Source organism: Gopherus flavomarginatus, chromosome 4, assembly GCF_025201925.1.
Source record: "Gopherus flavomarginatus isolate rGopFla2 chromosome 4, rGopFla2.mat.asm, whole genome shotgun sequence".
Taxonomy (NCBI): Eukaryota; Metazoa; Chordata; order Testudines; family Testudinidae; genus Gopherus; species Gopherus flavomarginatus.
Window position 1 is genome coordinate 120,204,694 of NC_066620.1, and position 121,896 is coordinate 120,326,589.

Genomic DNA, 121,896 nt, shown 5'->3' on the forward strand with positions numbered 1-121,896 from the left:
GGACTATCTTTGTCACCGTCTGCATACCTTGAAAATGATTCCTTTTCTTGAGGTAAGCACATGTGGCACTATATGCCTCTCTTATGGTTTTTTCCACAATACATTAATTGCTTGCCCTACTTTGTAGACCACTGTTTTGGTTCTTGTTTTAGTCTGTTTGCCCTTGTTTTGTATGTGATGCATATCTTTCACTGTTTCTAACCCTTTCTATTTTTGTAACTGTTTCTTTGCTTGTTCACTGATGTGTATCAACAATATGATTAAGTTCCAACTGTGACTGTCACAGCATGTGCCCTGATTTCAGTATCTGAACGAAGAGCGGCTCTACACTGAACTCAATATGGCATTTCTGTTTGTCTGTGTCTGTCGCAATGCATCATTCATATATCTATGTATATGTATATGTGTATATATCTATATATCTATAGATATAGATATATACACACATACACACACAAGGAGCCAAAACCTTTCCTTGTATATAATTATGCAGCTCCCATTGATTTAAATAGGATCCATGAACATGCATCCAAGGAAAGAATTTGGTTTGTAAAATCTAAATGTCTATTTATTACTTACATAGCACCATAATTGCCGAAAGTGCTTTATAACCTCTTAGAAATACCAGGTCCATGCCCTGAAAAGCTGATATTCTAACTTAGAGAGAGAGAATCAAAATGATAAGGATCAGGCATGAGATTGGGGGCAGACAGCATCAGAATGGAGATCAGCACTGCAAGGCCATGTGAGCTGAAAGATGTTTGAAGGAGGAGAGGGGGCGGATTTTTAGTACCCAGCAAGAAAGCAAGGCTGTTCCAAGTACATGGGGCACAAAGACAAGAGCTGGAAAAGGAGAGAAAGGGAGAAGATTAAACAGAGTGTATTGAAGGAGTGGGGCAGTGTGTGGGTGTGTGTAAATATTTCTCCTCTTCTTCTCCACTGAGTTTATACCTGAGTTTAGGACACTTGAGGGCAAATTTTCCCCATCACTGCATGCATACAGCTTCCATTCAAGTCAATGAGTTCCACTTGCATATGTATCCAAGAGGAGAATTAGACCTACAGCAGCATCAAAGTTTATATGGGGGGCGGGGACTGTGAGTAGAGGGGGACAAGTAAAGAAATCATGGTGCTAGATTCAGCTTTAAGGGTTTTATAACCTACTCGGATCGAGAGAAACAAGTGGAATTTGCAGACATACGTTTTGAATGAATTAAACCTAAAAAACAGCCCCAGAGTTCTAAGGAGAAAATAATATTTGATTAAAAGACAAAACATGTATGGGGTCACTTTTTCATTTCCTGCTCATGATGAAGGTATTACTGACATTATTTAAGCTGTGTTGAGGACATATAACGAGAGGCTAAGCAGATATAAATGTTCTTTTTGGAACGTTATTTATAGTTCCTTGGTACCTGATGCCAAACATTAATAAGGTTTATGAGAAGCCAGAGGAGACTGTAAATTGTTAGACTTCTCATTTAAATCATGCTGCTGACTCCATTTGTTTCCTACACATTGAGCTGACATTCAGAGATAAATCTGATAAAATTCTCCAACTTGGAGAAAGATTTGTTTTCTGCCAGTGGGAATCTGACTATTAGAAAGACAAGGGGTGGGGGGAAAGGTTATTGGGAACAAAGCCACAGGCAGTAATATACTGTACTTGAATTACTCCTTTTTTTATTTATTTAAGCGTTATAGAAGTTGATAGATTGCTTATGCAGCCATTTAAATGATTCTTATAGAAAGTGTTTATTTGCAATCACCTCAATGTCAGAAGTGAAATGAGCTGGGACTGAAATTTCATTAAGAAAGTCATATTTCACTGTTATGGCCCTGCCACTCACCACTTTGTATACATTAAACACAAACGCTATAGAGTGTTTCAATAACATTAAGTCTGAGACACAAAATGGGCACAAGCCAGTCACAAAATTCAATATAAATGCGGAGACCCCACCCTTTACTCATGCTGTTGTGGGGAAAATAGCAGAAAGAACATGTTGGCCTTAACTCTGAATTTCCTTTTGATCTGACCATTTTAAATCACAACCTTAATGATCTTTGAATGCAGTAAAACTCCAAGGTCCCTTCTCTTGGCCTGATTGTCCCATCCTGCAGCAAAACCTGAGCGAGGGGCTAATGAGGGAGGAAAAAAGCCATGAGGTTTCCCTTCTAAAGTTTCCTCCAAGTTCTTCCCTCAGGATAGAGGGACATTTGCCTCCTTTTGTGAACTCCTGCACAGAACAAGTCAACCAGCCATCAAGATCCCTGGGTTTTCTGACAAACATATGAGGATCTGCCAGGGGCTAAGTCAATCCTGCTCAAAATGCTGTGCCTCTGCAGTGGCTAAAGAGGCCCATGTAGCAAGGTGCATTTGAAAAAGGATTCAACTGTGCAGCAGGAGCCCAGGAAAAGGACAACAGATCAAATAAAGGATGGTCCAGTGGTAACGGTGCTAGCCTAGGATCTGGGAGACTGAGCTTCAATTCCCTGCTCTGGCACAGCCATCCTGACCTTGAGCAAGTCACCTAGTATCTCTTTGCCTCATTTTCCCATCTGTAAAATGGGAACAATTATACTGCCCTACCTCATGCCAGTTCTGTGAAGCACTCAGATATCACTGAAATGGAAGCCTTAAAAATATATGAGATAGAGATATTATTACAATAGAACCACAGAGTTATGGACACCTCAGGAATGGAGGTTGTTCGTAATGCTGAAATGTTCATAAATCTGAACAAAATGTAAGGGCTGTTCTTTCAAAAGTTTACAACTGAACAATGATTTAATATAGCTTTGAAACTTTACTATACAGAAGAAAATGCTGCTTTCCCATTTTTTTAGTAGTTTACATTTAACACCATACTGAACTGTATTTGCTCTTGTGCTGCCTGATTGTGTACTTCCAGTTCCAAATGAGGTGTGTGGTTGTGTCATGATATAATTCCCCACTCTGAACCTTAGCGTCCAAAAGATGGGGTACCAGCATGAATTCCTTTAAGCTTAATTACCAGCTTAGTACTTGTAGCGCTGCCACCAACCAGGAATTCCAGTGCCTGGTACACTCTGGTCCCCCCAAAACCTTGCCCGGGGACCCCCAAGACCCAGTCTCTCTGGATCTTAACATAAGGAAAGTAAACCCTTTCCCCCACCGTTGCCTCTCCCAGGCTTCCTCTCCCTGGGTTACCCTGGAAGATTACTGTGATTCAAACTCCTTGAATCACAAAACAGAGAGGACAATTCACCTTCCTCCCTCCTTCTCTTTCCCTCTCCCAGACTCTTCCTGAGAGAAAGTAATCCTGGCATAGAGAGAAATCAGCCTCTCTCTCCCTCTTCCCTCCTTTCTCCCCACCAATTCCCTGGTGAATCCAGACCCAGTCCCCTGGGCTCTCACTAGAATAAAAAAACAATCAGGTTCTTAAACAAGAAAAGCTTTTAATTAAAGAAAGAAAAAACAGTAAAAAATATCTTTGTAAATTTTAAAAAAGTGGAATAGGTACAGGGTCTTTCAGCTATAGATGCTGGGAATACCCTCCCAGCCTAAGTATACAAGTACAAATTAAAATCTTTTCAGCAAAATACCAATTTGAACTCCTTCCAGCCAAATACACATTTGCAAATAAAGAAAACAACCATAAGCCTAACTCGCTTTATCTACCTAGTACTCACTAGTCTGAACTTATAAGAGCCTGTATCAGAGAGATTGGAGAGAAACCTGGTTGCACGTCTGGTCCCTCTGAGCCCCCAGAGTGAACAACAACCAAAACTAACAGCACACACAAAACTTCCCTCCCTCAAGATTTGAAAGTATCCTGTCCTCTGATTGGTCCTCTGGTCAGGTGACAGCCAGGCTCACTGTTCTTGTTAACCCTTTCCAGGCAAAGAGATATGAAGCACTTCTGTTCTATTAACTCTTACTTATCTGTTTATGATAGGTTGACTGGTCAGTTCATAATTCTGATCTTTGTAACTCTGAGTTTCTACTGTAGCGTTTGGCAGAATTGTTTCTGAGTGTTGGACATAACAAGTGTATACCCCAGCCCTCCCATGCTCAAAGTGCAGCATCCAAGACCTGCAGGAGGTTCTTTAAAAGGAGAAGTTTGACAGCCACACAGGACAGTGGGTAATCAGAGCATGGAGGGGACATTTCATTCATAGAATCAAAGGAAATTATCCCCATAGCTTCAATTTTCCTCTCATTGCTTGCTGGGGCAAACTTTCAGCAAAAGCAAGGGGAGTTTCTCTGAACAAGGTCAGAAAGAAAACTGTGGAAGTCTCTTCAGTTTTGCCACTCCATGCTTTGGTTTCTCATTTTCTTTTCAGTCTTTTTAAATTGACATTGGCCACTGCCAAAGGCATGATATGGACACATAGGGCTGATAGAGTGAATTATAAGAAGCAAACAAGCTACTCTATATTCATTGAAATGTGCATTGTAAACCATAATTACATCTAACATAGTTTAATCTGTCCTGACTATCGGTTCATTCTGATATCTCCTCCAAGCTTCTCCAGTAGAAGACTGTGTGAATATGCAGCACTAGCACAATAGGACCCTGGTCCATGACCGGGGCTTCTAGGGCTACCGCAACACTTCTTCTATTAATAATAATGATAATGCTCCATGTGATTTATGCCACTGCAGACGTTCACCTGGTATAAAGGGTCTGGAGTGGATGTGACGATCTCACTCTGATTTTCAGAAGTGGGTGCCTTACGTTGGGCACCTAAACTTTCAAAAGTGCGAAGTAGCTCCCATTGGAGTTATTGGCCGCTGAGCATTGTTGAAGGTTGTGCCACTTCCTTTTAGGTACCTAAATAAGGATTTAGAAAACTAACCTTAAGGAAATAACTTTTGAAAATCTTGGCCATTATTTATATGTATTATAATAGTGATTAGCGACCTCAGTAGAGAATCAGGGCCTTAGTGTGCCAGGCACCTTACAGACATCTATTAGAAGACAGTCCTGTCTCAAAGAACTTGATACTATTCTGACTTTTCTCTCATTTTGAGTCTATAGGAAAAATGCTTAGAAAATAAGGCCCACAAAAATAAGCACAATTTAGATACAATAAAAATAGCACAGAAAGGCAATCCCTCCCCCTCCCCACACACACACACTTTTGGAATACACCAGGTTGCACCAACTGGGATGTATTTTCAGAAAGCTGCCTTGAGACAGTTTATCCCTGGCTTACCTTACAAAGTCCTGATCCAAAGCCCATTTAAGTCAGTAGGAGTCATTGGCTTCATTCACGTCCCAAGTGCCTTTTACCCTCTTGGAGCACTGGAGATGCATCTTACTCGCCATAAAAGCTTTTCCAAAATGGCACCTCTGCCTTTCAGCCTTCACTCTTTGCCCTTTGATATTTTTTTAAGCTGTACACGTGTATTCCTAAGAAACTCCACTCCAAATTCAGGATAAACTCATGCTTCCTCTGCTTGCCAGAGGAAAATGAAAAGTAAAGCCCCATCAAGTTCATTGCTCATAATTGCGGATAAAATGCAATATATTCGGCTCATATAAATTTGCTAGCAAATTATATTCAATAAAACCCTGGTGTGCAATTTAAAGGCATAAATCCCCCTATGCTGAAAAAAAGCTCATAAATTACACAAGAAAAAGGAGTGATTTCATCAAAGAGCCAAGCACTGCCCATGGAATGTTTCAATTGTCCTGAATTTATAGTTTTCTGAGGGGTGATTTATGATCCCTAATTTTCTGCAATAAAAAGCTCAGCAGGGATTCTCCGAATGAAATATCTTTTGAAAAAGAAATAAATAAGAAATCCCTGTGAGAGTGAGTGCAGACAGTGCTGTATTTGGAGAGCTACCCCTTTGTGGGACTGTTCCAGAATTAATCATGGAAGACACTAATAAAGATTGCACAGTGAGAAAAGAAAAAAGACCATTTCCCTTGAAAATAAATGTATTTCCCAGATGGAAGGAGCATTTTTAGTCATAAATTCATCTGTGATACTTCAGGAGTCTTTACCTTTAAATTAGAATAATATAGTTAGACATATTTAAACAAAAGTTAAACATTTTAAAGAAGAAAATGTGTATACATATATTATATAAATATCTAGATGGACCAACTGTATGTGAATCTATACACGTATGTGTCATACACACACATACCCAATCTATCCATCAAAATACTCATTTGACTCTTATTATCATAGTATGAGTGCCTTACAAACATTTAATTAATTCATCCTCACCATGTGCACTACCATAATAAACATAATTAACAACAACACTCAAGTGAGATAAGGAAGTATTATTCCCATTTTACAAAAGGGAAAGTGAGGCACAAAAAGACTCAGTGACTTGTGCAAGATCACACAGGAAGATGGCAAAGGAACACAATATCTTGTGCTCCGAGCCACTGCCTCCTCCATAAGATAGTCCTTCCTCTCCATCATAGTATTTTCCCATGACAATAGCTTTTAGTAAATACCAAGATACAATATATGGGAATTTGATGTATGCTGTGTAAATGTTTGGGTTTTTTTGTATGTAATAAAATACTTTAAATGAATACTTTTGTGACTTTTGCTCAAGAAACTCAAAGTAATATCCTTGACAAGCAGGATATCAATACATGCTATGATGCTTTAGACTCTAAAACTGAAAGTACTATTCGGTCAAGAATCTCTCAGTGAAGAGCTAGTATTGTCAGTATGACCAGCCAGCAAAAATCTTGGTGAAAGCGTGTAGTACAGAAAATATTTCACTGACCATTGTCTTTGCCACCAGGTGTTCTGAAATTGAATGAGAACCACTGAGAAACTTGAGTTCAAGTAGCTACCCTTTATATTGCACAGCAGTCTCAGGCAGAGAAGCTTCAAGGCGAGGGGGTGGAGATGGCTTTTCAGGAGATGAGTTTAAGCATGCAGTGCAGCCCTTAAAGATAGACAAGTTGTACAGAACTGAGGCAGAACTGTGTGTGCCAGCTGGCTGAAAGGAAGGAAATCTGTCCTAAAAAAGATAATTTGCGAGTATTAACTGTGCTGGTTTTGCTCTTTAATATCTATCTCTGCTCCAAAATATTCTACAGGTACTGGATGTATTGTGAGTATTGTAGACTAGAATAATGTATTTGTCCTGTCTCTTGGACCACTCATTTTTCTCCTAAATAGAAAATAATTCTTTAGCCCCAAATTTCCTGAGTGTTCATAAAAGACGACAATATGCTCACAGGCTTTTGCTGTGGCATAATATGAGATCAATCAGAGCAGACAGTCCATCTCCACTCCTCCTGAGTTTGTTGTTTATCAGTTGCCAATGTGTCTCTTTGAAACACACTGTCTCTCTTCCACATCAGGAAGCCAAAATATGTGTTTGTGTGTGTGCATGCGTGCACACGCACATGTGTGTGTCCATATAGGAGTATTTCAGTAAACTATTGTCACTTATTCTACGTATCATTCAATACATACCCCATGATATAGACTCCAGATGGAGTAATCACATATGGCCATATATTAACACATCTATTTGGCATCTCAGTCGGCAGAGAGGTAGTGTTTTCTCATGCAGACAGTGGTAACAAGGTTTAGTACTGAATAATAACAAAATTTATCTGACATAATAAGTGAAAATATCCCCACAGAACAAAAGCTCCCCACAAAATAAAGTCATTCAAAACTGGAACTCCGCAGCCTTTGAGTTGTCTGGCTGCTCTGAATTCCAGAGATGAACATCTTTATATATATAATGCTAATGTTTAGCTTTAAATAAATGGGATTGACCTATGATATCCCGGGGCCCTATTCTCTGCTCTGCAGCAGTCAAGTAATTCTAACCTCAGCAGGAGTTATTCTTATCCAGTGTGGGGAAAAATAGAGACTTCTGAAAGATTCTATCTATGCTCCTGATTAGGACTGTGTAACAACCAAAAGTAGATGCCACCTCTAGAGAGTCCATCCCAGATATTACTGAAGTTGCAGTATATGCTGGGCCCAGACTTTAGAAGTTTTAGGTGATTCAGTGTAGAAGACCAGCAGGTATGCTCAATAAAGCTTATAGTTATTTACCTTGTAACTTTGCCTCACTATATAAATTCCAGGTTTCCCAATGACCTGAGACTACAAGTGCAGAAGGATTTTGAAACAAATCTCTGACTATTGGTACCTAGAATGCTGGCTACGTAACTGAAATAGGTTACACTTGAGGAAGTAATCAGACTATGATGTATGACAAAAGACTGTTTTAAATCCCCAGTTTAGTCCTGATCGCCACAATATAAATAACTTGGCCCACTTGAAAAAAGTACAGAGAGGGACTGAAAGTTTATTCCAGTATATAAAAGGTGCATGGGAGAACACTAGTGGAAGAAAAACAACTACCAAAAAAAAAGGATAGGAATTGCATATAATAGCAATTCAGAAGTGGATGCAGCTAAAAAATGTTGACAGTGTGTGGAAAATGAAGATAACTACCAAGAACAAACTCTACCAAGGGAAATGTTAGATGTTCCATCTCTTCAGTGTTTTCAGATCAAGGGTGGATGCCTTCTGGAAGATATGCTTTAGCCAAACAAGTTATTGGGTTCAGTACAAGAGTACCTGGTGAAATGTAATGGCCTGTGATATACAGGAGGTCAGACTAGATGATCTAGTGGTCTTTTCTGGCCTTAAACTCTACGAATCTATAATGGGCCAAGTTCTGCACTCAATTTCCCAAGTGGGAAGATGGAACTGCCACCTGGAGCAACCCTAGTCCAAATCAACTGACTTCAGTGGAGTAGCATAAATATAACTCAGGACAAGATTTTTGTCCAATAAGTTCTAACATATTTTGTATGATAGGACAAAAGGGCATATTTGGAAATTAAAAGAAAAAACAATTTCAAAACACATTATGATTTGGCATAACACATCTCCTGCCTCAGGGATGGTCAGATCTCAGCTGACCTATTTGTCATCTGTAAACCCGCTTGAATGAATCAATGAGCTGCACCCTTAATGACAATTAAAACCAGAGGCTTTGGCATTCTGGTTAACCTCCAATCTCACCCTTGAATGCTCCAAGGTTACAAGGTTTAGCTTCTTCACAGGGATTCTGACATTAGCTAGGTAGAAAGTGGGAACTGACCTCTTTTAATGAGCAGACACTGAAACTTGCACATGAACAACTGAAATCTGCTAGGAACAGAGGGACAAGACAATGAACTAGGCCAGTAGATCCCAAGAGATCTACAGTTTGGCAAGGGAGCAACCCAGAGCTTTGGATCACTAGACTAACCAGCAGTTAATCATGAGTGAAGCCAGCAAGCTGAGGTGCCAAGAAATGTAAGCACCATCCAGTTAGATTTAATGCAAAGCTTTTATTATTTCTGAAGACTCAACATTACAGTAGGCCCTTCACAAAACAAGTACAGACATGATCTCTGCCTGGAACAGCCCACAAGTCAGTGAGAGTCATTAAGGGCCAAAAATGGGGGCAGAGGAGAGGAAGGACGTGCGTGACAATGAGATTGTTTGATTATTTAATAAGGCATGAACATATCTTGAGGGATCTGAAATTTAGATGTCTTACTATTAATTATTATTTCTTTCCCCATTTGTAGGCATGGTGGTAGAAGTTAATTTTAAAGAGAAATTTGATTTGAAGGAGGACAGTGACGTTTCAGAAGCATAGACCTAGGGAGCAGCGTGGAAGAAAGCATCAAGATGGGAGCTGGAGAATGGAGCTAAAGACGCATCAAGGCTGGCTCCACTGGTGGAATAGACAGGATGTGTTTGGGGGGTGGGGGAATACAAATGGAGGCAAAGTCAGAGATTAAGGTAGGGACTGAGTGGTGCATGGCCTCGAATGCAAAGACAAAGCTGCAGCTTGATTCACAGAGCAAGGAGGAGCTGGTAGAGGGATTCAAAGGTGTGATGTGGTCAAAAAAATAACTGAGTGAAAGGATTTTGGCAGCAGGACTTTGAACCTATAGGAATGCTTCAACTACTTGGAATTAATGCTGAATATAAGGGAAAGCATTCCACAGTAGTGAGGTCTATTAAACTGTAGAATAGTTTCCCCAAATGAAGTTCTGGAAGCCCCATTACCACAATCAATCAAAACTAGATAATGATGAATATAGTATAGGAAACAATCCTGCATAGTCAAAGGGATGGGACTATATGCCCTACGTCTTCTTTGTAGGATCCCAGTGTAAATGAATTCATAAGAAACTGGAGAAAAATACCTGGGTGAAGTGCACCAATCTGCCACGTGCCTGTACATCCCCTGTGGTAACCATATCTTTCTCACGGATTCTGTGTTATGATGAGACAAGCTGGCAGTAACACACACACACCAAACCACAGATATCATGCTCCTTGATTTGTTAGGAAATAATCCAATGCCTTTCCAGCAAAACATTTCACTCCTTCCATGCCTCTTCAATATGGAAAAATTCCTCTCTGATGAGTGAGTAGTGTAGCCTGCAACAGACTGAAAAGTAATAGATTCCACTGCTCTCATGTGAGCCCTGGCAATTTAAAAACTCAGCTAAACCATCCAGCATGTCTGATGACGAAGGTAAAATCCTATTAAAATGTGCAGGAAATGTTATGGCTTTAAGTTTACAGTTGTTGCCTGTTCATAGAGCCAAAATCTGCCCCAATTTACACACATGCAACCCCAGTAAACACAGGGCAGAATTTGGTCTAATTGTATGACCATCTGCCAGAGATTTTTTAATTTTATTCATTTGTGTGTGGGTTGTCAGTCTCACAGCCTGGGAAGCTGAAGTTCTCTGTTTAATTGACAGAACAGGTAGAAACGGGAGAACAGCAATGCAGTGCAAAGTTCCTCACACTGTCTTGTCAATGTACCTCCAACCTGGCCTGGACAGAACACATGTCAGAGGAGAAAGAACAGTTCAGTCTCCATGTCCATTTATCCCTTGAGCTCTCTACCAAATCTCAGTAAAGGTGCCAGTTTTTTTTTTAGAAGGATGGGAGGGAGGGGAGAATGTGAAGTGGACGTAGAACTTATGTCCATTAGGAATTGCACTGAGACTCTCTCCCAACTCATTTCACACCGTTCATTGAAAAAGTCTTAGCAACATTCATTGGCTACAGACCTGGACCGCTTTCATATCTTTTGTAGGCTTTGTGTTCATGATTAATCCTCTGAGCTGACCAGTTTCACATTCTACAGGGCTTAGAGCTGGGTGAACTATACACAATTATTTATTTGGAAAATACAGCTGCTCTTCTGGTGTATAAATTTTCTATAGTGTGTCCAAGTGTGTTCCCTATTTTAAATTATTCAATAAAACCTTTGAAGAAATTGCAGCCTATGGATTGTTTGTTCACAGTTTGTTATGAGTATAATATTCAGAGGATATGTGTGTATATGTTATTCCCTATCCATTATTCATGATGTGTGACTAAATATAACTGTGACCATAAAAAAAATCCCCGTGCCAAAAGGCAAGGGGCTCTCTAGTACCAGGTAGTGAATTCCAGCTGGCCTGATCTGTTCATGTACCCCAATTCACTTAGTAGTCTGTATCTAATGGGTGTCATGTAAGGTATCATTGGAAAGCCAGTATAATACACTGATCATTAATGATCTTCTACGGTAAACGCCCAAAGGACCGTACAAATATGAAGAAAATATGAGACTAAATATGGAACCAGACAAGTCTGGGGAGTGGGTAAACAGGTTATTTCCAGACAAAATAAAGGCTGATGCCTCCATCCAGGTGAAATCATGGAGAATTGGCAATCATAGTCAAGTGGTCATTCAATGGCATATCAGAGGCTGCAGAGACAGATCAATTTGCATTGTAAAAAGCACCAGTAAGGAAGAAACTAGCATGGAACCTTCGCCATGGAACATTTCTCCACAGCAAGGGCACTGAACTTTGAGAAGGATAAATTTCAAAAGTTCACTATGACTATGAAAGAGAGGGGTAAAGAAACGCTAATTATTTTTCACCTAAGAAGACAAAGGAACTGAACACTTTGAACTTTGTCCTGACCAGTGGGATGTGTCAGTACCTTGGGAGACAGAAGTGTGGTAAGAACCTTACCTTGAACCAAGACTGTAGCTCTGTTAAGTCTTAGTCACTAAAGAGTGTTTTTCACTTTTATTTGCTTGTAACCATTTCTGACTTTATCCCTTATACTGAAACCCACTTAAACTCCTCTATCTTTTTAATAAACTTGTTTTACTTTTAATCTAAAACAAACCCCATCCTGTGTTTCAATTAGCAGTCTCCTCATCTATGACCAAATTCTGAACTGCTTACTCAGACAAAGCCCACTGACGTCAAAGGGAACGTGCCCGAATAAAAACTGAGTAAAGACCTTTGTGCTTGGTCTTCATTTTTTTCATAGCCCTAGATTACAAGCGAAATCACATAGTCAGAGTTTTCATCTCCATTTGATGAACCCTGAAACACCTATTATCATAAATAGACATGAGGCATGTGCATCAGTGAGGCAGCGTAGCTTCCTTACAGGGCAGTAACTATTCACTGGTTTACATCTTTAAGGACCAGTGACTGCTACGCCATCTTTAATTCATCCTTACCACACTGACCATAATTCTGCTCAACCAGAAGAAAACATTGCACGATAGGGAAAACAGGCAGACCATACTGAGCTAAGTATACTCCGTAGATTCAAATACAGCATGTGGAATAAGCAGGCATCACTGGAAGGAGACTACTGTCCTGTAAAGCTCTGAGAACCCTCTGCAGCCACTGACATTTTTTTCTTTCTGGCTGAAGCCCTGATCCACTGTTTGCTTTTGTGGTGCTGTTTTTAGTCCCTTAGATTCTGCTCGGTCACTCTGAAATGCTTGGAGCATATATTTGTAGTTATTTTATAAAGCATACCCTTTTATTGCACTCTCTGATTGGGAACAAGCTGCTTCTTGTTACAGGTTATTTAATATTTTCCAGTATAATATTTCTGCTTCCTCCAGTGGGTTTGTTTATAAGAGATGTTATGGTTATTTGTCGCTTTGATGATCAGAGCATTTATGCCAGAGAAGGGGGGGTTCTTTGTACACAGAATCAGAGCAAATACAACAGGAGTGTGATTACTGAATTGCCTAAAAAACACCTTGTTACTTAACAGACCTTGAAAAACACCAGAGAAGGAATGTGCTACCCAGCCAACAGAGACCTTCACTACTCTATCTGTAGTTGTTCACGAAAGCAATGGCCAAGATTTTCAAAAGCGATTCCAGTGCCTCCATTTTTGAGTGCCCAAGCTCAGTCACATTACAGGAGTCCAGGTTTCAGAAAATGCTGAGCATTCACCCTTTCAAAATCAGGCCCCTTTAAAGATGTCCCAAGATGGGTGCCCAAACATTGAGGTAATCAATCACTTGTCACTTTTTAAAATCTTGGCCAAGGCGTACATCCTCCCATAAGCCATATGTATATCTTCACAACGGGAACCCAATCTGCTCTTTGAAATGCTTGGCTTCCTAACCCCAAGTAAATATATTAAGTAAGCTGCAGAATATGTATATGAGCATGCTTACATGGTAATAATGATGTTACAGTAGAATATTTGTATGATTTATTGTGCCTAGTGGGGAAAAAAGCAAGGCTAAATCTCTTCCCACCATGGGAAGAACCAACTCAGTAGAAAATGGAAACAAGGAAAAATGAACCACCACCCAGGCCCGGTTCAAACATGCAAACTTTCTAATAAAAAATCAAAACCAGATGCTGTTAAAGAAGAGTGATAATTAAAGAAGATAAATTCAAGAAATGTTTTCCAGAGAATGACTCTGCTGAACACAAATTGTTTCAGCATGGGAAAAAATTAACAAATTACTATGGCTCTCTGTTTTCAAAAGTTTCCATTAATAAGCCAGGACAGGTTCCCTGCTAATTCCCTCATGTCCAAGCTCCCTCTTTGCCTCAAACAGGTTTATCTCAGCATGCGTTAGCAGAGCAAGCCCAGGACTGAGAGCCAGGATCTCAGCTCTAATACAGATTTATGATATGGGTTTAGGTATGTCATTTAAAGGGCAATTCTGTCTCGAAAAATGACCCTGTAAAATGGCATTGTGGGGCTTCACAGTTAGTGTCTCCTCAATGTCCCTATCAAAATGTGCCCAGCAAACTCATCTTGGACTCTGACAGTCAAGCTGGGTTGTTTCCATCTTGTGCCTCATTGCCAATAATGAAGATGATGTAAGTCAAACTATGCCCTTGCAGATCCCTGTGCAAACTCACTTAAGGGGGAAAAAGTCCCCAGCTCCTCTGAGTGTATTGCAGGGCATATGGACTTTCTATGACCACACTGAAGCTCTAAGCTCCTATATATAGATTCACCTGTGACCATGTTGCTCTTAAGTTTCATTTTGATTAATAAATGAGGTGATGTTTAAGTCCCTCAAACATTCTTTTTTTTAGTTTATTTAGATTTATTCCACACAGAAGAGTGCCTATCCAATTGCCAGAGGCATGTCCACAGCAATTACAAATATTAAATTATACTTCAAAAAAATACAGTTGAACCAGCTAGCGAAATAAATAAATGCCTTTCTTGCCTCTTAACTCCATGTTCCCCAAGCCCTTAACCCTCTGTAAATGCCTGGAAAAACAGATGGGATTTGTAGCGTGACTTAAAGGTCAATAAATCAGGGCTATTTCAGGCTGAGGAAAGTGAATTCCAAAGCTGAGGGGCCTTCATGGAGAATATCCTATCAGCAGCTCCCTCTCCTGAATGTCAAGTATCAGAGGGGTAGCCGTGTTAGTCTGGATCTGTAAAAGCAGCAAAGAATCCTGTGGCACCTTATAGACTAACAGACGTTTTGGAGCATGAGCTTTCGTGAGTGAATACCCACTTCTTCAGATGCATGTGGTGGAAATATCCAGGGGCAGGTATATATATGCTAGCAAGCAAGCTAGAGATAACGAGGTCAGTTCAATCAGGGAGGATGAGGCCCTGTTCTAGCAGTTGAGGTGTGAAAACCAAGAGAGGAGAAACTGGTTCTGTAGTTGGCAAGCCATTCACAGTCTTTGTTCAATCCTGAGCTGATTGAACAAAGACTGTGAATGGCTTGCCAACTACAGAACCAGTTTCTCCTCTCTTGGTTTTCACACCTCAACTGCTAGAACAGGGCCTCATCCTCCCTGATTGAACTGACCTCGTTATCTCTAGCTTGCTTGCTAGCATATATATACCTGCCCCTGGATATTTCCACCACATGCATCTGAAGAAGTGGGTATTCACCCACGAAAGCTCATGCTCCAAAACGTCTGTTAGTCTATAAGGTGCCACAGGATTCTTTGATGCTCTCCTGAATGGGTACACATGCACACAGGCCCCAGCTTCAACATTGTCTCACAAGGAGAGACTGGTCTCTTGCATCTAAAGTTTTATAGATTGAAATCAGCATCTTAAACTCTACCCAGAACCCAAACAGGCAAAAACTGCAGATTGCAGACCACTGGTATATTGTGTTTCCAGTACGATACGCAACACAATAATTTGTTAACTGCATTTTGCACTAGCTCCAATTTCCAAATAAATTTATGGCAAAGTCCCTTGTGCAGCACTTTGCAGTAGTTTAATCACAAGATGACAAAGCCATTGATGATACTAGTTAGAGTCGCAGCCAAAAAATAAATAAAAATAAAACCCACAACCTGCTAGCCAGAGACAGATGGAAAAAAGTAGTCCTGACCACAGTGTCGTCTCGATCATCTAAAGGCAGCTGTGCATTTAATAAGACACCCACCTCCAAGCCATGAACTCAAAATCATGGGCGCACAAGCTTTCTTATAGAGACTGACTGACTCTCTTCCAACTCTTCTAGTTGGTTCCTCAGCCTACCATTACCTCAGTCTTTTCTGACCTGATCCTGAGTCAGGTAGCTCTCATCTATCGCTAAATCTCAGCCAAAGACATTCAGCTGCAGCAGTTGGATAAGTCAAAAAAGACATCACTGTGGGTATGTAATTTATACATGAGGGAAAGCTGAGCCCTAGTGTGACTGGCAAGAATGCAGTGTTACTGAAAGCCACAGACACACTAATTGGTGAGTCATTTAAAGTAAAGCCTCTTGATCATCTGGCTATGCCAGCTTTTAATTTTCATATTGCTTGAAAACAATTCAGAAAATAAGACCGAACCAATAATCCATGATGGGTGATTTTTTTAAAATCCAATTTTTAGCAAATGTGGCACTCATGAAAGATGCACATATGACCTCCCTGGAGAAGGATGCTCTTATTTTATCCACAGAAAAATTACAGCAAGCTTTCCCAATTCTGCCTTACTAACATGCCTCTCCCTCTCCCAGCCTGGAGCATGCACCCTTAGGACTGATGGCAGGTTAGCTTCAATGCTCATTCAGTTTGGGGCCTTTCAGCAGAGACTGCCAATCAAGATATTACTCCCTATGGTGATTTCTGCTATGTGCATACCTGTTTGTTAGGATGTGGGGCAATTCATTTCAGATAGCCCATTAGCTTATTTAGATTTAGTCTATCATTGCTGAAATGAGATGGATTTGGACTAGTGGATCTAGAGACCTATGGAAACTTTCCCCTGTTTCAAATCGAGTCCATGCCGGCAGTGATTGAACAGAAGCTGAACTGTCTAGCAGTTGTTCAAAGATCTTTTTGACATTTGCTCAGTGATGCTGTCAGTTAGATTCCAGCTCCCAGTGGATAAGTGCTCATATCACACAATGACATTGCAGTTAACACTAACTGGCTCCCTCATTGGGAGTCCGAATGGACATGGAGACTGAAATATCTTCTTTTACCTAGCTCGAGCACCAGCAGCTCAGGGTTGAAGTATTTCCACAGAAATCCTATACTGACAGATTACTGGTTGCACCTCCTCTAAAACAGAGGACTTGCAAAGAGTACTAATAAAAGTCATATTTAGAAAAAACATGTTTTCTCTCACATTTGGAAGCAGTCCTGCAAAATTGAACTGTTATGATATGGAGGAGAAAGGATCAGTAAAAGGACACAATCTTTTCCACTTTCATAAGCAAAATGTTTACTCTGAAAGTATTGAAACAAAAATCGGAAAAGCAAAGAATAAAGTTTTTTTTTGACAATGTAAAATAGCATTAAGGCTGAGAGTGAAAATTAGATGAACAGACATACACTGAGGTCTCAATTCATTGAGTATAGTAACATAAAAGAGCTGGAAAAAACCAACCACCAACACTAGCAAAGCTGGACCAGACTCAATTACAGACAGAAAATATAATTAAGCAAGTTATTATTAACCAGTATCTTAGCAGATGTTGACCACATTTATGATGATTTAGATAAGAATTCAACCGAGGTTTGATTTCACAGCTGTGTCCATAATGTCTTGGACCTGTTAAGCTGCCTCAGAAAAACTTCCCAGCATGTCAGAACTGGTATCTAAATGTAGTGCTTACAGTTTCATATCCTTCTTGCTCAACTGATTGGAGAACTTTCCTTAGCTTCTTAGAAAACAGAAAATGAGTTGATCTAACTGCCAGATTTTACACTTGAAACCTGCATTTAATTATCTCTAAGGATCTTTAATATTCTGCTAACACACAAGGGAACAAAAAAAACCTCTGCTGCCAATGTGACAATGTTTTTTTCATGTGTGTGTGGTTATGACTTAGCTATTGAAAACAATTCTTTGCTAGCATGAGAGAGAAGTTACCAAGGTGTCAGAGACTCAGTAATTTGTACATAGAAACAAGTATTCGGGAGGCAACATGAACATCAGTGGCCCAAACAGTTTATGATTAAAAAATGTCAACTTTTCATGATTTTTTACAACTAATTAGCAAGATTTATATGTATCCAAAAGAAAATCCTCAGAGAAGACAAGGCTGCAGGCAGTGATTAATGATGCTCATTTTCCACTTGGAGCAGAAAACTACTACATTTTTAGGCAATGGTACGTGGCAGAAAGGAGCAAACTCTTGCATCTCTCCATTTGTCTGTTATATAGCCTAGACTTTTCACCCAACCCTTGAAAGAAAAAGAACCATCTTTCAACCCAGCATGGCCTTATCACAATTAATGGCACAACTCCTATAGCCTTCTGGGCCTGGATTTCACCCTAATTTTTTTATTCATCATGGTTTTGGACCAACACTATCTCCACTTCTAACCATAATGTGAACAGGGAAGGGGAGATTTGAAATCACTTTTATTAAAGGATAAAAAGACAGCTATACTAGTATAGTTCAGTTCCCAAAGATACCTTCCCTCTTTCACAAGAAAAAAGTGAGACAAGACAAGACCATGACACTCCCTCAATAGATATCTATAGCACAGAAAGCCATGCTCTGCGAAAGCTGTGTTTCTTCAATAGGTGGCTGTCAACATATATATTGGAGGTGCAATCCTGGCCCCGTGGAAGTCAATGGGAGCTTTGCCATTGGTTTCAAGAGGCCAGGATTTCACCCTTTAAGTGTTAACATTAAGGGCTCAGCTGTGACTCTTAAGTATGCAGGGTTTGAAGAGGAGGAAACACAGGGCTAGAGCAGTGGTATCACAATGCCTTCTGGGATACTCAAGAGGGCATGTTCAGTAGAAGCCATTACTACACCATCTAAATACATCATGTGCTTCCCCCAACACTTGCCTCCTGGTCATAGGCCACTAGACGAGGTGGCTCCATGCTCCCAAATCTGAAACTTGTTTCCTCTGGGGTATGTAGTGTTTGCTGGCAGCATTAGTTGGTCCCCACCCTGTTCTGTTTTCAGTTCATCCAGGGTTCAACTGCTGCTGACAGGACCTTCCACGTTTGCAAGGGCAGCCATCATTTGGACTGTTGAGTGGAGTGGAATGTTTCAGAAGAAAAGATATTCCACTCGAGTTAATGTCCTTTCGTTAAACACTGCCATTTGGTAATGGAATCAAACAACGTAACCAGCTAAATTCAGACTTGGCACACTGGTGCCACTTGGCTGAAGTCAGTGCCGTTGGTTACATTTATATCAGAGCTGACCTGGGAGCAAAATGTTTTGGTTTTCTTTTAGACTGTAAGCTGTTTGGGGCAGGGACTATGCCTCCCTCTGTGCATGGAAAGGGTCTAGAACACTTTTGATGGCACTGCAATCTAATAACCATTAATAATACACTATCTTAATATACAGGCTTAAAAAAACATTTAATAGTCACAGCTGCAAAAGTCTGAATTTTCTAGCTCCACCTGTTAACATTGGAGATAATGGCAGCTCATTTTATCGATATACAGATACTGGTATCCTGGGGTTATTAGCATCCTAGTACTTGTGTTGCTTTTTAATGAGCAAATGTCATCAACTCTTCTTGTCATGTTTTTTAATTCTTTCTTTGCTCCTTGACAGCTGGCTTAGCTTGGAGACGATGGGATAATTGCCACTGCAGCAATGGTTTGGCATTCAGGCTGAATACCGTATAGCATTTGGTGCTTTCCTGATGCCTCAAGTATGGTCAAGTTATGGGAGACTCACATGAGAGCTGTGCCATACTATCCTATTTTCACCGGCAAAAACTGTCCTGTTTGTTAGAGAGAATAAAAATCCCCATTCAAGGTGAAACCATGCAACATTTCACTTTCCATGAAATAGGAATATTTTCCACAGAGTCCTAGATCTTGTCAAATGGTGGATAAAATAGTTTAGCAAATAGTCTAGGATTTTCCACCTCTAATTGTCACCCTGCTTTTCTCTGTCTCTGGTACTTCAAGTTTTTGGCATGCAGCCCTGTTGTCTCTAGACCTGAAATGCGAGCAGAAGTAGCAGAGATTAATAATATCTCTCTGAACAGCCAGCTGTGACAATCATATCTGCGATAATGTGAGGTATGGTAATGATATTACAGCTGCGCTGTAGAGAACCTGCAGGCTCACTACAATGTCCTCTTGGCTCCCTCAGTGACTAGGGTGCCCAGAATTTCAAAGTGAAAAATAGGAGAGCTGTTACATAGAGGGAAGGGAGAGGAAGGTGCCCAGAAGATGGTCTTAATGGGCATCAGGGATGTGTGAATGGGAGGGTGAGAAAGGAAATGTTCAAACCCCCTTCACCTCAGATTTCCCCAGCTCTCCCCACCACTCACTTCTCTTTCCTCACCATTGCATCGATTTAACTGTGTGTGCAAAGTGGATGTTTCATTATCTTTTGCAAGAGGAGGGAAGCTCATTTGGAAGGACTGGAGATGGGCAGGATATTGACATGGGACAGGCCTGATGAGGGGGAGGCGTTCTCTTTCAGGTGGACAGTCTTCAGCGGTTTACCAATATCCAGAACTACACACAGGGATGAGCTCTGTAAACAGGGCCACAAAAGGAAGGTGCAATCACTATTCAAGAGAGGAAACTGGACTAGAGGCCCATCTTCAGAATATAGAGGCAGGCAGAACCCATCTGAGGTGCTGATGTCATGCACTCCAAAGCGGCTACTCCACCCTCCTGCAAGAATGCAGCATTCCCTGCTGCCAGTGACTACGTGCAGCTACTAGCCTATGTGAAGGGGGGAGGGGGAAGCAGAGCCTTTATAAAGGCCCTCCCTACATTATGACACCTGGGCCCACCGGCAGTGCTAGCACTCCCCCTCCAACTGGCACTCAAGGAGCTCAAACACCAGAAGTCTGCTGGGCCTCCTTTACAGATGTGCAAGATATAGGAGGAATTAGATTCCCTGCACTTTCTGCTTGTCCACGTGCAATCCAGATGCCCCAGGAGCTGGACTCTAGCCCATAGGGAGTATTATTTGTAATAATATTAATAACATAAGAACATCTGGTAGCATTTCTTTTCCATACACCATTTGGCAAAAACAATAGAATTTTGGTGAAACTACAACATTTCTGTTTCCAATTCAGCTGCTGCTGACAGGACCTTCCAAGCCAACAATCCCAAGGCTTAGCTTGCCCCAGCAGGTGTCACTGTCAGGCCAGGGAGCCAAAGCACAGAACAGAATAATTTAAAGTAACATGAGTTGGGTTTTTATTATTAAGTATTATTTTTTTACATAAGATTTAGAACAAAGTGTTTTTTTAAACTTATATTGCTCTTTTCCATCCTGCACTGTAAGCAAATTACCTGATTAAGATGATGTACACTTTCTAGTTATCTCTGAGGAAAAACAAACAAACCAACCAGCTATTTTAAAGTCAAGATAAAAATTACTGGGCCCCAAGTTTGGGAGTCTATTGAAAACGAATGTAACAAGGTCCACATTTAAATCATTTTAGTATGGTCCTTAATTCAAAGGCTTATCATTTGATAACGTGTCCCATAAATCTAACAACTCCAACTACAAAGATTTTCATTTTTACACACACACAATTAATGCAGAATATAAAAATAATTTAATGTACCCAAAATGTCATGTTCAGATTTTCCTTTTTGTGAAGATATTGTATGACTTAAACTGGCAAGATGTTAAAAATAAAGTTTTTGTACCAGGTGCACGTCATGTATCTAGCTGAACTGAAAGCCATTTCACAATATAGCTCATGGTTAATTTATGCCTGGCAAGTTTTTATGACATATCCACATTCATAGCAAGTCTTTCATTGCACAAGATCAATATGTGACAGTGATGAAAGCAGATAATATAACTATCTACCAGACTGTTATCGGCTATAAATTTATACAGCTTGATGATAAATGGACATTATTCATGAACATGTAGTTTTGATAGTGCACTTCTTGAATGTAAGTATTTGAGAGGTCTCCCTAATGCAAGTAAAGTCTGCACTTTATATATAGTAAATGCAAGGGGCCCTAATTGTGCCTTTGGGAGCACATATCCTGCTCCCTGGACTCAAGGTCAGGCAAAGCTGCACACCAGAACTTGTTATACTAGCAAAACAGTGCATAAAAATACAAAAGTTGCCTATACACTGCAACTCTAGGTCTCATACCCTGCACTTTTCCAATTATTAAAATCAGATGCTTAGAATCAAATTTAATTTTAAATGAATCCATTCCTTCTGATGCAGTTGAAATCCCTTGAACTCTATCCTGGGCCCCTCATATTACATGTTAAATTAGACCTAAATTACACAGAAGGATCTCTTGTTTATGCAGCAGAGCTATATTGAGATATAGGGCAATGTTAATTAATTACAAAATGGTTCAATTGCCTTTGGTTTTAGTGAAGTATTTCTGAAAAAGCACAAAGTGAAAATGTCTATATTAAAGTAATATAAAAAGTCTCACTTATCCTGACAAAAGTCAGGAAATCCAGCTCGCTCTAAAATCTCCATCCTCATTCCAACCCCCAAGCCCTATCAATTCCCAGTCCCACAAAACTTCATTTGATTTTTTTCTTTTTATTAAATGTTAGAAGTATTGTCATCTGAGAGAGGAAGCTCCATCACTTTTGTAAATATGAAACTAGAGAATTTTAAGAACATGCACTATACAGCTGATAGATTTTATGGCATTAATCATCATCAACCTGAGTAAATCAGCAAAGCTTCATTAATTTCAATGGAGCTATGCTGACTTACAGCAGCTGGGAATCTGGCACTATATTCATTGGTCTTCCAAAGAAGCTGCGGAGTTCTATGATGCAAATTCCAGGCCAGATGCTGATCTCACTTGCACCTCAGGAGTAACTCCATAGGATCACTCGTGATTTTCACCACTGTAATTGAGATCAGAATCTGACCACCATATTTTGACACCCAGATTGTCCCATATTACCAGAGCAGAGCAGAATGTATGTATCACCAAACCCCTTAAGAAATAACTTTGAAAAGCTATTTGTGTTCAAGTAGAGCTTCCAAATGCAAAACGAGCTCACACGGAAACACACACACATACACTTTGTAATCAGCCTGCTGCAACTTAAGAATCAGCTTTTTTTTATTCATAGAACAATGTTTGTTTCTGGTCCGAGTACATGTTTCTGAAGTGTCATCCCGGAATAAAACTGATGGTCATGAAAATGACAACAGAGCTATTGCTATAATGGAACCACTCTAACATTATTTATCATTTTTATGGATATGTTCTTTTAAATAATCATTAATTTTCTCTTTAATTAATGTAGAATTTTCAAACTTTTAGTTTTTGTTAAAAACTATTTCTTTAAAATATTTGTTGTGAGTGTGAAAACAAAACTGTTTTAATCAATCTCATTTGACTACTTCTGAGCTACAGTAATTGGCTTGTATGGCACAGAGGCCCATTGGTGGTTCAATCTTCTGAAACAACTCCTCCTATCAGGCCTTACAAACTCACTACACCTAACACATTGCTTTCATAGTAATTATCTATAAATCATGTCATGTAAGGTCTCAAATAAAAACTTATATCACATTGGTCATCATGAACCTTGTGAGATGTATATACAGATGCAGGTGCTGAGTATCAGGGTCATTTGTCAGGATCAAGTCCACTCACGATTTATAATATGTCCAGAGCCCTCATAGAGAACTGTAGCCATGCTTATCTGTTATAGGTGCAAAATGGCAAACAATAATATTGCCAGTAACAATATAATCATTGTAAATGATTCTCACTGAAAAGGGAAGGGGATATTTCCCACCAGGAATAGTGCACCTGTCACTCCACTTGATCACTCACCAGCAGCCACCATCCTTTTGCCCTTCGACACTATGGACAGGACACACAACATGCCAGACAAGGGCATCTTTCTCTCAGGATGCTCTAGCTGATTAGCTGTCAGCACTGCAATACTTAGGGCATGTTTGCGGTCTGGTCCTGCTAGCAATATTCTGATGATTGCCTGGGCTTTCTACAGGCCTAACTCTCTGCCCCTTTTTCTCCACTGGATGCGGTCAGCAAAAAAGATGCCTTTTTTCCTCCAAGAGGGCTAGAATTGCACCTGCTGGCATAGGCAGGTGCAATTCCACTCTACTCAGTGGAGTTGTGCCCACTTGTGCCAGCGATGAATTTGGCCCAGAATTTGAAAGCAAAAAAAAAGGTGGTTGGTTTGTGGTTATTTATAAATCTTTATTTGAATAGTTCAGCACAAAACAATTAATTTTGTTAACACAATGACCAGCGGAAAATGAGGAGGGGATAGTGTGGGAAGAAAGCAGACATGGGAAAAGAAAAGGAGTCAGAGAAACTGAGCATAAAAACCTATCTATACATATGAAAGCAGAAAGAATGAGGCAATACTGTGAATGCGCTAGGCATAACAATATCCTTAATCTTTGATGGGGCCCGGTACTGGCCAGGAAACAGTCCACTAAGTTGTTACTACTTATTCTACGACTAATGACAGTATTCAATAAATTTTACCTTACCTGTAAACAACTTTTAATTCCTAAAGTTCAGCTCTGGTCTCTTTAAACTTGGAATTCATCATCAGTCTCCTAGCCATATAGATTCTGGGAGCCCAGCTATCTATCTTGCCCTATTATTAGACTTTTACTGCCTGCCAAGCCAATAACTAAGCCAGCCATCCTTCAGAAGTCCTGAACTCCCTGCCTAACAGATGAATGCACACTCCTTCTACCTATTGGGTTTCCGGGAAGTGGGCGGGCAGAAGCCCGCCCACTGCTAAAGGATCCCCCCCCCCCCCACCAGCCTAAGGGGAGGATCTACAGGACCTCAGAACCCAACTGATTTTGGGGGACAACTAATAAAAGAACAGAGACAGGAGTGCAGTCAAAGGGTCATAAGGGAGCCTGACGGGGACACCGAGCAGAGAACCCCCGACAGCGCCCACTGCTCCTAGAAGGTGTCAAGGGAGCCAGTGGAAGCCGCCCAGAGGAACTCTGCTCGCATGTGTGAACGCACATGCCTTCTAGTCAGGCAATCACTTTCCCCTACCCTACCTTACTGAGTAACATCTCCAGAGTCTATTGCTAAGGAACTCTGAACAAGTTCTGATAACACTGATTCTTCAACAGGCTTTTCTTTGATCTCCAGTATGCTAGTATATGGTGAAAACCACCCCAGAAGGTTATGTGCTGGCATTCACAAAGATGTGCAAGGTTATTGTGCAAAGACCCATATCACAAAAGCACTCTGTGTATGAAGGAAACCTTTTCGCCAGGAACATACACAATTTTGCCTACACAGAACTAGCAGCATATGGAGGTTAATGCTACCATGTGCTATTACAATCTAATCAGTTTCCCAAGGTGCAGTGATTTTCTGACACAGGTACCTCAAGAATCAAAATGGAAAAGCTGATAAATAGTGTACTTCCATGAATGCCTGGATCTTCATGATGTGAATTACGTGGGGTGAATTAGGGAGTGAAATTTAAGAAAAGAAATAAACAGAGCAGCATGCAATTGAAATTAAAACAATGGCTCCATTTGAAGATGGAGCAATCTGGTGATGGTGCTAAATCAAACGAATAAGCCAGGTTCCTCTGCACAGAGAGCAGAATCAGAGGGATGGGGCAAAAGTAGTTTAAGTCACCTTTGACCCTGGTTTCTGGCACACCCTTGTGGTATCCCACATCAGGGTTATGGGAGGAGGCTTGGCATGAAGCAATGACATCAGGTCAATGCCAGGCAGTGAATCTCCTCATCAGGAGAGAAGGATTCTGCAGGGGCTGTTTACACCAGAGCATCATAAAAGAGCTGCTGTTTGGGGTGGAATCTGGCCCAATATGTGCAAAGAGTACAGCACATTTCTATTGTCAGTGAGGCTACAGATTAAATAAAACACTGTTCAGTTTATGGCTCTGTAGCGAGATAGTCACCCCGCTCCTGCCCAGAGGGATTAAAATAGCCCGGGGAGATGGCTGCTCCGAGAAGAGAAAAACTTAGGCTGATTGGGGAAGCAGCGTCAGCTAGGGCCATGCCCCAGTCAGGCCACAGCTGGCCCTATAAAAGGCTGTGGGCCAGGAGCTCAGTCAGAGTCTCTCTCTGGCAGTAGAGAGAGTCGGGCCTGGCTGCTTGGGAACAGAGCAAACTATCTAGAGTGGTGCAGGGCTGGGGGAAGGCTAGAGGAGCTGGAAGAACTCCAGCCTGGAAAAACGCCAGGCTGAAAACCTTTGATGAAAGGCCAGGAAGGGTACTGGGGTTGCAGAGGTGCAGCCCAGGGTAGGCAGAGGCAGCAGGTCCAAACTCCACTTGCCAATGATGAGTGGCCTTTACAGACTGCAGTATTCCCCAGTGAACAGGGGGCTAGATGGTGACTGGCAGTAGCCACTGAGGTGAGATGAGGATAGGGGGTTAGGGGTTCCCTGAGGAGGGGAGGTACTGTGGGGGCCAGCAGAGTATCTGTGGGGGTACTGCCAGGGGGCAGCACCCAATGTAAAAGGGCACCGGGGTCTGGGAAGGACATGGGGGCCAGCAGAGGGCACTCCAGAGCTGGAAAAGCTAATTCCCTGGGCAACCAGCAGGGGGCACCGCAGGGGTGAGTCCCACCCCATTACAGGCTCCAAAGTCAGAAGCCTGGAGAGAAGATTGGTGGTTCAATCTCAAAGTACTGCAGAATTTTTAGATACAGTCTCTGAAGGCCAGATGCATTTAATCCACAATCCCCATTTAGTGCAGAGAAATATATGATCAGTCTGAAATGGCAGGAAGGCACACACCACTTTCTGACAGAAGTGGAAAAAACTAACAGTAATGCTGTGATTTAGGTACCTTTTTGAAGAAGACATGAAAAACAGGTTTGCCTGTATGACCTTCAGTCAAAGGCAGCCTACACAAAAAGACTCACTAATAGAAAAGGACCTGAGGCATATAAAGGGACTCAGACCAACAACTGAAACAGGAAACATTTGAATTCTTCAGATGCTTCTGAGTACCAATGTACTGAAGTAAAATTGAAAATACAAGGTCAATTATGAATGACCTTTCTGAGCTAATTGTTGTGGTGACAGCTATCTTGCTGATAGCTTTAACAGCTATAAGCCATGCCACATCTTGTGGTGCTCTGTCCCCCTCCAGTGGTGAGTGAGTCCCATAGAGGTTGATGAGCCTGCTAAGAAAATGGGTTCTTTCAGCTCAGACTAGAGAGGCTCATACACGAATACCTGGTGATCACTGGCGTAATTCCTGTTCATGAAGACTCACCCAGGGGCATCAGCATTACGTAGTCATAAAGAAAATGTTAGCAGGAATGGAGACATTAGTGAATGCAATTGGTAAACTCCAAGGAAAGAATAAACTCTTATTGTCTTTTGCGGTTTCATTGCCTTTGTTCTTTCAAAAATGAAGTAAAGATGCTCAAATCCTGTGCAGTTTAATGAACTATTGTCTGTTTTCTAACACTGTCAAGCAATCAAATTCTAGCCAGTGGAACAAGGGAGTTAAGTTTAATGAAGAGCCAGTTATATGTCAATTCTCAATCCATTTATACAAATAAATGAGTCAATGCCAGTAAGCTGTTACAGCAGGCAATAATGCTCACAGGCCAAGCCTTGAACATTATAACTTGTTTTAACAGGAGAACAAAGGTGGACTGGAACATGTGGTACATTTAGATACCTATCAAGTATTCTGGCTGTATGAGTGCGTGTTTAAAAATCCCACCACTTCTTTTTGAAAAGGTGAGAGGTACCACATGTTCTAGTCCACCGACGGGTGTCTGTTAATATTTATACCAAAGGGACCCTGGCTTAACACCTCCCCTAAAGTACAGCATCAAGAGTGCAGCTCCTACTGGATACTGGATTAGCATGACTGGATATGACTGGTTGCCCTCTTGTGCGGGGGAAGAATAGGGCAAAAGTCTTGGAATCTAGGCCCCACAAATGGAGGGCCATGGACAGGGCAGTAAATCAGAGACAATGTAGTAGGTAGCAGCTGGTGTACAGCTGATTGCTCCAGGTAAGTTACCTGGTGGGAAGGGCTTGTCTGTTTCACTTGAAAGGAATATCAAGGACACAGGAGCAATAGCAAGGGTGGCTAAACTTACTGACCCTCCAATCCACATATGACAATCTTCAGAAATTTGAAAGCCGGGGGCTTCAGCTCTGCAGGAGGTGCCGGAGGACGCTCGGGCTTCAGCCCTGCTGGGCAGAATCCCCTACCTCACCACCCCGCTGCAAGGCAGAAGTCCCAAACTTTCCCACCCCAAGGTGGAGAATGGGGGGGGGGGGGATGAGAGGATCCACAAGCTGCACTTTAATGGTAAAAGAGCTGCATGTGGCTCGCCAGCTGCAGTTTGGCCACCTCTGAGCTATAGGAAGATAAGAATCCTTCTGATCTAGTGAGAGAGGAGGGAAAAACCATCCCCCGAGTGGGAGAATGAGCCATCCCAGGAGGTGGAGCCCAAAATCTAGGGGATTGGGGATCTGAGTCCCATTTAACCCTAATCAGCTCTTGCTGATATGGAACCTGAAACCACATTCTTCTTACCCAGGAACAAGAGTGTTGCTGGCTGAGCTACAGTGAGAGTTGAGAAAATTGTGGAGTAGAAGAAAGAGGGAATGATACTGTATGAAATTAGCAGCACAGTGATTGGACACAGCTGATCACATAAAATTAATGTGGTAGGAGGGGGGTTGTTAAAATAAATCTCATTTAAATAATGCAAATGAAAAAGTGTGTGTGTGTGTCTTTGAATAAAGATGCATTAATATATTTTCATTAGTAAACTGATAGGCTTGTCTGCCAGTTATTGCCATAGCAATCAGCAACCAATAGCTGAACTTTGGAAAAGTTGCCATGGAAAAGTTTCACAATTGGCTGTTTTGTCAGCACGTAACAGGAGAAGCAAGAGCTTCAGGTCAAACTGGCAGCATTGGGTCAGTCACTGTAACAAGTAACTGCTGAATACTGACAGATAAGCCATATTTCCCACCTTAACTTGTCATCGTCATCTTTCTTCATCAACATCACCTCAGTAGAGTCAGCAATTCCAAGCCAGGCTGTAACTGAGAAGGAGCAGTGCAGCTGTACATACCTTTTGTAGTGGAAGCCACATTTGTTGAATCCTATCAGAGAGATTTACCTCCTCATTCTAACTTAGGCTTCCTCGTTGATATCACTGTGCTAGCCTTAAATATTACAATGAAACCTACTGTAACAGCTAAATGCCCGTTAATGCCCAAGCAGCTCCATGTGGTTTTATCATTATTCAGCATGCAGCAAGCTACCGTATCTCCAACAAGACCAGAGAACTATTTGAGGGCTTGTCTACGCAGAGAGTTTATGCCTGGCAAGCCAGCGTTTGACTCTCCAGGGCACTAGTTTGCCACGTGCTAACTGTATAGACCCTGCTACGGCACATGAAAAGTTCTTTAGTACCAAGTGTCATACTCCTGTTTGAAATGTGAGTACATCCATGCCCACTAGGGAACCTCTAGTGCACAGTAGCAGGGTCCCCATTGCCAGTTAGTGAGCAGCAAGCTGGAACACTGTACGGTCACACCCTGGCTTGCTGCACACTAACGCTCCATGTAGACAAGCCCTTAGTCTAGAATTTTGTAGAAATATTCACCCAGCAACTGACCTATCTGGGCAGTGATGGAATGACCCCAAGTAATTTTTTTAATTGACTTCAATAGGCTTTGGATCAGGCTTGAAAGCACTGAAGCATTTGGATCTACAGCAAGTAAAAGGAAAGTTAGAATTACTATTTTAATAAAATCTTGTCAGAAATTCACAGAATCTCCCTAAAATAAACCCGTTTACAACCCTAGATTACTATTCTCAAACCACGTTAGCTAAGTATAGTTCAGACCTGTACTGTGGATTTTATTTATGAAATTTCAGGTTACCAAAATGCATACACCCTTCATACCAAGTTATTTTCATACTAGTGTTCTTATATTAAGTAATACTCCATTAGTATTCAGTCTTCAGCTAATTTCTCTGTGGTTATCAGTGAAATTTTGGCAGGTTTTAGAGTAGCAGCCGTGTTAGTCTGTATTTGCAAAAAGAACAGGAGTACTTGTAGCGCCTTAGAGAGTAACAAATTTATGCTCAAAAAAATTTGTTAGTCTCTAAGGTGCCACAAGTACTCCTGTTCTTTTTTAATGAAATTTTGTTCAGCCTTAAAGCCCATCTTTTCTGGGCAGCCAATTTTAGTTAGGTCCTTCCCTCGTCTCTATACATTATACCCTGTGCAACTCTGTTGTTACAATTAGGGTTGCACAAGGTGTTAATGGAGGTAGAATTTGGTCCAAGCAGTGGAGCTCATTTAAACGTAGACTGGACAAAACAATAGCAAATATACTGGATAAATAACAGTCCTGCACTACAGGGAAATGCACTGGATGATCTAATTGATCGTTCCATCTTTGCCTTCTAATCTGTCACTGGCTAAGCGACTGGGAAAGGGCAGCAAAGAGACAACTAAGAGCAAGTAAAGAAAAATGGACAGGAAAAAATCATGTTTAACAATAGGAGAAACAAAATACAGATGAATTATAATTGCCCAACATGCAAAGTACAGCCAGTCTCTATAGGCCGAAGTCAGAGATGTGTATTCTTAAGATGGCCTTACACTTGAGCTGCCTCAGGCTCCCTTCGAACCCATCAACTGATGTCATGCTGAGGATCTAGAAGGAGGCATTCATTAAAGCTATCCCAGCCCTATTTACTTATATCTTCTTAATTCTTCTTCCAGCTCATCAGCAAGTAAGGGACACCAACTTAGACTCTCCTGTACAATTGATCGAGTGACTGTAAGCAGCTCAGAGAATCTGAGATCCCCCAAGTCTGGAAAGAGTCTGAGTTAGTGTAAGAGGGTCTAACCTACACATCACCTCTGAGTATGGGTCTGTGAATTCACCTCCTGAAGTTTGCACTAGACCCTCTTCCAACCATGTGCAGTGCAATTGTTGCCTGAAAAACCTCCATCCACACTGCCTCAGTTTCTGCTGACTTGCTATTGATGCACGTGACTTCAGATTAGCCACATGATGCTTAGTGGCAACAATCTCTCTCTGAACAAATGCCAGTTTCCCCCATTAGGTAAGAGAGCCTGAAATTAGTTTGTTTCTCCCTTTTTCCTTTCTACTGATTTAGACATGCAATCCATAGGTGCTGGAACTGGAGGTGCTGCTGCACCCTCTGTCTTGATGTGGTTCCTATCACATACAGGGTTTACAGTTTTGTTCAATGGCTCTCAGCACCCCAGGACAGTCTCTTTCGTTTCTCTAGGAGACAGACTTTCTTCCCAACTTTGGCCGAGCTATAGCTATATTGCATCACTGATTTATCCAGTGGCAGAAAGGATTTTATACAACAGTTTCCTTTCTGCTGTGAGAAAGAATTGCAGTGAGAGAATATGGCAGTGATTTAGAAGAGGGATAGTTATATACCACAAACAATTTAGGAAAGGTATCACATTCAAATATACGATACGCCCAGACATGCATGTCTTGCAACATTCTACTTGCCCAGGGCAAGTAATTAAATTTTTTTGGGGTGGGGGGGGAGAAGGGAGGGAAGGGAAGAGCAAGAGTTCTAGAGAAAAAGAAAGAATCATGCTCCTACTTTCCCCCAGCAACAGCTCTGTTAACAAAGATCCCTACAAAAAATACACAAGGGAATTGCAAGAAACACTGTTCTCTGCCATATAATTCCCAGCGGTTTTCTTTTTCAGATCCAAGATATCTTTGGGGGTGGGGGGAGAAGGGACATAAAAAACCACCATAAATGCTGATTGCTGTTGGAAATGTAACTCCCTTGGAGCTACAATAGCTCATATCTTTTGGGAGTGCCCTCTACCAAAAATTTCTGGTATGAGGTGGGTCAAAGGACCAGTCTGATATTAGATGTTGAGTTGGAGCTCTGTGCCTCAAGTTTCATTCTTGGACATATTCCTGATACCTGGAGGTTACCTGGTATCAGAGCGGTGTGGTTCCAACATGCAACTTTTGGGTCTAAAAAATTAATCCTGCAAAAATAGAAAAGGTGATCGCCATCAAATCACTGAATCATAGAAGAACAGAGTTGGAAGAGACCTCAGGAGGTCATCTAGTCCAACCCCCTGCTCAAAGCAGGACCAATCCCCAACTAAATCATCCCAGCCAGGGCTTTGTCAAGCTAGGCCTTAAAAACCTCTAAGGATGGAGATTACGCCACCTCCCTAGGTAACCCATTCCAGTGCTTCACCACACTCCTAGTGAGATAGTTTTTCCTAATATCCAACCTAGACCTCCTCCCTGCAACTTGAGCCCATTGCTCCTTGTTCTGTCATCTGCCACCACTGAGAACAGTCTAGCTCCATCCTCTTTGGAACCCCCATTTAAGGTAGCTGAAGGCTGCTATCAAATCCCCCCTTACTCTTCTCTTCTGCAGACTAAATAAGACTTGTCTGCAGGGCCGGCTTTAGGCCTATTCCACCAATTCCCCCGAATTGGGTCCCGTGCCTAAGAGGGCCCCGCGCCCAGTGAGAATCCCTTCCCTGGCTAGAGGCGCCTTTTTAAGTTTTACTCACCTGGAGGCACTTTGGGTCTTCAGCGGCACTTCAGTGGTGGGTCCTTCACTCTCTCCGGGTCTTCAACGGCATTTCAGCGGTGGGTCCTTTGCTTACTCTGGGTCTTCAGCAACACTTGGGAAGTGGGTCCTTCAGTGCCGCTGAAGACTTGGAGCGAGTGAAGGACTCACCACCTAAGTGCCGTCAAAGACTCAGAAAACCACCCCGTGAATACAAGCCCCACGAGTTTTTTCATATGTGGGGTTTTTTTAAGTCATCCCTGTAAGGGCCATGTTGAAATTGTTTGAATTGGGCCCCGCACTTCCTAAAGCCTGCCCTGCTTGTCTGGTTCCCTCATATCTCCTCAGAAGTCATGTGCCCCAGCCCCCTAATCATTTTTGTTGCCCTCTGCTGGATCCCTCCAATCTGTCCACAACCTTTCTGTAGGAGGGAGCCCAAAACTGAACGCAATACTCCAGATGTGGCCTCACCCATGCTGAATATAGGGGAATAATTACTTCCCTTGATCTGCTGGCAATGCTCCTACTAATGCAGCCCAATATGCGGCTAGCCTTCTTGGCAACAAGGGCACACTGCTGACTCATATCCAGCGTCTTGTCCATGGTAATCACCAGGTCCATTTCTGCAGAACTGCCGCTTAGCCAGTCGGTCCCCAGCCTGTAGCAGTGCCTGGGATTCTTCCGTCCTAAGTGCAGGACTCTGCACTTGTATTGTTGAACCTCATCAGATTTATTTTAGCCCTATCCTCCAATTTTTCTAGGTCATTCTGGATCCTATCCCTATCCTCAGTGTATCTATCTCTCCCCTCAGGTTAGTGTCATCTGCGAACTTGCTGAGGGTGCAATCCATCCCATCATCCAGATCATTAATGAAAATGCTGAACAAAACTGGCCCCAGGACATACTCCTGGGGCACTCCGCTTGATGCTGGCTGCCAACTAGACATTGAGCCATTGATCACTACCCGGTAAGCCCAATGATCTAGCCAGCTTTCTAGCCACCTTAAAGTCCATTCATACAATCCATACTTTTTTAATTTGCTGGCAAGAATACTGTGGGAGACCATATCAAAAGCTTTGCTAAAGTCAAGATATATCACATTGACCACTTTATCCATATCCACAGAGCAAGTTATCTCATCATAGAAGGCAATCAGATTGGTCAGGCATGACTTGCCCTTGGTGAATCCATGCTTACTGTTCCTGATCACCTTCCTCTCCTCCAAGCGCTTCAGAATAGATTCCTTGGGGACCTGCTCCATGATTTTTCCAGGGACTGAGGTAGGCTGACTGATCTGTAGTTCCCCAGATTCTTCTTCTTCCCCTTTTTAATGATAACCACTATATTTGCCTTTTTCCAACTGTTCAGGACCTCCTCCAGTCGCCACGAGTTTTCAAAGATAATGGCCAGTGGCTCTGCAATCACATAAGCCAACTCCCTCAGCACTCTCGGATGCATTAGATCCAGCCCCATGGATTTGTGCATGTCCAGCTTTTCTAAATAGTCCTTAACCTGTTCTTTCACCACTAAGGGCTGCTCACCTCCTCCATATACTGTGCTGCCCAGTGCAGCAGTCTGGGAGCTGACCTTGTCTGTGAAGACCAAGGGAAAAAAAGCATTTAGTACTTCAGCTTTTTACACATCATCTGTCACTAGGTTGCCTCCCCCATTCAGTAAGGGTCCCACACTTTCCCTGACCTTCTTGTTGCTAATATACCTGTAGAAACCTTTCTTGTAACCCTTAACATCTCTTGCTAGCTGCAATTCCAATTGTTCTTTGGCCTTTCTGATTACACTCCTGCATACTGGAACAATATTTTTATACTCTTCCTAGTCATCTGTCCAAGTTTCCACTTCTTGTAAGCTTCCTTTTTGTGTTTAACCTCACCAAAGATTTCTCTGTTAAGCCAAGCTGGTTGCCTGCCATATCTGCAATTCTTTCTGCACATTTGGGTGGTTTGTTCCCGCGCCCTCAATAAGGCTTCTTTAAAATACAGCCAGCTCTCCTGGACTCCTTTCCCCCTCATATTAGCCTCCCAGGGGATCCTTCCCATTAGTTCCTCCAGGGAGTCAAAGTCTGCTTTTCTGAAGCCCAGGGTCCGTATGCTGCTGCTCTCCTTTCTTCTTTTTGTCAGGATCCTGAACTCAACCATCTCATGGTCACTGCTGCCCAGGTTGCCACCCATTTCTACTTCTGTCATAAACAGATAGTAAAGGGTTAATGCCTCTTTTACCTGTAAAGGGTTAAGAAGCTCAGTAAAGCTGGCTGACACCTGACCAGAGGACCAATAAGGGGACAAGATACTTTCAAATCTTGGTGGGGGGAAGTCTTTTGTTTGTGCTCTTTGTTTTAGGGGTTGTTTGTTCTTGGGACTAAGAGGGACCAGACATCAATCCAGGCTCTCCAAATCTTTCTGAACCAGTCTCTCATGTTTCAAACTTGTAAGTAACAGCCAGGCAAGGCGTGTTAGTCTTATTTTTGTTTTCTCAACTTGTAAATGTTCCTTTTTGCTGAGAGGATTTTACCTCTGTTTGCTGTAACTTTGAACCTAAGGCTAGAGGGGGTTCCTCTGGGCTATATGAATCTGATTACCCTGTAAAGTATTTTCCATCCTGATTTTACAGAGATGATTTTTTACTTTCTTTTCTTTAATTAAAAGCCTTTTTTTCTTAATACCTGATTGATTTCTCCTTGTTTTAAGATCCAAGGGGTTTGGATCTGTGTTCACCAGGGGAAAGGTGAAGTCCCCACCCAGGGAGGGGAAAGTTTTGGGGGGACAGGGAGTGATCCAGACACTGAAAATTCTGGGTGGTGGCAGTGATACCAGATCTAAGCTAGTAATTAAACTTAGAAGTGTCCATGCAGGTCCCCACATCTGTACCCTAAAGTTCAGAGTGGGGAAGGAACCTTGACACTTCCCCTACCAATTCTTCCCTATTTGTGAGCAGCAGGGCAAGAGAAGCACAGCCCCTCATTGGTTTCTCCAGCACTTGCACCAGGAAGTTGTCCCCAACACTCTCCAAAAACTTTCTGGATTGTCTGTGCATTGCTGTATTGCTCTCGCAGCACATGTCAGAGTAATTGAAATACCCCATGAGAACCAGGGCCTGTGATCTGGAAACTTCTGTTAGTTGTCTGAAGAAAGCCTTGTCTGCCTCATCTTCCTGATCTAGTAGTCTAAAGCAGATGCCCACCACAACATCACCCTTGTTGCTCTCGCCTCTAAACTTAACCCAAAGACTCAACAGGCTTTTCTCCAGTTTCATACTGGAGCTCTGAGCAATCATACTGCTCCCTTACATACAGTGCAACTCCTCCACCTTTTCTTCCCCACCTGTCCTTCCTGAACAGTTTATACCCATCCATGACAGTGCTCCAGTCTTGTGAGTTACCCCACCAAGTCTCTGTTGTTCCAATCACATCAAACTTCCTTGACTGTGCCAGGACTTCCAATTCTTCCTGCTTGTTTCCCAGGCTTGTTGCGTTCGTGTACAGGCACCTAAGACAACTAGCCAATTGCCCTACTTTCTCAGTATGAATCAGGAGGCCTCCCCTGTTGCACTCTCCTCCTTGTGTTTCCTCCCAGTATCCCACTTCCCCACTTACTACCAAATGTGGCTGGCTGGCTCAGTGACTCAAACCTGGCTGACCTCACAGCTAACGACCGATTGGCATTGCACAGAAGGGGAATTCCTGAAAAATTCAAAGCCATTTGGCTGACTTTTTAGAGGTCTATGATTAATGTAGACCCTGAAGATAGATATGTGGCTTCTGCTCCCCTCCCTTTATTCTAATCCTCTTTACTTACTCTATGTATTATGGTGAATCTAGTATTTTGGTATATATATATATATATATATATATATAAACATTTAAACAGATGGATCACCTTGTTACATAACCTGAGCTGCACTGGATTTGAAGACAGAAGTCCATAAATCCCTTTACCAATTACTTGTGACACTCATATCCCTCTAATTCTGCGGTTCTCAAAATTCCTTTCTTCAAAGAATAAGAACAAGCTATCATTATTAATAACTAGCTTTTCAGCAGTAGATCTCAAAGCACTTTACAAAGAAGGTCAGGATCGTTATCTCCATTTTACAGAAGGGAAATTGAGGCACAGAGCAGTAAAGTGACTTGCCCAAGCCCAGAATAGAACTGAGGTCTCCCAAGCCTCAGTGCAGTACTCTATCCACTAAGATATGCTTCCTCCCATTAGCAATACAAATGTATTTTCCTAGAGCTCTTCAGGACAATATCTGTATCTTCCTATTAGGGATGTAAAAGGTTAACCGGTAAGCATAGTCTTACCGGTTAACCACCTTAACCATTAACCCCCACGCGTGCTGGCCCGGCGGCCCCACACTGGCTGGAGTGGGCCCAGGCACACCGCCCGGCTGCAGCAGCACCGCCCGAGCAGCACTGCCTGGCCGAAGCAGGCCCAGACGCAGCACCTGTTCGGAGCAGCGTCACCCAGCCAGAGTGGGCCCAACCGCACCATCTGGCTGGAGTGGTCCCAACCCAAGCCACACCAGCCAGATGAGCCCCAGCCACTTAAATGGTTAACAATTTAAACAACATATTTTTAAATCATTTAAACAGTTAACTTTTTAAATGGTATTTACATCCCTACTTCCTATAATGTTTGTATAGCACCCAACAAAAACAGGGCCCAACCCTCATTAGGGTTGCTGAGTGCTACCACAGTAAAACCAATTACAGACTTCCATTGAACAATTTCTTTGCTAAATCAATTTCAAACAGCAATTTTCTTAGCCAAGGAAACCAAGAATATGGTCAACAAAAGAAAAAAAATTATCCCCAATTTTCATGCACACTCAACTGTAACAATATTCAAGCACATTTTTATCATCAAGATCAGCTAATTCACTCTTTAAAAGTATTCTTTTTAACCAACCATACAGCTCATGCCCCTTGGATCTGTCCAGTTGATTAGTCACATCTTAAACCAATGATAACAGGCAAGACCATTTTCCATAATAAATAAAATAATTCTTTAATAGAATCCAGTTTTTATTCTGTGTATCCTTTTCTCGAATAGACACAGTATTACATACAGAGTGATGTATTAAAATTCATATGACAACCAACAGAGGATAGTAAAGAAGCTGAAGCTGGTGAGGCTCCTACCTTGTTTTGAGATTTTGCTTCTCGGACAAGAATCAGGAAAATGAAAGGCCTTTGGGATAACTTCATTCTGTCCTTATTAATGAGCAAAAAAAAGAGGTAGATGAACCCACAAAGAAACTAAACCAAGATGGGGCTCTGGGATTTCAAACTCTCCTTCAATTCATATAAATACAGCCTATTTCCTCTGGTTTCTCGTCCTCATTCTACCTTGCTTCTCTTTTGTACTTTATAAACAGAGATTTCACTAACCTTCTCCCACAAGAGGCATGACAATCATTAGGGCAACTGAGGTTGTCAAGGCCAGAGTATGCCTAGCAGAGGCTTGGATCAGCTCTTGATGCTTACATGGCTCCTGTAAGAGGGTGAGTTATTTAACTGGCTGCTTAAGGGTGTTTTTTTTTTTCTTTCCCCACTTCATCCCGTTCTCTCTGTTCTGGAGAAGAAATTATTTGGGAACTATATGGCAGAGAACAGAGTTTCTTGCAAATGCAATCCCTTTGTATATTTTTTGGGGAGATCATTGACAGCAATAAAGCAAACCTCACACCCAGTCCCCTACAAGGCCATTGCCTCAGGGCACAATTTATTGTCTGAACACAAAAGATATAAATAATGAAACTCAACTAACTAATGCTAGCTACAGTCCCCACAGACCAGTGGCAGATTATCGTATGGGCCAACAGGGCCTGTACCCAGGGGCCCTGGGAAATTTGGGGGCCCCACTGGCCTGGCCAGAACTCTAGCCTCAACCTCTGGTCCTCCTCTTCCCCCTGAGGCCCTGCCTCTAGTCCAGCAGGCAGCCTGTGGAGGTGGTATCTGGTGAGAAATGCATAGTCCCCCCACCCCCAGGCAGAGCTGGCTGAGCACTGCTCGCCTAAGCCGCATGCTGTGCTGGCCCGAGCCTCCCCACTTGCCGGACCAAGGACCACCCCAGCCTGGCACTGGACTGAGGGCTCTCCACCACGCCCTGCATGGCACAGAGTTCACCCAAGCCCCTCTCCCTTTCCACTTCTCTCATGGAACTGCTCTGAGACCCTTTCTCCCTGAAGAGCAGCCACAGCTGGGCCTGTGGGCAAAGCTGAGATGGGGGTAGAGCTAGGCCTTGCTGCATTCCCCTGCATGTTTCTCCATGCACCCCTAGAGGGGTGTGCCCAATAATTTGGGTAGCACTAGCCTAGGCTGTGGTAAGAGCTGACCAGGAAGACCAGGCAACTGTGGGGAGCCCCAGACCCTGCATTTGACTTGGACAGGGGGCCAAGGTGCCCAAACGCAGTCCCCAGCCCTTGTCCCTGACCCCCAGGGCAGGTGGAGGGATCAGGGCTCCCCACAGTGGCCCAGGCTCCCTGGGTAGCTCTTACCATGGCCTGGCTTCTGGCCAGGCCAGGGGACAGGGCCTTGGGGGCAAGGGGAGAAGCAGGGGGCAAGGCCCAATGGTGGAGGGGGTGTTTTTGTGCCCAGGACCCCAATATATCTTAATCTACCTCTGCCAAAGGCTTTTGCCTTGCCTCTGCCAGCCAGTAGAAAAGAGAATGCAGTGAAACTCCGCTATAACACGCTCCGTGATAACGTGAATTTGGATATAATACGATCATAAGGTGGCTCTTGCCACCCCAAGCAAAAAAAGCGGCCAGAGTGCTGCCAAAGCAAAAAATAAAATGTGCCTTCCCCACTGCCTCTTCCCCCCGGACCCTGCTTCCCCTTTTGGCGAGAAGAGCTGTTCTCCTCCCCAGCTGCTCCTCGCTCTTCCTTTGCCCCTTGCACATCTCTCCTGCTCTCCCCAAGTGTTTCCCTCTCTCGCTGCATGGCTGAGAGCCCCTGCTGCATGGCTGAGAGCCCCCACTGCTGGAGTAGGTTAACAGCTGGGAGGGATGCTACAGAAACAGTGGCACAACCTCTGCTCTGAATATCAGCAAGTCCTCAGTATCAAACGCTGCAATCGGCTTTCCAGGTGGAGGGGAGTCAGCTGAGCGCCTTTGTACAGATCTCTCAAGAGCTGCTCCAGCCCAGTCTGCCAGGTCCCAAAACTCCAGTTTTCAAAGTCCAAACTCAGCCATTCTCAGGCTGGTTCTGGCTTGTTTAATAGGTTGATTAGCTTGTGCTGTCACTACTTATTGCTAAACCCTTTCAGTTACCGTTATGGGCAGTTCACAAATGCAAGACGTTTTCTGCCCAAGAGAAATTGACTGGCTTGAAATGGTAAATTTTCATAACCTCACTATAACACGACCCTGCATTTATCTCAATTGAATTTTTTGGACCCCAATTATCATGTTATAGCGGGGTTTCACTGTACTCCTCTGCTCTTTGGGCCTAGCTTCCACTTCCTTATATATCCCACCCAACCATGTGATAGGCAGGGATCCCTTAACCCTTTCCAGGCTACTGTTACTTCACTTTGGCACAAGTCCACGACTGTGGACCCACATTCTACCAAAGCCCCAGCTGAGCCAGAGCCTTGGGACTTTCAGAACACTATGCAAAACTCTTCTCTTGGGGTAGGTGTTTACATAATAGCTGAGGTGCTCCTCTGGAGCAGGGACTCTGAAACCAGAATGTAAAGCTAATAATTGGAAGGAGAATCAAGGCCTACACCTGGAAACTGAAAAGTTTATTTTTTGACATTTTTCTTTATCAGTCAGAAAAGTGCAAGTAATAGTATTACAAAATAGACTGAATACCAATAAAGTGATGAAGCTTACTGCTCTTTTTCCATACAGGTTAAATAATCCAGGGGAACATTTAGTTACTTCCATTGTTCCAGAACTGAAAGAAAGAAAAAATCCCCAGTGGTGGGATAATGTGAAAAAATCCATTTCTGAGTGTACTTTATATACACACTTCATGAGTTCTGTGACCACATACTAGGATTTGAAGGGGATCAGGAATGTGAATGTAATTCTCAATCTGATAAAGAAATCAACAAGATAGTAAAAATTATGGGGGGTGGTGGCTGCACCTATGATTGTATAGGAGACCAAATGGAACCATTATGGACTCACTAATTACGGGGGCACCAGCCACAGCTCCCTAGTTGAGATTGAGCTGAGTTTTGCATTTGCATTTAAAGCAGTGTTACATTATGAAGAATATAGCCTATCCACCCTGAAATTACAGCACTACGTTGTTGCAAGTTCTAAATGAAGCTACATGTGGAATTGGGTATTTAATGTATTAAACTCAACAAATATTCTTGACCCTGTGGTTAGTATCAGAACTTGGGCATGAACACTATTGTACACTGTAAGAGTATTTTACAGTGCATTCCTCCATTCAAACTTCTTGCCTCCTCCAAATATATGACGGAACAAGCATCTGGTATCTAAAAAAAAAATTAGGGGTCCCAAACTGGCAAAATCTTAAGACAAGAAATGGTTACATTTCCTGCTCCCTGCCCAGACCGAGAAAGAGGATGCAGTATTTCATAGTAAAAAAGATTGCCATGGAGTATATTGCCTGCACTTTTTATATGGTCTATTTGGCCTTTACGGGGTATGGACTATTAAGTATTTTTCCATCTATAAGGTCTATTATTCTAACTTTATATAGCAACAGCAGATCAATAACCATTAACAGGAGTGAAGCACACACACAACACGCAAGCTACTGTAATAGCCAAAGCAGGAGGTTGTCCATATCCAGAAGTCAGTAATCTGATATTGCATTACCTCTCATCTTTAAGATAGAAAATATCCATCATCAGACTAGGAATTAATTTCTAGAGGAACCAAAAAAAAGGAAAACTTTGAAAATAATCTTCTATGTATATGCTGGAGATACCCTATTGGTTGTCCTCTCTTCTTGTGCTGATGAGCTGTATCCTGTGAGAAAGGCTAAGACAGACCGTCTGAAATGTTGTGACATGTTTATCTTCACCTTGTCACAGCTCTGCTGAGTGATGGAACAGGTTCTGAATGGCTTATTCTCTCTGCAGAAACTAGTGTCAACACTGCTCTAGATTTCAGAGTTGGCAAAACTTGCCCAAAGGTGATATGGAAGAGCAATAAGTCTCAAATGACATTTCAACTCTCATGTCATGCTTTCAGCAGGCGTGCCACCAATAAGGTTACGTTAAAAAATAAAAACCAATTTAGCAGACCGTTCAGAAAATTATTTTGCTCTGATCAGTGCAACGCGCTTGTAAGGTAAAAGAGGAACCCATTGTAGCCATTCACTGGAGTAATAAGAACTGTTTACCTACAAGTTCCAAAGAAATGACATTTGCCCATTTTAGTTGCAATGTTTGTGGTGTTCAGAGGATACCTAAGCTCAGCAGATGAATTCATCTCTCCATTGTGCTTGTCTTTTTTGGGTGAGGAAGATCTTGAAGACAAGCTTTGAAGATAACCACTATAATAAAGGATTAATTCTCCTAGTCTCCTGAGTCTTGACCTGTTTGCTCTAGTTCTACACAAAACATGAGAGTAAAGAGTGTCTCCCATACCGACCACAGGTTTGAATGATTGATACCAATGGTGCAGATTACAGCTTTTCAACTTTTCCCTGGAGACAGTGGTTACTCATTGACCAGAAATATTTAAGTTACTTTCATTAAAAATTAGTTTGTGTGTTGCTTGTGTGACTCAGTTTACATGACTTAAGAATGTGCAATATAGTGTGCATGTTTACAACATAGACCAGCATGAACTCTGCTAAATTACAGATCAGTCATTCATTCTTTCACCTGTGCTTAATACAGTCACAAGAGTCATCAGTTCCTCCCGATAAGAAGATGATTTGTACACATTACCTAATAGCATTAACTTTTGGATGAGTTTCTATAAAGCTGCTACTTTTAATGTTCACATAGCTAACATTTTGGTGAAAATTAACTACGTGAACATTAAAAGATGCCTCAATACAGCCAATATAAAAGGGTTTGTTTCATGCTTCTTTACAGATATGAAAGGTTGTGTTGCTCCAGTCTCTTGGCACAGAGAAAATTCTAATGGATAATGCCTGTTAGCTGGTTGTGGTCAAACCCAGAGAGGAAGGATGGTGCAGTGGTGTCATAAACAGATAAGTAAGAGTTAATAGAACAGAAGTACTTCATATCTCTTTTGCCTGTAAAGGGTTAACAAGATCAGTGAGCCTGGCTGTCACCTGACCAGAGGACCAATCAGGGGACAGGATACTTTCAAATCTTGAGGGAGGGAAGTTTTGTGTGTGCTGTTAGAATTTGGTGGTTGTTCACTCTGGGGGCTCAGAGGGACCGGGCGTGCAACCAGGTTTCTCTCCAATTTCTCCAATACAGGCTCTTATAAATTCAGAATAGTGAGTGTTAGGTAGACAAGGCGAGTTAGGCTTATGGTTGTTTTCTTTAATTGCAAATGTGTATTTGGCTGAAAGGAGTTCAAATTGTATTTTGCTGAAAGGATTTTAATTTGTACTTGTATACTTAGGCTGGGAGGGTGTTCCCAGTCTCTATAACTGAAAGACCCTGTAACATATTCCATCTTAAATTTACAAAGATTTTTTTACTGTTTTTCTTTCTTTAATTAAAAGCTTTTCTTGTTTAAGAACCTGATTGGTGTTTTTTTATTCTGGTGAGATCCAGGGGACTGGGTCTGGATCCACCAGGGAATTGGTGGGGAGAAAGGAGGGAAGGGGGAGAGAAAGGTTAATTTCTCTCTGTGTTAGGATTACTTTCTCTCTCAGGAAGAGTCTGGGAGGGGAACAGAGAAGGAGGTGGGAAGGTGGATTTTCCTCTCTTGTTTTAAGATTCAAGGAGTTTGAACCACAGTGATCTTCCAGGGTAACCCAGGGAGGGAAAGTCTGGGAGAGGCAATGGTGGGGGAAATGGTTTACTTTCCTTGTGTTAAGATCCAGAGGGACTGGGTCTTGGGGGTCCCCGGGCAAGCTTTTGGGGGGGGGATCAGAGTGTACCAGGCACTGGAATTCCTGGTTGGTGGCAGCGCTACAAGTACTAAGCTGGTAATTGAGCTTAGAGGAATTCATGCTGGTACCCCATCTTTTGGACGCTAAGGTTCAGAGAGGGGAATTATACCATGACAAATCGTCTGGGCACTAGCCTGGGACCTGGAAGACCTTCAACCCTCTGCTCCACCACAGATGTCCTGCGGGGCTTTGGATGTCTCTCTGTGCCTCATTTTCCCAGCTATAAAATGGGGATACCACCTCCCTCACAGTGATATTGTGAGAATAAATACATTAAAAAACGTGAGATGCTTAGATACTATTATAAGAGGGGCCATGTAAGTACATAAGATACATAGGTAAGCCCCGACACGCTATAGCGTAAGGAGCTCTCTGCCACCATCTACTGGGGAAAGTTTGGCTGCAGAGAGAGCTTCATGTGCAAAAGTGACACTTTGGAAGCCACCATAACTGAACACAAACTCAGCATTGGTTGGACCAGACCCAGTGACTTAGGTGCCTTTTTGCTTTCATTGGGAGTTAGGCATCTAACCTGCTTAGGGAGTTATGCATATCCTTCTAGGTGCCCATCTGCATTTTAGGAATCTAAATATCTTTGAAAATCTGTCCCTTAAAAAATTGTGGTTTAAAATTCTAAAAACCACCAAATATTGTATGTGATTAAAAGAAAAAACCTGAAATTTTAGAAGTGTCACTTAGGGAAACACAAACATACCAGATCCCCATGAACCAAAAGTGTATACAGTATCATGGGAAACAATGCACCATTGTAGTCTGGGAAGGTGACAGCACTTGTGAACTAAATGGACAGCTCTCTTTCATTAGGTATACATTTCAAAGGGGCATGTGATTCTCTTGGGTGGATGAAGGAATAATCAAAAGGGAGGATTAAAAATTCTTCCATCTGTTATTCTTGTAGAGTCAAATGAACTTAAAATTCTTCATGATATTAAACTAAAATGACATAAGTAGTAAAGGCCTAGATATTTTTTTTAAACTTCACTGCTTTATCATGTAGTTCAGTTCAAGCCATCAGTACTATTACTTGTTGATTAGAATCTTATCTTGGACAAAGACCACTCAATATTGTCTTAAAGCTAAGTACAGTTCTCTGGTGGAATGGGAGTCGTGCATGCAGAACTGAATACCCTTACTGTTTTGTGCTATATGTTCTTGTATCCTAATATGGCAATCTAGGTGTTACAATTAGACAGACAGGTAAGGCAGCACTTTGTGGCATATTTTCTATATTGGAGCCGATGGACTTCAGCCAAATCAACATGTATTACTCCTTGATTTTTCTAAGGCTGTTAAACAATGTACCTTTTAAAAAGCATGTACAGATGGGAAAGTGTTATGAAGTACTAAATGCCAAATTCAGACCTCATTATAGCCTAATAATGAAAACACATGGGCTGTTGCAGGTGTACACAAAGATATAATCTGGAGATAATAGGGTTGCACATCTCTCAGAATATCAGGGTTGGAAGGGACTTCAGGAGGTCATCTAGTCCACCCCCCTGCTCAAAGCAGGACCAATCCCTAACTACCTTATTGAGAGCACAATTTAGCTTAAAAAGTTCTTGCAGCTGGTGATGAACCATGAGATGGAAATAACCTAGCTGGACTGCCAGAGTCCCGGACAGGTTGCAGAGCAAGCAGTTTAGGGGGGGGGGAGGAAATCTTTTAACTTGCAAACCCAGCACATTTGTTAAGGAAATTGGTGAGACAGTGACAATTATGAAGCCCCACTATGTTGAATCTCTTAACTGAGTTTCCTCTCTCCTGAAGTCATTGATTGCCCTCAGCACTGGCCTCCCCCTTTTTGTCTCCACAGTGCTACCCCCACCTCATGACACCATGGGTAGAGGAAGCAGGTCAGGCTCTCTATATTCCCCAGTCCCTTTACAGTTGCTGGGCCAGACAAGGAATGGGGAGTCAGGCATCTGCTTCCTGCCTGCTCAACAGCCAGAGGAGAAAAACCACCTCTAGTGGTGGCCAGGAGAGACTCCTCCTTACAAACATATGTCCAGCAGGAAGAGGGTGTTCCAGGGAGCTGGAAAAGAGTTGCAAGAAGTCCATCTCCAGGTACAGGTTAGGCAGCTCTTCATTGCATTCAGTGATAGTGGTGGAAACTTGAAGACAAAGGACATAACCTCCTATAAAGTTCCACCTGGAACGCTGATGAGTCTTACACCAGGGTTTATTTCCTTTGCAAGTATCCAAACTTCTCAACTACCACGTTTGTGAGCTGCTTTTATTTTTAATCCTTCTTGTGCACTCTAGGCAGCTCAGGAATTCTGACTGAGCAGCTTGCTGAAAAGCTGCTCTTCTACCTTCCTGAACATGTTTCTGTGTTCTGAGCAGCCGCAGAGCAGGGAATCCCTGCACAGGCCCACCCGGAGTAGCAGCCTTTCCCTTTCAACCTCCTTACAATTAGGTTGACCAGATAGCAAGTGTGAAAAATTGGGACAGGGGGTAATAGGAGCCCATATTAAAAAGAAGTCCCAAATATCGGGACTGTCCCTATAAAATCAGGACATCTGGTCACCCTAATTACAGTGCACTAAGGTAGGGGAGGAATCTGCCTGGGAAGTGGCCAGGGTGCTGTGCCACCCTTTCCCAGGGACTAAGAGGCCCTTTCTCTGACAGAATAAGGGTCTGTGGGTTTGCATCACAGGCAGGACTTGCTGAGATTTATAGTAATGCATTTTCCCTGGCTCACCCATAGAGGACACTTAGCATGGATAAGGAATGCTGAAGAGAAAAACTCTGAGCAGGGTCCTAATAAGCTTGAAAGCTTTCCTGAAAGCTCCCTTAGCGGGAAGGGGAAAGGATGTAAGCAACTTGCCAGAGGTTGGTCTGCCCAACTGAAAGAAATTAACTTAATTACTGGTCACAGTACAAGTACTTGCAGCAGCTAACTCCAGAGGCAGAAAATCTGGACAGTAAGGGCAGAGGCAACAAAGCATCAGCTACTCCTGGAACTGCTGGAGGGAGCAAGGTACCCAACAGTAAGGCCTTGTTAAGATCCTGTGGCTTAAAGAAATCATAATCCTAAAACCTCAGAGTTGCCAAACTGCCTCTGGAAATTTCCACCACATGCATCTGATGAAGTGGGTATTCACCCACGAAAGCTTATGCTCCAATACGTCTGTTAGTCTATAAGGTGCCACAGGACTCTGTCGCTTTTTACACATTAAGAGAATCATTTTCAGAGAAGAACCATGCTTTAAAATGCAGCTTCCATGTTCATGCACACAGTAGGTAGCACAAGGTATCAAAACACCGCCCAGCATTACACAAGTTAAATCAACACCTCACCTTGCAAATCACAGGCACCATCTGCAAAGGGGGGCTAAGCAGAAGATTAAGGCTGTCCTCATTTTTGTAGTCCATGATCCTTCCACACATAGCTGGAATTCCCAAGCCCATGGAAAAGACAGAGCTAACTGTGTGATTACGAAATTATATTTTACTTATTTATTTTCCCTCTGAAGATAAGAACAATTGATGTCACTGTTGTGGGGCCTCAGCAATCTGCCGCCAAGATTTGCTGTTTGAAGCTTTCAACTATCCAGTTTAATCCAAATTAGTAGGAGCTTCAGAACAGGATTTTGGCAAAGTCACAATTGGAAAGATTTCTGTCATTAATTCTGCCAAGTATATAAGAAAATACAAAAAAGGGGGTGGGGAGAATAAAGATTCTTGGCACAAGTGTTTTCTTTTTAAATAAAAAAAACAAATGAAAATCCAGATTTAATTAAGAAATGTTTCATATTTTTGCCTACCCCATAATTATTATGAAATGGCACAAAATCTATTAGATGGTTATATAATTAAATTCAGAAAGGGAGAAATTTTCTAAATTTTAAATGGAGGAAAAATAGTTCAAGGTTTTTTTTCCCTCCAGTTCCTTTCCCCCAATAGTGATGTAGGTCTCGATCATTTCTGGAAGGTCATTTCTTGCAGCAAACAGAAGTAGTTTATCAAGTTCAAACTGTGGCTTGTCGGGATTGCTTCCCAGAACTTCACTATTTGGGAACAAAACAACCATACAGATCTCCTAGAGCAGATAAAAACCCAACCACCTCATATCATTCAGGCAGACTCAACTGACCTACAAGTAGGCTTGGCAGATTTCCATTTCCATTTTTTAAATAATTTCAATGGATAATAGCTATGTTTAACATAAGACCGTAAGAATGGCCATACTGGGTCAGACCAATGGTCCATCTAGCCAGTATCCTCTCTTCCAACTGTGGCCATGCCAGGTGCTTCAGAGCAAATGAACGGAACAGGTAATCATCTAGTGATCCATCCCGTCACCCATTCCCAGCTTCTGGCAAACAGAGGCCAGAGACACCATCCCTGTGCATCCTGACTAATAGCAGTTAAGCATTTTTCTATACTTATTAATTGAAATGTTTACAGTTGCACAAAATTATGGGTTTGAAGCTTTTTTCTAATTAATACTATTTTCAGTTATGGGAGATTGTGGGGAGGAGGTCAGACAATGGGAGAGGGGTTAGACAATTATTTAAATGACAGTAGACATTGATCAAAAAATTAAAGCTTTATAGCCATTACAACGCAAATTGTCAACATTACATGTCAAAATATACAAACTAAATAGCCTTAAATCAGTTTAAGCATATTTCTTACTGTACCTATCTGTAAATTTCAATTAGCACCAATGGAAATATTTTTTCATCAGTGTATGTCTATGGCAAAAATTGATGTTTATCAACATTTACTGATAAAAAAAAATCTGATCCTTCCAAGACTATCTACAAGCCATTGTCATTATCAACTGCTTTAAAGTGACACGGCTGACCAGGTCCATTGTGTTAATAAACAAAAATGATTTATTTTCAAATAATTAATAGCAAGTTACTTTAATGCACCATAAATTTCACCAGCAGCTCTCCTTAGTGTGAGTCACCTTGCATTCTCATTGGCCAGTCATACTCCTGTCCCTCCATCTGAGACCTTGAAGAGGGAAGACTTGAAAGGAAACACAATGCTCCCAGGCTCTTGAAATTACAGTGTTGAATTTCAGAGCTACTGGTTCAATTCCCCCTAGGAACAGGGATTGTTTAACACAAATGTCTTCTCCCTCTTTAAAAACACATGCACAAATTCCTTCATTTTGCAAACTATATTCTAGAATAAGCTAGGAGAGCAAGAGCCAAATTCAGGGAAGTATCTCCCCAAGCCTGTGAACATAGTAAGAAATAAATATAACAAGACCCAGTGGCCCAAGGACAAGGGTTGTTTGTTTGTTTGTTTTGGGGGGGAGGGAGAATGGATTTCTACCCTCTATTCCCAAACATGCAATGACAGCTTCCAATGGCAATAGGGACTACAGCAGGTTGAAGTTTTTCCAAATTCTGAGTTTGAGAATTATTTTTTTTTAATTTGATCCCTGTCTCCCCCAAATTTCATTTTTTTTTTTTTTTTTTTGGTCTGGCAGCGGGGATAGGGTGAGAGGTTGACCAGCTGTAGAACTTGTCTAATATTACTGCCAGTTTTGAACAGCCATTAAATACTTTCAAAAACATCCTGGAATCTTTTTATCAGCTGTACTAGGGATAGAAGTGGGTATCCTAAATGGTTGGGTGTATCCCCAGTCTGTGGTTTATTACCATATAGAGCGCATTGTACTTACCTAGCACCTCTTACCTCAGGATCTCAAGGCTTCTTTACAGATATTAAACCCTTACACACCCCTATGAAGTAGGCACTGAACCCAAATTACATATGAGTAAACTGGGGCCAGAGAAGCGACCTTGCTCAAGATCACACTGGTTCCTGTCAGAGATAGGAACAGCACTCAGTAAAGGAGACTGCATAAATAAGGACATCTAAATGCCCTTCCAAATTACTTGGAATTACCCAAGTAATTCTGTACATGTGCATAAAGGTTATTTTGATCTTTGCTAAGAATATGTAGTCACTCAAACCCACTCCTCAAAGTATTCTGATAGCTGAATGAATGCATCTTGTGCTGAATTTATCCACCATATTTATTTCACAAATGCATCCAGTAGATGAGGGTAGGGCAGCAAGTGCAGAAGCCTTTTGGTCCTTTTGATACAAATATCTACAGGCTTAATCCTGCTCCCAATTATGTCAATAGCAAAAACTCCATTGTCCTCAGAGGGAGCAGCATCTGACCCCATGTTTGCAATGAATCTCAGACAGAATGATGAGGAATTTGCTAAGGACAGTTACCATGGCACTGGGCAGCTGTCCTATTCTATTCAGAGAAAAAACCTATTCTGGGACAGAATGGAATGGAAGATTATGATTGGTATTCCTAGTCATTTGTCCTCAATTGCGCATTAATGGACATGTGCTTGCATTGCCATGGATACATCCCCACAGAAGTGAGGCATCAGTCCCACCAAAATACACATTTCTTAATGAAAACCAGAGATATGTTAAGTAACTCTAAGGTTGGGACACACACTAACGAAAATCAGTGTCACGCTGTTAGGAGTGGCTCATGGCCATGAGTGCATACTCAGGGCAGACTGTCAAAAACAGGGCAAACACCCCAAACTGGTGGTATGTTCTTAATTAGATTTCACCAAGCCAGTAATAAATGTGAACTCCTGGATCATTATGAGAGTCTTACCAGGGAGCCATAGACAGTCCTCTTAGACTCTCCCGTCTATCTTGCCAGCCAAACTGGATTTAGTGATAAATGGTCACTTACACCAAAAAAATCATACCACATTCAGGTTGCTTCCAGTCCCAAGAGACCAAACGTGCACCCCAAATCAATTAGTATCCTTGATCTTACATCAAAGACAATGCCTGTAGCCAATACTGCAATAAACCATCTAAAAGGTTTAACAACAAGAAAAAAAAGAATAAGTTATTTACAGGTTTAAGCCAGCAAACATACACACAAATGAGTTACCATCTAAACCCTGAGAGTGATCTGTCAATTCAAAGTGTCTTTCAGGGTGGATCCAGGAGGCAGCCTCTCAGGATCTCCGGCTTAAGTTTACCATCTCTGGTACTTCAGAGTTCAAACAGCCAAAAAGATGGAAAAATTTCCTGTGGCTTTGCTTTATTTCCTTCATTCATTTTCCAATCCCACAGGACGAGCTTCCCTGCACATAGCATTTCCCAGGTGCAACAGAGCCATTAAGCAATCCTTTGTTTTGTGAAGTTCCTTGATGGCTCATCTGATTTTGATAGTTCTTCTAGATGGGGAGAGATGATTCCCATGCCTGAGTTCACAAGTTCAGAGCAGTTTCAAAGTTATAAAGCAAGAAACTTACATATTTTCTTATAGCATGCAATAGAGACATTACAAGTGAGATTAATGCATGCAGCAACTTACAAGCATTTCATAAAGTCTAAAGACTAAATACATTCTTATAAGACTAATACTTATTTTGAGTAAAACTAACATACAGGTGAACAGGCTATAAAATGTCAGTTCTTAGTTAATGCCTGCAGCCTGGGCAAGAACTGGCATCTGACCTGCCAACATCACAGCCAGATCCATCTGAAGAATGGCAGATGGGCAACTCAGAGATGAACACCTACAATAGAGGAGGAGAAGAGGTGGTGCTCACATTACAAATACCCAAAGCTGAAGTTACCTCAAGCCACAAGTGCACTGTATATGGGAAATGCTCAGCCCTGCCGTGGTTGGTTACGGTCAGAGCTGAGAACCACAAAAAATCCCCCCAAAGTTGTTTGCTTCAAACCAAAATGCATTTTTTTCCAGTTTCATTTCATGTGGGGCAAGCTTTGGATGTTTTCATCCTTTTCTCTTTTTGGCTTCCAAGGGCTCCAAGTCCCATTCTCAGATTTGCTCCCATGACATGTTTACTGTCTCCACCCTCCCAAGCTCCCCAGTACTCATGTCCTTCTCCCTAAAATGCCCATCTTAGGTCTTTTCCAAACCAGCCAACTCCCATGGACTTATCTCCAGCACAACAGTGGCAGGAAAAAAAAAGAGCTACTACAGGTGATGTTCCTTGGCAGCAGGTCAGTTCTGTTCCTTCTAGACTTGGCTCCTACTCCTCCCCAGCTGTTAGACACTCTGAGCTTCCCAGAAAGGAGGTGACAACATAGCTGTGAAGGGAACTAACCCAGCTGCAGTGTGGCCCTGCAGCCTTCTACCTGCCCAATAGGGGAGCCCTGCAGAGAGGAGACTGCTGCAGACGCCTGATGACTGAGTGCAGCAGCTGCTCACTTACTGGCAGGGGGAGGAAAGTTTGATGAGCACAACTGCATAAAAGCAATAGCCTCAGACTGAACACTGCCCCTCCACTGTCCCTCCACTGCCCTGGCAGGATCATTGTTGTTCTTGATAAGTGGTGGGGAGAGGGCATTATATAGGGTTTAGTATGTTCACTTGTGACTCTCTCTCTCTCTCACACACACACACACACACACACACACACACACCCACCCACCCACCCCTACCTCTAGCTCATAATCCACACATCACAAAAAAGTCCTGGACAAAGAGGAAATAACCACCGAGGGCGTTGGGGGGGGGGGGGGGGGAGAGACTAAGAACAGTAAGATTTCTTTCCATAATAGCTAGCACTCAATAGTTCTCTGTACGGGTCCATTCTGTGAGGACACTGGCACTTAGAGCAATGTTTCTGAACTTTTTCAGATTGGTGACCCCTTATTCAAAGGCAAAAGTTTTCACAATCCTCTTACATTTGCTATAGGAGAGTTAAGAAACATGTGTCAATGATAAGGCAGGAAACTAATTGGAATCTGAGGAAGAGAGATGGGATAGAGTCAGCTTGAGTAGAGATGTCAAAAACCTCTGCTATTAATGGCTGATTCCTTCGAGGAAGGACAATCCATCCATCCATAATGGAGAGGAGACCCCAGTCCACAAACTTGAAAGGATCCCTCATTACAGAAAGCATGGCAGCTGCACCACAGCATTCACACTAACAAAACAGCAGCATCCACACATTGGGTACATAATTGGAGAGTCTACTATAGGGATGTCAGATCAGGAAAAAAATTGACCGAAGAGCTTAGATAATTGAAGCTGCTCCTAAGTGACATCAGGTGGTCGAGAGATGCTTCTTTAGCTGACTTTTTAAATTTGGTACTATTCTGAAACAGTGAATGTAATACTAGTGCCAAAATTCCACTTGTACTTTCAATTGGAATGTGGTACTCTTCAACTACTTAAGAATGTGATGTGTGAACTGCTTGTCTAGTTCCAGGGCAACTGCACCTGTACTTCCCCTCAGTGGTCTAGCAGCACTCACTCTCAGGCCTCCAGCTCCCCAGCCATTGCCTTTCTTGGGTAGAGCCCCCATCTCACACCTTCTACCAGCATATTCCCAGGCTGCACAGTTCCCTTCACTGTGTATTCCCAGCAAGACAGGCTGTCCAAGGTGTAATTGCTACAGTTATAAGTTACCACCCAGTTTTCTCTGCAAGCCTACTTTATTTTTAAGGTAAAAGCACTACAGAGAAAAACATGTTAAAAATAATAGAAGAACCTATGTACATGCTCATAAACTTACCAGACACCATCCCAACCCTAACATGGGGCTACTCTCTGGCAGAAGCAGTCCTTCAACACCCCACCCAGAGGGTTTCCTTTGTGGTAACAAGTTCATCATAGCTTCTGCTCAGAACGGGCACCCAATCTTAGAGGGTCTCAGGACACGAGTGCTGGAACCAGCTTAAAACCAGGTTATTTATCCAAAAATCATCATCTTCTGTTAGTCCCTGGAGAATTCAATTTGAATTAATATATGAAAACCTCTCCAGGCAAGTGGCTTTAACGGGCTGGTAACAGAGGAAGTACATTAGCAACCCCCTTCTACTAGAGAAGGCACATACTATGCAACAATAACACATACCAAATTGCATTTTAAATACAGTATCTCAAAGGTATTAACCCTAATTCAATAAGGTCTGATTTAACTCTTTATTGAGTTACCTTAATTCCATAAAATTTGCTCAGGATATTAGCAGTCTGTCACACGCTAAATAGATGCTACATGTTATTCCCGAGGTAGCAGCATTCTGGGACAAGTGGAGGAGACACTAAATCAAAGCGCTCTCACATATATGGGGCCTGCTTCTCCACTGCCTCTCATCTTGTACAGCTATTTAGATCATGTCTGCCAGAAAAGCGGGGACTGGTTGTGAATAAATCACCCCCTGTACAACACATGTTACACCAACTAAAGTGCCGGCATAGACAGTGCTAGGTCGGTTGGAGAGCTTCTGCCAGCATATCTACCGCAGCTCACAGAGCGCGGGGCTGGAGTAGTTAAGCCGACAGGAGAGCTCAGTTGGAACTACATTAGACAGCTCATAGCAATGCAACTGCATTGTTGCAGCTGCGCTGATGTAAAGTCTCTAGTGTAGCAATACCCTCCGAGTCAAACACAAGGGAAGGTGAATTAAGTCAATGAACTGAAGAGATGCAGACTCGTGTCTGCCTAGGTATCACTGGCTTTTTGAAGGTCACCACTATATGCAGACTATTATATGACCACAATAACCTGCAGTAAATTAAGAAATGGGGCTCTGTCTAGCTGGAACAAATAGATACACTCATCAATGCCCTGCTGAGGTATATTTGACCACCAAAAGCAAGTAAAGCCATTAATATTCTTAATTAATGGGTCTGGTAGTTTTCAAGCAAGATATTTTAACGATGGACACAATGTAGGTTCAGCAAAGTTTTCCTGTTAAAAATACAACTTCAGTTTCAAAGAGCTGATCAGGCTTAATACCATTAAGAAACTATTACCAAATCTTTTGTTGTTGTTACTGCTTTAACTATCAGTTAGTTTCTGAACCAAAAATTGCAGACAGTTAGCTTGACCAGCAGTCAAAGTTTAAGAATGCAACAGCAAACCCAAGGTACAGATGAGCTTCAGATGCGGACAGGCTTTATGGGGTTTAATAGCCTCTCCAAGCCTTGTCAGGTCCTCAGCTCCTAGGGGTTTTTTTTTTTTTGTTTTTTTGTTTTTTTTAAACATAGCTGGCCCAGTACATGGCAGTAAGAATTCACATGAGAATCTGTTGCATGCAACACAATTTTAAAAAGTCACAACAAGCTCTGTTGGTTTTTATTGTGTATCAGTTACAAAAAACAAAACAAATGAAAGCAATATTGCTAATAAGCAAACCCTGATCTCTATTACGTGTTTCTAAAGCATCCAGATGTTCACAGTTTAAGAAGCCAAACAATACTACTATTTTCTGTAAAAGAATAATAATAATAATGGTTTTAGTCAATCATCATTAGTACTTGAAAGTACAAATATAAATTAAATAAGGCTCAAAACTTGTACAATAAATCTGCTATAAACAAAGGTAATTAAAAAGAACTGTTCTTAACCTATGTTGTGGTTTTCATTGTGACTTTTTTAAAATCGAAAACAGTATTTGCTTTCTGAAGCATCCAGATGTCTTTACAAAAGAAATACAATCTTCATACTTTCCTCATTTTTAATCTGTTTGTTTTATTTTTTTTTTTACTTCTGGTTGTCTTTTTCTTCCTTGGCAATCCTCTTTGTCACACCACTGAAATACTTCTCACGAAAGGAATTGTGACCCTTGTATAGCAAAGACTGATAATCCAACAAGTGAGAATACTGGTCTTCGTCCTGTATAGCATTAAAATATAAAAGATTAGTCCCAAAAGCTCATTCAAAAAATGGCAAATGAAAGTAAATAGTCAAACTAAAAGTCATTCTAAGGTTTGCTTTTTTGTTTCTTGTTTGTTTTTTAAATAGTCCAAAGATAACTCAAGTTTCAACCAGAATTTACAGGAATGTTGATATTCTTCTCCAAATTTCAATATTAAATAGAATTCAGAAATAATTTGCAATGAATAATTGATGTGAGTTTGCAGATATTCTTGGAACAGAAAAGCTAATAGATCATTTCAAGTGTATTCATTATTCAAATCTTCTTGCCCTTTTCCATTCTATTCATCAATCTTGAACAATTTGCTATAAGTATTTGATACCCGATATTTGAAAAGTGAGCCGTGCTGTTTAACTGCAATTTTTCAGATTGAAACAGCAGCACGCAGCTGTCTCCTGACCAGAGATGTGGACAGGCACTTCCACCATGATGATTACTCAGACAGCAATTTAAGGTTTGGTACCTTGAAATGTTGCTACCAGTAACACTTAATCACACAAATATTTGTGGAAAGTAAACACAAAAGAGGCACAAGAATGGCCAGAGTGAATATGTTTAAAAATTACAGCTATTGATGGAAGGGTGGTTGGGTTTTTTGTTTCATTTTGTGCAGTATTCACTCAGCTATAATGTTAACATTTTGACTGATATCCTTATAAATTATATACATCTTATGTTAGTCAAGAATAGTTTAAGTTGGTATATATGTGTGTGTGTGTGTGTGTATAACAAAGCTGATGTGTTTTAATGTATAATATAGATACTTGACAGGGATTTTGAAACTTTATTACGTGTATTTTGAACAAAATCTCCTGGCCTTAAAAGCCAGTAAATGACTAAAATGCCATTTATTTTAATTTGTGTTAAAATTACATACACAGACACACACACAAATAAATGTCATTTTAGTCATTTACTGGCTTTTAAGGCCAGGAGATTTTGTTCAAAATACACGTTATTAAGTTTCAAAATGCCTGTCAAACATCTATATTGTACATTAAAACACATCAACTTTGCTTGGGAATAAACTTGCTGGTTACTTTACACTAACCATAAATATTAGACTGCCATTAAATTGATCATGATTGTCAGCAAGGCCTGAATTAGTAAAAGAAACCTCAAAAAAAAAAAAAAAAGCCAAATAGTCCAGGAAAGTGTTTCTTCTGTATATACATATGAGGTTTGTGATTGTAGTTTACTTTAAAACAAAGCAGCAAGTTACACTTCTGCCCTGATCTAATATAATATATGGAGATATACCTATTGCCTAGAACTGGAAGGGACCTTGAAAGGTCATTGCGTCCAGCCCCCTGCCTTCATTAGCAGGACCAAGTACTGATTTTTGCCCCAGATCCCTAAGTGGCCCCCTCAAGGATTGAACTCACAACCCTGGGTTTAGTAAGCCAATGCTCAAACCACTGAGCTATCCAGCCCACTGCCTTGATATAACACGAATTCGGATATAATGCGGTAAAGCAATGTTCCGGGTGGGGGGCAGGGCTGCACACTCGGGTGGATCAAAGCAAGTTCGATATAACACAGTTTCACCTATAGCGCAGTAAGATTTTTTTTGGCTCCCAAGGATAGTGTTACATCGAGATAGAGGTGTATTCCGTTTATAATTTTCAGTAGAGGGTTTATCCCTCCTCCCTCCTCCACCAGCGGCGGCTCCAGGCACTAGCGCTCCAAGCGTGTGCCTGGGGTGGCAAGCCGCAGGGGGCGCCCTGCCAGTCCCTGCGAGGGCGACAGTCAGGCAGCCTTCGGTGGCTTGCCTGAGGGAGGTCCGCCGGTCCCGCGGATTTGGCAGCAGGTACGCTGAAGCTGCGGGACGGATGGACCTCCCGCAGGCAAGCCGCTGAAGGAAGCCTGACTGCCGTGCTTGGGGCGGCAAAAAAGCTAGAACCGCCCCTGTCCCCCACTGCTTTGAAATTAGGGTTTCTCAAGTAGATTTTGTCACATAAATGCAAACAGTAAGATGAAAATAATTTAAGGCAACATTTACACTCAACATAATAAGTCTCCAAACCTTAGTCAATACCATATGGTGACCATGATGTAGTGGATATTTGCTTTTATTAATATTAAATACCCTGATCGTAAAGTGGAACATTTTTCAACACCAGATTGTAACAAGGTTAAAATAGTTAAATTCAAAGGAGCTTCCCTCATTATGCAACTCTTTGAGATTCTAAGCCTACAAAGCAATCTGCACAATTGGAACTTTGCGATTGCAAGGAGTACCATTGACTTCAGAGTGCATGACACTTAGAAAAACTACAATGGGTATTTTAAAAGACTGAAACTAAGATTTGTAATACTGGTTTGTGTGTATAAGTACAACTTCCCTAGTCTACTAGATACAATTAGATATATTCATGTATACGTGCATATAGTTTGTCTCTACCAGTAAATTCCATTAGGTCAAGCTACCAAAACCAAAGGTATCTAAGGAAATGTAATGTGTAAAACCACAAACAGAACAGCATTAAACTCCAAGTGCTAACAAGTCTATTTAAATACAGAGAAGATAAAGAGACAGAGTAAGAGAAAGATGATATGGGTAAATCCATAACAGATTAAAAGAAGTAGTCAACCCATTGATCAAACATTCGAATTATGGTTTGCTCTCTTCTTAAAGGAAAAAAAGTCAAACATTGAACTGTTCTGAATCCAATAATTTACCAATCACAATGGACATTATTCTGTAGAGAAGAACTAGAATTGGAATGATCAAAATCAAATTCATTCCTGATTTCAGACTGAGGCCATGGCTACACTTACAGCTGTACAGCGCTGGGAGTGACAGCTGTCTTCGTACAGCTGTGTAGGGAAAGAGCTGCAGTGTGGCCACATTGACAGCTACCAGTGCTGCAGTGTGGCCACATTTGAAGCATTTGCAGTGCTGTTGGGAGTGGTGCATTGTGGGCAGCTATCCCACAGAGCACCTCGTCTCATTTTGGCGCCCTGGGTTGTGGGAAGGGGACGGAAAGGTGCACGTCATTCCGCTTCCTGTCCCAACTCCCCGTGGTGCATTGCTTCACATCCCAGCAGTCACTGTTTTTTTCTGTCCACGTCTGGTGCCATTGTGAGTCTCCCAACGGTTTCTGTGCAGTGCAATTTCTGTGGGAAATGGAGCCCGAGCTGCTGAGGACTTTGCTGATGAGTGTCACCAGCACACCATGTTTGGCAGTTGAGCTATTCCTTTGGACTCCTCACTGTCACTTTGGAGCTGACGATGATATCGAGTCGCTTGACATGTATGACACTAAATTGCTTGTGGCATTAACTGAAATGCTCAGCACTGTGGAATGCCACTTTTGGGCTCGGGAAACAAGCACTGAGTGGTGGGATCACATCGTCATGGAAGTTTGGGATGACGAGCAGTGGCTGCAGAACTTTTGGATGAGAAAAGCCACTTTCATGGGACTGTGTGAGGAGCTCGCCCCCACCCTGCGGCGCAAGGACGCGAGATTGAGAGCTGCCCTGCCAGTGGAGAAGCAGGTGGCTATTGCCATCTGGAAGCAGGCAACTCCAGACAGCTACCGATCGGTCGTGAACCAGTTTGGAGTGGGAAAGTCAACCGCTGGAATTGTGTTGATGCAAGTTTGCAGGGCCATTAATCGCATCCTGCTAAGAAGAACCGTGACTCTGAGGAACGTGCAGGACATTCTGGATGGCTCTGCACAAATGGGTTTCCCTAACTGTGGAGAGGCGATAGATGGGACGCATATTCCTATTCTGGCACCATTTTACCTAGCATCCGAGTACATTAATCGGAAAGGGTATTTCTCTATGGTTCTCCAGGCGCTTGTGGATCACTGTGGGCGTTTCATGACATTAACACAGGCTGGCCTGGAAAGGTGCATGATGCACGCATCTTTCAGAACAGTGGCCTGTTCAGTAAGATGCAGGCCGGGACTTTTTTCCCAGACCACAAGATCACAGTAGGGGACGTCGAAATGCCCATTGTGATCCTTGGAGACTCCGCTTACCCGTTAATGCCTTGGCTCATGAAACCATATACAGGGAAGCTTGACAGGAGCAAGGACTGGTTCAATTACAGGCTGAGCCGGTGCAGAATGACTGTGCAGTGTGCATTTGGCCGTTTAAAAGGGCGCTGAGATCTCTGTACGGGAAGCTAGACTTGGGGGAAAGCAGCATCCCTGCGGTTATATCCGCGTGCTGTACCCTCCATAATACTTGTAAAGGGAAGGGTGAAACATTCAGTCAGGAATGGACCTCCGAGGTTCAACGTCTGGAGGCTGAATTTGCACAGCCAGAGAGCAGGGCTACTAGAGAGGCCCAGCACAGGGCTACAAGGATTAGGGATGCCTTGAGGGAGGAATTTGAGGCTGAAAACCAACAGTAATGTTTGGTGCCTTGCACGGGAGTGAGGTGCACTGGTTACAATGTTAGTAGGAATCCGTTTTTCCTAAAATGATGATTTGCATTGCCTGTTTCTTTCCTGGGCTACGGTATCTTCCACTTTCTGCAAAAATAAAGACTGTTTTCAAAGCCAAGAATTCATTTATTGAAAAGAAAATAAATAACTTTCTTGACAGACACACAACAAGGGGGTGGGGTGGTGAACTGTACAGTCAGAGGTTTGCATATGTCCTGTCTGGAGTGCTGTGCAATGACTGCTGCACTTCAGGATGAAAATACTGCATGGTGATGGGGGTTGAGTGCAGAGGGTAAGGGTCGTAGTTCTCAGGGCTGGTTGGTGAACGTACAGGTATTGAGGGCAGCTGGTGGTGGTAAGAACCTGGATGCTGGGGAAGGGGGTTTGGAGCTGACTTTGGGGAACAAGGGAAAGAGCTCTGGGACCTGGGGGGGGGAAAGGAACGGCATGGAAGTGCTCTGCCTGCATGGCCACGAGTGACTGGATAGAGTCCGCTTGGCGCGCCAGGATGCTTATCAGCTGCTTTGTGCTTTTCTTCTTAGCCACTCTGTTTCTCTGGCGGAGCCTGCTTTCCCTTTCTCTCCAGTCCTGGAGTTTTTTCCTCCAGTCCTGCAGTTTTTTACTCTCTCTGGCAGAGTGATCCATAACTGCATTCAGCATGTTTTCTTTGCTTTTTTGCAGCTTCTTCCTGAGGTTTTGTAGCCTCTGGCCAGTGGATAAGGGCAGTCCAGTAGTCAAGGACACTGTTCGAAAGACAAAAATGGCAACAGTTAACACAGGCTGCACTGTTTATAATCGCACCCAGACAGTTATTCCCACACAGTGAAGGAGTTTACAGTCTTCACTTTAGCATACTTTTCCCGTACCTAACAGAGCGCACCTAACCCACAGGAGGCAGGAAATGGTGAGTAAGGGGGAATGATTGCTTCAGGGATCTGCAGGGGTTTCTGTGCGTTGGGGAAAGCAAAGTACTGCAGGGGGCATCTACATTTTCCACAGGAGTTCATCCTGGAAGCTATCTCGCTGCTGCGGGTCACCTGGGAAGAGCAGGAGGGTCTTCTACAGCAATGCGGATTCCCCCTGGCCCCTATGCAGCTTGCCTGTGTGCAGCAATGGTCCCCCTACCCCTCGCGGCACAGTGGCGTGGACGCGTTAGCCTGACTGGAACAAGGACCACAGTGGCTCTCCCTATAAACTTGCGCAAGCACATTGCCCACACTCTGGCTGCAACTTTTGAAGAGATTATCGAGGCCGATTACCGCGACGTGATAGACCACATCAATGGGCTATTCCACATCTAGGCATGCATGCATGCAGCCCAAACCCCCCCTCCTCTCCCGAAACATTTCCATCCTGAAAATAAAAGCTGCGTACCAGGAACCCGTTCCTCTGCTTGTCCTTCACCAACAAGTTCCAGCTGCTGCGACTGGCTACCTTCCTCCTGGCTTGAGAAGAGCTCCTGGCTGCATGCCTCCTGGGACTCCGGGGTGTCTTCCCCCCACCACAGTACCTTCACTATCGGTTTCCTCAGCCCCCCTCCTCCCCCCCCCCGCTCTGAAGTGTCCATCGTGGTCGTCAGATTGGCAGTGGGGTCACCCCCAAGTATTGCGTCCAGCTCCTTGTAAAAACGGCAGGTCGTGGGGGCAGCACCTGAGCGGCGGTTTCCCTCGCAGGCTTTGCAATAGGCACTCCGCAGCTCCTTTACTTTAACCCTGCACTGCACTGCGTCCCGGTCATGGCCCTTTTCCAGCATGGCCCTTGAGATCTGCCCATAGGTATCGTAATTCCTACGGCTGGAGCGCAGCTGTGACTGCACAGCTTCCTCACCCCAAACACTGATGAGGTCCAGCAACTCGACATTGCTCCATGCTGGGGCTCGTTTGGCGCGTGGAGGCATGGTCACCTGGAAAGATTCACTGATTGCACTCCACACCTGGCTGAGCAAACAGGAAGGGGATTTTTAAAATTCTCGCGGCATTTAAAGGGCGAGTCACCTGAGGCCAGGGAAGTAGAGTGTGAACTGATGAGTAGAGTGACTGAACAGGCATTCTGGGACACTTCCGAATACTCTGGAGGCCAATAACAGCGCTTTTGGTGGCCACACTGGTGGAGCAGTGCTGCATCACCAGCACTGCAATCGTTACACCCCAGGCAGAGCAGGAGTACAGCCAGCGCTGCAGCCAGGGAGATGCAGTGCTGTATGTGCCTTGGAAGTGTGGATGGTGAGTAAGTTGCAGCGCTGTAAACCCACCACCAATGCTGCAACTCTCCAGTGTAGCCAAGGCCTGAGATACTAATATTTAAAACCTATTTTAACATTTCCTTTGTTTTATTAAGACTCTAAATAGGTAGGTTGGTGCATTTAGGTTGTCTATTTCATTTTTGCTTAAAACACCACCGTGACTCTGTATAAAAAGAAAGATGACTATGTTTACACTAAGGCGCCACCACTGTTGCACAACTGTGATAAATCTTATATGAAGTATACCTTGTAAGGCAGGGGTAGGCAACCTGTGGCACACGAGCTGATTTTCAACAGCACTCACACTGCCAGGGTCCTGGCCACTGGTCCGGGGGGCTCTGCATTTTAATTTAATTTTAAATGAAGCTTCTTAAACATTTTAAAAGCCGTATTTACTTTACATACAACAATAGTTTAGTTATATATTATAGACTTATAGAAAGAGACCTTCTAAAAACGTTAAAATGTATTACTGGCACGCAAAACCTTAAATCAGAGTGAATAAATGAAGACTTGGCACAGCACTTCTGAAAGGTTGCCAATCCCTGTTGTAAAGTATAATTAAAAAAGATGTAATCTGTTGAACAATGTTATCCTATTTATATCCATGTATTATCATTGTATACGAAGGTTAAGAATGTTTGCTATGTGTTTGTAACTCAAACATGTTGTGTCCCTTGGTAACACCCAGAAGACAGATTTACATCAAGATGAGCCAGCCATGTGTTGATGAGCCATTAAGGAGAATCAGCTGTTCCAGTGCACCCCTCCTGAGGATGCCTCACAGACAGTATGAACAATGGAGGCCCAGTGACTCAACAAGACTTGTAGAGCATGTGGCCCCTGACTCCATGTTTGAGATAGTTTGTCTCCATCAGTAAATGAACTGGGGGTATAAACTGGAGACTGACCACTCCTGGCCTCTTTCCTGCTCCACATCTCTGGACTATGATTTCTAACAAAGGGAAGCTTTGAACAAGGGACTGAATACTCCCAGTCTTTTGGAAGAGCCAGAGAAACTTATTGCAAGCTAACAGATTTAACATCACTGCTATTATCCTGATCTACAAACTCTGAAATCAATTGTAATGCATAGGATTCATTTTAACGTTTTAACAACTCTTCTCTTTTTTTTTTATTAATAAATCTTTACTTATTTTACTAAAGATTGGCAATCAGTGCTGCAGCCAACTTTCTAACCGCAGAAAACTGAACATTCTTGCCTCACCGTGCCCCTTCTCCGAGGCCCCACCCTAGCTTCGCCCCTTCTTGGAGGCTCTGCCGTCCACTCACTGCATCCCCCCTCCATCCATCACTCGCTCACTTGCTCATTTTCACCAGGCTGGGGCAGGAGATTAGGGTATGGGAGGGAGTACAGGCTCTGGGCTGAGTGTGTGGGCTTTGGGGTAGTGCCAGGGAAGAGGGGGTTGGGGTGCAGGAGGAGACTCTGGGTTGGGGCCAAGGGATTTGGAGTGTGAGAGGGGGCTTCAGGCTGGGGCAGGGGGTTGGGGTATGGCAAGGGGTGAGGGCTCCAGCTGGGGGTGTGGGCTTGGGATGAAGGGTTTGGGGTGCAGGAAGGGGCTCTGAGCTGGAATCAAGAGTTTTAGAGTGTGGGAGGGGGCTCTGGGCTGGGGTTTGGGGTATGGGCTCTGGCCTGGGGATGCGGGCAAGGGGGGGCTCAGGGCTGGGGAAGGTGGTTGGGGCATAGGAGGGGGCTCCAGGTGGCACTGACCGCAGGCAGCGCCCAGGAAGTGGCGACATGTCCCTCCGACTTCTAGGTGGAGAAGTGGCCAGAGAGTTCCATCCTCTGCCCCTGCCTGCAGGTGCGGCCCCCACAGCTCTCATTGGCCACAGTCTCGGCCAATGACAGCTGTGGAACCAATACTCGGGATGATGCCTGCAGGTGAGGGCAGTGCACAGAACCTCCCTGGCCACCCCTCTGCCTACGAGTTTGAGACACATGCAGGCTGCTTCCCAGGAACCACACGAAGTCTGCCTACCCCGCTGCAGCCAACTGGACTTTTAGCAGCCTGTCTACTATGCTGAGCAGAGCTGCCAGGGGTCCCTTTTCGACTGGGCGTTCTGGTCGAAAACCGGATGCCTGAAAAACCTAAATGCGGTATTTGGTAAGATCCTGAAGTACATATTGACCTGGGGTGAGTGTCTGGTTCACTAGAACTGGAAGAACCTAATAGATGTTATTTCTGGTTTTAAGAATCATTTATCACAGAAGTCTGGTTTGTCTGGATGGTGCATGAGAGGCTAGAGGGCCTGATGGGACAGTCTGTGGCTTCATAATAACTAGAATAGTAATTTGGAAGCACACATTTGTTACTGGCTTGGTGAAGTCTTATGATAGAATAAGCCACCAGTTTGGGGTGCATGCCCTGTTTTCTGGCAGTCTGACCTGAAATTGGCACCCATAGCTCTGTCCCATGCTAGGCAGCATGACAACCTGTTACCTAATGACAAGCTGAATGGGTAGAATCTGAACAGTACTGATATTCTGACTTTAGCCATAAAAAAAAATGACAAATACATGCAAGATCTTTTGGAAATAATTTATTCTCTACTATTTTTGCTGGATGTTAGGTAATTACAATGAACAGAATATAATGGGTAACTAAAATATGCTTCTGAATAATGGCTGAAGTCAGCAGGTTTATACAAGCACTAATCCTGCAACAGTATCTCTGCCAAATCTCTAAGAGGCTCTCTCTTCATATATACCTTACAGTAAGTGCATGGGCCCCACTAGTTAATGAAATCTGCAGCACAGCAGATTTCACACAATTAAAGTGTTGGTGTCAAACCCTCTTGGGTTGGTGTCAAACCCACTGAATTGCCAGGTGCAGTTTCCAAATAATGTGCCTTTTCTTCCCCTAGCTCCCGCTCTTTAAGCAAAGCAACAGGTCAGGGACAAAAGTTGAACTTTATCATTTGAATTATCACCTTAAAGCTCCCCTTCCTCTCCCTAATATTACCTACTCCAGTGCAATGACGTCTCCCATCCCTCTTTTTCTGTTTTGTTTCCCAGACCTGAAACTGAAGAGGAGGGGAAAGAATAGGAAAAGTTTTTTCATTTTATTTCCTTTGTAACCACTGCCCAAAGTTGGTATTAGAGGTAAAACATTTAACTGGTTACTCTGCACAAGCAGGTGAAGTTTGTCTAGAAGCCATTGCGTTGGGTCAGGCACCAAGAGTGGCCAACAATGAACTGTACACACTAACTTGATTAAATCTATCACTATTATATCAGTTCAGGAAAGCAAGTGATTTCCTCCTTTGTTTGTAAGAGTCAGGTTTCAACCATCTTTTAACCTACTGTCAGTCTCTGATAATGATTTCTTTCACATCGTTGGTATGGACCATGATATATTTATATTCTCCTCAGTGGCACCAATTTTCAACTAAACTGCTGTTTTTCATAAACGTTTACCCACATATGGCTTATGATGCATCCTACAATAAATGAAAGCCAGAAAGGCTGATATCAAAGTGAAAGCCACTTAGTGCTCACAACCTATTTGATCATGCAACTTCACATTAGTTTTGCTTCTATAAAATAAGCTAAAAATGGTGCAATATATTTCTAGCATAACAACGCAGGTAGGGGAGGACGGAAAAGAACTGAAGTTTACAAACAGAGCTGTGTTTACATTAGATATCTGCACACATGTTAAAGTAACGTACAAGCTTATGCTGAATCTAGTGGGCCTCAGTTCAGCCTCAGGGTAATTACTCATGTCTGTTTTTTGTTTTAAAAAATCCTCCTATCCTTATCACAGCTTCCCAGTGTTCTACATCTGGAACTGGACAGTAGCTAGAGAAACCCTTGTACAAATTTTAGACAGCTATAAACATGACCAAGTAGTTCAAACAGGACAACAGGGTCAAGTCTAGCAACTGATGCTGCTAAATACAGTAGAAAAAACTCAACTCCAATAAAGATGCCTAGAATGACCATGTGACAAGGAGGTGCTGGAAACCTTCAGCTTTGCAAACCTGTTAACACTTGGCTCCCAAGTCTTTTCATGGGCAGTCATTTGTTCAGAATGCACTTTCAGTTTAGTTCTCGTTCCCATCTTGACATGCAATTCATAGGCACATTTCTCAACTGTGGTCAACAGCCCCTCTCCTCTAGAACTCTACAGATATCAGTATTTTGTCAGGAGTACAGATTAAAAGTTTCAGAATGAGAACAATCACCAGCAAAATAAATAGGAATTATTCTGTAAAGACACCAGACACAGAATAATAGTGAAACAGAAAGTGGAAGAGAGTATATAGTCATAAAAATATTTTACAGGGTGACTCAACAAGCCCCACAAAACTAGAAGCTAGACAGTTTTATTTAAAAAGTGGAACAGACAAAAGATCCCTCCCCCTCTTCCGCCCCCCCCCCCAAACCTAACTACAACAGGAATTTAAAAACAAGTCTATCTTTAAAGAATAGATATGGAGCCTCAAGAATACTTCCCGTAATAATGCTGGAAATTGTTTTGTCCCATATACATTTGTAGTTACACAGTTTCCATCTGATTCTACTTTGGAATTAGAAAAATACGAAGTATGCAACGTAAAACTGTTTGTTTCCTCCATCCCTGTGTCACCTAAACAGTTTGCTTATGAAACTTGGAAACTAACCTGGTGCAACATCAAGCACAGTACACTTCAACTTGGCTCAACCTACAGCTAATATAAAACAAAAGACTGAACCAGTTTTATTGGACACCAACCAGATTATACACCACAAGCTTGACAGATTCTGCATCTGCTGAAGAAGCAGCCATTCATATGCCTCACCGTCAGACACACTATGGTGCTTCCACATGCATGCCAAATTCTAAACTCTGCCTCCTCATCAGCCTTGATGAGGACAGGCTCATATCCCCTATGTGGAAAAAGCTTGCTCTAATAGCGCTGGCCCTGAACAAAGAATATCACTGAGACACGAGAGGTATCCACATCCAACTAAATCCCTCCTCAACCCTTGGAGAAACTACAAGACACTTTCATGCTGTAAAAGGTCCCCTTTATAATAATGGTTTTAGGTCCTTATCATCAAGAGTAGCAAACACTCACCTCATAGCCCTCAAACTTTACTTCTCCCCCACTTCCTTTCCTTCTTGTTCTTTCACCTTCTTGGTTTTTGTTTCATACAGATTCATAAGGTATTAACTAGCTATTATTAACCTACCTCCATTATGGCCATAACCATTTATTATGGGGCAGGAGTGAAGTAATTAATGACACCTTGGCCCAAAGTAAACCTCAAAACGTTTCTTTTAAAATTTCCCACCCATTGTGTGCCATACTTGAGTACATTTTTGTATAGACTTTGTCCAGTTTGCTCTGTGTGTGTACATTACTGCACATTTATAAAAAAAGCCCCTTATCAGCTAAGCTATAAGAGGAATTCCTATTGACCTTAATGAGATAAAAACAATTCAAATTGTTTATTACTAGGAAGTTCTGTGGTCTTTATGCTTATGATAAAATTATGTATATGTCAATTAATATTTTTGGATAGGATTCTAGTCTACTTTGGTTTCTTAGATCACTAATTTCTTGAAATTATAAACACGACCAATTTTCAACACCCGTTCAATGGGACCCATTGCAGATGAGTGTTTTCAACAATAGGTCAATTTCTTTAGTAGAGTCAGAGTTTTAGAGTGTTTATACTGTACATAAATATATACAATGTATTAATTACTGCTAGAACTTGTAACTCCTGGCAATACTGCTTGATGATTATGCAGTATAATTAAGGCTGCGAGTTTGTCACGGAGCTCACGGATTCCGTGAATTTCTGTGACCTCCATGACTTCTGCAGTGGCCGGTGCGCTTGGCTCAGGGACAGCTCAGGCAGCCCCTGCGCCAGGCGCACCCGCCACTCCTGGAGCAGTCCTGGGCCGCCCCTCTCCCCTCCCAGCAGCGTTTGGGTGAGGCGGGCTCTGGGCAGCACTTACCTGGGGGCTCCCCGAAAGCAGTGACATCCCCCTCGCTCAGCTGCTAGGCAAAGGCATAGCCAGGCAGCTCTGCACGCTGCCTCCACCCAGAATGCTGGTTCTGCAGCTCCCATTGGCCAGGAACTGTAGCCAATGGGAGCTGCAGGGTCGGTGCCTGGAAGCAGAGGCAGTGCGCAGAGCTACCTGGCCACACCTCCGCCTAGGATGGAACTGAAGTGTGGCCAGGTAGCTCTGCGCACTGCCTCTGCTTCCAGGCACCGACCCTGCAGCTCCCATTGGCCACAGTTCCTGGCCAATGGGAGCTGCAGAACCAGCATTCTGGATGGAGGCAGCGTGCAGAGCTGCCTGGCTATGCCTTTGCCTAGCAGCTGAGCGAGGGGGATGTCTCTGCTTTCGGGGAGCCCCCAGGTAAGTGCTACCCAGAGCCCGCCTCACTCTGTCCTGTGCCCAATCCCCTTCCCTCCCCTGACCCCAAATATGCTGCAGCTGCTGGGTGGAGGAAGGTGTGGAGGCAGGTAGAAGCCTGCAGATCCTTCCCACTCTCCCACCCCAGTGGGGGTCCTGGCTGCCCACAACAACCTGCTCACCCCCAGCACTCAGGCCCCCCGCCTCCAGCACTCGTGGGGGCTCCGGGCAGCCCACCCCCAAGTTTTAGTCATGAGTAATTTTAGTAAAAGTCAGGGACGGGTCATGGGCCATGAATTTTTGTTTACTGTCCGTGACCTGTCAATTTTTTTTTTACTAAAAATACCCGTGACTAAAACATAGCCTTAAGTATAATCTAAAAATCACAATCTTTATAAAAATGTATCAACATTCACGGACACTGTGCACTGTGGTTGAACTATCACACACACTAGAAAATTAGTTCCTAATTAAATGAAATTATACACTAGATGCTGGAGTATGAAAAAACCCTCACTTGCACAAAAGCAAGATAAATGGGCAGATCTCCAATTCTCCCCAACAACTTCTTTTCGTGTCACTTCTTTGCTTTTACTGGACACCATAATGTCCCTACAAAACATCTGTTTGATATGAAACAGAGTAGGAAGAATATCTAAGAGATCCCTGTAAAAGGAACTAAACAATGTGATGCCAAACATACCCTCTATCAGGGGTCGGCAACCTCTGGCATGCGGTTCACCAGGGCAAGCACCCTGGCGAGCCGGGCCAGTTTGTTTACCTGCCACTTTGGCAGGTTCGGCCGATTGCGGCTCCCACTGGCTGTGGTTCACCGTCCCAGGCCAATGGGGGCAGCGGGAAGTGGCGTGGGCCGAGGGATGTGCTGGCTGCACCCCTCCCCCCACCCTCAGTTGTCACTGAACTCACTTGTCACTTACTCTTCAGTATGTGATGTACAAAACACAATAGGGATAAATGACTGAAGCCTATACACAGAAGGGTGAAGAAGTGGTTTAAATTAGAACATGTAGTCCAATACTACTACTACTGTCAAACCTGTCAATATATAAAAAATAAAACTGGTATAGGGGAAGGGGAGAGAGATACATGTCCAAATTTTAAGTTATAAATGATGGTTTGTTACTGCCAAACTCAACAGCATCTGTTCTGAACAACTTATACAATTTGTTACACTATGTAAGTGCTATTTGACAATTTAAGTCATCACTTGCATTATGAAATCCAGACTGGAAGCCTGCTGGATTGCTAGTGTATACCATAATGCTGAAGCATTAATTTGCTTCAAACCACGTCCATTGTTTAAAATAATAGCTTTTTACAGCTAATTAAGAAAATACTGGAAGCGCTTGCTCACCTCCCAGACATTTTAGCTAAGAACAATGTCCTACTTACTGACATGCCTCTGCTTTCCTACCATGTCTAAGTATCTCTTCCGTAACGTTCCATTTCCAGACTGATTTTTTTGTTAGTCATCTTTAACAGTTTAAGCAACTGAAAACACATTACCTTTCCTGCATGAAGAACTGGAGATTAAATACCATTGTCAGGAGGCCCCCACATTATTGAACTAATGTCAGACTTTAGTACTGTTTATATAATGGCTTAGAACCCAATTTTCAGAGATAAGCACTCTCAATCCCCACTGAAGTCAACAGGAAATGCATGCAGTCAGTACCTCTGAAACAATATCTTGTCCTCAAAGATCCTGCCCTCACTCATACTAACCAGTTTGCCCTGGGTGAAACATTTATCAAAATGTTTTAAAAACAAAAAACTACCGTAAATCATTGCAGACTAAGTGAGCAACACAACAGGCTTGTGTTTTGTCTTTTAAGATGTGGCATTTTTCAAAGCCTCTAATTCATGTCATAAAAACATCTTAGCAGCAGCAGCAGCAGCAGAATTGACAATCCAGTACTGGATACCAAAACTGGTGATGGTAATACAATAAATTCCCTTTTGCAGTTCAAACAGTAGAGCAAACCTTTCATATATTTGACAGTCGCCATTTCGCACAACACACCCAAGAACATTTTACCTCAAATTCTTTCACCTTTTCCATGGTTATCAAGCGTCTTGACGTGTGGCTGGAAAGCATCTGCTCGCAGTTACTAATAAGTTTCAGGCAGGGGTGCCGGGGTATAATCTCTTCTGTATATCTGGAAGAAATAAGCAGTCAGAAAGCTGTAAACCTATGAACTGTACCATGTGCATCTGAAAAACAGTTATACAGATCTATTCGACCTGGCTTACCCTATAAGCTTCCACACATTTTATAGCCATACTAAGTTTCCAGAAACAACATTTTCACTTGTTTTCAGAAATCATAAGCATATATCCCATCTTTTTGGGACACAAATAAAAGACATGGTGCAGATGAACTAGCTGTAAACGGGAAGAATATTTCCCATAGGGCTCTCTACAAATGGGTAATTGAGCTCTTGAGGTCCTTTCCAGCTATAAATTTCCATATATAGATGCCTGCATTATGCCAAGTATCATGGGAAAATTCCTCCAACCACCCAATCAGGAACTCTGCTTTTTAAAAGTATTTCAAAAAGCATCCAATTATAAATCAACTGATTTGGGTGGTTGTATATTTACTGACGCACCCCAATAGGAGACTACTATACTTGGACTTCAATATATATTACAACACAACCTCTTTAATAACCATTGAAATCTTTTGGATTCAGAGACTGGTGTTATAAACAGAGTGGAGCATATTGGACTTCCTCTGTTAGACAGGGAAAGCCATTTTAAAAGAAAATCTGTTCTGATAGCCCTTTGACAGAGGGCAATAATACTGTCTGGCTGACAAAATGTACCAAAATTAACTCAGTTAAAAACCTCTGTACTGGTGGGTGAAGAGTAAGCGTCCACAATATTTTATGTAACTTCCATCTTGCAGAAAAACTACATCTACATCAGCCATATGAAGACTACTAATTTCCAAGAATCTACATCTCTGAAACTGCATTCCCCCCTCTTATTTTTCCAAGTGCTAAAAGCTGAATTAGGTTTTAAAGAGATTCAGGAAGCGGGTGGGGAGGAGACATCGGACTCAATTAACAGCCTATAAATATATAATAAAGGAAAGCGTGAATATGAGGCATCTTCACTCTGCTGCTGAGTCAGTCTTTAAAAAACTAACCCAAACACATCCTTTGAAGGGCAAGGAGTACTTGGAGCACAAGGCAGATGCTCCATATTTTACCCATGACAAGGAGGCATTTCTGAACATCTACTGAAAAGTAAATAAAAGGGAAAACAAAAAAATGCAAGAGCAGTTCCTACCTCCACCTACTGCCACTTATGATGGTACCTTCCCAAGTTTGTTTGTTTTACTTTTTCTATGTATCTATACACTTTCTGTGTAACTGTCAGTTAGTCTCCGTGCCTCAGTTTCCTCAACTGTAAAATGAAGATAATAGCAATCCCCTACTTCACAGGCTGTTGTAAGGATAACTACATTAAGAGACTGCTCAGATACTACAGTAATGTGGCCACTCGAGACAGAATATAAGTGTATGGTTTGCATTGCTACCTGAAAAATTATGAACAATGTGACCAAAGTTGCAAGTCTTGCTTCTTTCAACTGTATTAGAAAGCCTGCTACAACAGCCATAAACACTAACCTTCGCAATAATGCTAGTACAGAGCTGAGGGACATTAATACAGAACACTGTAGTATTTTTTAAATAAGGGGAGTTCCACCTCCTGCATAAACAAATAAGTCAAACCAAAATAGAACTAGAGTTTCTTAGGTCTATTCTAGGAATTTACATTAGAATAGCTATGTCTCTCAGGAGTTTGAAAAATCCACACCCCCGAGAGACAGCTACACCAACCTAACTCCTGATGTAGATGGCTCTAAGTCAACAGATGATTTCTTTTGTTGACCTAGCTACTGCTTCTCGGGAAGGTGGATTACCTATGTCAACGGGAGAAGCCTTCCTGTCAGCGTACAATGAAGTGCTACAGCAGGGAGGCTGCAACTGCTGTGGTGTTTTACACATAGACATTCCGAGCAGCTACAAGATTTCACAGGAAAGTGGAAAATGGAACGTCAGTGACAGAAGTTCCAGGCTCCTAAATTCTTGTACTAACGCACGTCTCTTCAGCAAAGCTCAAACAGCAATAAACTTCTTGCCTCCTGAGCTGCATTTATTCTCCATTTTCTGCACTGGGCACTACTATGATGCCCAAGAACTCCTAAACTTGTTTAAATTTTTATCTGCTACCTAAACTAGTACTCCAGTACACTGTGCTTCAGTCAATTAATGGATAAAAGGAGATGGTTTTGACCTATATAAAACCCTAAATCGCTCAGGACCTTTTTATGAGACTGCCTCTCTCTTCTTGCTACACTACCACAGTTGCAATCAGCAAATGTGCTTGACCAAAAGCCCCCTTGATTTATAAAAAAGAGGGGGGCTGGCAATAGAGTTATCCGTGAGAGGCTCTAAGCTCTGAAACAAGTTTCCTCCTGGTCCAAGCTAGCTCTGATCTGTTGAACTTCAAGGCATGCTGAAAAGCACATTTATTTGTGCAGGCTGCTCCAGAGGATGGTGGGTTTGATGTATGTGGGGAAAGGGAGATGTGTTCTGTTGGCAGGTAAGTGGCTATTTAGTTTTATTTTTGTTCTTTTGATTTGTGGCAGAATGCTGAGTCTTCGATAGGTGCCCTTTATTATTGTATAAATTCACAGAAAATTTTAAATTAAAAATTACAGCCAAAGTGACACTCCACGCCTTCTGGAGGACAGACAGCATGAAAAATAACTAGACTCAGAACACCTGAGCATAGGGGAAAGGGAGCTGTCAGTAGTCTCTCCCTTAGTTCCTTAAACAATGAAAGTTTCTTCTTTTTCTTGCTTCAGGAGTGGAGAACAGGCCACTTTCTCTCTTCCCCTATTGCTAGTCTGCTCATGGGAGATGGCTGCTGCAAGGCAGCGGCTTAACCAAGCACAGTCATAGGCCAGTGTAAGAGACAGCAGTAGCCACCAACAAGGTCACCCCTTCTGCGCTGCATGCAGCTCTCTGGTCAAAGCAGTGCAGGGTGCAGAGCATGCAAGACAAGGAGTGGGTGAGGCAGTCTAGGCCTGAATGTCAGAAGCAGATGGCACAAAGGCAAATGCCCAGTTGGTTGGTCCTAGCCTGGGTGGACAGCAACGCAGGGAGTGACAAAAATTGTGACTTTGGAAAACATAACCCCTATGAGATAGGTTTTGAGCTTGTCAAAAATAGCACTTGGGAGGTGTGATGCTAAAAGACCAGCTCAAGCCAAAGGCCAATTCATTTGTGTATGAATTGTTAAAATAAGTGTTGTTAAAGAACTGTTAAAAGGTATTATAGTGTATTCAGGCCAATTTGCTTGTGTGTTAGTATAGATCAAAAGAGATCTTAATTGTATTGTTTTCAGTTGTCTATATCCTGTTTGCTATTACACTGCATTTATATTATGTATGCCCCAGTAATTAAATGACCCTAGATCAAAGGTGTGTTAATGGAAGAGTGTATTCAGATGCTAAAATTTCATGAAAACTAACGGAATCTTACTTGTATTTTTTCACTTACCCATTTCTATCATAATGTAATGGCAGGCATTTACATTATATATCTATATATCACTATAATTAAATTACTCAAATGCAATTGGAGCCTTGGAAATGTAAATGAAGAAGAGTGCTAACTTCAAAGCGAGGGCCCTTGTGATCAACAGTGGGAATTCACATATTCAGTCTGCATTTCCTACTCACTGTCAAAGGGTAAAAACACACTATTCAGATTGTTTTCTGCAGAAGAAACTATAAATATGGATTCAAGGAACAGTCCTGTGTCCATGGACTGTTTGGATTCTAACAGGGTGGAATAACTGAACAAGACAACAGACCCCAGACAGGAGACAGAGACATTTAGAAACTGGCAGTTTATTACACTTCTGCTATCATTTCAGACTTACAAACTTTGAGTCACCTGTTAATTTATGTTACCTACTTTAACCTCTCAGTACCTCTCATTTCTTTTTCCTAGCTAATGAGCCTGTAGATAGTTTACTATAGAATTAGCTGCCAGCGTTGTCTTTGGTGTAAGACTTGCAGTACCAATTGATGGGAGGTAAGTGACTGGGCTCTTGGGATTGGTAGAAACCTGATGTGGTGTGATTTTTGGTTTTAATAACCTTTTATCATAAAGTTCAGTTTGTCTGGGTGGCAAGATGGACTGAGAGACTAAGGGGACTGTCTGTGACTCTGTGGTAAGACTGATATAATGATCCAGAGTTCACATGTGCTACTGGATTGGTGAAATCTAATTACAGAACATACCACCAGTTTGGCCCTTGTTTTTTGACAGTCTGCCCTGAGATAGGCACTCACAGTTGAGTGTCACTCCAGACAGCATGACAGGAGAAAAATATTGTTTTGATCCTTAGGAGACCTGATTACAGGAGGTAATAAATCTCATGAAACTTTTAGTCTGCAGAACGCAAATGATAAATCAGAGATTCACTTATGCACATATACCTGACAGGACACACTACCATTATTTGTACTGAAGTAGTGCGTAGAGGCTCCAGTTCTGGATCAGAACCTCATTGCGCCAGGCATGATACACATATACAACGGAGATGGGCCCTGCCTGAATAGTTTATAATTTAAGACAGACAACAGTCTTGAGGGTTTTGCTTTTTTAAGAAACAGGGAGTTTAGTAGCCTAGGCAAATATTACTACATTTCACATAATGAGACTGGCAGGGAGAGGGACGGACACTCTTGGCTAACACTGGCCCAAAGATACAAAACTAATATTTTCATCATTAATAAATTAATCTAGCTACCATGATTTATGACCACAAGCACAGAAAAGGGTCACAGACCAACTCAAACAGTAGCTGGAAGAGCAAACTCTACTACTGTTTTTCCCCACACTTCCTTTTAGTCACCCAGCTGATTGAGGTCTTTGCTACACATAATGTGATCTGAAACCCAGGTAACAACTGAAAGTACCCCATGCTCTTTAAGCTATTCCTCAGGTGCAACAAGTATTATTACCGGATCTTCATTTAAAAGCTCTATTCTAATCTTTATGTTCTCCATTTTAAATTCCTTGCCCAACCAAACTGCAGTTCTATTTCCCAAAACAGACATCAAACCAACCACTATCAGAGTTTCAGCCACAGTGTTACCAGGGTGGAGCACTTTGTGATTGTGAACAATCCAGTCCACAAAATCTGGATAATAGAAAGCTAAAGACAGATCCAAAGCACCTTCTACAATAGACTGCAACTTCAACCAACCATCTGAAAAAGCAGGAAGCTGTAGGTGAGGAGGAAGATTTTGAAATTTCTTATTTAAAAAGAAAAGTGAGCTTTTATAAAATTAAGATGATACATCACAAGTCCTACCAAGTAAATGAGTTGGTTCTGAGGATCATTCCAGAGGCTCCAAATTCACTACCTTAGACTCCTCTCCCAACGCACCTATAGCTTGAAATTTGGCAACGCCTTACAACAGGTAAAAATCAGGAAATGCATGACAGAAGAGGGCCAAAGAATTCTTAACAACTTACAAAGATAGGCACTCTGCCACCACTTCTTTTAGAAGTTTCTCTTCATAACTGTGTAAAAGCCTGACAGCAAAGGAATTAAAAGAATTCAAGCCTAACAATGATTTCAATGTCAGATTGAAACAATAAACTACTTTGGAGTGTAATGTTATCTTTCAGAATGAGAGGTGTTATCACTCTGCTAGAACACCTTCTTGTCTTTTTAGCATTAATACAGACAGTTCTTTCTACAGGTAATGATTACCCTGTTAGGTAAACCCCAGAACCTTGTCAAATGAAGTATAGTAGCAATTGCTTTAACAAAAATCCATTTTACCCATTTTTCTTTTTAATTTAAAAGAAGGGGACATATGGTAACCATAAGTTACAGGTGGATAGGAAGGGAGACATTGTCAGTGAACACCTGACAGCTCAACAGATTAGTCACTAGCTTCTCTCTCCTTGGCCCACAAATGTGCTAGCAAGTTTGTTAAAGTAAGACCCTGCACAGAGGATTAGAACAGAAAACTCAGTGTTAATATATTAATGTTTCACATTTCCATGGTGCATTTCATATGAAATTTTCACACTGCACGACAAAACATTCGTAACAGTAGGTAGTCAGCACCATTTTACACATGGGGAAACTGAGAAAGTGAGAGGTTGATTTGCTCAAGGCAAGTCAGTGGCACAGCTACAACAGAACACAGAATTCATAACTCCTAACCACCTGCTCTAACCTAAGCTTCCTGTAAGTTGTGCGGCCGTGAAGCAACCTATTTAGTACCATGCAGGAGCTCAGAAAACCCATCCAGAGACCTGCCGTGGCCGGAGAGGGGTGCCCCTCCTCCAGCCCCCACCTAGCCTGGCCCCTAACCTGCCACCAGAGAAAGGCCACTCCCCCAACCCAGCCTGAGGCCCAGACCAAGCCACAGCTGGATCGGGCCCAGCTGCACCTGGGGTAACGCAGTCCAACCCCGGAGCAGCCCAGACCCAGACAGGCCCTGGGGTGGCGCAGCCCAGACCAACCCCAGAGCGACATAGCTCTCCCACAGCCTGGACCTGCTGGGGCCAGGAGAGGGGCACCTAACCTGTAGCTCCAGCCTCAGAGCTGCCATGATGCAGAGAGGGTCCTCCCCTCCCCCCCACCCCCCAAGCCCAGGTGCTGCTGCATGAAGAGAGCACTGTGGGGAGTCCTCTCTCTTCACTGTAGCCTCAGAACCCCCCTGCACTCCAAACCACTCATCCGTGGCCTCACTTCAGAACCCACACCCCCAGCCATAGCCCTCACACCCTGCACCCCAAGCCTCTGTCCCAGCCCTGAGCCCTCTCCCACACTCCAAACCCCTCAGCCCTACCCACAGCGTATGAACTTTGTTACGCGCATCAATATGACACATCACCTCCATATTGGTGCACATAACAAAATTCAGTAAGCACACTGGTGGGAAAAATTAAAGGGAACGCTGACTCTAACCAGTAAACACAGCTTCCATTGTTAGGGCAGCACTGCTGTTGCACAACTTCAGAAAAAGTAGGGAAAACGTGATGCTGTGACAAACAGAATAGACATGACAATTTTAAGCAAACAGCACACTAGCACAAGCCATACATTTTAGCAATCCAGGAATTCACAAGCACACACAATGCCATCAGAGATGAGCAGTAGATATTCTGAATAATGAATTAAACACTTCCATTGGTTAAGGCATCTTTTTGTTTGCAAGAACCATATAATAAGTATACACAAAAATATTTATTCCATTATTCAAAAAGAGTGACATGCGAACTATGTGATACAGATCCACTAAGCTCACCTTTGAAGTACATTTTTGTAGTGATTCCACCATCACAAAGCAACTAGAGAGAGGTCAGATGTTAGACTATTTGTCTTTTCAAGTGTTAAAATGATATCTCATTGGTAATAATCACTTGACGCTGAGAGTTAGTGTTGAGATGTCACAACTTGACAAGCCACAGGGTTTTACCACTGTGGTGCAACCTTGGACAAATGTTAGTGGTTTCCAGTCCCACCACATGTGGTAGCCTGGAACTGGGGTGTCTGAAGAAAGACGCTTGTGAAAATGTACAAGCTGTTGTTAGATACAAGATGTACTGATGCTGACCTAACATGTGTAAACATGCTGTATACTACCCCCTTCTATATACCTGTGAGGAACACCTCTCACAGGCTGACATGTTAGATTACATACCTGACACCTGTGAGCCCACGTATTCCATGGCTGCAAAACACACCCTTTGCCACAGATTGGCACTTAAAAAGTCTAAGCTCTCATATTAAAACACACACCACTTTTCCACTCCTAATTGCAAAGAAAACTTTTAAAATGTGAGCTAACGTATAATACAATACAATATTGTTCCTTGAGTTTGCAGACAGCCTGAAACAATACCTCTGAGAGACATATGATCCATTTCAGTCAACCTAAGGATGACAGTTTAAATGTCTATATTTCCAATTAGCCATGTCATTGCTCACCATTTTAATCACAAACATTCAACTAATGTGCTTAGCCCACAATCCCAAACTGCTTCCCATTATCCTCCTGGGGTTCCAAAAGCCTCAAATATCACCTACCCAGCTGCCAAACACATCCAGCTTCCACCTCCCTCCCAAACTAAATTTCCATGACACAATTCTATATTGCCGTCACAAAAAACTGAAAAAGTGTGGGAGGGCATAAAATGAATTCCACTTAACATGGCCTATTATACTGGCAGCATTTTTGTTCATGTTGAATTCAATAAAAGACTCAATTTTTTTAATTTAAATAAGCTGGGCAAAATTTCCAGTTTGCTGCAACAGAATATCCCAGAAGTCAAAGGTTCTTTCATAAAATTTAGTTTCAGTTTGCTGTGGAGGATATAGGGCCTTGGCATTCAGAACGCAATCTCTGTTATCTTACTGACATAACAAGAGGTTTCCTTGACATACTGTAACTCCAGAGGCTCAGGAGTAACTCTGTCTAAGGCACTGGACTGACACTTAGGAGACTCACGTTCAATTCCCAGCTCTACCACATACTTCCAGTATTACCCTGGGCAAGTCAATCTCTGTTCCTCAGTTCCCATCTGAAAGTGAAGAAAATACTTCCTTTTTTCCCCACCTATGGTCTGTCCCATGGCCTGTAACAGAGTCCTTATTTCTCCTTGCATCTAGTCACATCCATGGCTCTGTTTCCCCCACTTTAGCAGCTGCCCCAGTCTTTCCCAGGCAGATGGACGGGGTGGAGTTTAACCCTTGGTCAATGCTTCCCCTTCCAAGAATCACCCAAGGCCAAACCAAACAAATTTCTCTAGCTCTTCCCAGACTTAATAGTCCTTCTGCCCTGTTAGTGCAGGCTTGCTCTCCTGGGGGTACACAGTGCCTTCCTGCTGAACCGGCTACAGCTTTCAACCATGTTGATGCATGACTGTCCTTCCATACTCAGTTAAGTCATATACACTCCTCCAGGGCCCAATGATTCCTTGCCCTATTGGCAGAGGGTTCTCCGCTCTTCTCAGCCTTCTCCAGGCTTTGAGACATAACAGTCCTTTTCCTCTCATGGCAGGTGTGTCAGCTCACCCACTCCTCGTAGTGCAGTGGAGGGACGAGAGAGGCTGGTCTTCTCCTGGGCCTCTCCCAGGCCTCATTAGACAAGCTCCTCTGGCAGACTCCACCCCAGCTCACTCTCTTCACAGGGAACCACCTGACCCCTGGTAAGCTTGCCTAGTCCACCATAGTCATAACCCACACCTATGCAGCTGAACAGCCAGCATTTCCAGTTTCCTGCAAGTCTGCCTCTCCCCTAACTGAGCTACAGGCAGCTTCTTATAAAGCCTGGCAGTCATGATTCCTCTTGGTCACCTGACCTCTGGACTCTCCTGGAGAAGTTAATTGTCCAGAATTTCTCTCTTTAAAAGAGTCATGCCCCAATAAAAAGGCAAACGAATATTGCCTGCTCTTAAAGGGGTGTGCATTTAGCTTTGATGTTTACCTGGATTCCAGTACTCTGGTTTTCCATTCCTTTATCAGTAGCATACATTTTTGAAAAAAAAATAAACGTTTTGATTTCTAACTGGCTGCACATGGTTCTCTCTCCTTTCAAAAACTGTTCCAAACTCTCCTCCCCTTCACCCACCCAGTTTTGATATATGAAAATCGTAGGAATCCCTCTTAAACCCCAGTAGGAAGTTCTAGAGACATCTCACCCTAGAAGAAATTATAGCTAGGTTATACTATAATTTTTATCTACTACAGACTAGATATCAAGGCATTTAGAAGAGTACATACTCAGGTTTGTAAACTGGTAGCCAGTACACCAATCTTCCTCCCATCACCAGGTACTCTGCCGCAGAGTTTAACAAGTCAAAAAAGATATCACTCAGATGATAGTTCGAGGAAATGGAGATGTGATTTTCTGTGCTAAACAATATTGAAAAAAAATACTGAACAAGTAATAGCCACAATTTTATTTTATTTTTTGAACACAGTCTGAGATTTGCAAAGCCAGGTAAGGGTATTAGATGACCAAATCCCACTTAAAATTAATGAGAAATCTGCATCCAAACTCTTTCACAGTGGCTTTTTAAATGTTAGGGATGGAATTTGCAAAGAAAACTATTCAACTAAAATCACTTTTGAAATATAAATATTTTGTACAGTGTCTCTCTTAAGCGTTATTGTAAGAATCAAAGGAGGATGAGACATTGACATGAAATCTGAAAACAGAAAATCAAGGCCAAGCAGCAGAAAAGGTTGTCATCCCAACAACAGAGAGATTGTCAGCCAGGACAGAGAATGCCTGCTGCAGGTGAGCACAAGAGGGGGGCAAGGGAAACTAAAAGACATGGGTAGGGCCCTACCAAATTCATGGCCACGAAAAACATGTCATGGACCGTGAAATCTGGTCTTGTGTGCGCTTTTACCCTATACTATACAGATTTCACAGGGAGATCAATGTTTCTCAAGTTGGGGATCCTGACCCAAAACAGAGTTGTGAGGGGTGGGGGTGGGGGGTCACAAGGTTATTTTAGAGGAGTTGCGGTATTGCCATCTTTACTTCTGCATTGCCTTCAGAGCTAGGAAGCCGGAGAGTGGCAGCTGTTAGCTGGGCACCTAGCTCTGAAGGCAACAGCAGCGCAGAAGTAAGGGTGGCATGCTATGGTATAGGGGTCCTGACTGAAAAAGGAGGTTGTGCTTGGGGGACAGGTTGCAAGAGTATTGTAGGGGGGTTCCAGTACTGTTACCCTTACTTCTGTGCTGCTGCTGGTGGCAACGCTGCATTCAGAGCTGGGCAGCTGGAGAGCGGCAGCTGTTAGCCAAGAGACCAGATCTGAAGACAGAGCTGCTGCCACCAGCAGCAGCACAGAAGGATAACAGTACCGCAACCCCCTTACAATAACCTTGCGACCACCCGCCCCCCACACACACACAAACTCCTTTTTGGGTCAGGACCCCTATAATTACAACACCCTGAAATTTCAGATTTAAATAGCTGAAATCATGAAATTTACAATTTAAAAAATCCTATGACCATGAAATTGACCAAAATAGACCATGAATTTGGTAGGGCCCTAGACATGGTGGTTTAAAACAAAAGGTAAGCAACTTTGGACTGGATGCTGGAGCCTTCAGGGGATTAAGTAGAGCTGTTCAAGGACAGGCACGATGACGTGAAGCCATTTTGTAAATGTAAGAGAAGGAGTTTGGGACTTAGAAGCTAGAAAACTCCCTTGGCCAAAGAGGAGGATTATTTCAGGAAGATTGGCACTGCCAGTCACTTTTGCAAGCTACGTAGTGACAGTGGTACTTTTTAAAATTGTTTGGTTAAAGGACAGCAATGAAGTAAGTTTCTAAAACTGTGGCTGGCCTTCCATTAACACATTGATATGTACAATGAATAAAAGGTTTACCTACCCTCTTTCTGTTGCTTTAAGTATTTCTTTTTGTGAACCAGTTCTTCTAGTAGCTTCTCGTATGCCATATGGAGCTATATAGAGTAAGTACATAATGTCGAGATCAGGAGTTCACCCTTTACACAAATAACGTCACGAAATTCTACAATAGCATACATGTGGTAGCAGTTGCAAAGAGTTTATAAGATTAACTTCTTCAAGATGTATCCATTAAAAGTTTATCTTGATCCTAAGGCTCACTTTTTTAAAGCTATTTCAAAAAGGTCTCATCAGTGAGACACTAAACAGTCAACTGTAATAGAACACTAACCACTTAAAAACTATTTAATATGGTGCTGAAGTGGGGTGGTTTGTTTTTTTTTTTTTAATGATTTTGTTGGCTAAAATATTTTCCTGACATTTCCAACACACGACACTGTTAATCCCCTTCCCTTGCTTCATCTTGTAATGGGGTTTAATGACCCTTTTAAGGTTAGAGGGGGCCAGAAGATCCTATACCAGGAAGTTGAACTGGAAAAGGCCCACTAAATGGCCTGGCTCTCCAGAGAGGCCAGGGGCTGATGTGGGACTGACAGAGCTCCCTCGTTGAGGTTCAGAGGTAACTGGAGGGGGAACTAGGAACCAGATGCCCTGGAATGAGAGTGAAATTGAAAACCTCAGAAAGGATTTGGGCCAATAAATTGAACCCCAGGAAGTGAAGTGTTACTCTAAGTACTCTTGACTGCAAGTATGTCATTGAGGGAACGGAGGGCAAGATACCTGCAGGGCCCCACTGTGCCTCGAAGGGGTATGCCCTGGGATGGGACCTGCCACACTGATGCTGCAGGGCAGCATTGGGAAATGGAGCTTCAGAAAAGAGATTGTTATTGTACTATGGTAGTGTCTAGGAGCCCCAGTTATAGACCAGGACCCCAGTGTGCGAGGCACTATACAAACAGAACAAAAACGTGGTCTCTGCTCCAAAGACTCTACCATCTAAGTATAAGACAATGTATGTAGCCACGGTTCTTCTTTTTATCCCTGGCTGAATGCCCATGTAGACCCTAAAAGTCCAATTGCATTTTTCAGAAAGATATGGGTTATCCCTAGTGCCCTGGCCAACAGTCTCCTCTCTCAATCTCAGGGCAACAGGTTGTAAATGTCCAAGGTTATGTCTTAGCTCTTGCTATGGCTGTTAAGCTCATCTGTCTAGCTGTTTCACTACCACTATCTATTGCTTTGTAAAATACTTGGACTACTTTGGGATCAGGAGCCCTGTAGTGCAGACCGGGCCAGGCTCCCTTCTCTTTCAGCCCATTGGGAGCAGCTGTCTGGAGGAGGGTGGTATATACACTGGCTTTTCCCTCAAGACAAGGGGAAACAATGACAAGAGAAGAAAGCCAGGGCCAGAGCTCCAACCAGAAAGGTCTGGGACTGGCAGATTTGGTTAGCACAGACTTGGGTATAGCAAAGCTTTGTGTATGGCAGAAGAACCAGGGCTGAATATGAATTTTTGTGTCGTCATTATGAACTTTATTTTAGGGACTCTCTGATGATTGCTTGTTTGAACTATTTTGTTATTAAGGACTGAGGATTGTTTGAACCTTTTCTATTATTAAACCAGCCGCAGGTGGGGATGCTGTTAGCCAGAAAAGAGAGACTTGCAGGGGGAGGAGGGGCTTAAGGGACCCACAAGAGGGGGGCTAAGAGGAGCAGGGTGTCTAAAGCGACACATGGCCACAAGGGGGTGCTTAGTAAGCAGCCACCCCACTACAAAAGTCTGAAGAACAAACCCGTTAATGCACTTAGAAAATCTGTAACACATTTCAAAATGGTTGTAATCGTCTACATTTCAAAAAACATTTCCTAAAAATACTACACAAGTCTTTATTTTTTACACATCTCCGCACAGCCTTAAGAATGCTGTACAAACATTAATTCATCTTCAACACTTCTGTAAGCTTTCCTAATGCTCTTATTGCCACGGCATCGGGGAAATGTCATCTCCATTTTACAGACATGGAAACTGAAGCACAGAGATTATGGGCTTGATTCTAATGCACATCGTGAGTAAGGGTATTACCTCGTTTGGTCAGCAGTCCTGATGAAATCAATGGGACTGGCTCCTGGAACAAGGTAATATTCCCCAGGAACAAGGACAACAGAATAGAGTCTCAACTGATTTGCTCATGATAACATAGCAAGTCAGGGCAGAGCCATAGCAGAGGTCAGGAGTTCCTGGCTCCCCATCCCACGTTTAGTCTAGTAGACTGTGCTGCCTTTTAGGTCTTCTGCTCATGACAAATAGTGTCTAATAAAGAGACTCAAAAGAGCAGAGAACCTTTTATATCTTTAACATTGCTGGTAGTCAAGTGTGCAGAAGATGCACTAGAGTTTGTTTGAAAGCATTTCAATGAGCATTTCAGGGCCTTAATCGAAGGCATGATTAAAGTCGGTCAGACCCTTTCCATGGACTTCAATAATGTTTGAATCCAGGCTCAAGAGCAATGCAGCACAACTTAAAAATTGAACAGAAACGTCTCTTTACATAGAAAGAAGTATGACTCAGTAAAGGTATAGGAGACGACAAGATTATTTCTAAATAGGAACCATATTACTCTTTCAGTGGAAATAAGTTAATGAATAGTTACAATGCTTTAATAAAGTGGTCCATATTTCATTAGGTATTTAACATACTCAGATTAAATGCAGAAGTAGTCAAAATGCAGCCCCAATTTCTACAATGCTGCCTATGATGTTCATCATTTCTAATGTGGAAATCATAGATTCCAGCACACTCTATTAGCAGAATTGTGGGCTCAGCAGGCCATTCTGATGTCAAGATGGTAGATGCAAACTTCTCCATTTTACACAAATTAAGAGCCAGGTTTCAATCTTTTGGATACCACAGTTAGGCTGTTATGAATCATATATATTTAGGACATTAATCAACTTACGATCTGTAATAATTGCATCAAAAAGCATTTCCTTCCTCCATATAGGTTTTGATGCATCAGAAACAAGTGCATCAAGATAGTACTTCTCCAAACCATACTGCCGAAGGTTAGCTCTGATATTCTCATCTGGTCCTCTCCACTTCTGGTTCTTCCTGCTAGCCTTGCCTGCAAGAAAATAAAAAAGGCATAGTCTAAGGCAGAGGTTTTCAACCTGTGGTCTGCAGACTATGTCTAAGATTTTCAAAGGGGTCCGCAAATGAAAAAAAGGTTGAAAACCACTGATCTAAGGCAAATCAGATGTGGCAAAAGTGTTCCGATTTTTCATTATTTATTTTAAGAGAATAATGATATCACCTAGCTCTTATATAATGCTTTTCACATTAATGCAGATCTCACAACACTTCACAGGATTCATATTTGAGTAGTTGCCTCAAATAAAAACAAATTTAAGATCTCTTGTCACCGGACATGTTCTACTTATTGGGGAAAGTGGCTGTCAGGATTCTTCGAAGTATCAGAAGTTATTCTAGTCAGGGCTTCTATTTCAGTTACGTTGTTCCATAATGCAAATGAGAGGGAGAATAGTTCAATTAAACTCCCCTACTTCACAGAGATATTGTGAGGAAAGTTTATTAATGTTTACAAGGCACTCATGTTATGCTAACATATACCACACAAAACCCTATTCATACATCAAATTTAATCTACACAAGAATATTCCAAAATAGCAAAAATATTGTTAGAACTTTGGGTTTTGAAAGCTACTAAGAAAATAACTACTGTATGACAAAACAGGATGGTTCCACTAGTACTAGCAGTGGTCTATTTTTTTTTTAATCCCTATGGTAGACTAACAGTGGCTAACCTTTTATCCTAATTTAACACAGAAAACTAAAGGGATTCAATAAAGCCAATGGTCATTTCTCACCATGAAAGTACTTCTCCGCGATTTAACAGGAAGAGAGAACACATTGTATCTAACTTTAATATGAAGACAACTGTCTCTCATCTTGAATATTTGCAGGTTAAAAAATATATACCTGTGGCAAAGGCATAATATCTCAATGGGAACACATAGTTGTAATACTGAATTCTACTACTTCTAACTGCACTATCAATATAATTAGACAACTCTAAAAACCTCAAAAAAAGTTTAAAAGCTTTTAGTAACAAAAATTGCCAATATAAACTGGTATTAAAGCCAAAATACTTAAAATTGAGCACTAGGGAGTTCTAACCCACTGCAAAGAAAACATTCATCTCAAAGCCCAACTCCTCCTCACTCAGTCACATTTAATAAGTTTGGATGGAACCTCACTATGCTTGCCCCCACAACCCAATGGCTCTGGGACATCACTGTTAGCCAAACCAATCTACCTGCTAATCTTATCACTAAACTGAACCATGTCAGGCACTGCCATGCCAGATGCCATCACTTAGTGTTGTTGGATTGGCAGTTATAACTAGTTATATGTATTAGAAAACTTTAAAATAAAATTTAAAAAATCCCATCTTTATATCTTACTGACCCTTAATATTCTGATTACTAGCTAGACTATATCTGTAAATGAGTTAGTATATCACAGATGTTTCACAAAACAAACCCGGTGAAGAGGAATGCTCCTTTCATACCTGGATCTACTCATATCTGCTATAAAAGATACCTACATACTGAAGAGTTAGAATTATCTTGTTCAGAAAGAAAATATCCAACATACCTAATCCATGGACAGTATTATAATCTATATCAGTACCACACACATATGCTCCAAAACGTGCAGAGGATATAAGAAGGCCACCTGCAAAGAAAAGATAAGAGTCTGCTGTCATGGATATTGCTACCTGAGAGTCTGTACTGAGGAACATGAGAAATTTGAAAACACATGTGCCACTCTGGGTTACAATCAGATGGCAGTTGCCCCTTTCTATTAGAAATAATATTACTGTGAGGTCCCCTGTATGCCAACACTATTTTCCCTTTTATTCTCCTCACTGAACCTTCGTTTAACTTTGGAGGCTGATCGTATGGTCTGCTCACAAGGGTGCCCATTTCTGCAAGGCAGGCATCCACTCCCACGTACTAAAGTGCATTGCCTTAAAATGAGATGGAATGAAAACCATAAGATGTGGGCCACCTTCACAAGACGACACTGTGCAGTAGCCAAGATAATGACTTAGATAATGGAATGGAGGGTATGGTTATAAAACTTGCAGATGACACCGAGATGGGAGGGATTGCAAGCAATTTGGAGGACAGGATTAGAAATCCAAATGACCTTGACAAATTGGAGAACTGGTCTGAAATCAACAAGATTAAATGCAATATACACATGCAAAGTACTTCACATAGGAAGGAAAGAATCAAATGCACAATTACAAAATGGGAACTAACAGGCTTGGTGGTGGTACCTCTGAAAAGGATCTGGGGGTTATAATGGATCACAAAGTGAATAGGAGTCAACAATGTGATGCAACTGTGAAAAAGGCCAATATCATTCTGTGGGTTACTAACAGGAGTGTCAAGGAAGACACAGGAGGTACTTGTCCCTCTCTGCTTGACACTGGTGAGGCCTCAGCTGGAGTATTGAGTCCAATTCTGTGCACCCCACTTTAAGAAAGATATGGACAAATTTGTGAGAGTCCGGAGAAGAGAAACAAAAATGATAAAAGGTTTAGAAAACCTGACTTCTTAGGAAACAAACACTAGGCATATTTAGTCTTGCAAAAAGAAGACTGATGGGGGGACCTGATAACAGTCTTCCAATATGTTAAGGGCTGCTATAAAGAGGACTGTGATCAATTGTTCCTCATGTCTACTGAAGGTAGGTCAAGAAATAATGAGCATAAACTCACCAACATGAGTAAGGGGTTCACAGTCTGACCCTTTGTGTTCATAATACAGATTTTTACTTTAGCCGTAATCTGAAGAGGAGTTTCACACAGCTACATTAATCAAATGCTACCCATCACCATCTGTGTATTCTTAACACTCATTAAATATATACGCTAAATACACCATTTCAGAGCATATAAAAAACCCTCTTACACTGATAAATTGATGAATTCAAATTAAGTAAAAATGAGGAGAAAACAAAAATTGTCCTCCACTTTTCTTTGTTAATTGGATCCGGGAAAAACAAGGTTACTCACCCTAAAGGAGTCACCCATTTCCCTTCTCGACTGTAATCCCTCAGAACAGATGGGCAGTGCCTCCAGAAAGTCAAGACAAATTTAGCTAGCCCTGTTCCCAAGTATGATATACCACCCAGTCCTATAAACAGAGCAAGAAAGCGTACTTTGCTCATCTAATAAATATTTTCTTGATTGCAGAAAAGGAAGAGTTAGGAAACATGAACTGACCACTCAATAAGTCTCTGGTTTTACCTCCCACCTATATCAAATAGTCACACTTTAAAACTGAATCATACAGAATACAAAATTGATGATAAAGAACGTATAATACTGTCTTCAATTTCTGTACTTCCACCATTACTACAATGAATTCTTCCCGTTCTAACCTTGCCCACCTCTCTCTCCAAGTTTGATTTCCTAAGAGAATGAATTCCCTTGCAAAGTTGCTTTATAACTTTATTTGTATTTAAATACAAATATTGTAATTAAATGAATCTGCCAAGAAAAGCAGAACAAAGTAAATTTCCTTGACCTTCCAAAAAGCACTACCAATTGGGGGGCGGGGGGGGGGGGGCGGGAAGAGTAGAGACACAAGAAGTTTCTGAAGAGATTATAGTGTGGACTGAAAATCTCAGTTTGCACATGAACTATATTATATACAAAATGTGGAACCGACAAATGCTTTGTATCATTCGAAAAACACTGATGCCATAAAATCAGTGTATTTTCCAAGTCACATTTACACATAATAAAGAGAACCAGTCCCAGAACTGTGGGACCTGCTCCTCCTCATTTCTAACTTCTCAATGAGGACTTGCTGCCATTCATTCTCTGGACCCTTCCTGCCAACTAAACACTCCCTTCCCCTCCCCTCTACATTAGCAGAGATACCTTTAGATCATTTCTTGTTCCCCGAGTTCCTTCTGGATACCTGATCAAAGTTCACCTGGATTTCACTAAGTCACATCCACTGCCCTCCTTCATCTATATCCTTTGAAAAAATTGACGGAATTATCTTGACATAATCTACTTAAATGGCACATCCTGAAACATACGTTTTTCCATTTCAAATTTAAACAAAGTGCAGGAAAAGGTACTTGAATATCTCACAAGTGATCCAAAAAATGGAATGAAAGCTCCCCCTACTGACTTGTCAGAAAAAGGAAAAAAAAACCTCAGCCAGAGAAAGAAGTGGACAATTTTGTCACTACATTTCCCCAGGACACAAGGAATTGCTCATTATTTCTACCCTTGAAGAATGTGTTCCCACAATTGCCATGCTAATGTGTACCCTCGAGGGTGCTCTCTGCTCTTCAATACCATCCTAACAACTCCCCTACAAAAATGTTTTAAGAATGTTGCCCCTTGTAAGTTCCTACAGTGACTTAGGAGTCTAACTTCAAATTTCACATCATTTTGGAACTTAAGTTCTATTGAAAGTCAGAGTGACTTTGGCTTCTAAACAGTTAAATAACTTCTGAAAATGGGACTTAGGCACTTTTAAAAATGTTACTCGAGGTAAATAAAGAATTGGGAAGGTACTTTGTTCTACATTTTCAGCAAATCTACCCAGTCCTTCTGAAGTTATAACCAATTCCTCTACAGGACTCTGGGAAATAACCAAGCAGTTGATTTTATAATTATTCTTATTTGTACTGTGGCAGCACCCAGTCATGAACCAGGACCAGGAGCCTCAGTCGTGAACCAGGACTTCACTGTGCTAGGCACTGCACAAACAAACAAACAATCCCTCCCCTAAAGAACTTACTTTTCACACACAATGTATATAAAGCAAGAAATGCCCAATTTTTTTCAGCAGTAGAAAAAGAAATACCTGTTCCAACAAATGGATCAAACACAACATCATTTGCTTTTACTCTCCCATGGTTTGCCATGATGAAAGACAAGCAGGCATCCATGCTTGTGTTCCCAATAAAATGCCTCCTTTTTACACTGTATGACTCAATAAGCTCCCTTTGACCATTCGCAATCTGTAGAAACATTTAGAAAAGGTCAATGTGATGGCCCTAGATATAATACGTAAGTAGACTAATAAACAGTCTTAATAATGTTACATCACAAACAGAATATCAGGCATTCTTCGTTGAATAGTATGCCACCTGGACTGAATCCACTGAAAATATAGAAATGAGACTTCTCTATAAAAGAACTGGCCTATTAGTAAAATTCTCAGACTTTAGGCTATTCATCAGTTACAGGGATGATGCAATTACCAACTGTTATAGTGTCAGCTGCCTTTGGGGTATCCTCTTGTGACCTGAGTTTGCTACGCAGGCCCCCACCTTCAACCTTCCTCCTTCCTTTTCAGGGCTACCCAAGGAAACACAAACTAGATCAGTCCCGCAGGTCCTTTTGGCTTTCCTTCCCCCACTCCCTCAAACAACAAATCAAAAAATAAAAATACAAAAACATCAAGCAATTATCTTGCTGGCCTTAGTCTCTGCCCTGAGGTATCTCCAAAAGCCATTGCCAGGCTTGCTTTCTCTGGCAGTCCCTGAAATTCTCTCAGCCCAACCCTTTCCATTTCCTGTTACTTTTTACAGGGAAATCAGCTGATCCCTGTTCAGATGTGCCTCCTTAGTAAGCAGGGTTGCCAACTTCCTACTCACACAAAACCGAACACCCTTGCCAAGGCCACACCCATGCCTCGCCCCTCCTCTGAGGCCCTACCCTCACTCACTCCATCACTTCCCCCCGTTGCTCACTCTCACTTACTCTTTTTCACTGGGCTAGCTCAGGGGGTTGGGATGCGAGCGGGGGTGAGGGCTCCAACTGGGTCGTGTGGCCAGAGATGAGGGGTTTGAGTTGCAGGAGAGGGCTCTGGGCTGAGGGATGGAGCCAAGGGGTTTGGAGTATTGGGGGGGGGGGGTCTGGACTGAGGCAGGGGGTTGGAGTGTAGGAGGAGGTATGGGCTCTGGCCTGGGTGTGCAGGTTCTGGGGTGGGGCCAGAAATGAGGGGTTCAGGGTGTGGGAGGGGGCTCCGGGCTGGGGTTGGGATAAGGGGGATGGAGGGATAAGGGCTCCAGCTGGGGGTACGGGCTCTGATGTGAGGCCGCGGATGAGGGATTTGGGGTGCAGGGGCGGGGCCAGAGAGGTTTGGAGGGTGGGAGGGGGCTCTGGGCTGGGATGGAGGTGTTTGGACGGCGGGAAGGGGCTCAGGTAGGGGCACTGGTGCAGGAGAGGGTTCAGGGGCACAGGCTCTGGGTGGCACTTACCTCAAGCAGCTCCCAGACACAGGAGCACTTCCCCCCTCCAGCACCTATGTAGAGGTGTGGACAGGCAGCTCTACATGCCGCTCTGTCCGCAGGCACCGCCCCTATAGCTCCCATTGGCCACAGTTCCCGGCCAATGGGAGCTGTGGGGGCAGCACTTGAGGTGGGGGCAGTGTGCAGAGCCCCCTGGCTGCCCCTAAACATAGGAGCGAGGTGGACACATACCAGCTGCTTCCTGGGAGCCGCATGGTTCGGCAGCTAGCAAAAAGCATGCCAGCCCCACCGGGTGGCACCACCAACCAGACAGTCAACGGCCCCGTCAGCGCCAGGATTTCTTTTCAACCAGGTATCTCGATCAAAAACCGGACACTTGGTCACCTTATTAGTGAATAGGGTCAGCTGGACCCAGGCCTCTGTCCCATCACCGTATGCCTGCACTGCATCCAGGAGTGAGCCCCCAGGCTGGGTCTGCTGACTTGTGCAGGTGGGCTTGCGCTAGCACACTGCAAAATAGCTTTGTTTGGAGACCTTGCAGCTTGTGCTGAAGTCTGAGGAGGGCTCGAGAAGCCAAGCTCCAGCCCAAGTCACAATGTCTACACAGCTAATCTTCATGCCCTAGCTTGAGCACCACCAACACAAGACTGTAGATGTGGGCTGGGAGGCTTGCTCTCAGACGCAATGTAGACATATGCTATAGGGGCAAGCCATCCGGTTACACCCAGAAAATTCAGAACTAAAACTAACCTTAAAAAAATTCAAATATATTAAAGTATTTATATAAATGCATGGCTACACACACAAACCACTTAAGGTCTACATTAAGGTCCTAGATATACTGGTTTTCCAGCTAAGTTTATAAGCTATGTTTAAGTGTTGTTAAAAGCAAACTGTCTTCAGACCAGAACTTGTTGAAAAAAATAGCATACATTTTTAATGAGAATTTCAACCATCATATTTCTAACACAGTTTGGACAGAACCAACCTAGGCAGGGTCAAACCACGTTAGAACACTAATCTGCCACCATAGTTTGATCTAATACAAACTGTCTGGCCAAACCATAGTAGAATCAAAAACAGGTTTCTATGTTTAAATATTCAAAGCTAGTACAGATGGGACAACAATGACTTTAGGCCTTTCACGGTGTTGCAGCATGATAGAATATGGACATGCCATTGTGACAGAACCATGGCTGTATTGTGAAAGACACTGCTGTATGAACACAAATCAATCACTTTTATTGTACATGGATCAGATGACCATGTCCCAGACAGTTTAAAAAACATGGCAGTACTTCCTATATAGTGTAGATGGTGACAAAGTCCGGCACTTCCAATATTCTGCTCTATGAACCTCAACTTCTGATTTATGCTGAGTCAACAACTTCTGAGATCCCAAGTTCATAGAATCATAGGACTGGAAGGGACCTCGAGAAGTCATCTAGTCCAGTCCCTTGCACTAAGTATTATCAGGATTAAGAATTATCTTAAACCATCCCTGAGAGGTGTTTGGAGATTTTGAAGAGCAGGTTCAACAATGATGGAGATACCACAACTTCCCTAGGCAATTTATTCCAGAGCTTTACTTAACTGTCAGGGCAGTCAGGTAGATTTCCTAATGTCCAACCTAAACCTCCCTTGCTGCAATTTAAGCCCATTGCTTCTTGCCCTATCCTCAGAGGTTATGAAGAACATTTTTTCTCCTCCTCCTTGTAACAACCTTTTATGTACTTGAAAACTATTATGTCCCCTCTCAGTCTTTTCTTTTCCAGAAGAAACAAACCCAGTTTTTTCAATCTTCCCTCACAGGTCATGTTTTCTAGACCTTTAATCATTTTTGTTGTACTTCTCTGGACTTTCTCCAATTTGTCTACATCTTTCCTGAAATGTGGCATCCAGAAGTGGACAGAATACTCCAGTTAAGGACTAATCAGTGTCGAGCAGAGCAGAAGAATTACTGCCCGTGTCTTGTTTACAAGACTCCTGCTAATACACCCCAGAATGATGTTTGTTTTTTTGCAACAGTGTTACACTGCTGACTCATATTTAGCTTGTGAAGTTGCAGGAATAGGACCCATGGGAAACAGGTTGCAGGAAAACTTAAACTACATAGGTGTCATCCAGGGCCACTTACCGAGTCCCCGGGGCAGGTTACAACAGCCTCAGGGATGCCCTAATTTGGATCCAGCTGCCTATAGCTTCAGGAAGTTGTTCAGAGATCCTGGAACAGCTAGAGAGTGGTGCTTCAGCCACATACCTCCCTCGACACAACTTTACTCTGGGGGTAGTGTAGGGAGGCTGTGTAGTACTATTAAGCCAGTACTGTGTGTTGCAAAGACTTGCTCCTATGTTGGAGAACTGCCCAGTGGACAGGAGTATAGCTCCTCTGTGCTGGTAGAGCTGCCATAAAGAGGATATACAGTGGCACTAAAATTAACTGGGTCTCTCATATCTAATCTCTTCACAGAGAGTATGGCTACACTTGCACTTCAAAGCGCTGGAAGGTTCGAGTGTGGTCGCAGCGCCAGCGCTGCGCGAGAGCTCTCCCAGCGCTGCGCGTACTCCACATCCTCTAAGGGTGTAGCTTGCAGCGCTGGGAGCCGCGCTCCCAGCGCTGCAGCACTGTTTACACTGAGGGCTTGGCTACACTTGCAGGTGTGCAGCGCTGGGAGTTACAGCTGTCTTCGTACAGCTGTGTAGGGAAAGTGCTGGAGTGTGGCCACACTGACAGCTACCAGTGCTGCAGTGTGGCCACATTTGCAGCATTTACAGCACTGTTGGGAGTGGTGCATTATGGGCAGCTATCCCAGTGTTCAAGTGGCTGCAACGTGCTTTTCAAAAGAGGGGGGTGGGGTGGAGTGTGACAGGAAGCGTGGGGGAGAGAGAAAGTGGATTTTTGGAGCAGACACTGTGACAGCAACCTACCTTGCAAATTCGGGCCATTTCCCCCACCCCTCTCTCAATCACTCTTAAATGCAAAAAGGCTTCAGATCAGATAAGCAGCTTCTCCGAGGGACTCCCTCCTCCTCCTCCCCTCCCCTCCCCGCCGTGCTGTTTCTCTCCTCAAGCAAACACTAGCAGCTGTAGACATTCCCTGCCTGCCTCTGCTTGGGCAAACAAGTGCTGTGTTTGTTTTTTAGATAAACATGCCACACCTGGCTGAGCAAACAAGAAGGGGATTTTTAAAATTCCTAGGGCATTTAAAGGGTGGGTCACCTGAGGCCAGGGCAGTAGAGTTCGAACTGATGAGCAGAGTGGCTGAGCAGGCATTCTGGGATACCTCCAAATACTCTGGAGGCCTACAACAGCGCTTTTGGTGGCCACACTTAACGAGCAGCGCTGCATCACCAGCGCTGCAACCGTTATACCCCAAGCAGACCAGGTGTACAGCCAGCGCTGCAGCGCTGGATGTGCCTTGCAGGTGTGGACGGTTACTAAGGTGCAGCGCTGTAAACCCACCACCAGCGCTGCAACTCTCCAGTGAAGGCAAGCACTGAGGCTTTACAGCGCTGTATCTTGCAGTGCTATGGGGGGTGTTTTTTTCACACCCCTGAGCGCGAAAGTTGCTGAGCTGTAAAGCGCCAGTGTAGCCATGGCCAGACACCTTAATCTTTTCATTTTTGTTTGGACTGATGAATTAATCTGCCTTTTCTTACTCACAATAAGGATTCCAAAAATTCTGCATCATCATTGCATTATACTGTATATGGTGGCATGAACAACTAGTAAATTTTTAAAAAGCAGAGAATTTATCACTTTTTTTTTTAAGCCTTAAATTTACTTACAATTAAGTAATGATGCTAGAATCTGGCTTTCCTGATTACCAAATTACTAAAATGTGATATAGTTTACACCACTCACCCATCTACCAAAATACAAATCAAGAGGGTCTTCTGGAACGTTGTTAGGGTCCATTCCATAATCTTCCAGAATCCAGAAGATATGTTCTGGGTTTTTTAAATTCACTTTCCCCTCAAATGGCAGAAATTCCAGAGCCTGTATAAATAGCAAAAACAAATTCTTCCTGGGGCAAATTTTTGAATAGCCAGGACAAGAAAAACAAAACATCTGTTAATAAGACATTAAAAGTTTCCAGAAAACAGGAAGAGGACAAAGTAGACTGAGATTGCCCTCTTTAGCTTCTTTCTGATGTATAAAGATAGTTTGAATGGTTTTGGACTGAAGATAGGTCAGGAGCCATTGTGTTTATTATTACATGTGCATTGCTCACTTCTAAAAGAGATCTGCTCTGAATACTACATATGGACTTTTCAAAATAAAACATTTTCTTCAAGTCAAGCCAAAAGGTACCTGCTCTCAGTAAGGACTATAGCTACACCAAGGTCAACTTTAAAAATTCAGACATTTTTCATGTAGACACTTAACAAAAATATTCTAGCCATAAAGGGGGTGGGGAGTCATCCCAACTCCCCTGTTAGTGAGAAACAGCTGAAGGAATTTTGCTCAAACTTCCTTACTGCAACCCAACACCACAAAAATGAGAATCAACATTAAAAGTGAAAATTTCAGCAAGATATATAAAATAGGTGGTTATAAAGATTGCGTAAGTACACTAGTCACAATTTCTCTAAAAGACCATGAGAATATACAAAAATTACCATTCATTTACCAATGCTTCTTGATTAAAACACTATTCCAGTTAACGAGGAGACAGCATGGTCCAGCAGATTGGGCATAGGACCAGGAATCAGAAGACTATTTCCAGCTCTGCAGCTAACTCATTGTATCACGTTGGGCAAGCCACTTAAGTCAAAGTTTTCCAAACACAAATTCCTAAAGTAAAGGCACCTGAACATGGCCAGAGTTCCAGAGGTGCTGTGTCCCGAAGTCCATTGCTTAACTTTAGCCATCCAACTTTGAACATTTTGGCCTTAAAACCTCCATGTCTCAGTTTCCTCATCTGTAAAATAGGTACACTGATACTTGTTTTTCTTCATAAAAAGGTTTTGAGTGAGATCTATTAGGAAAAGTACCAACTGTGGGATTTTCAATAGATTTAGAGTTAGGTACACAACTCCCATTCAATTTCAAACGAGATTAGGATGACTAACTCCCTTAAACCCTTTTGAAAATCCCAACATAAGCGTAAACGTGTTAACACTGTAGTACTCATATGAATACATGAAGTTGAAAATAAATTTTTTTTTTTTTAAAATTCACTTACATCTATCCTTCTAATTTTTTTGTCTTGTGTCAGTGTTTTGTTAAATGCATGAATATGTATTTTGTATGTTGAGTTTGACTGTAGATACGGAACCTAAAATAAAGAAAAAACATCTTTTGGTTAGTACAAACTGCAGTGCTAGCCTGTGTGACTGTGAAATTAATCGTCTAGATTTTTATACACGTACCATCTTCTCCATTGGGTAGTTCTTCAGAGATGTGTACAGTTCCTCTGCAGATTTTCCCTGACCCCACAGTTCAAATACAGACCTGGAAATTCCATGATTATTAGATTGCGGTCAGTGAAGAAAATTATGCCTATAAAATAAACACCCTATTTCACACAGTCTTCTTGCTCAACATATTCAGGCCCTGATTCAGGAAATAGGGTTTGTTAATTGGGGTCTTAGTGATGCTTTCCCTCTCTTGCATCACATGCTGGAGATGCAAATTTTAGTTCCTATGTTATGGGATCCTTAAAAAATATCCTTCATTTAACATGTTAGCATGGTAGTAATTAATGCTACCAGGCATGATTCTCCAATAAAATTTCACTCACGCTTAAAATGTTCAAGAAAGAGCATTCAGGCTGAAATTCTGTTCTTTACCTATTCCAAAGTGTTTAGGTATCATTATACCTGAGCATTATACTGTGCTATAATGCCCAAGGTATAACGGGACCAGCTACCATCAGAGATTCTGTCTTATGCCATTTTGAGACAGATCCTTAGCATTACCACCAACAACTTTTTATGGATTTCCTTTGCCTTCTATACTGCTAGTTTTAAGAAAAAAAAATCTTCTTGGAAGCTATGAGAGTTGACACCTTACCCTAACTCAGAGGTGGGCAAACTACAGCCCACAGAACCATTCTGCCCAGCCCCTGAGCTCCTGTCCCGGGAGGCTAGCCCCGGGCTCCTCCCCTACTGTCCCTCCACCCCCGCAGCCTCAGCTCACTGCGCCGCCGGCGCAATGCTCTGGCCAGTGGGGCTGCAAGCTCCTGGGGCAGTGCAGCTCCAGATCCCGGCTTGACCCGGTGCTCTGTGCTGCGCAGGCGTGGCTGGCTCCAGCTGGGCAGCACGGCTGTAGCGTTGCCAGTCACCAGTGTTCCAGGCAGTGCGGTAAGGGGGCAGGGGAGAGCGTTTGGATAGAGGGCAGGGGAGTTCGGGGGGTGGTCAGGGGTGTGGATGAGGTGGGGCAGTCAGAGGGCAGGGAACAGGGGGGCTGAATGGGAGCGGGGGTTCCGGGGGCGGTCAGGGAGAAGGGGTGGTTGGATGGAGCAGGGAGGGGAAGGGATGGGACAGTCAGGAAGGAGTGGGGGTTGGATAGGGCGGTGGGGGGAAATCAGGGGCGGGGGTTCTGGGGGTGGTCAGGGGACAGGGAGAAGGGGTGGTTGGATGGGGCAGGGGGCCTGGGAGGGGCAATCTGGAAGGGGAAGGGGGGTTGGATGGGCCGTGAGGGGGGCAGTTGAGGTGGAGGGTATGGGAGCAGTCAGGGAGAAGAGGTGGTTGGATGGGGCACAGGTCCCAAGAGACAGTCAGGAAGGAGAGGGAGGGTTGGATGGGGCGGCAGGTGGCAGTTAGGGGTGGAGGGTCCAAGGGCGGTCAGGGGGCGAGAAGCAGGGGGGTCGGATAGGGGGCAGGGGCCAGGCCACGCCTGGCTGTTAGGGGAGGCTGTGTCTCCCCAAACGGGCCCTCCATACAATTTCTGAAACCCGATATGGCCTTCAGGGCAAAAAGTTTGCCTGCCCCTGCCCTAACTCTTCCTTTTGAAGAGTTATATACACCATAGTTTGTCTTTTCTCCCATTCATATATCCTAATCCAATGGCCTCTTCATGTCAGAAAATCCCTTTTTCAGTACCAGAACTTTAATGGTACCATATATTGCTATACATTCTATGGTGCAGTTGCAGTCTATCATGTTAAGAACTCTGACAAAGTATCTAAGGATTAGTTACTGCGCAGCACCTTATTTTCAAAGATGACGGTCTAACATCTTAAGGAAATTTTTCAAAAATGCTCAAAGGTTCTAGTTTGCTCAAACTGACATGTAAATGAGCTATATTTTATTAAGCAACAACAAAAGCCACTCAGAATAACTCATTTTATTAATATATTCAGTTCCTGAAAGTGTTATTTAAAGCTAAATTTGTAATCAGCATTTTCCCTGGAAAATAAGACATTTTTGAACAGTCTGCTATTTCTTCTCACAGCATCTGTGTTTCTATCTACTGTGAAATTTTAAATTACTCAGAGTAAGAGCTAAAGAAATGCTGACAGTATAAACGGCATTAAGCAGAACTGAATATTAATCTTTGTCTTTTGATTTAATGTTAGAGGGGTATTTAAAAAAAAGGTTTTAGGCCCACATCTCACCTATTTATCTATCTGTTGGCAAAGACCACATCATTCTTTTTTTTGTTGCTGGTGTTGGGTTTTTTTAATAGTACTTCAGAGCACAGTACTTAATCACCTTCGTTGCTAGCAACCTGGAAAACCATTAACAACCTTATACTAAAACTAGTGTGTGGGCACAATGGGTGAAAAAAATACAATGAGCAGCTACGCCAGGTTCATTCTTTGTAAGGGATGTCCTTAATTATTCTTTTTTTCTTTCATATTAGAAATACATTTGTCGAAGGCACCCTTTATAAAAGATCACTACCACTTAGGTGAATTTCAAAAAACATTTTGCTGAGAATGCCATACCTTTCAGTTTCCTTTCCCATTGTTGTTTGAAGTAGAGCAGAATTTATCCCCAAAGGAAATACAACTATATTTTTCCATATAAAGGTGCATTTGCATGAGCACACTCATAGCCCAGCATAGATGAAAGTAAATATATGGCACAATCGACAGTCAAAAAGACACAAGGCTTTCTTTTCAGCCCCAAGACCATTGAATCTGGTCTGCAAAGTGCCATATAATGGTCACAGACTTCTGCAGTTTGAAAAGCATATAGGGCTGCATTCTCCAAAACAAGGAGACCTCATCTTAAGGGAGGATGGCACTAGTTCCCTGGAACACTTCCCCCTCCCTAGGACCCGCTGGGAAGGCTCTCTGCTGCAGCTCCACAGGCTGAGTACTCAGCATTCAGGAGTGGAAGAGTGAAGCCAAGAAGCAGCTACTCTGTACCTCTTCTTTTTTTAAATTCAGTGTATAACTCTTATCACTTACAACTGATGTAAAAATAAAAACATACCCAAACAGATTAAAAAACTCTCTCCCCTCTCTCCTTCAAAAAAGTCACTAACTTAACATGACACAAAATGTCCAAACAACTTTGCTACAAGATTGTTAACGTAAAGAAATAAGTACTGTACTCTGCAATGAAGAACACAGGATAAGATTACGAAAGAGACTTAAAATTAAAGAATAAAGATGGATTCTTTTCAATCAGCCATAATTTCATTTCATTAATGAGTACACATTTTCGAAGTTTCAACAGTGAAATTAAAAAAAAAAATTCTATGTAAAAATATTTGCCACAGAATAGCTGAACATGTTGCATAGCTATACATGATTTGTAACTCTTACTTTGCACATACTGTCCTTTTCATTAGTCCTCTTGCCATCTCTTCTGAAGGAATATTGAGAATCCAAAATGGAGACTGAAATAAAAAGACAGTACGAGAAATCCGAGTGCTAAGAAGAGGACATCACAAGATACACTAAACAATTAAGATTACTTATCTAGAACTACAATACGCAGTGAAAGGTACAAGAACACCTTTTTCTGGTTCTGATATTAACTTCTGTATAAATACGAGGAGGTAATGTTTGAGGTCAAACAGGAGAAGCTGGAATGCACACACACACGTGCTCTATTTAGCATGTGTAGATAGTCCAAAATAGTAGACTGTCCACCTGTTTATTCATTCTTCCTCAAAGAATCCTGTAGAAGCATAACCTGACAGTTGTATTTACATTTAGTTATCCTTGCTTGATTTGTTTTGAGTAACTGCTAAGACTAAAATTTAATACCTTCACTTTTCTAGACACTCACATTAGATTTAGAGAAAAAAACAAATCCAATCAGGACTCCAGCTACTGCAAAGACTAGCAATTCTCATGGCTCAACTGCTTTAGAAAGAAGCAACAGACTTCCAGTAGATGGCACTATTTCTTTTAAGATTATAGTCAGTAGCATGTATGGGAACTACCCTTCAACAGTTCTATTTTGAGTCGTCACATGAAGAGGTAGAAAGCGGACATTATAGCAGGGGTGGGCAAACTACGGCCCGCGGGCGAATCCAGCCTGCTAGCCGTTTTAATCTGGCTCTCATGCTCATGCTGGGGAGTGGGGTCTGGAGTTTGCCCCGCTCCAGCCAGGGAGCAGGGTTGGGGGCTGTTCCACGCGGCTCCCAGAAGTAGTGGCATGGTCTCTCTCCGTCTCCTATGAGTAGGGGCAGCCAAGGGGCTCTGCTCTGCATGCTGTCCCTGTCACAGACAGCTGCAGCGGCACAGGAGCCAGCGAACAGAGCTGCTAACAGGGGAGTTTCAGTGGGAGTTTCCAGGGGGAGGTTACAGGCGAGACCAAGGCAGAGAAACCAGGAAGCCAGACAAGGGAAGAGGCAGGGGTCTGCCAGCAGCCCAGCGCTTGTTGGTGGCCTGCGGTGCAGTGTGAGGCGTGGATTGCCAGGCACAGAGTTGGAAGGGTATGATAGAGGCAGAGGCAGCAGGTACAGACGCACTGAGGATGACCGGATGCGGTAGCTGTGGCATGTACATGGTCCTGGAGTGGGCACCTGACAGGAGTTTCGTCTGCATGAAGTGCCGCCTGATAGAGCTGCTGGAGGAAAAGATAAGAGGACTGGAGATGCAGGTGGAAACTCTGGCTGAGTTTAGAAGGGGGTTTGAGCAGATGATGGAACACAGACATGATGAGGCACAGGGGATAAGCTCAGACGAGCGGATAGAAGCAGGACCAAGGAACTCTGAGGAGGAGCTGCTGGGTGAGGAAAGTGGACGGTGGAAGCATGTGACTAGGAGAACCAGGCAGAGAAAAAGACAGGCCAGTGATGGAGAAATAGAACTCAGGAACAGGTTTGCTGAGTTGGAAAATGAAGATGGAGCACAGCAAGCTGCTGAAGGAGAGAGGGCAAGGAAAAAGAGACGAGCAGCTAGTCCTGCAGAAGGAGAGGAGGAGTCAATGGAGGCGACACCAAGTATGAGCCCTAGGAGGATTGTAAGGGCGAATACAAATCGAGAGGAATTGCGGCCAGCTGGTGTGGGGGATAGACCGGTAAATCACACTGTCGCCAGGAAAAGGCAAGTCTACGTGATTGGAGACTCTATACTGAGAAGAATAGACAGGCCTGTAACTAGACCTGATCGGGAGAACAGAAGGGTGTGCTGTCTGCCAGGGGCTAAGATACAGGATGTGGACCTGAGGTTGAATAGGATCCTAGCGGGAGCGGGAAAGAATCCGTTGACTGTCCTTCATGTGGGAACGAATGATACGGCTAGTTACTCGCTGGACTGTATCAAGGAGGACTATGCCAGACTGGGGAAGACGCTCAAAGAAATCGAGGCTCAGGTGATCTTCAGTGAGATTCTGCCGGTTCCTAGAGCAGGACGACGAAGGAGTGACAAGATTATGGCGACCAACAGATGGCTCAGGCATTGGTGTTATAACGAGGGCTTTGGGATGTACGGTCATTGGGAAGCGTTTACGGATAGACGACTGTTCGCTCAGGATGGACTTCATCTAAGTAAGGAGGGAAATAGAATTCTAGGATGGAGGCTCGCCGACCTCATCAAGAGAGCTTTAAACTAGGAAGTTGGGGGAGATGGTTGGGAGATGTTCAGGGGATCTCCACGCCGGAATATAACCTGGAGAGGGAAGTAAACAAAGTGAGAGGGGATACACTTGCGGACCAAAGAATTGATCCAAGGAGGAATAGTGGAGTAGAAACCAGAGTAACGGGTGATGCTGGTGGTAGAAGGTCTGTGCACGATGGGGGAAAGAATGTCACTGACGCCAAACACCAAAAATTAAAATGTCTGTACACTAATGCGAGGAGCCTAGGTAACAAGATGGAGGAATTGGAGCTACTGGTGCAGGAAATGAAACCTGATATTATAGGGATAACCGAAACCTGGTGGAATAGTACTCATGACTGGAGTACAGGTATTGAAGGCTATGTGCTGTTTAGAAAAGACAGGAAGAAAGGCAAAGGTGGTGGAGTAGCCTTGTATATCAATGATGAGATTAATTGTAATGAAATAAGAAGCGATGGAATGGATAAGACAGAGTCTGTCTGGGCAAAAATCACACTGGGTAAAAAAGCAACTAGAGCTTCCCCTGAGATAGTGCTTGGGGTGTGCTATAGACCGCCGGGATCTGATTGGGATATGGATAGAGACCTCTTTAATGTCTTTAATGAAGTAAACACAAAGGGGAAATGTGTGATTATGGGAGACTTCAACTTCCCGGATATAGACTGGAGGAAGAGTGCTTGCAAGAATAATAGGGGTCAGATTTTTCTGGATGTGATAGCGGATGGATTTCTTCATCAAGTAGTTGAAGTACCTACGAGAGGGGATGCCATTTTAGATTTGGTTTTGGTGAGCAGTGAGGACCTCATAGAAGAAATGGTGGTAGGGGATAACCTTGGTTCGAGTGATCATGAGCTGATTCAGTTCAAACTAGATGGAAGGATAAACAAATGTAGATCTGGGATTAGGGTTTTCGACTTCTCGAGGGCTAATTTTAAAGAGTTAAGGAAATTAGTTAGAGAAGTGGATTGGACGGAGGAACTTGTGGATTTAAATGCAGAGGAGGCCTGGAATTACTTTAAGTCGCAGCTGCGGAAATTGTTGGAAGCCTGCATCCCAAGAAAGGGGAAAAAAAACCATGGGCAGGAGTTGTAGGCCAAGCTGGATGAGCAAGCAACTCAGAGAGGGGATTAGAAAAAAGCAGAAATCTTACAGGGAGTGGAAGAAAGGCAGGATTAGCAAGGGAAGCTACCTTGGTGAGGTCAGAACATGTAGGGATAAAGTGAGGAAGGCTAAAAGCCGCATTGAACTGGACCTTGCAAAGGGAATCAAAACCAATAGTAAAAGGTTCTACAGCCACATAAATAAGAAGAAAACAAAGAAAGAAGTGGGGCCGCTATACACTGAGGATGGAATGGAGGTTAAGGATAACCTAGGCATGGCCCAATATCTAAATAAGTACTTTGCCTCAGTTTTTAATAAGACTAGTGAGGAGTTTAGCGATGATGGAGGGATGATAAACGGGAATGTGGATATGGAGGTGGATATTACCGCAACTGAGGTAGAGGCCAAACTTGAACAGCTTAATGGGACAAAATTGGAGGGCCCGCACAATCTCCATCCGAGGATATTAAAGGAACTGGCGCGTGAAATTGCGAGCCCGTTAGCGAGAATTTTTAAGCAATCGATAAACTCGGGGGTTGTGCCGTACGTAGTTCCTATTTTTAAGAAAGGGAATAAAAGTGATCCGGGTAATTATAGGCCTGTTAGCTTGACGTCTGTAGTATGTAAGGTCTTGGAAAAAATTTTAAGGGAGAAAGTAGTTAAGGACATAGAGGTCAATGGTAATTGGGACGAACTGCAACATGGATTTACTAAAGGTAGATCGTGCCAAACCAATCTGATCTCCTTCTTTGAGAAGGTGACGGATTACTTAGATAAAGGAAATGCGGTAGATATAATTTACCTAGATTTCAGTAAGGCGTTTGACACGGTTCCACATGGGGAACTGTTAGTTAAATTGGAAAAGATGGGGATGAATATGAAAGTTGTAAGGTGGATAAGGAACTGGTTAAAGGGGAGACTCCAGCGGGTCGTATTGAAGGGTGAACTGTCAGGCTGGAAGGAGGTCACTAGTGGAGTCCCTCAAGGATCGGTTTTGGGACCGATCTTATTTAACCTTTTTATTACTGACCTTGGCACAAAGAGCGGAAATGTGCTAATAAAGTTTGCGGATGACACAAAGCTGGGGGGTATTGCTAACACGGAGAAGGACAGGGATACTATTCAGGAAGATCTGGACCACCTTGTAAACTGGAGTAATAGTAATAGGATGAAATACAATAGTGAAAAGTGCAAGGTCATGCACTTAGGGATAATAATAAGAATTTTAGATATATGTTGGGGACGCATCAGTTGGAAGCGACAGAGGAGGAGAAGGACCTTGGGGTATTGGTTGATAACAGGATGACTATGAGCCGCCAATGTGATACGGCTGTTAAAAAAGCAAATGCGATTTTAGGATGCATCAGGCGAGGTATTTCCAGCAAGGATAAGGATGTGTTAGTACCGTTATATAAGGCGCTGGTGAGACCCCATCTGGAATATTGTGTGCAGTTCTGGTGTCCCATGTTCAAGAAGGATGAATTCAAACTGGAACAGGTCCAGAGACGGGCTACTAGGATGATCCGAGGAATGGAAAACCTGCCTTATGAAAGGAGACTCAAAGAGCTTGGCTTGTTTAGCCTGGCCAAAAGAAGGCTGCGGGGGGATATGCTTGCTCTATATAAATATACCAGGGGGGTTAACGTTAGGGAGGGAGAGGAATTATTCAAGTTTAGTACTAATGTAGGCACGAGGACGAATGGGTACAAACTGGATATAAGGAAGTTTAGACTTGAAATTAGACGAAGGTTTCTAACCATTAGGGGAGTGAAGTTCTGGAACAGCCTTCCGAGGGAAGTAGTGGGGGCAAAAGACTTTTCTGGCTTTAAGATTAAGCTTGATAAGTATATGGAGGGGATGTTATGATAGGATAGTTTAATTTGGGCAATTGATCTTGGATTATCACCAGATAAGTCTGCTCAATGGTCTGCGGGGAGATGTTGGATGGGATGGGAACTGAGTTACTGCAGAGAATTCCTTCTTGGGTGCTGGCTGGTGAGTCTTGCCCACATGCTCAGGGTTTAGCTGATCGCCATATTTGGGGTTGGGAAGGAATTTTCCTCCAGGGTGGATTGGCAAGGGCCCTGGAGGTTTTTCGCCTTCCCCTGCAGCGTGGGGCATGGGTCGCTTGCTGATGGATTCTCTGCAGCTTGAGGTCTTCAAACCAATTTTGAGGATTTCAATAACTCAGTCCTGGGTTAGGGGTTGTTATAAAAGTGGATGGGTAGGGTTCTGTGGCCTGCCCTGTGCAGGAGGTCAGACTACATGATCATATTGGTCCCTTCTGACCTATGAGTCTATGAGCTCCCATTGGCCGGGAACTACAGCCAATGGGATATGCCGGGGCAGTGCCTGCGGACGGAGCAGCATGCAAAACCGCCTGGCCACGCGTAGGAGCCAAAGAAGGGACATGCCGTTGCTTCCGGGAGCCACTTGAGGTAAGCATTACCCAGAGCCTGCACCCCGAGCCGCTCCCCATGCCCCAACCTCCTGCCACAGCACTGATCCCCCTCCCACACTCCAAACCCCACAATACCAGCCCAGAGCACCCTTCTGCACCCTAAACCCCTCATCTCCAGTCTCCACCCCAGAGCCTGCACCCCCATCTGAAGCCTTCACCCCCCAAACACACCCCACTCCCCCGCCCCAGGTCGGAGCCTCCTCCTGCACTCTGAACTCCTCATTTCTGGCCCTACCCCGGAGCCCACACCCCCAACCAAAGCCCTCACTCCCTCCAACACCCCAACCCCAATTTTGTGAGCATTCATGGCCCACCATACAATTTCTATTACCCGAGATGCTGGCAGAACAGGCACCAACTCATGCCAAGGCCCAAGACCTCACTGAGTATTGACATATGCACAGCTGAAATCCAGTTCGGTTTACCAATGGGTTAGCATAGTTAAAATCGATATTCGTGTTACAAGAATGTGTTTAGATCTATGAAATACTTGTAGGATGTTGCATGTATTAATCCTTCTTATAATATATGTATCCCATGGTATAAAGTTATATTGAGACTTTGCAATGTAAACCTCTGTAATTGTGTAACTCACCAAACAGGAAAAAAAAAAAAAGCATTAAATTAAAGTGCTTGCCCTGCACACAAGATGGCCCACTGAAGGCAAATGAGGTATTGTGTAACAAAGGACAGAGATTTTGTTGATTGCATTCCTCACTCCCTCCAGGAAGGGGAGGCCTGTGCAGGAACTCATCCCATGTTTAGCTTGGATTCTGGGGTGAAAGAGGATAAAAATCCCTGACAAGGAGAAACAGGATTTCTTTATGCTGTCTGGACTCTGAGGGGCAAAGATTCCTAAACATAAGCAAGAGATCCCCATGCTGCTTGGCATGGGTCAGCCCTAAAGGATAAGCAGCTCTGTGTATTAAAAAGGTAATATAAGCTTCTGTAAGTCCAAGACTGTATCTCATTTACGTGTGTATATTTCCTGTTTTAACCTTGTAAATAACTCATTTTTTTCATAAGTTAATAAATCTTTAGTTAGTTTATCACAGGATTGACTACAGGTGCAGTCTTTGGTTTGAGATTTAGTACAACTGACGGCGGCAAGTGACTGGTCCTTTGGGATTGCAAGTAACCTAAATATTATTGTTATTTTTGGTTTAAAGTAACCATCTATCACGGGGCGGGCAAACATTTTGGCCCGAGAGCCACATATAGGTATGGAAATTGTATGGTGGGCAAAATTGGAGGTTGGGGTGCGGTAGGGGGTGAGGGCTCTGGCTGGGGATGCGGGGTCTGGGGTGGGGCTGGGGATGAGGGGTTGGGGTGCAGGAGGGGGTCAGGGCTGGGGAAGGGGTTTGGGGCACGGGAGGGGGTCAGAAGTGCAGGCTCTGTGCGGCACTTGCCTCAAGCTGCTCCCAGAAGCAGCGGCATGTCCTCCCTCCAGCTCCTACACGGAAGCACGGCCAGACAGCTCTGTGCGCTGCCCCATCCGCAGGTGCAGCGCCTGCAGTTCCCATTGGCCGCTGTTACCAGCCAACAGGAGCTGCGGGGGTGGCCCTTGGGGCGGGGGCAGTCTGCAGAGCCCCCTGGATGCCCCTATGTGTAGGAGGCAGAGGGGAGACATGCTGCTGCTTCCAGGAGCCGCATGGAGCAGGGCAAGCCCCCAACCCCGCTCCCCAGCTGGAGCACCGGAGCGTGGCAAACCCCGGATCCTGCGCCCTGCCAGGAACTTGAGGGTCAGATTAAAATGTCTAGAGCGCCAGATGCAGTCCCTGGGCCATAGTTTGCCCACCCCTGATCTATCACATAGCCCAGCTTGCTTGGGCAACAAGATAGACTGGAATGCCCAAGGGGACTGTCCGTGACTCCATCGTAAGTCTGTTAAAGTGCTTCAGAAGTTTACATTTATTACTGTGTTGGTGAAATCTAATTACAGAATGTACAACCACATTAGGGTTTCTGCCCTGCTTTTTTAAAGTCTGCCCTGAGGTAGACACTCATGTTCGTAAGTCACTTCAGACTGTGTGACACCCACCATTTTCCCCCCGCCCAAGTCTCCTATAATACCCCACATTCAAAGCCAGAAACTCTGTGTGAACCTCCATACCCCCATGGCGGGGCTCCATGTATCCCATCTGCCAATATGAGGTACCCCCAATCTCCATCACTTGGGGATTCTGTGTGCCCCACATAGCTCCTCCCCTTATTTCTGGGTCTCCTATTCTCCTTTTCCCTGCCAGGGGCTCTGTGTGCCCCCCACTCCTCCTATACCAGGATCCCCCATACCATTATTTTTCTGGGAAATAAGTCATTCAGAGTGTCAGCATTTAAAACTCTGTTGGGAGGATAAGTAGGAGTATTGTTATGCTGGACAGTGTTGATGGTTGCCATCAACCAGTTGTTTGATCTATAGACAATTGCAGAATGCTTGAAGCTGTGACCGTGCTAAACACAGCAGCAGCACATGCCCTCCGTTTCCCCCCTTTTGGTCTTCCAAAATCAATAGGCTTCTGACAGCTGATGTTTAGAGTGTTCCCTAAAATTTTGGTATTGACTGGATGCAGATTTCAAAAGTTTTTGTGTTACATGCACACAACACACACACAGAAATGTCATGAAATTGAACGTAAGGCAGCCACAAACTCCAGCAATGACAGTTTTTGGAAAATTCTCTCTTCTCCCAAGCATCTTTGAAATTTGATCAGCTACTCACAATGAATAAAGATAATACAAAGAAAATACATGTCAAGTCAATCTATCACAAGTAGCCCACATATATATACTTCAAGTAAAATATTACAACTTACATTTATACGAATTTCTTGTTGACTGCTGAATTGTCCACCACAAAGTGAGAGCAAGGACTTTATCTCCTACAATGAAAACATTGTAGGACAAAACATTTTTTAGAAAACAGAAGTATTGTTTCCATACCATAATTTCACATACTACATCTACAATAACTTTATACTACAAACAAAATTTCAAAGAGACTTCTACAACATTATAATAGTTCTTATGTCCAATATCAATTTATAGGAGGAGCCAACTATTGAAAATCTTAGGAGAGGAGAAAAATCTGACACTGTGGTAGCGAATGACTACTTAAATATTCCACTTTAAAAATGAGCCTTTTTTTTTTTTGGTTACTACAGCCTACAAGTACCCTTTGATAGTAGTAATACATTGATCAGTAATCCAATGCACAGTGCGATTAGGTTAAAAATTAGCCTAATCATTTTATCAAGCTCCAGTGTGCTTCATTTTTATACTTACCTCTCTCAGAAATTGCTAATATTTAACAAGGTCGTACACTCACTATAACTATAATTGAATTCTAGGTAATGGGTCTAGTCATAGAAAGATTCAAGTGTATTTTTAGCAAGGCAAGTCCCTCCTGAGGAAAACAACGGCAGGAGTCCACTGTTTCTGCTTCCTTCTCTGCTTACAGAGATCTTGATAACTTGCTCTGTTGGGTGCATTTTCCATAGTAACTGAAGTTAGAGACTATAAACTGAAGCAGGAAAATTATGAATCCCCAAGCAACCATTAAGTACCAAGGAACAAGAGAATAATGAACTAGAATAGGCTTTCAATCTCTGATGTCTCTGTTGTTTCTCAAGATACTTCTCTTGGTGATCTATTCATATCAATATATATCCTGAAATGATGAACTTCCCATTCATTTTCTAACAGATGACTACCTATTTCCTCACAAAATTATCCTTATAAATATATATGCCCACATTTTATTAAGGACTGAGAATTACATGGGGATGGAAGACAAAGGGAAGGAGTCATTCAGTATTACCAAATATCACTGGATAATGCTAGTCATCCACTATTTTAGTAAGTCTGCTATTATGACCCTTTTCCTCGTTTATTTTCTATAGAAAATAAGAGGATGCTAGAGTTTTCCAAAAGCAAGTTACTCGCCAGCTTGCACAAGGTGAATAAAATGCCATTAGTTGGTTCATTATGATCACAGTAGTCATGGGACCACAGGGGTGCATGAGTAGATATTACATGTGGGTTGGTGATGTTTCCTGACAATGTTAAAAAGGAGAGTTTATAATTACAGTAAAATCTTTGTTATCCAGCATGCTGGGGGAACAGGGGGTGCTGATAAGTCAAAAATTCTGGTTAACTTAGGGGAGGAGTTTGGGTGTCGGAGGAGGCTCAGGGCTGGAGCCCAGGAGGGCTTTTGGGGTGCCGGATCTGGGCAGTGCTCACCTCGGGCGGCTCCCCACAAGTAGCGACATGTCCCTGCTGCTCCTAGGCAGAGGCATGGCCCGCAGCTCTGTGCACTGTCTCTGCCTGCAGGCGGAGCCAGAGGTTGGGGTGGGGTGGGGTGGGGGCAGCGCACAGTGCCTCCATGGCTGTTCCTCCACCTAGGAGCAGCAGGGACATGTCACCACTTGCAATGAGCTGCCTGAGGTGAGCGCTGCCCAAATCTGGCACCCCAAAACCCCTCCCATGTCCCAAACCCCACCCCAAGCTCCCTCCTAACCCCAAACTCCCTCCCAGAGCCCGCGCCCCGCAACCCCTCCCAAAATGCCAGTTTCTAGAGCTTTCCGGTTGGTAAAGTGCCGGATAACACATCTTTTACTGTATTTGTTTCCAATAGCGCCCACAGTGTGCTAGCTGCTTTCCAAACATAATTCCAAACTTAAAAGTGGCCTTCATCATCTCTGAAAATCCTACCTGGTACCGAAGTTTGAAGAGAAGAGAAGACAAGATACTCTGTGCCCTGAAACAGCCAATGAAGATATATTCAGTAGAGCTAAAAAACACACTCTTGTTTTTTCTCCTCGCTCTTTTTATATGTATCTATGGGTGTGTCTACACAGGGATAAAAGACCTGCGGCATGGCCACAACGGGCCTGGATCAGCTGACTTAGGCTCGTGGGACTAAAAATCACTCTGTAAATGTCCACACTCAGGCTGGAGCCCAAGCTCTGGGACCCTCCAGCTCGAGTCTGAATTTCTACACAATGCTTTTTCAACCCCAGAATCTGAGCCCCACAAGCCTGAGTCAGCTGACACAGGCCAGCAACAGATTTTTTATTCCTGTGTAGATACACCCTATGAGACAGTTGAGTTTGCTCTGGTTTTGTTGCTTTGCCTACTTAGTATGCCTAAAATTTGCCTATATAAATCTCCTTCCTTTCCCCGTCAATAATACCACCACAACCAACACCAACACAGAATTAAAATCTGCCATTCACTGAGCTCCCCTAGCCTCTCTCACACAGTCTCTCAGCCCAAGACTGTAGCAAGGACACATGGCTCTACATGGGGAAAAAAGGAGATAGAGTCACAGTCCTCCATTAAAACAAGACAGGAACTAAAGCAAAACCTCAGAAACTCAAACTTAAGAACTGACATAGTGCTGTAAACATCAGACAAAATATTGCAACACTAACAAAAATAGCCAGGAAACCCTTCAAATGGGAAGCTTAAAACAAATAACATAAGAACACTCCTTGAGACATAGCCAGGTACGCTAGTTAGCCCAACATGCACAAGTGGAGATGTCTTCAATCTCACCAACTACAGAGATATTTGCAATGTCAATAACATTACCAAACTATCCTTTAGCATCCTTAATAAAAAACAGATATTGACAAAAACCAACATAATCCAGAATTAAACTGGATTCCTCATGGATTCTAATAAATGATCTAACCAGAACTTTACCCTATGGATACTTGTTAACAAACATGTAAAAAAGGCAAGTAAGTTTGTTTGTTTCATATATCTGAAAGAACTTTTGACTCAACTGAGCAACCTGGACTGAAGTGTAAAGGCATATGTAAAGGTATCCATATTTCAGTCTCATCAAATGCCTGTGAAAAAATGAATATACAAACAGAAATCTTCATGCAAGCAAGGGGAATAAATAAGAGATGTAACCTTAACCCAATCATTTTCAATATATATATATCCATGACCTACCAACTCTAATGAAATAGTCCTGAAACACAGGACTACCATTAAACAACTAAGAAGTGTTTTTTTAAAAAAGCTATCTGGATGTCATACTATCAGCTATACAAAATGGTCCCCAAAGGAACATACACCAGACAGAAACATACTGCAAAGCATAGGATATTTGCTGACCAGCCTGTGAAAACAAAACTCTTGATTTCTGCAGAAGACTCAACACAAACTAATTTTTTATTAGAGAGAGAGAGAGAAATTGAGTATATACTAAATTATACATATTTGGGCCTCAAACTCCACTTTAGAGACTTTCAGAGTAGCCATAAAAACAACTGCTAAGACTATTCAGCAGGATAATTCAACCCAATTTACTAGATTTACTGAGCTTTTGCAACCAGTTATGCCTCTGGGGACAAGACCGCAACTGAAATGGTACATCTGTAATTCTGTAAATACTCTGTTAGTTAGAACATAAGAGCGGTCATACTGGATCAGACCAATGGTCCATCTAGCCCAGTATCCATCCCGTCGGCCTGTCTCAGCATCTGGCAGTCAGAGGCTTAGGGACACTCAGAGCATGCGGTTGTTGTGTCCCTGATCATCTTGACTAATAGCCATTGCTGGACCTATCCTCTCCCTGTTGCTGGGTTCACGCCTAATGACTGCAGGGCAGAGCGGGGATGATTCCCTCCGCTAACCCACATACAGAAAATACAAGCAAGGGCGTGGGGCCATCTCAGCCAATGGGGCAGACACAGGCCAGCTCGGTGCCAGGCTAGGAAGGACGGTACAGTCCCCAAAGAGAGTCACAGCAACCCTCCTTCCCGCAATAGGGGGAAGCGAGAGCGGGGCAGGGGGAGCCGGCAATGCAGGGAGCGGGCCGGGCGGGCCGAGGTTTGCACTCCCCCTCCGCTCGCACACACCGATGGTGCTGCAGGGACGAGCTACCCCCCAGCTCCTGCCCGGCAGGAGGCACGTGCCCAGCGGGGGCTGCCCCGCCCCCTGCGCCCCGGCTCTCACCGGCAGCCGGAACTCCAGGTTCTCCTGCGCCAGCAGCAGCAGGTAGCTCGGAAGCAGCCCGCGCGCCATAGCCCCGCCGGAAGCGCTCCGCCCAACCGCGCATGTGCCGGCCGGGGTGCGCAGGGGGGCGGGGGCTAGTGCAGGCCGAAGCGCCTCGAGGCGGGGGCGGGGCTCCTCGCTACGGCCCGTTACGGACGCCTGTCTGCGGCCGCCGGCCGGCGTCACAACAACGGCCAGACGCGAGGGGAAGAGCCGCTCGCGCCACAACGGAAATCTGGCCGGAACTGGGGCCCCCTCCCGGGACGTGACGCGTCTCCTTTGACCCAACAAGGGCGCTACGGGAGCCGCTGGGGCGGGGGCGGGTGATAACCCGGGAGCCGCCCCCAGCGGAGGCTGCTAGGGAGCCCGGAGGCGCCGTGCAGCGGGTCTGTGAGGGGGGCGGGTTGCACGTGAGCGCAGCCGCATTGGGGGGATCCCTTCTCTGGGGAGGAGCAGAGCCCGGGGGGGGGGAGGGGTTGTGCGTCCCGTGCCCAGGGCAGCAGGAGGCCCGTGGAGGAGACTCTCCAGAGAGGCCGGGGGCTGCTGTGGGGTCTGACAGAGCTCGCTGGCTGGCTCGGGTGAAACGGGGACCCTCAGGAGGGAAGGGTTTGGGCCTGACGGGCCAAAGGAGGTGGCGTTTCATAAGGACTCAGCTGAACCCCAGGAAGAGGAGTGTTACTTTACTCTTGCCTGCAAGTATGTCACTGTGGGTAGGGTGTGTGCAGGGCCACACTGTGCCATGCCCTGGGGTGGGACCCTGCCACATTGATGCTGCAGGGCAGTATTGGGAAAGGGAGCTTCAGAAAAGAGATTGTTATTGTATTGTGGTAGCAGCTAGGAGCTCTAGTCATAGACCAGGACCCCAGTGTGCTAGGCACTGGACAAACAGAACAAAAAGATGCCCCACATCCTAGGGAGCCTACAATCTAAGTATAAGACACATTATGTAGCTAAGACACCCCTTTTTTTATTCCTGGTTGGATGCCCAAGTAGGCCCTAAAGTTCCAATTGCAATTTTCAAAAAAATATGGGTTATGCCTAGTGCCATGGCCAACAGCCTTCTCTCCCCATCTCAGGGAACCAGGTTGTAATGTCCAAAATGATGTTTGTGCCCCTGCTGTTAAGCTCGCCTGTGGAGTTATTTCACTACCACTATATATTGTTTTGTAAAATAGTGTAATATATTGAGTATGGAAGATGCTTTATACATATACATTGTTCTCCACTCCAGTACTGACCTACCAAGAAGGAAAAAAAAAAAAGCCTGGGAATCAATTACAAGCAAGATGGTTTTGGCAGCATCTGTGGTCTATGGTAGTATTTTGGCAGTGCAGGAGACCTGACTTCCATTTCTGGTCCTGATTTCACATCCTGTGAAGTAATGTCTATCTCTCTTAAGCCCTATGTACTCTTCTGGAGAATTGTTACAAAAACTTCCCACCCATTTACCTAGCTTTCTGATTATGGTAGCTGTTTTCAGCACTAGGTGGAAGGGACTGTCTTTAAATGCTTTGGGCAGCACTACCAACTTTAATGGTATGACATACAAATGTTACAAAATAATACTACCTTAGAGTTTGGAAATGCTCTTGAGGCAAGAGGCTTTCCCCTCTGGAGGGCAGGAGTACTCATGTTGCTCACCATTGACTCCTCCAGCTGATTAAGGAGTGGCACAATCTAGATTCTATCTAGAAGATGGACTAGAAAACATCAACTGTTTCTGAAGGGAGTTGCATCCATTTTTCCACACCAAAGAGGACAGTAGCCATTGCTAGAGTTGTGAGGATGGGAAGTGAATGGAGATGGAAAAAATGGAAAGATACTCAGGATTGTGACAGACATGAGGATAAAAAAAGGCAGACTTTCTTCCTGTATTTTTCCTGAAGGTTTGTTCTCCTTTGTTTTGGGTTCCCCCCTCCAATATCTAGGTGTGATTACTGTAATTCCCTACTGGCTGGTGTCCCTATTTTGCTGACTGAAAGGTTTAGCTTATCCAGATTTCACTAAGCCTTTTTATTAGCACTAGACCAACTCAACACTTAACTCGTGTTTTCCAGCTTTTTTTTGTTGTTGTCATATGATAGCTTTCCTTGTAGATTTTAAGATCTTGCTCATGACTTATAAGAGCTCCATGGACTGCATTCTTTATATATTTGTGTTCCGAGGTTGGAAAGAGCTGCTGTTGGCTGATGCATTACACTAGAACTTCTATGGTTACCTCGTTGGTTTCTGCAGAATTTACATTTTTACTTTAAAAATGTTTAGACCTTATAATCTCAAAGAAAATGTTCCAAATTTGAACGGAGGCAGTACTGCCTGAGTCTACAGACAAACAGCTTTGAGAGATGTCAGCTATCCCCCTTTGTCTCAGAATCTTAATGCTGAAACCTAATTTTGACACATTTTTTATCAACATTGTTAACAATTTCACTGCTAATGATTTCAGCAGAAACATCCAGCTAGTCTGGGGTTGTTGACAAAAGTTCGGGATTGCAGGAAGAGATTAGCGGAAGGTCACCACTTTTATTTTTCCAATCTGACCCACTTGAATTTTTTTAGCCATTTAATCTCTGTCTTGGCATCTTGTAAGTAGGAGTCATCTGTTCCATTGCTTAAAATTAAGCTCTTTGGCGAGATGATTTTCTCTTCACATGCTTTCTTTTGTCAGGAACTCTGAATACTTCACTGTATTCCAATCATACTGTTTTTCTAAACGGAGGTTAAGAGAGTGAACAAATAATCAATCTTGTTTGCGGGGGGGGGGGGGAAATTTAAAATCTAAAACACCTCGTGCAAATAACACCAGATAAGCTTGTATATTTCTAGTGTATTTTAAAATATGAACCAACTACATGCACATGTGAACACAGATACACGTCATGTTAGTATTATCTCAAATTTTTTTCACATTTTCACTGTGAATGCCAAACAAAAGCACAAGCTGAGTCTCTGTAATGAATGTGCTGCTCAATTCTGCTTGTGACTGCACATCTGATAGTTATGATTTATACAGAATGTTTGATCCTGAAAGAATCCAAACAATTTTACAGATTGTATAGTATATTTTTTTTTTATATAAACTATTTCTCTACAGTGCTATTGAAAAGTAACTGTTTTGAGGATGGAATATGACAGCCATATTAAACCAACAACATTACATAATTGATTTTAGGAGGGGGAAATAAAGAACAATCCCTCATTTCAGCCGAATGGGCGAATTTTAGGTAAACAGTATGTAATTATGCAAATTGGAATTTGACCAGTACACTGGAGCTAACACCCCCTTCTCCTGTAGCAAGTGCCATCGGATCTTATAATGATCATGAGTTTGAATAGGGGTGGGAGAAATCCTCAAAACACTTCTGATGAACAATGATTTAACTTATGCTGTTGTTTTTCTAAATTATTTCACAACCGTTGTGGTGTTTAAAAAAAAAATCCCCCACGCATAATTCCAAAACCATTTATAGTAAAAATGTTTAGTGAAGTCATTGTTTTTCCACCCAGAATTACTTCATTATGAGCATAAATTCATTATAATTGGTATTGAAGTTTACACATTACAATGCACTGGAGCAATTTGGGAATGCCATTCTTTATTATTAATGGGATATTTCTATATCGGAATTCACTAGAAGCAGCACTGTAGTCTGCTCATAGACAAATTGCCACGAAATTTTAACTTTTAAGTTATAGGAGAACATACAAAACATTGTCCCATGCATTGTTATCAAACTGATCAGGTTTGTGTTACTGTAAATTAAAACAGTAATTAACCCATCCACCTGAACCCCATCTAGGGGGGAAACACCTACAGCTTTTCTTTTGTATTGGATGGACCTAGTATGTTAAAATTAACAGCCAAAGTATAAGGCTGGTATAAAGAAAAGACTAATACAAATGGATCCATCTCTAAGTGGGACAACTACACATGATCTTTCTATATATCAAATAATTATAGCTGCACATGAGCTGGTTCCATAGTTCTTATCCTTTTATTTTCAATGAGATCTAGGACAGCCCACATATATAGTTTCCCACATGCAAAAGGTCTTCTGACTGCAGTGCTGCAATGCACATTTTCCTTAGCAGGCATCCGTGACTTTGCTGTACAGAACAAGCATATTAAGGGAGTGCCATCTACTATAGTCTTGCTTCAGTATTTGAAGTGCATAGTTGTAGATATCAAAATTTGTTGGGATTCCATTTCTTTTTCAGCCTGTGTAACCACTGAAATCCCTTTTAATACACTGTGCATCAGTGTATGGCATATCACAGATGAGGGGTTAATGTTTTCTGTAAAGAATAACTAACATCAGCTTTGGGAATCTTCAAAGCATGGTTTGTGTGTCCACCTTAAGTGTATAAGTAGGAGAGAGAAAATCCCCACCCCTTAGCACTAATTGGTGGGCTGTTGCTTGATGACTGGTTTGTTTTGTTGTCTGTCAGCAGGCAGCTGCAATGACCAAGTCAACAAATATCAGAACAGATTATTTGGGTATGGTCTGTGCTACAAAGGGCGAACGCTTTATAAAAGATGCAATTGCATGAAAAAGTAAGTAAATATTATAATGCATTTTTATTTCACAAAGGCTATACTGTATTGATCCCAAGCCTACTGCTATATGGTATATCTGTCTGGAAACTGAAGGAAATGTATGTCCTGTAACAGACTCAAAGTTTAATTTGCTTAATTTATAGACCTACATTATTTCAGTGACTATAGACTAATATTCTTTAATTAGGGTTATTTTATGTTTTTGATTGTTGTTGAGTTAGGAGCAGACATAATGACACACACAGATTTTTACTGTATACTTTGGTCTAAGCCTCCAGCCCTAACTCAGGCAAAACTCCCATAGAAATCACCAGGACTTTTGCCTGAGTAAGGACTGTTATTTTCAGTTCATGCAGTTGTACAATTGAAAGAAGTGGAGGTATGGGGGGCTTTGGATGCTACATCTGCTACAAGATGTGAATGGGCTTTTAAGAAGATAAAAAGACCCAGACACTATTTCATTTTTTATTATAATATTTTATATAAGCACTTAAGGATCTTTAGATACGTGCTATATAAATGTAAAGTGTTATTTTCCTCCACAGCTGTGAGTGCATACAGGAAGCTGCTGTTCCAGCAGTGCATTGCTTTGACTCCTGCTTGGATGTCACAAAACATTCTTGAGAAATGGAGGAAAACAAAGGGCAGTGTGCTGGAGCCACCAGAACCCAATTCACTGCTGTAGGTGACCTCAGGAGAAGCTGGCAGAGCTGGGCAGAAGATCACATTGATTATCAGAGACAGAATCCATTCAGCAATGATAGCAAGCCCGTGACTAAGTCTGTGCATCCCCAAAGAGGAGATCCCATCTATGGGAGACCGCCTGAAGGGTCTAAAACAGAGCAAAGAGGGAAAGATGCCCACACACATGTGGGAAAGGAAGTGGAAGAGATATGCTTGATCATGAGAAATATTGGGGAGAAAGGAGATGATGGAAATGTAAGAGTGACATTCCGACAGCTATTTGAAACATATGTGACTATTTCCAATAAATTAGTGGGAATCCTGCTGAGAGCAAGGAAATATGGGCTGGTTCAGTTTGAAGGTGAAATGCTTTGGCAAGGAAAAGACGACAATGTCATCATCACCTTACTTGAATAATACTGATGAATGTTTCCATTTAGGAAAATAAACCATCTAAATGTCAGCTTAATAAAGGTTTATACAGCACAGGGGTGGAATGGAAAACCAGTGAAGATGAAAAATATTTTGATAGGATCATAGAAGTTGGAGATAGATTAGTTGACCCATTGCATCATTTCTATCCCTGTGCCCTTTTCCTTCACAGCTTTGTCTTGTCTGCTTCTAAATGTCTCAAGTGATGGCTTCTCTTACCGTTCTGCATAACTGAAGTTAAAATTCTTTACTAACTTATTACCAGTCTGCACTGGGTCTTGTAGCAGTGAGTTTAGAAATAAGCACAGAGTAAAATCTATCACTGAATGTTGTATCTTGCTAATGAACCACAGTTGAATGCTTGGAGATGAATTAATAAATTTTTTCACTTAAAAAACAAACAAACAACTGTACCTATGGTACAACTTTAATTATTTTCACATATTGAAATTGTAATAATACAGGCAGATTAGCCCTAACTTCACACAGTACTTGAAAAATTCAAAACCTACCAACTTAATGAAATACTCCTTACTTAAATGTTCTGCAATTCCAGCAATAGCATTTGGTGATTTCATAAGTTGTGTTCCACTTTATGTATTTTTGGAAGTCAGATTTTTTTGATGTGGTAGAAAAATGTCTTTGCTTTCTTTCCCACTACCTTTCTAAGTTAGTCTGCTTTTTTTTTTTTTTAATTTAAGGTCCTGTTCTCATGCTTACTTCTGTCCCAAGAAGTTTACATGGCAGTCTCTGCTATGCCCTTTGCAGGAAATCTGGAAGGGCCCTTGTAAAGGGATTCTATCTAGGCCACCTCAGAGGGAAGGCTGCCACATAACACAGGGCCTTTGAGGGCAGAAAATGTAAATTAGGCTAATGCTCATGGCACTGAATAAAGAGGCTGAGTCCCTTGAAACAAAATACAGCAATGTTGTGCAACTTTTAGAAGGAGGAGCCCGGGGGGAGAGGAGATGACAGACCGTAGAGTGCCAAATAGACATCTAATCATGCAACACATAATAATATACCTCGTTTGGCAGATGCAGAAAGACAGAGTGGTTTAAACTCTATGGGTTTTCAGAATTCTTCAAAAAGGGAAGAAAGAATGGTCTTGTGGTTGAAAAATGGGAACTAATAGATATAGATTCTACTTCTGGTTCTGCTATGAAGTTTCTGGACTTTTCTACACTAGAAAAATTAGAATCTGTAATTCAAATTGATGTATGAATACCACTGGAACCTGTAATATACTCAGGAGCCCTGTTTACACTACAGTTTCCCTCAATGCATTTGCATCCAGTGGTGATAACATATTCCATTTTTGACACTGTAGATTCAACTCCTTGTGTGATACTGACCAAGTGTCTTAACAGGTCTGGTGCCTCAGCTTCCTCACCTGTTAAATGAACTATTCCCCTGTTTAGAGGGATGTAGAGGGTTAATTGAGTGCTTTGATAGACTCAGAAGGAGATTGGTAAGTTCAAACTATTATCATGCTATTAGAGATACTTGAAAATTTGTCAGCTGTCAAAATAGAAGTTTTGAAACAAAACTTCATTTCAGTTTGAGTTGATGCAAAGTTTGGTTTTCAATTTTCATTCCCCTTAACCCAGGGGTCCCCAACACGGTGTCCATGGGTGCCCGGAGTCTAAATGCACCCACGTTCTGGCCAGCGGTCGAGCATCCACTGAAATGCCACCGAATTTCTGGGGCATTTTGGCGGTGATGCCTCTCGATGATGCTGCTTGCCACTGACAAGCGATGTCATCGAGAGGCGTCGCCGCCTAAATGCTGCAGAAATTCGGCGACATTTCGGCAGATGCTCCACTGCCGCCACGGTCCTTCGTCTGGTGCCTGCCAGACGAAAAGGTTGGGGACCACTGCCCTAACATCTTCTCTCCTTTTACCACTGGAACAGGAGAGACAAAAAGAAAATTGAAAACTTTTCAGTTTCAGTTGAAACAATTGCTTGTTTTGATGAAAATCAAACTTCAAGCAATACAGAAAGCTTGAAAATTTTCATATTCGAACATCCATTGGTCAAAACTTGTGCTTCTCAGTAGCTGTAATAGTGCATGTGTACTGTATGAAGATGAACATATAGTAGAATCAAGTTTTTTAAAACACATTTACAGCTAGTACACTTAAGTTTTAAATGCTGTAACCCCCTTGATTTCTCATTACAGTAGTGGATCATTCCTCCCAGGAAGTGTTTTTTAGGTAGGACACGCCTTGATAGGTGACCAGTGGTACAGATCAGCATTGCTGGGGAAAAGCAAGTAACAGCCTGCCTCTTAGAAGTGGTACCCCAGTGCTCCAGCCCCATTGGGATGGCATAGAGACAGGCCAGTTAAAGTCCAATGAAATGAATGAGGAAAGGCTACTCTTGGGGAGATAGAGCGCAATTGGCTGGTCCTATCGTACATACATAGGTTACTAGACAAAACTTAGTGAGGAGGTCACTGGGGATTCTAAGTGCAATAAGATGTTTCCCTGTTCACAAGTTATGTACATGAGTCCCCTAAAGCCTGGTAAATCCTTCTGAGTGATAGCAGGGGATAGTTAAGCATGTAAGAATCACCATACCAGATCAGACCATAGCTCTGAGTTCACCAGCCTGCAAAGGTGTGTGCAGGGGAGGGGAGGTGGAGGTGGGGAGGACACAGAATTCGGGCACAGAACTCAAGAGGCTAGGGCAGGGAGAGTGAGCTCCTGGGCCGGAGATGACAACAACTCCGGCCCTGGGGCCACAGCAGGAGAGGCAGCTTCTCCAGCCTGGAGGGTGGAAGAGTGCCAGCTCCTCGGGCCCTGGGGGCACAGAAAGTGCCCTGCCAGAAGTGGACAAATTCTTATTCCCATACATGCCCCTGCTAGCTTGCTTTCAGCAATGGCTAATACCTTAAAAGAAGCTTGAAAGAATGGAGCTGTCCAATTTGTTCTCACAGGGGGTGAAAAATAAAATCCTGAGCTTGTCAGGAAACCATTAAGTATAGTGGGTAGAGCATGAGACTGGGGTGCAGACCTGGCTTCTAATCCCAGTTCTAATATTCACTAGTTGTATGTATGATGCAGACGAAATACTTAAATCTTTCTTGCCTTGGGTAACTCATCTTTGAAAGGCACTTTGAGATCTACAGCTGAAAAAGCACTACATAACTGCACATAATTCATTACGATCAGCTAAATTGATTACAACCACTCATAAGAGAGCATGTGGAATACATTAGTATACCAGGAAAATATTTACCATTTATTTTTATTGGGTTGGGTTCTGTTTTTTGATATTTTAAATTGCCACACATTCAGTAGCAAACCTTGGTTTTGATCATATTAAAATTCCTACTTTTGCTCTGCCAAGTCACTTTCTTTTCTTCCTTCCAATCCTTCCTAAAAGATTAACTTTTTCTGGGTTCCCACAAGTAGTGAATAACTTAACATAAGCTACCAAAAGAAAAGAAAAAAAAATATTCCTTCATTTGTCTTCCAGTTGTGACCTGTCCACTCTTGTGTCTATTTAGCTGAGAGTGTAAGTTCTTTGGGACAGGCTTTATCTTGTGAAGCACTGAGCACAGAGCCAGCAGTTTAATAAATATCATCATGCAACAGTTGAACATGTGAGATGTTTTTCTTATGCAGCACCTTTTGTTAACACCAATTTAAAATAAGGTGGGCAAACTAGAAGTGTTGATCTATAATTAGCATGCTAGGAATACACCTCAAAATAACTTGAAGGATCATTGTCAAGTTATAATACATTAGTGGAACTTTTTGTATTTATGATGCTAAACAGCCCTGTCACTAAGATGTGTAAGAAAATATTTCCTTTTTACTTGGTGCTATCAAATGCACTGTGTTTAAACCAT

At 42.9% G+C, this 121,896-nt stretch overlaps 1 protein-coding gene and 1 long non-coding RNA gene across 13 annotated transcripts; one reads left to right on the top strand and one right to left on the bottom strand.

Annotated features, from left to right (window-relative positions):
* Positions 1-54,396: 54,396 nt before the first annotated feature.
* TRMT11 (tRNA methyltransferase 11 homolog) lies at positions 54,397-112,455 on the bottom strand. 10 transcript variants are annotated; one of them, XR_007773899.1, is made up of 15 exons: positions 112,324-112,455; positions 108,165-108,230; positions 99,543-99,616; positions 96,193-96,274; positions 96,006-96,098; positions 94,682-94,816; positions 89,425-89,581; positions 86,177-86,257; positions 84,459-84,623; positions 81,524-81,596; positions 79,898-80,029; positions 70,095-70,215; positions 64,640-64,700; positions 60,788-61,993; positions 60,061-60,156 (listed from the first exon to the last, which is right to left on the bottom strand). XR_007773899.1 is itself a non-coding variant. In XM_050949747.1 (14 exons), the coding sequence occupies exons 1-14, from the start codon at positions 112,390-112,392 to the stop codon at positions 60,148-60,150; spliced, it is 1,314 nt and encodes a 437-aa protein (XP_050805704.1). In that variant the 5' UTR covers positions 112,393-112,455; the 3' UTR covers positions 60,069-60,147. The 10 variants fall into 10 exon arrangements, 9 of the variants coding, with proteins under 9 accessions (XP_050805702.1, XP_050805700.1, XP_050805704.1 ...); XM_050949747.1 differs by lacking the exon at positions 60,788-61,993 and having other exon boundaries at positions 60,069-60,156; positions 64,644-64,700; XM_050949750.1 differs by lacking the exons at positions 60,061-60,156; positions 64,640-64,700 and having other exon boundaries at positions 60,163-61,818; positions 61,902-61,993.
* Positions 112,456-112,482: 27 nt separating this feature from the next.
* LOC127049339 (uncharacterized) lies at positions 112,483-121,644 on the top strand. 3 transcript variants are annotated; one of them, XR_007773932.1, is made up of 4 exons: positions 112,483-112,748; positions 113,594-114,248; positions 116,815-116,917; positions 117,466-121,644. It is a non-coding gene; the product is annotated as an uncharacterized LOC127049339 (long non-coding RNA). The 3 variants fall into 3 exon arrangements; XR_007773931.1 differs by lacking the exon at positions 112,483-112,748 and having other exon boundaries at positions 112,763-114,248; positions 116,812-116,917; XR_007773930.1 differs by lacking the exon at positions 112,483-112,748 and having other exon boundaries at positions 112,763-114,248.
* Positions 121,645-121,896: the final 252 nt, after the last annotated feature.

What these genes read in the sequence shown, in the direction of transcription:
- TRMT11 (XM_050949743.1), bottom strand. Translation starts at nt 112,392, where the DNA reads ATGGCGCGCGGGCTGCTTCCGAGCTACCTGCTGCTGCTGGCGCAGGAG. An exon ending in ACCTGGAGTTCCGGCTGCCG is followed by an intron (nt 108,231 to 112,323) that starts GTGAGAGCCGGG and finishes TTTTCATTGTAG; the next exon opens with GAGATAAAGTCCTTGCTCTC. An exon ending in CTTAAAGCAACAGAAAGAGG is followed by an intron (nt 80,030 to 81,523) that starts GTAGGTAAACCT and finishes AATATTGTTTAG; the next exon opens with CACAGAAAATCACATCTCCA.